General features: G+C 44.6%; 3 protein-coding genes across 9 annotated transcripts; 2 read left to right on the forward strand and 1 right to left on the reverse strand.

Moving 5' to 3' along the window:
- The first annotated feature begins 221 nt into the window (after positions 1-221).
- On the forward strand, positions 222-32,348 carry SUSD3 (sushi domain containing 3). 2 transcript variants are annotated; one of them, XM_086755655.1, is made up of 5 exons: positions 222-341; positions 17,635-17,823; positions 19,307-19,454; positions 21,750-21,917; positions 31,958-32,348. In XM_086755655.1, the coding sequence occupies exons 1-5, from the start codon at positions 257-259 to the stop codon at positions 32,169-32,171; spliced, it is 804 nt and encodes a 267-aa protein (XP_086611781.1). In that variant the 5' UTR covers positions 222-256; the 3' UTR covers positions 32,172-32,348. The 2 variants fall into 2 exon arrangements, with proteins under 2 accessions (XP_086611781.1, XP_086611782.1); XM_086755656.1 differs by lacking the exon at positions 222-341 and adding an exon at positions 13,200-13,352.
- An 8,313-nt stretch (positions 32,349-40,661) lies between these two features.
- On the forward strand, positions 40,662-61,478 carry CARD19 (caspase recruitment domain family member 19). 6 transcript variants are annotated; one of them, XM_086755224.1, is made up of 6 exons: positions 40,662-40,794; positions 50,826-50,968; positions 52,893-53,046; positions 57,346-57,405; positions 59,242-59,313; positions 60,971-61,478. In XM_086755224.1, the coding sequence occupies exons 1-6, from the start codon at positions 40,776-40,778 to the stop codon at positions 61,081-61,083; spliced, it is 561 nt and encodes a 186-aa protein (XP_086611350.1). In that variant the 5' UTR covers positions 40,662-40,775; the 3' UTR covers positions 61,084-61,478. The 6 variants fall into 6 exon arrangements, with proteins under 6 accessions (XP_086611350.1, XP_086611352.1, XP_086611348.1 ...); XM_086755226.1 differs by lacking the exon at positions 40,662-40,794 and adding an exon at positions 44,338-44,434; XM_086755222.1 differs by lacking the exon at positions 40,662-40,794 and adding an exon at positions 44,382-44,500.
- Positions 61,479-73,115: 11,637 nt separating this feature from the next.
- NINJ1 (ninjurin 1) lies at positions 73,116-92,671 on the reverse strand. Its single transcript, XM_086755797.1, has 4 exons — positions 92,488-92,671; positions 83,217-83,451; positions 77,988-78,149; positions 73,116-75,891 (listed from the first exon to the last, which is right to left on the reverse strand). Exons 1-3 carry the CDS (start codon positions 92,557-92,559, stop codon positions 77,995-77,997), a joined length of 462 nt encoding a protein of 153 aa, XP_086611923.1. The 5' UTR covers positions 92,560-92,671; the 3' UTR covers positions 73,116-75,891; positions 77,988-77,994.
- Between the last annotated feature and the right edge of the window lie 30,329 nt (positions 92,672-123,000).

Genomic DNA, 123,000 nt, shown 5'->3' on the forward strand with positions numbered 1-123,000 from the left:
GGCGAACCGCTCCGGCAACGCCTGGGCTCCCGCCGGCCCCGAGCAGCCGCCGCTTCCCGCCTCCTCCTCTTCCCGCCCCGCGGGTACCGGCGAAGGGGCCGGGACGGCGGCCCGGCCCCGGCCCCGGCCCCGGCCCCGCCGCTTTCCCCGGACCCGCCCCCCCTGCCCGGCCCGGCCCCGTCGGCGGTGGAGGGCGGGCGGAGGCGGGCACGGGTTGCACCTGCCGCGGAGGTGCGGGGACGGGCTCGGCGGGGCCATGCCGGCAGCCACGGCGCCGGGGCTGGAGGTACCGCGGAGCGGCGCGCCCGGGAGGGAGAGCGGCGGCCCCCGCGGATACGCAGGTACGAGCTCGGTGGGGCCCCGCGCCCCCTCCGCGCACAAGTTCCCCCCCGCGACCTCTGCTCCGCGCCGGGGGTAGGGCTGCCAGCGGGGACCTGGGGCAGGATGGGGGACGCCCCCGCCCCGGGCAGGGCTGCGTTACCCACCCGTTCGTCCTCAGCTCCGGACCCCCCCCTCATCCGCTGTGCCTGCCGCGGGGCCGGTCCCCGCGGAGGACGAGGGGGGCACCTCATCCTCACCCTGAAGTTTTCAGGGACGCGGTGCCTCGGGGCGAGCGTCCCAGAGCCGCCCGGGCACGGACGGGGGCTTGGCGGGGTCCCGGTGGCCCTGCAACGGCTCTGCCGGGGGCTGCTGCGGGGAGAGGCTGCGGTGTCGGCCCCGGGGGTGCGTGGTCGGGCGGGGGGGGGGGGGGGGGTCCGAGCAGGGCTCCGCACAGCAGCCCCCTCCCCAGAGGGTCGTCCCGGCTGCCCGCCAAGGTGGCTGCTGGAGCCCCGGTAGCAAAATGTGGGGATCAGCCCAGCGCTGGGGGTCCGGGGAGGGCGCCTGGGCCCGCCCTGTGCTGTCCCTGGGAAGCACTGGGGCCGGTTTGTGGGAGCTTGGAGCCGGCTCGCTTGAGTGAAGTCGCAGCTACGAGGGCTGGGCGGACGTGAAATCGAGTGTACTCCTGAGGAGGGAAGGGGTACGGCAGCTGTCTTACCTTCTTGCAGCCTGTTGGAAGCTGCTGCTCCTCAAAATCATAGAATCACAGACTGGTTTGGGTGGGAAGGGGGCTTCAAAGCCCGTCCAGTCCAACCCCCCTGCAATGACAGGGACATCTCCAACCAGATCAGGTTGCTCAGAGCCCCCCATCCAACCTGGCCTTGGAAATCTCTGGGGAAATGTAAATGGACTGGGTAGCAAACAAAGATTCTGGTGTTTTAATGGAATAGGATGATATGCTGAGGAGTGGAGTGAGAATCGTAACATCCTTTCAAAACCTCTTCAACTTGAATGGATTTAATTAACTTGATAAGGGGAGCTGACAGAGGGTCTGGCGCAGGCGGGGTGCGCCTGCTGCGTGGGGTCGGAGCCCCGCGTGTTTCGGGGTGCGGGAGGGAGGCAGAGCCGCGGCTGAAGCCGGGGAGCAGGGTGGGATGGAAGGTGCCGGTGGGAGCTCAGGGCGGTTGCCGGTGGGCCGCTTTCGGCCTAGCGCCGCTCGCCCAGGCCTCTCCCTGCCCTGCTGCGGCTCACGGGGCAGACCGGGTCCTTCCCTGGGCTTCGGTGCAAGTAGGGCTGAGCTTTCCCAAAATTCAGGGACCCCCTCTGCAGCCTGGCCCCACGTATCCCTGCGATTCCATTTGCTCCTGTGGTTCTAACAGGTTTTATCAATGACCTGATTTCATTACGCTGATAGAAATGAGCAAACGTGTGGGGGCTAACGGTGTACCAATGCTGTAAACTGCATCCGCTGAATGTGCTTAACTGTGCATTTAATTTGAATTTAATAGAGCAGTTAATTTAAAAAATGCGAAACAAGTTCTAGGAAACCTACTTAGAACATTAACAACTCAAACACAAGTGTAGGCCTTGTTGCTCTAGTTTGATGCTCATGTTACTAATTATTGACTTTTTTCTTTTGTAAAACAATGTATTTTTGGCTGCTTTTATTTGCTGTGTCAGATTGTTTTCTGGGGTTTGCCCATGATTATGGTGAGGTCTGGAAGCGGCATGTCCCGTGTTACACTCAGCTTTTCTGTTCCCGCCTGGGCTAATCTTGCCCTATGTAAGTCTGTGGCAAAACTTACAGAAATGTGGGATCTACCAAAAAAAAACCTTTGGCATTCAGACTAGAATTCCACCCTCAGTTAATCCCTCAGATATCTACAAAGCTGGCTTCTCTCAGCCATGTCTCCAGCCAGAACAGCAAACACCATTTCTTCCAAACCAGCCACACCAGAACCGTGGAGGAGGAGTTCTTAGTAAGGTGATAAATTGGAATAAGAAAGGGGAGAACACAGGACTGGGGCATGGCTCTGCCTGCACATCTGTTGTAGGAGCAGCAATAGACGCTTGCGGCACACGGGGCTTTGCCAGACCTTTGCTGGGTTGTGCTCCGTCGTCCCCTCTCATTGCCCTGCTGCTTTGTGGAGGTTTGTCTTGGCCTTCAGCACCTGTGCAGGTTTCACCCTCCGTTTATTATTATGAGTTTATTGAGTGAGGTGGACGTGCTGCTGTTAAATCCGAGTGGCTTAGCTAGCTAGATTTATGACTACTTGTTGTGTAATTTTAAATTAAACTCATGTTCAGGATGCTGAATTTAAAATGCGACGGTGTTATTTGTGCAGCAGTATTTGCTGGAGAAGTGACCTCTAGAGAAAGCCGGTTGCAATTGTTAGACAGTATCGTTCATTTATCATGTTGTTATTGATGATCGTTTTTCTCGCTGCTTTGACTGAGTGCCCCCCTTGTAAAATCTCGGGCTGTGAGCGATAGGGTGATAATAAAGATTTGCACAGACAAACTCCCTCACACGTTCCTTTTGCAGATGATGAAAAAAGAAAATGTGGCAAGATTTCTATTTGAATTAATGCTTGAATGAGAGAAAAGTTAAACGAAGTTCTGATGCTGTAGCACTTAGAGGGTCTTAGAGCTTCCTGAAGCGCAGCTGTGAAATTCAAACACTCTGCTTCTCCTGGTCTTGCCTACTTTGAGGGCTGGTTTCTCCCTCTGCCAGTCCCACCTGGAGTGGGGGGAATGACACCAGCCCAGTGCTGGAGGAGGTTCAGCAGCACCCTTGCGAAAGGAGCTGTGGGAGCCCGATGCACGCCTGGGGCAGGTCAGCGTGTTGCCCATTTATTCTGCGTATCAGTAGGGCAAACGGGCAGAGCGTGGGGGGAGAGTGCGGCAAACGTCTGGAAGCTGAGAGGAAGCCTTGCTCAGTTCAGCCTCGTACATTTTTAAATGATACAGATGCTTTTATGCGTTCCGTCTCGTACGGTGGTTGTTTTGCTGTCACAGCAGCATTACAGTATTATTGCCTTTCTGCGGTAGTTTACTGTGGACAGATACTCATCGACCATCTCTTGCCAGGCTCGTTATATTATCTGGAAAAGCCTCTGAAACGCTCCTGTCAGCGGTGACCCGAGAGCTTTCTTGCCCTGCGGGAATTGCCGTGAAGCGGGGGTGCTGTCAGCCCAGCTGCTGCATTGCCACTGAGCTACTCTTGCCTCTCAAGCTGCTCAGGTTATTTTGGGGGTTGTTTGGGTGAACCAGGAAAAAGAGGAAGGAGTAACGAAAGTGTATCATTATTTTTAGTCTCCGTGTTGCTGAAGCTGGGGGCTCTGGCCCTTTCCAGGGTGGTACGTTGGTTCTTGCTATGATTCCACCATCAGTGCAGTCCTGTAGCTCTTTCAGACTGGGGCAGCGCATACTTCTACAAATGTATAGGTACATCTACAAACACGTTGGTGCTGCCCCAGGCAAAGGGAATGTAGGAAACAAAGAGAACACGACAGAAGCAATCGTTGTGCCACGTTATGAATTAGTAGGTCTTTTGCTGCTGCGTCTGTAGCTGTGGTTCTGCTTCATCCCTCTGTGCTCCTAAACGTGAGGAGGAGAGAGGATGCCCAGGGTGAGGTGGAACGTGCTGCAGGACGCTGTGAGTGCTAGGTCCACAGCAAGTCGTGGAAGAAATTATTTAGCAGACACCATTGAAGGGAAGAGACATGATCTGGCTTAGGACAGGCACAAGCTGTGGTTTGCTGGAGGGTGGAAGAGGCATCACCGCGTATTTGCTGCGTTGTACTCCGGGTGACCATTGATGGCCATGGTGGGATGTAGGTACTAGGCTGGCTGTCTCTTTGGCCTGACTCAAGGTGTCTGTGCTTTTGTTGTGAGCAGCTTTTTTTTTTTTTGGGTTTTTTTTTTTTTTTTTTTTCGGAAGTGAGTTTCCTTTCTGGTGCAGAAACTGAAATCATGTCACTGAGAACGTACAGTTGCTCTTCCAGGAAAGCAAAAGCAAAGTTGTTCTTCAAAGCCAAGAGCACTGCTGCTCTGCAGAAAGGCTGCAAGGAGGATCTCGCCTTCTTCCTGCGGTCCTGAGATGCAGCTCAGTTTTTAGGCTGGGGAAGAAAACATTGATTCCCAAATTTCCATTTCCACAGGGCAGAACATGACACAGCTTGGAATATACGGGCTTGTAATTTCTTCAGGGTTATTTCTCCTTCCTTTCTCTCCCATGAGATCAAAGTGAAACCTTTTCTTAAATAAGCTAAAAGAAGTGACAGTTGCAGAATTTCAGCTGATTGGTTTTATCTCCTGTACTGCAAGATGCTAATCTTAGTGGTTAGGCATTTGCGCCAGGCATTGTTACTGCTTTGAGGAAATGAATTTTGTGCTTGCCATAAAAGCTCTAGAAGGGTACAAAACAGAGAAGGAAAAGAGTTATTGGGTCTTCAGGCGCAATCCTCCACAGCGCAACATTGGTCCCTGTGGTATTCTCCAATACTTTGGCCTACCTACTCTTAATTTACCTAGGCTATAGAGATGAATTACGTCTAGACTTAGGAATTTCAGCTAGGGAATGAAGTGAGCTGAATGCTTTGGACCCAAAACATTGATATTTCAAAAATCAGAAGTCAGCCTCAAAACACAGAAACAAAACCACCAAGTGACAACAGATAATCCAGTACTTTGTGTTTGTTGTGACCAGAGATGGGTCCATTTTAAAGGACCAAAATGCTGCCGGTTTGGCTGTTCCGGACGAGGTCTCTGTACTGCCGTGAGAAAGCGGACCCTCCCAGTGCACATCTGCAGCTGTACAACAAAGAGAATTTTAACTCTGCTGAAATTAGCACTACTTAGCTTATTCTGTTGCGATTGCCACTGACTTTTTATTTGCCTGGCACTACAGAATCTTCCCTTCAGTGATTTGAGGGGGACAAGCCAACAGTAGGACAATTGCTCTTTTTCGTTTCAGCATTTTATCGACGCGCTGTCTCTCAAATGCAGTCACAGATAAGCGAATGTGTCATTCTGAGGAGCGGTTTTGACTAGCTCAGTGGATCAAAAGATTGACAGAGAGATGAATTTGCAGTCTTGGTGGAAGTCTGCCTCTCACGCCTTTTGTTTTAAGATGACAGGGAGAAATGCAGAAGTTGCAGAATGAGCAACCACTCACCAAAATAAATCAATTCCTCCATCTGTGGAGGGTCTCAGAGACAGGGTTGAGCTGGTGCCTGGTTTCAATACAAGCATTGGCCAGCAGAGCAGAACCCCTGTCACGGGTGCAGAGGTGCTGTCCCAAAAGCTCCACGCTCCTTGGCACTGGCGGCTGCGGCAGCAGAAATTGGAGCAGCCACGGCTGGTGGAAAATCCAGGAGGGGCTGGAATGAGGTGATCGTTAAGGTCCCTTCCAACCCAAACCATTCTGTGAAAAGAGCAGAATCATACCCAGGAGAGTTCCTCCTCAGAACTGCAGTGATCTCCAAGACTGTGACCTTTGCCAGTTGGTTGGGTCAAAAGAGGCGCCTGGACTGGGACACACGGGTTTCGCTTTGCTGTGAAAGAGGTGCCCCATGAAACCACTGGCGGTTTTGCATGGGCAAGAGCGAGCTCTGCTGTTTGACCTGCTATCATTAATAAATACAGAAATATAGATCAGGACTAAGTTTTCCACTCATTTTGAATACAAATCGGAGACTATCCTTGCCCTGTATTCTGGCCACCCAAAAGCTGCCAGTGATTTAGCCGAATTATCTGATGCCGATCTTCGTTTCTTACACACGTGCAGTACCAGAAGGGGAAGGGCACGGGGCTGCTGGCCTTTGATCTCCTCGCTGAAGCTGCTTGTCATTCTGCGTGTAACTCGCCTGCAATCATTGACTCTTTTAATGGGAAAAAGTAAACACAATGGACTGGTTCCGTGTCTTTATACTGGCATCCCCGTCAATCTTCATGCCGTCTTTTCCTGATTCCTGGGGCGAGGGAGGCCGAGAGCAGATGTGCCTATTGACTCGTGCTGTTAATCATTGCCGTGCTTGAATGGTTTCTGGCAGGATGCTGTGTGACTTTCACACGTTGCCGTTTTGCAGGTTGTTTTTGCGTCCGTGGCCAAGCCCCTGGCTGCGTGCCCCTCCGCTGTCATGGGTGAAGCCCAGGAACAGGAAAGCCAAACCCAGCAGCAAAAAAAAAAAAAAAAAAAGATTAAAAAAAAATAAAAAAGGAGAGAAGAAAAATAAAAAGTGATAAAACCACAGAGAAGGTTTTTAAATCTGGCTGTGTGGTGGTTTAGCCCGGATCACCACACAGTTTTCTTATTCACCCTGCCCCTACCTAGTGGGACAGGGGAGAGAAATTGGGAAGAAAGGAAAACTCGTGGGTTGAGATAAAAACAGTTTACTAAAAATACTAAAAACTACAAAGCTAACAGGATATAAGGATATTAATATATACAAAATATACAAAATGAACAATGTACAATTTCTCACCACCCGATGTCCGAATGACCGACGCAGCCCGTCCTGAGCAGTGATCACAGGAACAACACCGAGCAGCAAGCAAAGGGGGAGAGCAAGCTAGCAAGGTAGAGGGAACGATGCCAGCAAGCAAGAGAGAAGAAAAGAATGCCAAGGGTGCCCGAACGGATACCCGACAAGAAAAGGAATAACTGAAAATGATGCCCCCTCCCATGGGCAACCCCCACTTATATACTGAGCATGACGTTTATGGCATGGAATACTCTCTTTGGCCAGTTTGGATCAATTATTCTGTCTTTTGCCCAGCTTCCCGCATCTGCACGTTAACGAGACTTGGAAAGCCAGACAGTGTCCTTGGTCTCATTAACAACAACTCGTATCATCAGAATGTTTTTATCAACATTCTTCACACACAAAATCCAAAACACACCGGCTACTGAGAAGAAAATTAACTCCATCCCTGCTGAAACCAGGACAGGCTGTTAGTTTCCCAGTCTGTGAATGATTTCTATCGCCATAATAAATTGCATGCTATTGCTAACTCTTTCAGACTGGTGTCTAAAAAAATCAATTATTCACAGGGATTCTTGCTGACAGTTGCGAATGCCAGGTCACAGCTCTGTGGTGTGCATTTAACAGCTTAACACAGCAAACCAAGTACAGGAACAGCTTCGGTTTGCTATTGGGAAGGAAAAAGGACTTGCAGGAGACAAAACAGGCCAGCCCGGGGAGAGCAAACACAGGCAAGGTCGCTAGCATCCAGGTTCGTTCTGCTGAACAGGATGGTTGGAAATTCCCCTGGAAAACTATCAAAACTATATTGAGTAGTCTGTTTTTAAATCCAAAAGTAGCTTCAAAGAGAAAAGGTTGAAAAGTTTCTATATTCTTTACAAATAAGTGCTTTGTGCAAATGTCATTCCTGTACTTTGGGGCTTTTTGGCCAAAAATGAGCGTGTAACCATCAAGTAGCAAGCATTTCTGGTCCACCTAAAATTTCATGTTGGGGGTGAGTTTTCTAATGCCTGAAGCAGTTTTTGGCCAGCTCTGGGCCCTTCCCACTTGAGCATTTTTTGATCAAGGCAGCGCTGGTGCAGTGCTTGCCTTGTGTCCCCACCACCAGCAGGGATTTCTGCCACCCACGGAGGTTGTGCCCAGTCTGACAAATGTCACACAGAAGCAAGAGGCCACCGGTCACATCATCAGGGGACATCGGCTGTTATCGGCGGCGTTCATTACCGAGCGTGTTTGCACGCTGCTGTATACAAACCAGAGCAAACAGTTGCTGCAGGCTGATAACCCAGAGCCGTCACTGGGGGCTGGACACAGAGCTGGGCTGAGCTCCATTGCTCCATAGTGCCCGGGCGAGTGGTGAGGAGTGGGAGTGCATCAGGGTGAGGGTGATGGGCACGCTGGGATGCTGCCCTCCTTCCAGGGGGATGTTGCAGGGCATCCTTCATCTATCTGTGGCTCCTAACAGACATGTGCTTTCCTTGCAAAAACAGGTTTCTTTTGGCTTCCCCAGTGGATAGCTTTTCAATGAAGTGCTGAAGTTCTACCATGTCTACTGCGAATTAAATAGACTATTGAAAACCATGTTAAAAGCAGGAGATGTCTGACATTGCTAGGGCATCCTGCTCAGACTCGTTTTTCCATCCAGATAATCATTTTCTGTCCTGTACCCTTTAATTCCTGAGATTCTTAGCTTGGCTCTGCGCAGTTCTCCTGCTCGCCCGTGCAACTCTGCAGGTCCGGAGCGTAACGGACAACATTGCCGCTGGTTTCTCTCTTTTAGTTTCCTCATCTGCAAGAAGCAGTAAAATCTGAATTTTACTCAGTTTACCAAAGATCTATTGAAATGTTTAATTTTGGCGACAAAACTTTGATAATTATTAAGGGAAGCCAGAAAATGTTGGATTTGTTACCAGCTGGCTTTCAGGTTAAATATAAAATGGATCCACTTAGGTGTTAAAAAAAAAATTGTCTGCTCTACAGAGAAAAAGCTAAAGAGTTTTGCAGAGATCCTTAGAGGTGCTAAACCATTTTGTAGGTGAAAAGCCACAGAGCTGAAGCTTTTCTGACAGCAAGCCTTTTTCTTGGGCCCATTGATAGGATGAGTGCTGATAAGGCATTTGTATTAAAGTGGCCAGATAAGGTGGTTCTGACATTTTTCTTCTTTCTGTGTTTTAAAGGGAACAAAAGCAAGAGAGCAGATTCTGTCAGAGCATCCCCTCTCAGTCAAAAGGGTCAGATTTTCCAATTAAAGTTCCTACAAGCGAGTGCCCGCAGCCTTCTCCAGACCCCAGAAAGGCCCACCATCATCTCTGTGTGGAGGGAGGCTGCAGAAATAGTTTACCTCTCATAAGTGGTCGTTGGTTCTCTGTCACATCAGACTCCCATATGAGCATGGAGAAGAGCTCACCAAAGAGAGACTGCTAGTAAAATTTGTCTGTTTTCCTCTTGGTACCTGACCCCTATATTGAGTTGGATGCCGAAATCTGGATTTCCCAAAATCAATGGCCTTCTGTAGCATAGTTGTTTAACTTTTATTTCGTTTGTGGTGATTGTTTTCTTGCCGTTATTGTGATGATGAAAAATGCTTTGAGCATTGATCCAAGATATTCTCTTGTCTCAACTATGGAAAAGGGGAAACTTTAACATTTCTGGTCATCATGGTTTCCACAGGAAAATATACCAGCTCTGGTTAATGGAGCCCACCTGTCGCTTTGCACCTTCTGCAGAAATGTTACAGTTGGCTGCACAGGTTTAACGAATGAGAGGTTATTCATGAGCACTGGGGAAAAATAATGATGAAAGTTGAAAACGTAAGCCTACAGACTTCACTGGCCTGATGTTTCATGAAGGACGCTTCCACCAGCAAGGACTGGCTGAGGGCAGAGAGGGACCTGGTGGCAGGGGGAAGGTGTGGGGATGCTCCTAGTCTTTGTTATTCCCTGGAGAGAAGGAAAATGATACAGAAGAGGATTCCTGACCTGCAAATTTCAAATTCAGAGTTGAGCTGATGGCTTCATTTGCCTTGCTGCATGTTTCTTACATCTCTGATTCTGTTTGGCTTTCCCTAAAGATGGGGTGACAGATCCTGGGGCAACACTTGCATCTTGCTTTGGATTTGAGCCTCTCTGGAGACTGCGGATGTAGAGATGCACGGGGGAGGCTGAGGACCATCTGTAGAAGACTGTGGTATTGTGTAACCAGTTACTTCTGTTTTCCTTCTTGCGAATACCAATGCTTGTTATGCAAGAAGCAGTGCTAACAGACTTTGGAGGCAAGCACAGCAAGGGCTGGACACCTTGCTGCCTGGTGGGGACGGCATGTTGGGACTCAGCTCTCTGGAGCAGTGGATTTTGGTTGCATCCTGGTGAGATCACCAGCCCATCGGGTCTGTCTGCCCCAGGACATTTGGTAGATCCAGAGTCTCAGCTGAAGTGCAGGTGAAAAGCTCTTTTCAAGGTATTCCTCTTAATTTTAATCTCTGATCTTTGCTTTAGAACAAGGGGCAATGGTTTTAAACTAAAAAAGGGTAGATTCAGACTACATGTAAGGAAGAATTTTTTTACTCTGAGGGTGGTGGCACACAGGCCCAGGTTGCCCAGAGAGGTGGTTGATGCCCCATCCCTGGAAACATTCCAGGGCAGGTTGGCCGGGGCTCTGAGCAACCTGATCTGGTTGGAGATGTCCCTGCTCCTTGCAGGGGGTTGGACTGGATGGGCTTTGAAGGTCCCTTCCAACCCAAACCGTTCTGTGATTTTATGAATATTAGCTCTATTCACTAAATAATCAGTCACAAAAGCAACTGTTGGCCTCACTTCCATAGGTAATTTTTAATTGGGAACAGTTTGATTGAAGGCATAATTCTGGTGCACTCCATAGTGGAGATATAGATATCTAGAGAGATACATACATATAAATAGATATAATCTTTTTTTTTTTCTAATATGGAAGTAATGGTGAAGAGGTGAATAGATGAATGTTTCTAATTTCCTTTAGGCTTAACGGATCCTTCCTGTTCTCGAAAGTTGCACTATTATTAACTTTTCTGAAGTGTCACAACCTATTTTTTTTCAGTTCTGTTGGTAAACAGATGAATAAAGCACAGAAAACCCATCTGTTCTTGCTTTACTGGGGAGTTCATCAAATACCTCATTTTTTCATTTAGTTCTTTTTTCTCATTTAATTGTCCCCATAAGAAGAGAAATATTCAGCATTGCCCTCATTGCTAGATCCAAGAGTAAAATCTACAGATGAGAAAAACCTGACTTTGATGTAAATTGGCAAAAAAAATCAATCATGGAGATGGCAGTACAGTGACTGGAACAAATCCTCTCTTAAAAGAGTAACATGAAAGACAAGAATAAGAATGATTTTTACACCAATCCTACACATTATTTATGTCTGAAATAGGAGCGTACCGCACACGTTGTTGTCAAACCCTAATCTGGCACTTGGGTGATAGGTAGCTTGGATTTTACATGGAGTAAAAATGCTTGCACCCCTCTACTATTTCGGAGTAGAGTTGGGGAGTGTTTAGTGCTGACTTCTGAATCTTGCTGCATCTTGTTCACTGTACTGAACAGCTCAAAAAACAGATGAAAAACGCTGGGAGAGGTCAAAGAAAAAGGCTCAGTGTCATCAAGAGAGATGAACCAGATTTGTCTGCCTCAGATTTGGATGTAAGATTTTGCAGCAGCGTAGCGCAAGGATTTCTTTTGGAGATGGAATTTGCTGCTATCTGATAATTTTTTGCTACCTTAGCAGGCATTAAAAGACCTTGAAGTAGGCTTTACCACCATTCACCCACTAAAGAGTGCCCTGAGTTGGCCAGGACCGCGCAGTGGTCAGTCCATTGGTCGTGTTGGTGAGCGCTCCTGCCCCTCTTGCGTTTCAGAGCTGCTCGGCATTTGACACTGCGCTGTTCCTTTCTTTCCTCTGGATGCATTTGCTTCTCTCTTCTTCTGTACACCCCTTCACGTGGCAGAACTACTGTATGCTGTTAATTAGATTGCAAACAGTGTGTTGAAAAATCCGTTTTTACCTGTGTAAACACAGAAAGAAACTCACTTCAAGTATATATTTTTTTCTCTCCTTCCCTCATTCAGTCTTAATTGAATGGAAGTTTCTTATCAATGGGAGAATGGGCTTTTTTGGAAAAGCATTTCCACGAGTTTTTAATGGTGGCCTGTGAGAATAATCAGAAATTGAGTTCCCTTTTTCACAACTTTAAAATTAATTTTTCAATAGAAACTCGGAATGTTTTATAGGGAGTATTTTCATTTGGAAACGCTGAAATTGGGCAGATGCAAGACCCACGTACCGTTAACAGGTTGCATTTCTTTTTTCAGACCATGTGCTCTGACAGATGTCTTCTGTAGGTACCTTCAAGTTTCACTGTCTGCAGTTGTCCAAATGGCTCCTCCACGGGACTGACCCGGGAAAACTGCCACTGGCACTGCTGTTGCAGTTCTTGCAGGTCTCCATCAGACTCTGGAGCCTGAAACTCCCCTGGGCAGTGGTGGGCAAGCCTGGCCCTGCCCGCCAAAGGTGGTCCTTACACTGATGTGTGTGCACAGGGCTGTGTCTTGGTGCATGTGGTTTGTACCACACATGGTTCTCCAAAACCTTCCCCAGGGGAATAACTTTGTAGGGCCGTGCCCCCATGATGGAAAGCAGACAGCTCTGTAACAGCTTTCCAGTGTCTCAGCTTTACAGTGACTCTTGGAAACCAGTGAAGTAGGTAGGAAAGGTCAAATCATGCCATTGCTGATGCGTGCTTTTCTTAGAAAAGGTTGAAGCAGGTCGTTACCTGGTGCCACCAAGCAGCAGACAGTCTCCATAGAACGCTTCCCGGTGGCTGCGGCACAGCTGGGGACCTTGCTCCGCACCTTCAAGAGCCTGGACCTCCCCCTTGTCTCTTTTACTGCTGGGTTGGCGTCTTATTTAACGCTAATTTCTTAAAAAGCCGTGCCAGTGTCTGAGTTTTCGAGAGGGAGGGTAAGCTCCTCCTGGTAGCCATTTGTTGTTGCAGCCCTTTGTGTGATGAAGAGCTGAGCCCTGGCAGGATTCACGGCCAGCTCTGCAAGGGACCGAAGGCATGGTCACAAGGAAACCAATGCTGGGGCGAGGCGGTTTCACTCACACAAGACGCTTTCCTACATCTGCTTTATTTCACACTTTGCTTCTAGCTGCTTTTCCTTTGCTTTTTGACAGAGCGAGCTCTTCCAAGAGCTCTTCTGTGAGGCTGCCACAAGTGTTCATCGTCACGCCTGTGACTTCTGGGACACTAATTTCTAAAGCGTGCTTCTGGAGGAAAATAGATTTGCAGAAATAATATCAGCGTGTTTATTTTCTGCAGGGTTTGTAGAATCTAACAGTCTGTCCCTTTCTGGCATCTGGTCGTTCCAGCGTGTTTTGGTTGCGTTACGTAGTCAACAATAAGCGACGCAAAGGCCTGGGTTACGTGTGTGTGGAAATACAGAGGCGAGGTCATGGATTGCTCCCTTTCCGCACAAACAGCGAGTGGCAGTCCTGATAACATGCTTTCAGGTAATTATTGCTGTGTTTTAGGTCGTTTTGGTGTGTACTTTCGCGATGTATTTGATTCTTAGTCTCTGTGTTTCGCTATGGAAGGAGCGCAGGAAATGTTTAACGGGCAAGCGTGCCTAGGTTGCTCTCTCGTTTCTGTTTTCTGATCAGCAAACCATAAATCCGCAGCTTGCTGACAATGAAACTGTATGGTAAGTCTTTCTGACAAATCGATTTTGCAATACAGATAATCCTGGCGGTGCATGAGAAGAGGTATTTGGATTATTTTGTCTTAAGTCTTGCATTACTCTGTGTTTTTCAGTGCCTGGAAATTACGTATGTGGCTATTTCTCAACGCAGTGGTTTGGGTGAATTAAGAATTTATGGAGTACGCTATGCTTTAGTGTCTTGACTTTGAGGGCAGTTGTTTGTCACATGAAATAATCTGTTTATTTGTTGTAGTGAATGTCCTTCTTCTGTGTTGGCAGACAGTGGCAGCAGATTCAGATACTTTTTGGATGCTGGGTATCCTCTTAGTGTGAAGCCAAGCTAAGAAATGCATTTGTATAAATCAGCTCCTGCTTTACAAGAAGCTGCGGGAACTTGAAGGCGTTCAGCTCTTTGTGCCCTGAAGGGAATTTTCCAGCTGATGGCTAATGGTCATCTCGGTTTGCATGGTACGCAGAGCGGACAAGGCGGTTTGTTAATCCTTTGCAATGAGTAAAATGAACAAATGAGAGTCCTCGCAACTTCTGTTGAACCTCAAAAATAGAAAAAAAAAATATATATTATCTCCAGGCTTTGTTTCATAGAGATGTACCGGCAAGCGAGTTTTCTTCTTGAGCTTGGAAGTAGTAGCCAATGTCTGGGAGCATAAACAGAGCATGGGCCTGGGAGTGGAGAACAACAGGGAAGAGTAATGGGAACTCGGCGCTGGAGACATGTACCAAGTCTAGGAGTGATGCCGTGAAGCTAATCGAAACTAATCGACACATCCTGAATGTTCATGTTGCTATAAACTATGCAGAAGTGACTGATGGGCTGTTAATTCCTCCAGCGCTCCTCCTGGCTTTAGGTGCTGGCTGTCAGGCATGGATCAGGAGGGTTTGAGATGTGGCAATTGCAAAAGCTACGTAAGCAATAATTAGAGATTTTATTCAATTTTACATTTCTGGGTGCTAACAGTTACTGCAACCCAAGACCCAAACATATCTAGATGTTTTCTAGATATTTAGAAGAGAAATACAAATCAAGATGTAAATCTAGTCAGCAGAACTGTTTATGCAGTATTTGTGTTTTACTTCAGGAGGCAATGCAGCCTTAAACACCAGCCTTGGCTGAAAACAAAAATATAAATATATTATATTTAAAAAAAATAAATAATAAAATTCTTGATTGTAGTAGATTTAGTCAGATAAACACGCCTGAAGAGTATTCAAAGGATATATCTATATTGAACATCTGCTTATATAAATACAAGGATGGAAGCTTACCTAAACAATGATTTTCTGGAGATGGAAGGGTAAAATTAACCTAGCAGAACAACGAGTGCAGCAAGTAACCACAAAAGCATTATGGATAGTTAATAGCAAAGGACGCTAGAGCTTGCAGGAGATATTTTACAACTGAGTTGTCAGAAGACCATTGCTGATGAAAATTAGGGCAAATTTTATTCAAAGATATTAAATCCAAACTTGGATAAAATTCACAAAGTCGTACCTGCAAAAATCCATCTGTGCATTTCAATAAAGCATTTGTAATAAGCAGAAAGTAGTGACGCATGTAATGTTTTGACTTTGGTGGGAAGAAATTGTGCTGAAAAGCTCTTAGAAGAGGAAATGGTATTTCTGCTCTGTCCAAATGCAGGGCTATGAAATGCGGTTGATGAACTTTCAGCTCAGTGTCTGCGTAGAGCCAGGTATGGAAGCATTTAGAAGTTTAGCTCTCGTTAGCTGTCATTAAGAGGAGCCTCTGGGGTTCCTGCTGCAATTACATTCATACGGGAATGATCCTCTGGGGATGGCACGATGCTGTTCCAGCCCTGGCCGAAGTGAGGAAATATCCGTGGCTTCACGGGACATTGGCTGTTAGAAAGCTTTGTAGCGCTCAAGTGAAGAAAAATATTTTAAAATCCACAGCTGAGGAGTAATGCTGACAAGGTCGCTGACATCCAGAGGCTTTAATCACTCGCTGTATACAGTCACGGGCAAGGACAGTGGAGGAAAGCGTCAAGAGCACCTGAACCAGCTAGAGCTGCACATACCACTCAGGATGGTCAGTGCTGGATTAAGTGAAATATGTCTTGAAAGAACAGGTCATTTGGCACTGGATCCTTTCTTTGGAGAGCAGAGGCTGAATAACAAGTCCAGGTAAACTGGAAAGTCTGCTGAAAGCATCTGATGAGGGCTGCTGTGGTGGCTAAGCAGATGTACTTTGAGTCAAATTTGGCTCAAATTTGGCTTTCTGCATCTCGTGCAGCTAAAAGTGTCACTGACGTGAGCTCTGCGTATGTGATCCAGTATCTAAAAGTAGCCATGGAAGTGTAAAACACAAAAAGGTAGATAATTTGCAGCTCAGGACAACGGTTTTTCACAGTAAGTCTCTCAGTGATTAAGGTAAAAAGAAAAGCCCAAGCTCATGCCGCTCATCTAAAGTGAGGAGGAAGGTTGCCCAGCACACACATCCCATGTATGCCAGTAACAGGATGGAGGAAGGGACAAGAGGTGAAGGGAAATGACCCTCCAGAAAATATTTGCTCTCATTGAGGCAAATTGCTACCGTGGTAAGAGAGTGAAGGAAGTGGCAAAACAAACAGAAATAATCTGCATGGAATTAAAAAAGGCATGTTTTTAAAAGCTAGCCCTTGGTACATATTTACTTAGTAGATTAGACCAGTAATTGTCACTGTGGCTTTTGTTTGGTCTTTTGCTGAGAATTCTTTGGGTTTGTTTCCCAGGGGACTGGGGATTTTGAGAGCGTAAATTGAAGATAGGTAGTAAACCTGTCTGCTGTGGTGTGATCGCAGAAGCTTAACGTTGATTAATGACAAGAGGGGGTTTTTAAGTATTAAAAATAAAATAGATTTGCTATCATCATGTGATTCTGTCAAGGTGTTCTCAAGGAGCCTATTAAAACTCTACCTTTTTTTTGTTTGTATGTGTGGGAAGCATATTTTCCCCTTTAATTTCTTTTTTAATGTCATTATAGTGCTTGCAACTCTGGTCTTGCAGCTGCAGCCCAGTTGCCTCTGAGTCTGCTGAAGTCATTTGGAAATCCAGCGAAAGACAGGGAACTTGGACTCTGATGCAGTGCTGATATTTAGTAAATGTTTAAAAAAAAAAAAATTATGCAAAACAGTTTCCAGATTCTGTCAGTGCACAAGAAACCAGGAAAATGTCTTTATTATTGTTATCTTTGAAGTATGTCTGGATATTATATGTTGTCTAAATGACCAATTATTAAAATTTGTGTTTAAAATGAGTGCGAAACCAGGAATGTTGTGACAGTAAAACCCAATGTATAAAGTTTTAGTGGCTGATATAAGGTGGCCGAGAGAAGAGCTCCATGACTCAAAGAACAGCCATATGAACAGCAAAGAAATAGAGAGAGAAAAGCCACATGAACAAAAATGTACTAAAAATGAATGATGTTCTATAAAGCAGCGTTTGTCACTTGAAAATGGAGAGAAGTTGAATGCCGTTGTGCTGGATGTGTGTGTCTCGCTGTCCCCTCCCTGCAGAGTGGCTTTTGAACCCGCTGGCTCACTTCAGCCGAGACTGACAGAGGGGGAGTGCTCTTGGAAGATGGGAAGCTTCTGTAGGATCATGAAAAGTGCTACCAAGTAGACTGAAATACGTGATCAGTCCATGAGATCTTGGAGACTTTGCGTGAGGGAAGATGCGTTACGAATCCTCCCAGCATGGAAGATGCCAGCCTGAGTACTTAATTAAACACACAGAGTCCAACGAGACCGGAATCCGCAGGAGACCATGCCGCTCACAGAATGACTCTTTTTTTAAAAAAAATGTTTAATACGTGCCAACCTAAGTAGATAATGTTGCAACATAAGTAAAACCCCGCTTTGTGCGGGGGGTCAGAGCTGTGGAACTGTTGAATGGGCACCGAAGGGGGTTTGGCCTTGGGCTGGTACTTGGGAGAGCAGTCAGCGTTGCCCACCCCGAGGTCTGCTATTTGTTTTGACCATTCACTTGGACTGATTTACAATCTGATCACAATAAAACTAAAGCGGACCTTTGCTTCTGGCTCTGCTTCTCCATTGTCTCGCTTTGGTTTTGTTCTGCAGGGCAGTGCAGCCGTGTCTTCCCTCCGCAGCTCGGCACGCTGCAGATCGTTCATGGCAATGGCACGGCGGTGGGGACGGTGATAACATTCCAGTGCTCTCCCGAGCACCAACTGGAGGGACTGGGCGTCATCAGCTGCGTTTGGAAAGGGAATGGTACCCAGTGGACAGCCGGAGTGCCCTCCTGCAAGCGTAAGGTTCTTTCCAAACCCTTCCCAGTCCCTTTGGGCCATATTGTGTTTATTTTGCCCTGCCTATCTCCTACAACTTTAGGATGAATTCTAGGCATCTGTGCAAGGAAAAAAAACAAACTCAATTTCCTTCAAAGTTGCCCCCACGGACTGTAATTGTGCTTCATATGTGTCCTGACATCGTTAATTATCATGACACAGAAAAGACTTTGTCCGATTTATGCCTGATCTCACATCACCGACTCCGGTAGCGTTGCCCCCGGAATAAATGCGGCTCTGTAGCTACAAGCTGTACCCTTCTTTAGAAAATGTGTAGATATGACCAGCTAATGCGCAGGCATATTTGCAAACCCTCTAATCTAGCGTTCTTTTCTGAAGATATTTTTGCTGTAAAAGAAACGTAGCGATACTTTTTGAACAATTTTAGGTGGCTGCCTGTGGGCAGCCGCAAAGGAAAGTCACCATATTGACAAATAGCATTTGAATGGCAACAACATTAACTACCGTTCATGCTGTGTTCCTTCTGATTTATTGTAAGGTTGTTAGGAATTTGACTAGAAGTAGGCCCAAGCAAAACCTCTGAGCTTTGAGAATCTCAGTCTCAGACCTCCAGTAGATGATCATAATTACCAGTAGATAGATGGCTCCTTTAGACACCTATCGCGCTCTCACAAACTCAGCTACTCTTATCTCTCATTTGAGAGATTCCGTTAAAGAAAAATGAGAGAAATCCTCTCTTCTAGAGGCTGAAGAAATATAAAGCTTTGTGTGGAGCTCAGCTGAACCATTTCTGATGCCGGTCATTGTGGTGTTAGAAGAACTAGATGAGTTTTGAAGCAAGACATGCTGAGCACACCAAATGAGTTGGCAGAGAGCTGCGTTAGCTGTGCCACACCACGTTCCCAGTCCTCCTTTTGTCTGGGTAATGCACTTCCAACATCGGGTCACTGCGAATACTCAGCCCTGCAGATGCTGTCCCTTCTTCCATCCTGCATCCTTCCCCAAATAGTTCGCTGCCTGCCAAATAGGATGTAATTATATGGAATTCTCCTCGCTCTAAAGAACTTCCTTAAACCCATTTTTACCCCATCAGTATTTGGTTTTGCAGCTCCAGTCCTTGTTAACAATTCTAGAAGAGTCTGGTAGCTCATCTGCATTTGATATGCCGACACAGTTGTGCTTTTTAGCTACTGCAGCACTAAAGGCGTTGTGTTTAATTAGCTGCAGTGGTGAAATACTTGTGAACAATTCCTTAGTAGCTTATAAACAGGAGATTTTTAAATAGCCCAATTTGAGGCTTGCGTAGCTCTAAGGTGAAGCCAAGATACTCTGGTATCTTGACACATACTGACATGAAATTCCTCTCTGAGCTATTGTTAGCAGAAGTGTGAAGCAGGTAGGTTTCAGCATGGTTTAATGAAAATGCGAAAGATAAACTCATGGGTTGACCTTAGAAACGTACTTCTGTGTTTGCTTTGCTGCAGCCATATCAAAATATGAGACTTTTGGATTTAAGGTTGCGGTGATTGCCTCCATCGTCAGCTGTGCTGTCATTCTGCTGATGTCCATGGCGTTTTTAACTTGTTGTCTTATCAAATGTGTGAAGAAGAGTGAAAGGAGGAGGACTCAAAGGTATGTCAATAAAAGATTTTTAAAACCTGCATTAAGACCGTATGTCATACGGACCCCATTGCTGTGACAGCAGGGAGCTTCAAAAGACTTGATGCTCACAACACCACAGTGATGTTTATTACTTAAAATTTGTGGGCTAGACTTTAGGCATAGAAAGACTTGGAGTTCAAGACTAATCAGGCATCTAATGTGTGTTAATATCAGATGACCTCAGTGGGCATGGGCAGATCTGGATTTACCCAGGATTATGCAGAAGCTGAACACAGAAGTCTTATTTCCTGGCCCAGTCTTTCTCTCCTTGAATTATTTAAGATTGGCTGCGTTTTCCCTTCTTCTCTCTTTCATTTTTTCCTTTGCTTTCCTTGAACACTGCTGGGAAAATTAATCTACCCATGTCAAAACCATCAAAGCCCTCACCATGCTTAAAGCTGTGCTGGGAGGGCGTAGGATTTTCTCTTCTGGCTTGAGGCGCCAGACAGCAAGCAGGATTATAAACAGGCATGGGAAGAAGAAAATTTACCAATCCAGTCCGTTGTAACAACTTGGTGTGGAGGATGGCTGTGTGACCACACCTGGCTGCGTGCTAAAGCCGAGCTGCTGTTGTTTGTGAGAGCATCCATCCAAAGTCACCTGCAGCAGGTGGCTTTCCATGGGCACCGCCTCTTCTTTTCCCTCTCACTTTTCCTGCTCATTGCTCCCACCTGCGCGTAGCTCAGTGGGGTGGCTGCAGCACGTCCCACTGATGCCTGCTGTGCAGACAGTCAGCTGCACTTCTGGTTGATTTTAAGCCTCTTTTTGCTTCAGGGAAGTGTTTGAAGTGAGGTGGAGTACTGGGAGAATGGAGGAGGACACGAGTGAAGGTCCCTCTGCTCTGAACTGTGTTTTATCTAGAGCTACATGGGAACCAGCTTAGGGGGGAAATTCTGTCATTCTGAAATCTGATTGTAACCAAAATACAGATTTTCTATTTCCCTTGAAAGAATTTTGTGAGGCAAAAAAAAAAAAAGTAATTCGTAATATCAGGTTTTCACCGACAACATGAAACAATTTTTGAAATGAAAGTGTTGATTGACATTTTTGGAATCACTGCTTTTCTTTTTGATAAGACTATTCATATCAAAATCCTTGGTTTTCATTTATTTTAAATGGAGTTTTGTCCAAATTAGCTGTTCACATGACTTTGATGACTTGATATGTTTTTCTTATGAAAGAAAAGCCCTTTCACACCAGATGTTTTAACCTTGTTCTGTCATCAGGACATAAAATGATTCCCTTTGCTGGGAGTTTCTCAGTTCCTTGCTGCCCTCTGCCCTCCCTTCATTGCCTCCTGAAGGAGCTGCTCCAACCTGGCCCACCCACGACTGCGCCCCACTCCTGGGGGCACTGTAGACATTGCGTGGCTTGGCCCTGCTGTCAGAAAGCAACTGAGATGATGGAGAAACCATCCATATCACGTGAAAGAGTAGTACATCCCTGTATGAAACCTGCTTGACCCGCAGCCTGCGCCGCTGAGTGCCAGATGTGGCGGTAGGGGTGCTGCAGCTGGCAGCGGCCAAAGGCAGGAGCGCGTGAGGGTCTGTGTGTGGAGAGGATCTCTTTTGTGAGGTCAGCTGATGCGGTTGGAAAGTGCAGATCAACTTTTGGATGCACAGAGCGTTAATTTGAAGAAAAGCTGCAGGCCTGATAACTTAATAAAAAAATGAGAGTATTTGGTAGGGGATTGGTTAAATAAATGTCTCTTAGACCATCTCTGAAAGACCATCTCAAAATACCTGTGGGGTAGGGACGATGTCCTCATCTTGCCTTTAGCTTTGAAGTCTGCCTGTCTACTTTTTTAGACTCTTTTAGTTGGTCTACTAGAAGAGATCACCTTTGCCTACAAACCTCTCTTGCAGGGTATCTGATGATCTTTGAAGTGCCGTTTTGTGTTCTGCCCTTGCATTTGGAGAGAAAAAGGATAAAGGCCACTGAAAATCCTTATGTCATTCAGCCTCCTCTCAGACCTTGTCCCACTGTGTGAGCATAGCTGCCATTTTCTTTGGTAGGAGCAGCATTGCATCCTGAGAGGACAGAAATTACACCAAAATCAGCATCACCAGCCCTCACAATTTAATTTTGTCCCATCAGCTAGTGTGAATGTCTGTGATTATGTGAATCTTAGCAGATCTTTCCTGAAGGAAAGGAAAACCTGGATTTAGATTTAAGCTCTCATGAGTCAGGGCTGTGGTCAGATAAAAGCTCAGATACACAGCTGTTTATCACAGTCATGTGTTTTACCCCTTGCTTTATTCACAGAGACATGCAGCTGTGGTACCAGCTCAGAGCTGAAGAACTGGAGCAGATGCAAGCCACTTACTTTGGTTTTAAGGGAAGAAACAATAACAACAACAAGAAGAAACTCAGGAATAAATCTATATTTGACGATGTGACTAACGTGGCGTATGATAACCAAGGCTTCCACAGGTAAGGCTGTTAAAATGTTGTGGGTTTGAATGCGTTTGAACAAATTTTAGAAAGAGGATTCCTCGAAAATGCATTTTGAAGAGATGCCCCTGAAGAGGACGTGGATTGTCAGGGCTTGTCCTTGAACTTGCCCATCTTGTGGGGAATTAACGTTGCCAAAAGGTGAGACCGCAGAGAAGCTGAGCGTGACCTCCCTCCTTACTGCTCCTTTCATCTGTCCCCAGCAGTGCTTGGTTAAGCCTGGCCTGCAGGGGAGGTTGCACCGGATTAACTGGAGAGAGGTTTTTAATTGGCTTTGTGAAATTGATGCTAAACTGCAGCAGGAAAGTCACTGCTCTGTGTTGGTTAGTGGTATCAGGGCGCCAGCTGGCCTAAGAGCCTTAGGAGAGGAGCCAGACAGGGGCACCTGGGGCTGCGGTGCGGCTCAAGGTGAGCATCGAGCGTTGCCCTTTATCCCTCAGTGATCACAAAAGCTCTCTTGAGAAATAGCGTTTCGTTATCAGGCTGTGCATGGCAAACTCAATGGGACCCTCGTCTGCAGGGCAGCGTGAATGCCCACAGCGTGGGAGCTCTGACGCTGGGGTAGCCCAAAGAAACGTCCACGCTGCAATAAAGCGCATCACGTCCTGTGCGTGCATGGGTGGTGGGCACAAGTGTGTTTTGTGTCAGTTCAAAATTACCTCTGAAAGTGTGCAGATGTGTTACGCTGGCTGCGTTGTTGCCAACAAAAGAAAAACAGAAAAATGAATACGTGTTAAATTCTAATCACTGTTTTGCTATTACCACTCATAAACACACATCATTGTGTCTTTTATATCCTTTGGGTTCTGCTTCGTCCTCGTGTACGGTAATACATAGCACAATCCTTGTTTGCTTTTAATTCACTGCTCACTTGTACAGCTTTTATGTACAACAGTATTTGTGATTTGTAGTGGTTACCTGCAGAGAACAATTTTGTGCAGATTCCAGACCTACTTCTGCCTCACAGTGCAGCTGGAAATTATATTCAAATGGAGCATTTGCACAAACATCTGATGGCTGCTTAATCAATCCCCAGCTTTGGGTGATTTCAGAGAGATGTATAAAGCTAATTAAAAGCTGATTATAAACTAAACCATTTTTAGAAGACTCAGGATGCAATTTTTAATTTTGGGAGACTTCAGTCTGCTACGATGTTAATGTTTTGTGTAAGTGTAAGTTGCTTTTAAAATAATATGGATAGACTTGTAAAGGGCTGTAAACAGGTTCATGCTCTGCTGGAGCCTCGAGCTCCTTCTGGGTTCTTATCTGCACCACTCCACGGAGCAGAAGCTGCTGTATTATGTTTACCAAATTCTGTACACTTTTTCTTGACTGAAAGTAGCAGGGAATATACAATTCTTCTGGATAAGCGGCTTCTCTGGGGCCAGAAATCAACCAGTTTCTCCAATTTTCTAAAGAAATAATAATGTCTAAACTTCAGTGGGGAATTGCAGAGGGCAGGAGGAGGAAAGCTTGTGAGCTCTTTTTTTCCTCCGTAGAACAATCCGCACGCTGCGTTAAATTCTGGTGCACATACCCACCTCCTGACGCATGAAGCCTGCTATTAATCAAGGTCTACTTTATTTCCAGCATGCAGAGGTGATGTGATCCTGGCTAATGACCAGCCAGAGCAAACATGGGCTAGGAGAGCAGGTATATGAGTCTGTGCACCCCAGAGCCAAAAGCCTAGCCATTTCTCACAACTTAGAACTTCTAATCAGAGGTGGGAATGGCATTGAAGCTATACAGACCCTGAATAAAACTCTCTTGGAATTGCTCTAGGAACTGGTGTGACCCGTTACCAATTTGTACCTTGTTCCCTTTCTTCACTCAAATAAGACCTACTTAATCAAGGTTAGTAAAAGATGCCAATTTCTACTGGTTAATTCTGTTAAATGGATATATGCGCAGGATGGGATGGGGGAATTCTGCTAACGTATTTCATGCCAGCTCTTGAAGACAACAAACGATCTGTCAGCTTTGTGTTTGACTTGCAAGGCTTATTTTTTGTGCGTAGCGAATCAGGCGAAGTTTAATCATCCTTGCACATCCAGCTTACTGGGAACAGCAGGGCAATGTAGGCAAATCCCTGGGGAGGTGCAAACATGAAGCTGGTTTATGCTGGAAGACCAGTGTCAAAGGATGTGTTCACTACCTGGGTTATTCCTGCGGTACCTTTCTCTGTTTAACATGAAGTGGGTGTGTTGGCAGCCTGTGCTTGGAGGAAATATCTAACCATGTAGGTGTTGCTGTAGTGGTGGAGCTGTTGTAGCGTTGATTGTCTGAGAAAAGCAAGAAGGTGGTTGGAAAAAAAAGCAGCAAAACTGAGGGCAAGCAAGCCCAAAAGCAAGCTTTTATGTATTGCTGCATGCATGTGAGCCAAAGCGTGCGTCCGTGGTCACGAATAAGCTAAAAAATAATTTAACCAAGGCTTCCTAATGTCTTTACCAAGGTGTGATGATCAAACCCTGGAGCAGGCTTCCCAGAGAGGTGGTCAGTACCCCAAGCCTCTCAGTGTTCAAGAGGCATTTGGACAACGCCCTTAAATAATATGCTTTAATTTTTGCTCAGCCTTGAATTGGTCAGGAGGTTGGACTGGATGATCGTTGTAGATCCCTTCCAACTGAAATGCTTTGTCCTGTCCTATCCCATTCTACTCCTGTGTTCATGTTTCAGGTGTTTGGAGGAATTTGTACAATGCATTGCTAGACCTCTGAGCAAATCAGAGGTCCTGCTTTGTTTTTCTAATAAAGAACTCTCCTAAGAAGCATGGGAGGCTGATCGTTTTCTCCCTGCCTCTTTCAGGGCTGCGGTGCACGTGGTTCTCTGTGACACAGCCATGGGAAGTGGCTCTGCAACCCACTTAGGAGGGGAAGGCTGAGCGATGAGTGGTGCCCTTGTCTGAGAAAGGAGTGGGTGGAGGCTTGGCAATTTCTGTCGTTTTTATGATAGCATTTCCTTTTCTTAAAGAAAACTGTTCTGCTGCTTCTTCGTGTAACATGTGAAGTATCTGGAAGAGTGAGAACTCCTCCACCCTTAAAGATGACCCTCTTGACTATATCTTAGCCTATTTTTGACTAGAAAGTGATGTAGGTCGTGTTGCTTTTCAGACTTAATTGAAATAGATTTAGAGATAACATTTTGATGCACCGCTTTAAGGATCAAAAATACTGTAAGAACAAATAAAATAAAAACCAATTGTTTCAGTAAGCCAATAAGAGATAAAACAAAAAGCCAGTTCTTTCAGACAGGTAACAAGATATTTGTTAAGGCTTACGGAGTAATTTCAGATTTAAAACATATCATCTGTTAAAGCAGCGCCCTTGTACGCCAATGAGATGATTCTGGCTGTAACGAGGTGACAGAATGTGGATGCAGAATGCCGATGTATAGAAGTTATCAATAGTGTAGAAGCCCAGCTGTTGGACAGCAGGGGCTCCACTGTGCTGTTCTGGACCTGTCTGCCCAAAAATGAGATCTTTATCCCCTCACGTTTGAAGTGTGGAACAAATGTGATGAACATCTAGTTTTGCAGGGAAATGTGCAAATTTTAGTGGCAACTATTCTAATTATAATGAGCCCCGTTCTGGCTTCTTGGCTGCTTGAACAAGATGCTTTAAAATGCTGAGAAATATGTCTACAAATACCTGGGATCATTAAGTACAGAGTGCAGTCACTGTTGATGGCACCTCCTTTATTTGGACATAAGGAATTATAACGAGGATGAAAATATCCATTTTTAGCAGAAAGTTTTCTATGCAGGAGCTGCAAGCAATTACAGCATATTTGCTCTTTTATAATATTTGAAGAGCGAACTAATACTGAGCAGGGAAAGCCAAGTTACAAGACACTGGGCCGCTGGGAGGGACGTGTTTTCCCCAACGTTGCTTCTCTGAAGTTTACAGCATAGAGCTGAGATAGCAGGTTGCCGCGTGATGGGAGAGGTTTGAGACAGATTAGCTGAAGAAAAGGGTCTGTCAGCTATGGGAGGGAGATTAGCTGCAGCTCTGGGCCACGTCGTTAGAGGAGAACAATGTGCGTGAACCTCCAAAACAGCCCCCCGGGAGGATTGCTAGGCAGAGGCAGGGCTTGTCAACACAGGGATATACTGGGAATAGCTCTCACAGCCTGGCTGCAGTGCGTAATGGGAGAAAAGCTTAAAATCAGTACGTTATATTCAGCTCTCTTTAACATTTTAAGACTTAGAAGTCTTCCCAGTTCTGCACGAGAGTGAAACCAGGACTGTTGGCATCGTTCATCCAAAGTGAGACCTTTCTCAAAGCAGCAGAGAGCCCCGACCTGCGTGGGGTTAGACCGGCACCGTTGGGTCTCGCTGGGGTGAGTCCCGGGCATCAGGGACATTTGGTGTTGCAGAGGAGCTAGCATTTGAAATGCTGTTCTGGGTTTAAGAGGTTTTTTGAAACAAGTATGTTCCTGAGCGGGATATGTTATTTTTGAGTCAGTTATTTTCTGACGAAGAATATTACCTGACCCTGCAGTAATCCTTTTTTGGAATAACTGCTTGGGCAGCCACCGCCCGAGATGAGCAGACCTCTTCCATCCCAGCAAACAGCCGTGTGGAGGAGCTTGGACTTAAGCAGCTGCCTCAGCAAGCATGTTGTCCTCTGCCCCATAAAATATCAGTGAAGAGAACCTCAATGGCAGCTGTCCTTCCTCTGCGCCAGCTACTGGTGATGCTTGAGAGAAGGAGGTGAACATTGGTAAGAGGTGATATTAAACAAAGCAGAGTGAGGGGGCCCGAACGCGAGCGCAGGGGTACGCTCACTCGCTGGCGTGGGTCAGCTGTAGCTGTTCCCCAGGTGAACGGATGAGGCCGGTTTGGCCTGGGGATCCCCTGCCGTGGAGCAGGACAGAGAAAGTCCAGCGGCTTGCTTGTGACTCCCAAACTGAAATAGCAGCCTCCTCTTTTCCATGAAGTAGTCCTAGCCATGCCTCCAGGGAAAATCGTAAAAATATGCGCAATCTAGCGTAACCATTGTGAGAGCAAACAGCAAGCCCTCTTTAGCGTGCAAAGACATTAAAGAACCGGGCACTCCACTGTTTGAGTCGTGGCATATTTATACGTCAGCAGGCGCAGAACGATGGCTGTCCTGGGAAAGACACAGATAGCTCCTAATAAGAAAAAGCTGAGAGAGTTTATTTCAGTTTGCATCAGCTTCCTAATTATGGTAAGAAATAACCACACCTAGGGAAGCCTTTATTTTCTTTGCTTTTTTAGCATAACAGTCCTGTAACCTGTCCTGGAATGGATGCTCCCTTTCCTTAGGGATGTGCTGTTGTTTTGCAAGGGAGAATTGATGGTCCAGTATTTTCCACACTCAAGGAGAACTGGATTTAGCTGCAGACTAACACCTTTTCATCCTCTGTCAGCTAAGACAACAACCAGAAAGAAACTAGTCCAGCTCAAATATACATCTCAAGAGCAGCAAATAAATTTGGTGATTTTTTTTTTTTTTTCCCCCTTGTGTGCAAGCATTTGGAAGAAGTTGTGCATTCCAAATTTGGACTGGTTTGAGGTGAATTATTTTACACAGCTCTAGGCCAAGTTATAAAACATTCTCTATGAAGCAGCTGATCTGACTGCAGGAGTGAGGCAAATGGAAAAGCCCATGTCTCAGTAGGTTTAAAGTCCTCCTTTCAGATATCCACTACAGCTGGAGCATATTATCAAGAAAAAAATCTCTTCTGCAGAGAAACAGGCTAGTATATTCTCCCACAGAAGATATTTTTAGTACCTGAATTCTTTGTACCGGAGCCTCTTCTGACTACAAGATGCACTACCAGTGTACCAGGCAAAAAGGAAATAAGGACAATCCGACAACAAAGATGTCCAAGTGAAAAGGTTTTTCAAAAAAAAAAACCCAAAGCCAGCGTGCTCTTAGGAGAGGCAACTCGGCATTTCCAGTCAGTCCAAGGTTGGTGAAATTAGCTCATCACTTTGGCCTCCACAGTAAAATGAAACGTGTTTTCTTTTTGTCTTTGAGTTAGTGCCTATAATGGTTGAAGTTTTCCACTACCTTGTGTAAAGTGTTGCAAGGAAGGTGCAAATCAGAACCTTGTGTGGCTCTGAAAAATGTTCATGTCTGCCCAGGCTTGCTAGGGAGCATGGCTGTAAGCCAAAGGACCTTCCAGAAGTATGGACAAGAGGGGATGGGACGGTTGGTTGCATTCCTGCCTTGCCCTCTGTCTCCTCAAGGGCACTTTCCCAGCTGCTTTTCTCCTCCGAACACCTAAGTAGAAGAGATTAAAAAGCTGAAGGATCTGATGCCCTTCTACTAGCAGGGTAGGGTGGTGTAGATTTACCATGGTGAAAGAGGACAACACTTGAAGAAATATCCGTGTTCAGAGAAAAGCTGCTGCAAAGCTCAATGGAAAATGTAAGCAGAACAAGAAAAACGACCAGGACACCTAGGATGACTGCCAGGAGATGTATCAGTGGGAGAATTCAGGGGGCAAAACATCTTCATCAACAGTGACTTAGTCCAAGACTGTTAAGGGTTGTGGGGAAACGGATTTATCTCAGTGCTGTTGAAGGTCTGGAGTCTCACCAGAGAGCTGAGCCCTTCACTCCCTCCAGAAGATCCATGCATTTTCTTTTATGATCGGCCTCGCTGTCAGAAACTGCTCTTGTTCATCTGAAAGCACGGGCACGCAGAGCTCAGCCCTGCTGGCCTCTGCCGCCCAAGGCTGCGGTATGTGTGCGGGATCGTTTGCACAGCGCACTTGAACGTCTGCGTGGGTGTGAATGTGACCCTGCCCGCTCAGCTACAAGGCTTAAATTGCAGAGAGCGACTGATGGGCTGCTCCCGGGGCTGCAGGCAGAGATGTAGGACCCATCATCACTGCGGTGTTTCATATTTGCCACATAAAGCATCCAGTGAAATGGCTGCAAAGAGCAAATAACCTGTTTGGTACAGTTGTACGTCTTTAATACAGTTCCCTACGCGTGCTGTGTTTGATTGTGTGGCACTTAGGAGGGGAGGAGACCCAGCACAGGAGAGGGGCAGATTTCCTTTTCAAGCTTCTACATAGATTGTCCCACCTTGAGCTCCTCTATTCATGGAGGGGTTTTCATCCCCTCTAGTTTGTTATTACTGTGTTTTGTGTTCCCCACTGCCACTTTTCAGAGACTAAAATCTCCCAGCACCTTTTGACATGCATGTTTCAAAGAAAGACCAGGCAGGGGAAGTGTGCTGTGGTTTCACCTTGGGGCCCTGTCACGAAGGGTAAGATAGCTGGCTGCTAAATTACACCGGTTTCGGAATTTCAATCTCAATTGTCATCACAAGGAGCGTGGAGGGGGTGTGCACAGCAACATGTGCTTTCAATAAAGCTGCTATTATTGTTTTCGTAATGCTTCCATGATTACCCCAGGGTCTTGTACAAAGTCACCAGACATACAGCAACAACAACAAAAAAAATCCCCTGCAGTATAAAAATCTCTTTTCAGAGCCAGCGCCAGCAGCGGGCAGCATCGTGGCTCTGAGTTCTCACACTTCTCCAGTGTCCCCAGCATTTTCCCCTCCAGCTAGGAACAGCTCTGGAGTCACACAAAGCAAAATTCTTGTGAATCCTCTAAAACCCATTGACAAATGCTAAAGTGGCTGTTCTCCCCAGATGGGAGCTCTGACTTTATCTGTGAAATAAAGTGTCTCCGTGCCAAATGCGGTGTGCATCTAGCTAGGCTGTTCAGCACCTAGCGTCCTTGGGTGGATTTGCGTTTCCAGGTAAGAGTACAGGGAGGTCTTCTAATCCTTTACCGTGATGTTTTAAGTAGCCCAACTGGAAACTGGAGTTGAGGGAAGTTGAAACATGTGAGAAAAAAAAAAAAGTCGCACTTATTCGGGATAAAATACAGAGCTTCAGAGGATGAAAGTGTGAACGGAAGGCTGCATCTGACTGATAGCCATGTGTGCAGAGAAGAGCCGACTGCGTGTGCATTTATCTGTTCCTTGTCAACGCTGCAACCCTCGCAACAGCTCTTGGCCCTGGCTTAGGTGGAGCTCCACTGACTTCACTGTCCCTCTGGCGTCTGCAGGGTTCGAGGTGCTGCAGTGAACGGAGGGTGCCTGCTGTCGCCTCATCCTAGGTTTCTTTCAGTCAACACAAGCTTAATCGTTCCCAAAATGGGAGAAGAGGTTGTTAGCCAGGAGTGCAGTTGTCCTGCAAGCAGAGTTTGGCTTTCTGGGTTGGTGGTGGGCTGTGTAATTGCAGAGTTTCACAGTGCAGAGCTTCGTAGGAGAAAATGTCAGAATGGGATGAATTCTGCCCAGGTAAACTCTATTTATTGCACAATAACTAAAATACCTGGATTTTAACTGTAATCCTGGCAGGGCTATTTGCAAAGGCTGTGGTTACCACCTGCAAAACTTCATCCCAGTTCTTCTCCCTGTACCTGCTTTGATTTTATTTTTATTTTCTAACTATTGACTGCCACCTCAAGAAGGCAGAACTGAGTTCCTCATACTAAAAAAAATAAAAAGAGAAAAAAAAAAAGCAGTAGCAAGTGCCTCGAAAGATTTTCTTTTGGCAGTGAGATGTGCAGCATTACTTGTAGGTTCTGTTCCCTGATGGCAAGCCACGGGGGTACCCGGGTAGGTGTTCTGGTGTCCGGCACCGAGATACTTAGGGCTTGGTGATGCACCGAGATTAAAAGGCATGGTTAAAACAGTACAGGTCAAAGTGTGTAAAGTTACCAGGCTGGTTTTTTTTTTTTTTTTTGAGAAACAGATGAGTTTGCTGTTGTCCACGTTACAGGTGGGTAAATTCTGCCCATCTGAGCACCTCCTTGGTGAGTGTGTTCTGACTGCACGGATACAGTGCCTTCTCACATCAAATGCAGAGGTGGTTTAAGATGCCTTTATACACTCTGACTGTAGCTCGTGCCCCAGATATTTTTGCAATACAGCTTGAGATTTATTCTCCTTTACAGGAAGGATGTATCTGCAGTGTGCCTACTCTGTACCAGAACAGCAAGACCTCAGTTATTTGGTTTTATTTTCTGTTATTCCCCTGTGGTTCCTGTATGTATGCACATTTTGTGTGTGAGTGTCTCTGCTGGCTTTCTGCAGCTGATAACTGCAGAATGCAGGTCCGGTTTCCTGACCAGCTTTTCATGTATGAAAGGGTAAGACCACGTTGTCCTGGACGTGGGTGTGCAGGCTTCTGCCTTCAGTGGCCACCACCGATGGCTTCAGAGGGAGGCACGTGGGCTAGCTCACCTGCAGTGAATTTGGGGCAAGCAACCTCGGCATCTGCCCGGTGTCCAAGCAGCTGCCGTGGAATAACTGATGTTTTACTGCTGCTGCTCTGCCTACATTGTCCAGTGCTGAGTTATTTGCTGTCTGGGTCAGCAGCCTGTGCTGGCTTACCCCACAGCTGGGCAAACCCTCCGTTCCTGGTGTGGAAAGGTGGGGTGCAGGATGGATCAGTGACCATCAGTGCTGGCAAATCCAGACCCCCAGCCTGTGGTCCCTTCTGGGAGGGCCAAGTGGTACCCAGGTCGGGCAGTCAGGGGCTAGCACAAGCCACGATGCCACTGCGCTGCGTTGGCATCGCTGGCAGCTCTGCAAATAACACCTGAAATGCTACTGAGCACAACTGGCTCTTGTGCTCCCAGCAGTGCTCCGCTAACCAAGCAAGGACTTTCCTTCTGCACCCGTCTCAGCGTTCAAGTGTTCTTAGAAATATTTTCCAGATAGCCTCGTGTTAAATTGAAGCTGGGGACTCATTCAGTGGAAAACAAACAAACAACATCTGCCCCAAGCCCAAATAAAACCAGCCTCGCAAGTCTTTTCAAGGTCTGCATCGGCTTTTACGGAGACACAATTATTTGCCCCGCTGCTGCCAGCTTGTTTTAATGCGAGGAGAAGTGAGCCTGCGTGTTACAGCACAAGTTGTTTGCAAAATGCCTGATGCGGAAATAAAACTGATTGGAAAGTCCTGCATCCTCAGGAGCGCGAATGAAACAGAAATAACTTTTTCCTTCATGCTTACAGGTTCCAGGAGGAGTGGACTCGAGATGTCAGAGCTCCTGGGCGTTGCAAAGACAACGACAACCTGCCCAGGTTAACCAAGAGCGGCAGTGCGCCTGGGAAACAAGCCGTGCCGGGACACAACGCTGCTGTACAGACAGTGAACGCGATCCATGTCGTTGAGGTCTATGGACATAAGGATAGTTATAACACACCAAGCTGCCAGATACCTGGGTAGCTGCTGTCTCAAATACAACTGCTCCTCTGGACCAAAATGAAATTTGGATAGAAATATGTGCCTTAAGGACAACATGGAAAGTTAATTATTCATATTAATTTCAAAGTTTTCTATATTCCGAGATGGTTATTTAACAGAAATGCTTCAAGGTCTGATGCAAATAAAAGAGTGAATGTTGATGCTGGCAGCCCGTGGCCGTTCTCTGTGGCGTGCTGTGTATTGTGACCGTGGAAAAGCGTTGTATCGTTCTTCTGTACATCTAGGGAGCAGTGGTAGCCAGTTTGTGTGTTTGCCTCGTACAAAGTCACTGATGCTAATTACACGTTCGTAAGATCACAATCTTCGTTTAACTGGTGTTTTTTGTAAGCATTTCGGAATGAAAATCCCCCGTATTTTTACACAGTAGTATGATAGAACTACAATAAAATTTTGTTTTTAATTAAAAGCCCCCGTTGTTTTCTATCAGGAAGGCCTTTTTGTTTAATTCATCTGCTCCGCATTTGGAGACCACATGAGGCTGGGTGCCGTAGAGGCACACCTGCAGATCCACCAGCCCAGCGGGAGCGTACAGAGAGATGTGCTGCCTTGCTGTGCCACCCTTTGCCCCGCGAGGGACCCTCCCGTTGACCACCGATGGCTGGTGTACATCACAGTGCCGGTGAGCAGCCACTCTGCGGGCTTGCAGGCCAGGAAGGTGGTGCAGCATTCCTGTGAGTGCATGCTAAATAAAGGGGTGATGTATTTTTTTGGAAACCTGTCACCTTTTCCTATTATTAATCTGTTCACTGTGTGAGGAAACAAGGTGGGTTTTTTTCTTCTTTTGTCCATTTTGAATAGTTAAGCGATATGGCTCTTATTCTGCTGTTTGTGTGCACACACATGTATATCTTTAGAGTTACAGTATAGTCATTTTTCAAGTTGAAGCCTTATTTATTCTCCTGCCATCAGCTGTCTAATGGGTATTGTCACATTCCTGTCATGATGGAAATACAATCTTATAGCAAGCTCCAGTAACTGTGTTCTTGTATATCCCGCTTGTTATGAGTCAGGTGCGCTCTTAAGACTTTCAGTTTTGCAGTTTCAGTTTTGAAATTCAAATTATTGTAGCTTGCTGGCAGGCCTAGAAATGCCCTGTTCCATCCTGGCCATACTTGTCCGAGATCAAAAACACATCAGCTATGTGGAAGTGGCAGTAAAGGAGCTTTTTTTGTTGTTGTTCCTAACAATCTCAGTTCTTCTCTACATCACAACAGGCTGCACCCCTGCAATGCACTTCTTAATGCGTGCTGCGAAAAGGAGAAAGGATATACCTCTCAACACTCGTTCCAGTTAAGTTCTCAATTCACTCAATTAATAGTAGCTGAAGTCTATGAGGGCGTATTTGTGCTGTGAACCATTTTGCCTGCAGCTTTTCGGTACCCTGCCAGACCCAGCCAGCTTCTGTACCCAGATGTGCTCTTGGACCCCATGTGCAGCGTTTGTTTCTGGCCAGGTGCGGGGCTGGGACTGGTTCCCTTGCCTGTCCCCTCGGCTGCAGGCACTGCCAGCCCGGCTGCAGCCACACCAGGCAGCTCACAGGGTCACTGGTGACGTCTGGGAGGATGCAAAGGGGTCAGAAAGATTTTGAGAAAATGCTTTAAAAAGTCTCAGCGCAATGCAGTCCCTAAGTGGGACCAGCTGGAGGCCCTAGCAGGGTGCTCACAAGTGGAAAATGAGATGCAAGGATGTGAAATCTCTGCACAAAGCTATGGACTCCAGCCGTCACAGCGGCAGCTCTTCCTCACTGCTGGCATGGGGCTTTCAGGCAGGACAGCTGGGAATGGCTGGGCTCCATCCGCCGGAGGAGAGCGCTCCTGGGTCCTGCTGGAGAGCAAAGGCTCGAATAGCATCAGCGGGGAAGGTCTGCAGGTGGATGAAAAGAAAAACGAAATGTGTGAAAGGAGCATAGAGAGGAAGAAAGCCTGGGAAAGCAGACAGACATCTGAGATGCTCCTGTACATATGGCTGCTACGTGAGAATTAAACACAAAGAAGTTAGAGACTTTCCACATAATAAAAGGTGTGACTTAATAAGAATTACTAGTGCCTGTGGGACAAACGATAGGACTAGGATCTTGGCATGGTAAACAGTAGCTTGTTCCAGGTAGGACACGTGAGAAGAAAGGTCTGTACAGTCTCTGCAGTCCAGCGTGAGGTGAAATGCTCGTTAATTAGTGCCAGTGGTTGGAGAACGAAGGGCGAAGGAGCATGGGCTGCTGGGCGTTCAGCACTGACTCTGCAGTTAGGAGGAGGAGCTGGCAGAAGTTTACTCAGGGAAATAACAGAACTGTCTTTAATATCGGGTGACTTTATCTAATTCTCTGCTGGAAAAGTGTACAGCCGTCAGGAGTTCTAACACATCTCTTGGTGATTGCTTTAGTTCTGAAGGTGTTGGGGAGGGGGGTGGCAGTTGCTTCTGGCTGTAGCAGGGAAAAACTTGTTAAAAATCTGAAGTGACATTTGAGTGAATGTGAAAATAAGTGACATCACATTTTTAAGAAAAGGAGGAAGAGCAGCAGAATAAGGAAAATGGACTTCAAAAAGGCAAATTCTGACATACCGGAATAACAAGTACGAAAGATTGATGCAGAAACAGTCTGATGGATGGAGCACAAGAAAGCTGGCGCTCACTAGCAGAGACGGTTGAAAGGGACGCCAGACAAACCTGATGCGGAGGACGGCAAAAATCTGATACAGCTGCCACAGGAACTCTGAGGACATGAAAATCAGAGCAGAAAAACTCAAAAAATGGAAACATGTCAGACGACGGAGGAGCAGCACAAAAAGAGGTGAGTGGCGCTATTCAGAAAGGTAAGAGATAATGTAAGTTACAGCAAGGAAGGGAAATGGAAGAAGAGAAAAATACAGTGGAAGAAACAGAGAGTAAAACTACATTTCTTGGGAAAAGCAAAAATGGACCCAGAGATGACAACCACTTAACCTCCACTTTGGATCAGGCCTCACTTAAATGTTCACTCGTTATTGCAATGAATTTTGACACAGGTCTAGGATTGCAGCCTACAATAAAGCAAGGAAAAGATCACAAATATTAAGATAAATTTGATTGCATTATGAAATTCATCCTAAAGCCCTAAGAAATTAACTAAGCAAGATTCGCACCATCATTGATACAGCTTCAGGAAACCGTGGAGGGACAAGAGAGGTCTTAGAAGATGGGAAAGGGCAAACCTAACTTTAGTAAGGGGAGAGCAGAGAACCTCAGAAGTACCAGAATGAAGGTGCTTCTCTGATACCCAGAAAGAGTGTAGGAGAAATGATGAAACAATCCATTTGCAAAGAAGGCACATCTCAACCTAGGATTAAACAGCTGTAGGCATGGGGGAACTGCTCTGCTCCATTAGGAGTATCATGCCTGACTTTGTAAAAGCAGATAAGGTGTGAAGGGTGGCCCAGTTACGCTTGATCCTGCCTCTCTGCAGAGCTTTTGAATTTCCTTCCTCTTCCACATCTCTGTGATTACATTAATTGGATTTCATTATTTAGCTCCCTAGCTTTTTATCATGTGACTCTCAAATGTGATAATACGATTGCAAGTCACCAAGTGAAATACATTCATTTTTGGGATGTCTGGGTCAACAGATTGCGTGAGAAGGGAGCCCTGTTGCCCTGTTCTACAGACGAGGCCAATCTGAGTAATGTTTGATGGGGGAAAGTAAAACTTTGAGATGAAAAAGACATTTATAGCCATGGAAAAAAACAGAGAAGGTGGGTAAATTTACTGTCTCTGTGCCAGAGCACTGGGTTCCTAGCATTTATTTAAGCATCTAACACAAGAGGCCGCAAAGTTACAGCAAGATAAAGAAACAACACCCATACTGTTTTTGTGAGATTTGTGGCTCGGTTCCCTCTGGGACCGTGTTTAGTTTATGACGGCTGCACCCCCTGGAGTTAGTTTTATTGCTCGTGTAAACATTATTTATTGTCAGAAGGGAAGTCAGTGCTGTGCAGGAAGGAGATGAAAGCAGCTGAGAATCTAAAATAGACACTTAAAATCTCGTATTTATTAAGTTAACCCTTAAATGTTTTCCAGCCTGTGGTTTCAAATGGATTCAGGCTCCCATTTCTGCTGCAGAAGACTGGCATTTCATAGAATCACAGAATACCAGGCTGGAAGGGACCTGAAGGATCATCTGGTCCAACCTTTCTTGGCAAAAGCACGGTCTAGACAAGATGGCCCAGCATCCTGTCCAGCTGAATCTTAAAAGTGTCCAATGTTGGGGAATCCTCCACTTCCCTGGAAAGATTATTCCAAAGGCTAATTGTTCTCATGGTGAAAAATTTTTCTCTTTTGTCCGGTTGGAATCTCCCTGGGAGTAACTTGTACCCATTACCCCTCGCCTTTTCCATGTGACTCCTTGTAAAAAGGGAGTCTTCATCTTCTTTGTAGCCAGCCTTTAAATGCTGGAGCACGGTGGTAAGGTCTCCCCTAAGCTGCCTTTTCTCAAGGCTGAACAAACCCAGTTCTCTCAGCATGGCAGGCTTCCTAGTCCTTTGATCATCTTCATGGCCCTTCTCTGGACGCTCTCCAGCCTGTCCACATCTTTTTTTTGTAAATATGTATATTTATATATGTATACTTGTGTGTTTGTTTATTTTTATATATATTTCCTTGTCTATTTTATGGAACTGATGCACTGAAAGGACAAGTTAAAACAAGCACGACAGCCCCCTCCCTGCATGGATGCTTACAATTTAATTGACATATGTTACAGCATGACGGGATAGTTCTTCACAGATTTAAAAACTAGCAACAGTATTTATCAGAGCAATTGCTTATTTGCCTTCTCTCACCCTGTATTTTAAAACTTTTCCCAGAGCAGGCGACTCTGCTGAGGCTGTTGCACTGGTCCTTCGTTAAGCTTTGACTGTTTGCAGCAAAGCAAAAGAGAGTTTTTTAAGATCTTGTGCAAAATATTAAACAGGGAATGTTTTTTAAGCCAGCTGACATATTATTATCTGATCCTTACTTCCTTTTAAAGGAGACCTGGGGTGCCTGAGCCTGGGAAGCGCTGAGGGCTCCACGTGGGAACCCACTGGACCGCGTCCCTGCAGCAGTAAGTCCTTACAGCAATAACCTGTGGGGAACACCTACTTCTGTTTGTGGGGTATCACAGAGGACAGTATTGCCAGATCCTGTGACTTTTGTCACAAGTCTAGTGATATTTCTTATTTCTCTGCCACAAAGGGTAGAGTTGGGTGAATATATGAAACTCACAGCTTCTGTTTAAGAGAGAAGTTTCAGTCCTGAAGTGTCAAACAATAGAAAAAAAACAGACAAGTCTCTTGTATTTGTATTTGACAAATACTTGAAGCTGTCAAATGTAAGTATGACCTTGACACATTTTCTGTGGTTGAAAGAAAGGGAAAGACTACATTTTGATCTGAGTGGATCAATGGAGCTTGGGATGGACACCAGAGTACCTACCGTAGAGTTAACATCACTTTCATAGAGCCTTCCACATGGATTTTTGGCCGTGCAGGCTTGCTCCTGGACAGCTGCCCCTTGGGTGTTATCCTGGAAGTCTCTAAAGATGCTGTTTCCTCAGCATGCTCTGCTTTTGCTTATGGGCTAGCATTGTTCAAAGTTTCCATGAGAAGCCCACGACCCAGAAAAGAAGTAGGACAGTGAAACTGATGGAACATGACAACCTGCAGGAGGTGGCCACTACCACCGCTCTGAAATGGCACGGGAAAGCAGGAGCACCAGACGTCGGCCGTAAGAACAGGATATAAATAACTGATGGTTTGGGGTGGAGAGGAGGCAGAGATCTGTAACAATTTTGCTTCCAAAACATCCCAGTCATCAGTGATGTCTTGGAAGGAGAGTGACTAAATGAATCTGCTATAACTTATTGTCAGATGTAAATTGCTTTTGCAACTATTTTTTTTTAACAATGTCACACAGCACAACTTTTAAATAACTTTAATTAAATGGTAGATGGAGTTGAATCTTCTGCTTGGAAGGACCGAGAAAAAAATTTGGCAACATGCCAGCTGGTAGCTTTTTGAGATGACTTACAGTTGCATCCTTTCATAACACTGATAGCTCAGCAAGAAGCTCTTCCACTGCAATACATATTTTATATTGTTTAGGTATTTCTTAAGTGTTCTGCAGAAGTTTCGTGGAAGATCCGCATAAATACTACCTGATGACACCTGATACAGTTGACAGGTTATCTGCAGAAGTTGCACTATATTTAAAAGCTGTAGTGCAGTAGTGCTTGTGGCCAGAAAAAAAACACCTGAGGAAGGAGTAGAAAGCAACGTCACAACAAGGACCTTGCAGGTGGAGGACCTCCAGCCAGCGCTGAGACCTGCATGCTCCTCGGTCTGCTTCAGAAAGGTGGCTACACTTGGCTGCGTCTGTAGGACTCTTTCATCTTCAGCACATTTAGTAACGGTTGAGAAGTTTAAGAACTTTTTTTATTGTTGTTTGAGAGTAGGGTAGGGTAACTCATGAATGAACAAAAGTCCAGAAAAGCTAATGATATATGTTTAAAATACCCTCAGGACTTGTGTCATCTCATCTTGGGATCATTTCCCCACAAGAAACAGCTTGACAAGTCAGATCACAGGGAAGAGCCGGATAACAACTTCCAACAGGGGTAAAGAGAGGTGCCTTTATGACATTTTAATGAACTCTTGCTGTGGGGTGGAGCAGTTAAGTACCTTTCAGATTTACAGTGGCATTTTGAGTTACATCTCATAACACATGGCTCTATGGAAACTGATCAAATCCTGTCCCCCTAAAAGTGGTACAAGGAGCCTCATTTGTTCCTTCAGTAACAAGAGGAGGTGATCTTTTTTACCTATTTTTTAAGGACTGTTACGGAGAGATGATTGGCAGAGGCAGCATTGAAAGGCTTTTGTATCATTATTCCACAACCAACAGCCATTGCTGTTGTCACCGCACCCAGAACGGGTCAGCTGGTGGGCACGCTGTGTCCCCAACGCCCTGCACGTCAAGATGTTTCAAAAGCCAGTCTCCATTCCTGGTAGCTAACGCTAAGGCAAGGATGGAAACATGAAACTCCTCTGGAGCAGCAGCAAGTGAGGCAGTGAAAGTTCACCTGGTGTGAAGCAGAGCAGGAGCAGCGTGTTCCCTGGATCCCTGATGCTATACTTAAACGCGCGTGTGTGTTCAGTCTGTTCATGTGTTTCAAGGTCAAGGTTATACAGAAATGCTCACAGTAGTGTTTCCCATAGGAGGTGTGTTGCATCTGTGAGCTGGAGTCTGCAGCAGCTTCTAATCCACGCCCAGATGCTGGCCTTTAATTCATGAAGGCGGTGGGTTGCATGCTGACCACACACCATCCTTTCTGTCCTTCCTGGCCCATGGTGCGCAGCTGAGGCGCTGGCACTGGCAGGCTGATGACTTCCATGGGAAGACACTGTAGAAAAAGTGGCTTTGTTCCCTCCCTGGAGCTCTGCTGATCTCAGTTTGCCAAATCTGTCAGCTGTTTATTTATACACCTATTTTAAGGGGCGGATGCTCAAATGGCTCTGTTTGCTTCCTGCCTTCAAAGAATTTAAATGTTTTGGGGTTTTCTTAGAAAGAATATAATTAGTTGAGTATTTTTTCTCGTGTGTGTGATTTGATTTGTGCTTTACAAGGGATCAGATATTGAGCTAAGTGTGGTTTTGAACATGTATGTGAAGCTGGCTGTTCATATTCCAATGTACAACCTACCAGCCAACCCAGTAACTTCCATAATATTTCTCAAGTTGATTTACGATCAGTATACAAGGGCTTCTTCTATATGCTGACTTTTCCATTGTGCCAGGAACAAGAGGTACTCAACTTTTCTATTATCTGCGTGAATATCTTGTTTTACTAACGCTGTCAAAATTTCCAAGGATAGGGTGTCATACAGCAGAATGGGTGTGCAGGTAATTCACTCATGTAACGAATACAAGAAGTTAAAACTGACCTGAGATTTCCTGACCTGTGGGTGCTCGAGGCTGTGATTTTTCCAAGTCAGTTCTGCTCACATCGAACAGTTTGGCTTAGCTGGTTGGGAAAAAAAACAGCTGAGAACTTGCTGCAGTTTCTGCCTTTGTGTTTGGAGTCAGAGAATTGTTTTTCTTCATCTCCTTTTAACCAATGAAGAAATAAAAGGTGATTATACCAATAATAATACAATAAGACTGGAAAATTACCCATGCTATATGCAAAGCAATCCTAGAAATTATTATCATGCACACACACCAAAAAAAAAAAAAAAATCAAAACCAATCCCATAGCTGTGAGTAAACAAACCTCTTGTTTTTCAGAGCTGATTACAGATCTCTTAAAATCAACAGCAAACTGCCACCGGTGCCCAGGGGCGAAGGAGCAGCCCCACATTGCACAGACGGGGTCCGTGCTGTGACCACGCGCGCTGCAGGCCTCTGCCGCCTGTGCGCAGCCGGACACCATCCCTCCCGGTTTACTTTCGGTTCTCTAACTTGCCAGTGACCTCTGCTTGTCCAGGCAAGGAGGACAGCGCGCCGGCTGCCCCACTGCACGCGTACCGGGCAGAGCACAAACCCGCGAAACCTATGGATGATGATCTACAAGACACGTAAGTGTGTATTTGTAATGAGGAGCTTGGGCAAAATGACGGGTCTGAAAAGTCCAAATCTGCAGGAACAAAAGCGCGAGCAGCAGCTCTGACAGGAGCAGCCAGCCGGTTGCTGCTGTCCCTTTTTTTCTTTCCTTCTTAGAATCTGTTTTTATAAATGATTATCTAAAACTTGCTGCAGGGAGCTTAGCATGTAATCTGAGCTTTTAAGAAATATTTCATTGTATTTTCTTAAACACAAAGGACGACTTTGTTATAGGAACTGCCTGCACTGTCTGGATTTAGTTTGTTCCTAAAGAGATCCAGCCCTCTTCAGCTGGGGGAAAATAAGAAACCGTCTTGTGATTTAGCAATTAACAGATAAAACAAGAAAACAGTGCACGCTGATGCTGCCAGGGCAGGGGTAATATTTAGTAAATCAAATAATTCACTCCAATAAACAAATCGGTTGGTTTAGCAGGGGGGAAACAGCAATGGCTTTTGAGATTAGCTAACCAGGAAATACAGCTGCTCTCGTTCAGCCGCTGGAAAATAAAACATTGCTGGGCCGGTCACTTAGCTTAGTCACTTAATTAGGAGATAGAGATCTGAAATGAATCACCGAGTTTCGGAAACGAGTTGGGCTGTCGATGTGGCACGCCTGCCGTCAGCAGGAAGCCAGGGCTTTGCACAGTGCCACCCTGTCTGTGAGCGATCCGAAAATCGGCATTACTTGCCTCGAAGAGTGTTAAGGGTTTCGTAGTGCTGTTTCCATACGGCTTGTCGCTGTTGCCGGGACCGAGCGTGCGTCCTCCTTATCCGGTTGTGCTCTTTGAATGTCACGGATCATGCCATGGGAGGGGATTCGGTGGCCCAGCTCCTGCCAAGTACGTGCCTCCCCATGGACGTGCGTGTCCATCCCCGCTGCTTCCGCACCCTGCGGCTCCCCAAGGCCCTGTTTTTCCACGGCAATCCTGACAGCGATACGGTTGCAGAAGTCCAGTGTGCCATGAGCACGAGGAGGAGATATATTTAACCCTTGATTCTTGTATCATTATCTGAGTCTAGAGGACAAAAATACCTCCAGGATTGTGGCACTGACTGATTTTCACTTCCATTTCGCTCACAGTGCTCGGGATCACTGACTCCTAAAAAATGCTTAAGATTTATATGAGAGATTTCAGTCTACGTCACATTAAGACGACCCGGTTTTCAGTTTGGTGGTTAAGATTCTGGTAGCAATTCCAGGGGAAACTTTTGAGCAGAGCACAAAATGCAGTGAATGCACAACAGCATAAAATGGTCATAAACCCAAATCCTCATCATGCCATACTACCACTACTTGGTACTAGGCAACACATCTTGCTGTAATATTTTAATATACATACAAAATGGTCTTAAAAATATGATGAAGGGAGTTATAGAATGACAATTTCCTTTCCACAAGGTGCTTGTTTCTGTTACCACAATACACTGCAAAAAATCACTTTGATACAGGCATGATCACGATCTCCATATGCAATAATAATAATTTTAAAATTTATTTTCATGTTGTTCAGAAGATCTGGATTCCTGAGGGTAAATGGAATAAACTCGGGATGTTTTTATGCCCTATTCATCTTCCCAAGGACATGCGCCATAAATGTCACAGCATTTGAGAATTCTAAAAATATTTAAATGAGATTGTTTTTCCCATGTTCTTACACTTTCTAGAGATAAAGATGTTGCTTTAATTTGTAGTGTGGAGGTATAGACCAGCATTTTCAAGAGTAAACGTGGGGATTTAGGGATCTCGCGTGTTAAGGGAGGTGCGTATAACCGTGTGGAGTTAGAACAGTGCTGTCTGGCCTCAGCAGTAAGGTCTTGCGACCAGCTCCTCGGAGCCGCGGCCTGGAGAGTGCAGGGGTGCGCGATGTGGCACTGGGGTGGCACACCACTCTCTTTGGAGAGGTGTGCCAGACTGGGAACCCCATCCTGGCAGGAAAAGCCAGGCACTGAAAGTAAAGGCTACAGTATCCGAGAAAGATTATGCAGAAGAAAGCTTCAGGGCTGGGTGGCTAAGCCTGCCAGCTGGAATCCTGCCCCAGGACGTGCTAGAAATGCCCCAAGCACCCTCTCTGGGCTTGTGCTGGGTGTGACACTTCCTCCCTCAGACCACAAAGTGGCAGCACTCGCAAACTTCCAGCAATTCTCTTTTTAATTTTTTTTTTTTTTAACTCCCAGGTTAGCTGGAGCCGTCTCTTGTAGGGGGGTCTACGGTGCGTGTGTCCAAGCACAAAGGCGGGTCCTCCCTAAATCCTTTCTTACCTCCTTGGCGACTCATAGGCTTCAGAAAATGCTGTAGGCTTCCGAAATCCCAGCCCATCAGTTGGGACACGCTGACTTCCAGCTTCAGTGCCCCAAGTTCCCAAGACACCGCACCACTGGAAGCAAGGAGCCGTATGTTGTATTCTCTCTCTGTTTAACCAGTCCCGGTATCTTGGTGTAGCTTTTCCACACGTTTGGGTTAAGATGGGACAGGGCAAAACAGGGCAAACCTTTCAGGATCTTGTGGGCTGGCGCTGATCCCCACAAGGGTTTTGTTTCCTGGGTGAGCCTGCGTCTTGGTGCTCAGGGACTCGATGCTTAAGAGAAGCAAACTGTTTTAATAAGAAGCATCCGTGCGAGGGCAGTTGTTTGGTCAAAGCACTTTATGTACCAGTTTGGAGGCAACTTTGCCTCCTGTGATTTTAATCCCTCTGGAAGATGTCTGTCCCTCTTCGACATAAATATTTTCTTTCTGATTTCAACACGTCGTAATTAAAAATCACTAGAAATACTAGAAATCTATTTTTTCCAATATGTAAAAAACCTCCAGATTTTGCAGTAAAAAAAAAAAACAAACAACCCTGCAGTAATTAATAATGTATCCCTTCCTTTCCCACAATTTGCAAAGCTCCTCGGCAGCAGTTGTACGTAGGAAAGCATGTGGTCCTGCAAGCCTCGCGGGGTCGTTAAATGCTGATGGGATTTTGTGCTAACGGGAGTTTTTAAAAGGCATGGTTTTCCTTGTACTTCTTCCCTCACGACGTTAATCTATCCCAATTTATTAGGTGCTTCAGTTCAAGGTTTCCGTTGATGGAGAGGAGTTGTCCCTGCTCCCTGGGCTTCGGTCAAATTTGCCTTACGCCTCGTAGCTGCATTTAAACAAAGCGCGTACAGCGCTGCGGCAGAAGAAAAAAAAAGGTATAAATTGCTTACGGATATGGTGAAAATGTAGACATGGTATTTTTGCACAGTTAAATTACTTGTGAGAAGGTAAATTGCGGTATTACTAATACGCAGTTAACCGTTTAAAGCCTGACAGCTGTGCTGTCAGGTAAATTGGTACTTTCACACCGCCCGGCATGGCCGGCTAAAGGCACCGTGACACAAGGACGGGCTGTGCCCCCTCCAGGCTCTGAAGGCGATGGGGAAGCGGCCAGGAAATCCTGCGGGAGCACCTGCGGCCGCCCCGGGCACCCCGCGGCACCGCCTTCTCCGCGGCCGGCAAGCACCGCCCCGGCCAGGCCCCGCTAGGCCGCAGCGTCCGCCCCGGCCCCGGCCCTGCCCCGGCGCCGTCCCCAGCAGGAAGGCCCGCAGCCCGCCGGCGGGCCGGGCAGGGCCGGGGGCGCCATGGTCGGTGAGTGCGGGGCGGGGAGAGCGCGGGGGCCCGGCCTGCGGGGCCGCCTCGGGCGGTCGCTGTTGCGTAGGCGGCACGGCGAGGCGCTGGGGCCGGGGCCGAGCTTTTCGCAAGGGCGAGCGGTTTGGTGCCTTCAGCGCCCCCGCCCCGGGGGCGCCGTCAGCGGGGTTGGGCCGTTCGGGCGGGGGTGACCGGCCCACGGGTGAGGCTTGGCGAGCGGTGGAGCCCGCGGGCCTCAGTGCCGGCTGTGGGCAGGACGGTGGTGTCGGGCCCCGGGGCTGGGCCCAGCGGCCTGGGGCGCGGGTTGTGCAGGGACGGGCTCGGCCCTGGGGTTTGTGCCCAGTGAGTTGCGATCGGGCGAGTGTCAGAAGCGTTTGGGTCGTCAGGCCGATGGCTGGGCGGTGGGTGCTGGATTTCACACCTTGGCACGCTGGCCGCACCGTGCATGGCGGTGAAGAGAGACCTGCCGCTTACGGCCGGCCTCCAGCCTTTGCACTTTGAGGTTCTGCCTCTGCACCCGCCTGACTCCTGATTTCTGGTTGCTGATTGACCAGTAGCACCCGTTCCTGGCAATGGGTGAGTGTGGCAGGGGAGGTGGCACGCTGTCTTTCACCTCTGTACCACTGCTTCCAGCCCAGGTGAACAGAAAACTTGCTCTTCATCAGGGATACGTTTGGTAACCAGCAATCAGATTGTCTCAGACCACCTCTCTGCAGCCAGATTCCTTCTTAAATCCTCAGCATCCTTTTTTTGGGCTCTTGAAAGGGAAAAGCCAAAACCTCGTTTAGTGTTAACGCTTTGTTGAGAGAGGCTTTTCCAGCTCTTCCCTGCGATGCACGGGCGCGTACGAATGGCAGGTCGGGTGCCATCAGGTTTTGGTTGTCAGCTTGCCTTTGTGACGTTTATGACAACCGTCCAGGAGTTTTACAGGAAGTTGCACGCTTGTGTTTGCATTGCACAACAGACACCCATTGCTGTTTACAAATTATGTGTGGCATTACGGAGAACATCAGAGATGCGTTGGGTTTTGTGTCTGTTGTATTTAAATTTGTCTGCTTGTGATGCTTCGGTCTGTTTGCTTGGTAAATCGAAGGAGGCTTTTAAGGGGAAAAACAAACAGAAGATGAAACCATAATAAAGATACAGTGGTGTCAGAGACTGTATCAGGAGTCCTTGCGTAAATATTGATGGAATTATTAATTGGAAAAGTCTGCCTGCCTGACTTAAGACAGTTGACAGCATTTATGCTCCCGGGGCCCATGCGTGGATGAGAGCGATTCTGTGTCATAGCGTAGCGAGAAGGGCTGGTTGCAGCCTAGGATTTGAAATGCAGCTGGGTTTATTAATTTACTGAGACAAACGTGAGGTGGCAAGAGACAAACGTGAGGTGGCAATGCAGATCCCAGTCATGGCAGGTCCCTAGGGCCGTGTGGTTTTATCCAGAAGGGCAGTGAAAGTAGATTGTAGAGGAGCGTATGCAGGGGGCACTGCCAGAGACAAAATCCCATTTGACATTCCTTGTACAGAGAATAACACGGAGTCTTTAATGGTAAGAACAATTTAGCAGAATCAAAATGACAGAGGGGTTTTTGGCAGCTGTTATAACCAGAAAGTTCTATTTTGTGTTCTCAGTGTGTTGTGCCGGTGGCTAGTGACACCTTCCAGGGACCAGACACCTCACCGCAGGCCTGTGCCGCGAGGATGCCAACGCCGCAGCGCTTGCCTGACATCCTGGCTACTGCCAGGGTCTGCTGTGCCGGTGCCTAGGTTAGGAGTTTTCTCTGGAAAAGCTCTCTGTGAACACATTCTGCTATTAAATTGGGAAGACCTTTGGGAAGGGTGGCTGTGTCGCCACGACATCTTTCCTGCAGGTGCTGTAGAAGACAGTCTGGTTCCATACGATCACATTTTTTATAAGCCTTGTTATTTCCAAGAGCAGGATATTTTTCGGCAGCCTTAAAATGCCAGCGCTTACTATAATGGCTGGGTCATGCTGCAGCTATTGCAGAAGCCTAACTGCCCATTTAGAAGGAAGAAGAGAGATGTGTCATTTTATGAAGGGTTGCAATGGGGATGATTTTTACCTGCAGGTGAAAAATTGAGTGTGCTGCTTTGTTACTGTCATTGCTGCCTGCACATTTATCTCGCATTTGATGTATTTTGTTCTCTGCTTGAGGAGCTGCTGGCTATAAATAACTGGTAATCTCTTGCTTTTCTCTCATATCTCTTAATTAGACGTGTCCTTCCTTTCCTTCTGCGTGCAGTGAGGTGCAGGCTGTGCATGTTAGTGTGGCGTGGATGTGCTGTATGCCAGAGGCCTTTCGTGCTTTGAGTGAGAGAAAACGTGTCTGTGTGTGATGTACCATGGGCTTATGGCTGTAAGTCAGTAACGTGAAATTTAGTCATGTTTTCTTCTCAGCTGTTAAAGACAGCTCTTGAGTTTCCTCTCTGTCTCTTTGACAAGTTTGCATTTCCTCTGAGTAAGGAAGATACTGACCTGTTTTTCAGCAACCTTTTGGGCAGCTGCAGCGACGTGGTGTCCAGTCTCAGCTGTATTTGCTGCCTCTCTCCAGTGCAGCTGAGCCTGCTCTGCTGCCAGCCCTCCAGCTGCGTCAAAGCCTGCAGGCTCCTCTGCCGCAGCTGTGTGCCTGAGCAAACCTGCCGCTGTGGTCTGGATTAAGCCCAGTTAGATTAATGGAGGAGAAAGTGTAACTGCAGTAACACCAAATTACAAATTTGGAGTTAGATGCAATCCTCGTGCAGCCTGGGGGCATTAAAATCATTAGGGTTGGCAGCGCCTTGCTGTAAGCTGTGGTTACTTGACCTGGTCTCCTGATTTTATAGAATCACAGACTGGCTTGGGTGGGAAGGGACCTTCAAAGCCCACGTCTCCAACCAGATCAGGTTGCTCAGAGCCCCATCCAACCTGGCCTGGAATGTTTCCCGGGATGGGGCATCCACCGCCTCTCTGGACAGCCTGTGCCCATGCTTTACCCCCCTGATCACAAAAAAAATGTCTTCTTGTATCGTCTGAATCTCTTCTATTTAGTTTAAAACCATTGCCCCTTGTCCTGTCACAACAGGCCCTGCTGAAGAGTTTCTCCCCATTTTTCCTGCAGCCCCCTTGAGGTACTGGAAGGCCGCTCTAAGGTCTCCCCGGAGCCTCCTCTTCTCCAGGCTGTGCAGCCCCAGCTCTCTCAGCCTGTGCTCACAGGAGAGCTGCTCCAGCCCTTTGATCATCTTCGTGGCCTCCTCTGGACCTTCTCCAACAGCTCCACGTCCTTCTGATGTTGGAGGCTCCAGAACTGGATGCAGTACTCCAGGTTGGATCTCACCAGAGTTGTGAAGTTACCTGGTTTGGGGTTTCAGTTGCATTGAAAAGTGTAAATAATGAGCGTCTTCAATATCAAAAAGCTGCTGCTCATGAACAGTGATTATAAAACTTCATAGCATGGTGATGTTTTTCCACCCGTAACTGCGCCGTGACTGGCAGCGCATGGGAGCAAGTCCATGCCATAACAAAGCTGCCGGAGCTCCTGGGGCAAGCTGGGACCAGGAACGTCACGTGGTGGTTTCAGATGCGCACTAGTGCTTTCCAGATACCCTTATCGCTCCAAAGCAGGGTGCCACTTTCCAGCCACTAGGATCAGTGGGGCTTTTTTTGTTTGTTTTCTTGAAATTTAGTAGTTGGAGCACAATTCTGCACTGATGGGCAGTGTCGGTAGGAAGTTGCACTTCTCTGGTCTACCAGAAGACTGAAGGCAGTTCCTTGTGTGGTTTGGGCAGAGATTTCTCAGAATGAGGAGAGATGAAAGATTTTGGAAGAGAGAGGTGAGATAGCGGAAGGGTGAGATACCTCTGCTCTGCTTTTGTTGAGCCTGATAACTGCTCTTCAGGAAACTTTAAACCTTGCACCCCATCCTAAATAGTGAGCTGAAGTAATTTGGAGGAGGTGAAGGGGCAGGCAGGTGAGATGTCTCCGTGGGCATGGGGGAATACGGTGCAGCAGCGCGCAGCTTTCAGACGGCAGCGAAAGGCCCTCGGTAAGACAGGTGATGGTTTAATGAGCGTGTGTAAATGAAAAGTGCCGCAAGGACACGGAGCATGCCTGACTGCTCAGAAAATGATCTCGGCTTAAATGCCGTCTTTGGTTGGTCACAGTTAACTTCCCTGGTGTAATTGCTGCTAATAGACTTCCGCGCGCTGCCTGTGCGGGGATCAGTAATGACAAGGCAGCCACAGAGCGAGGAGCGGGGAAGGAGATGACACTTTGAGCCTGCTTTTGGTTTACTCTATATACTCATTCTGCCAGATCCTTGTCATGCTTTTAGTACTTGCTGCGGTTCATTGTTTGAATGTCACAGTGTTATTTGAAGTTTAATTGCTCTGCTGGCTGTAAGACCCTGGTTTAATACATGTTTTTTAGTAAGTTTGCAGAAGGTACAGAGTTGTTGGTGGCATTGAGAATCACTACAAATCATGTAGCTGTGCAGGAAGAGGAGGAGGAAGCTGCAGGAGCGTGGCACTTCATTCCTCAAAAAGTATTTGCGTGAACAGACACAATTTCAGTCTCCTGGTCCTTGCCTCAGCCTTTTGTGCATCCCAATGAGTGGATTTGAAGAGAAGTTTGATCTCAGCCCTGAGTAAGATAAGTGGAACTTCTTGCAAGAAAGGGAGTTGCACAGCGAGTATGTCAGGGCAGTGTGTTTCTGACAGTACACTGAAAAGCTGCCTTGACAGCGAGCCGTGGAAAAACAAGGCATTGGAAACACATGGAAATAATATGGTGTTTGTGTAAAAAGTAGGAATGTAACAGAAATCCTGTTGTGCCTGTGGAATTGCAGCTCTCTATGCGGTATCAGCAGCTCTGTGTTCTCGTTTGAGTAGGAGTGACACTGGCACTGGAGAAGTTATTAGTGTGTGCTGGTCACACTGGGAAGTTTTCCTGAATCCTTTCCTGTAAATGCTGTTAGTGCTACGCATATACAGAAAAATGAAAATGTAATACAAAAAAAAACCCCTACTTGTAATGTAGAAAGGGCAAGGGCTGTGCGTAGGTGCAGTGCATCATGCCAAAGTTTTCTGGCTCTCTTCCTTCATTCTCGTACCTTCTCTACATTACAGGGCACAAAGGGCTGCTGGTTATGTGTTTTCTGGTAGCCAAAATACCATAAAACCTATGCATTTTGCTTTAAATGGGGAATGTGCTGGGAGTGTGGTGGAGGTGGATTGTTTTGGTTTTGTTTTCTGTGCTGCTGGGTTATAAAGTGCTGTACTGACATTTTAACACTTATTTCAGACACGGTCAGAAGCATCTTAAATCTGATAAGGGCACAGTAACGCGTGGAACCAGCCTGTGCTTGTGTCTCAATCTAGGGACTAGAGACAAGCAGCTCTGGGGAACGCTATGCTCCTGCAAAATCCTTTGCTGTCAAATTGGAAATGGTGCCTGGAACAGCAGCAAGTCTGGATTTGTGTATTTGCAGAGGTTTAGGTTAATAGAAAAAGATGTGTTTTATTTGTGTGTACTTCCACAGTGGAAATGTCCTGCTTTTTGAATGCACTTTCTCCCCACTCCTGCGTGAAGTGAAGGCAGAATTCTTTCCCTAAAAAACTGCATGGCTTTCTGGCAGAAATGCTGGTCCTCGTGTTCCAGTTCTGTTTCAATCTGGGCAGTTTCTGCTGGGCAAGTTGCTGAAGTCTCCTGTTAGACCAAAGGCAACAAAAAACCTCTTGGAGAATTGGGTGATATTAGGGATAGATCCCTCCAGCTCAGTCAGTCCCTGTGCGAGCTTCTCTGCGTCCTGCCGCATCCCATTGCATTCCATCCTGCCCCATGCTGTGCTGCAGTTGTCAGGTGCTGAGCAGCAGGCAAACTCCAGCTCTGTGCTGTATGCCAGTCCCAGTAATATACATAATTTGGAGCCAAATTTGTGTCCTTTCACCATTCTACATCAGAGAGGACCTCTCTCTCTGAAACACATATTTACATCAAAAAAAAATTTATAAAACACATTTGTTTTAAACTCTGTAATCTGACTTCATAAATGGTAGAAAATTTATCTTCAGTGATTTAACAACTTTAGGACTGTATGTGATTAAATATCCATCAGTGCTTGACATCTGAATAATTTAGAACCTTTTCCCTTTGGAAAGAGAGAGGCAGCACGAGTGACCGGCCAGATCATCAGATTTTGAAGCGGATGGGTCTTGGAAAGCACGTGGCTGTGTTGTATTTCCCTAATAGATAGTTCAGCTTTCTAAAATTATGTGATGGTGGTAATTGTCTTTTAGCTATTTAACCACTGTTAGGAAAATGAAATTTACAGAATGTAAAAATGGCTTGCTAATTAACTGCTGTGGTTTGTTCTCTGTGTTGTTTTCTCTCTAGATCAGTCGTACTGTCATCGGCTGCAACACGACATGTATTTCCTTACAAGCAATAGCCGACTGAATGAGCAAGTGGTTGATAAAATCATTCTTCAGCTTAACAGAGTCTACCCCCAAATCCTTACCAATGCAGAAGCAGAAAAGGTAATTTGATGAATTTTACTTTATCTCCGAATGTCGCGTTGTTTTTGCGGGTCAGTAGCTGAGCTGCACTCTTCCTGACTTGACTCCTGGTGCCACATGCAGCCGATCTTCCTCACCTCTTACCTGCTGACCAGTTGTATTGGGGATCTTGTGTCAGAGGAGAAGTCACAGGGCTGGCACGTTCCCCGTGCCAAGTGGTTATGAGAGAGGGCACTCTTTTCAGCAGCAGCTTAATGCCGCGGTCCCGGCCGTGACGTCTGATGCCACGTGTGCAGAAGCACATGATCTTATAACCGCTCCGTGGGCAGGATTGTGCCCGTCGTGTGACCAACGCCCTGCACACCTGCCTCCTCACATGACTGGTGTGGAGTGTTGTGTCAGGTGATCTGCGCTGCATCCAGCTGGGTCCAGAAAACCATCTGTATTGGCTTAATCAGTTTTAGTTGCTGATTAATGTGATTAATAACCCTGAGTACTGGTAGAGAGGGGGGCATTAGTCCCACCGAGAAGTGTGGGAGCTGTGGGAAGTGGATGGAGTTAGTACCATCTCCCAGTGGTGCTGCTGTGTGTGGAGGAAGGCTGCCGTCCCTGGTGTGAAGCTTTCAAAAATGGGTAGCTGCTTTTATGGAGAAAGATCTTTTAAACTTGTGTGGAGTGAAAGGTAAAGTCAGTTAAAAGCTTCTCAGATCCTACTTACAACAGTTTGTACTTGCCCTCTGCTGACTTCATTTTCTGCACAAGACTCGAGGTTTTGGCACGTCAGTATTTTAACATTAGGAAAAATAGGTCATATTCTGGCATAATCAAACTGCCTGGGGCCAAATGGTCTTCTGGTGGTGTAGAGCCATGCTAGATCGTCAGCTGAGCCAGTCTAGCCATTCAGTTATCATAAACAGCGTGACTTGCACAGTTAAAGATCACCTCATTTCCTCAAGAGCTTCAAAATAAATGCATAAAGAGTCTGTGAAACATAATTTGTGACTTCTGCACTTACACAGAAATGAACTGCTTTTGCATCGGTCCAGGCAAGTTACTGTCAGCTCTCTTGAGTGTTTAGGAAGCTTGCAATCTCAGCTATATCCGGTCAACCCTGTGGGAATTTTGTCGGAATAAGGGGTGTTGTATAAGGCATGCAGCATCCCTGTCCCCTAGAGCAGGAATTGATCCCGAGTATACTGCAAAGGTTATCTACTCTGCCAGGCTGAAATAGAGCGCTTTGCTGAGAATGGCTTTGGGTGTTTTCCAAATAAGCTGAAATCCGTTTGTGTGTAAGGCTAGGAACGCGTTTTTAGTCTCTTTGTGAGGTCTTCTAATATTAATCACATTTTGGACTACAGAAAAAAAGTACTTTATTCTACAGCTGCTTGCCGTGTTGCCTGAGCAATGAGAATTTGTACATGTTGTGCTGCGTGCATAGCAGTTAATTGTGCTGGGAACAGCGAAACACGTGCTTTTGGGATGATGAGTACTCCAGTACTGAGACTCATACAAGCAGTAGAAGGTACGTTTTTGGGTGATCATTACTACGGGAAAACTTGAAAACATAAAATTTTATAATAAGGTTTGTAGATAATTTCTGCCAACACCTGCCAGAATCAAATTGTAGAGTAGCAAGTCCCATGCTAGTTTGAAGGCAGAGAGAACGTCAGACGCAGAGTAGCCGTCACTCTGTCAGGACAGAAAGAAGAAGGCAGGGGCGGTATGCTCTCCAGCAAGCAGTGCTGGCCAGAGGGAGCTCGGTGTCCTGAAGGCTGCTGTGCAATGCCTCTATGTCCGTTTTATGTCCCTCTCACTTTTTTGGCCTGTTCTTTTAGCGAATCTAAAACAAGCTCCGTATGGTCGCTCCCTGGCATACTGTAAAGTGATGTAAAATTGATCTCCAGCTGTTGTAATGCCTCTTCTGATGAGTGCTTTTCTCTTACAGTTCAGGAATCCCAAGGCATCACTCCATACCAGGCTTTCAGATCTGTTAAAGCACCTTCAAAAGAAAGGAGAGAGACACTGCCAGGAATTTTACAGGGCTCTACAAATCAACGCTGAACAGCTGTATAATGACCTGCCAAGCAGGAAAATCTTGAGTAAGTTGATGTGGAGATTGATTTACGGATTTCCTCATCAGTGAACTACAAAACCTCATTGCAGATGAGGTTGAGGTTATTTAAATAATTCTTGGGGTATACCTTAATTCCCTCTGATTCGAATTTCCAAAAGCCTTAACGGGATTTGACTGCGTGGTTCTTGTTATTTGTTGACTAGTGTGGGCAGTCCAAAACTCTGATTGTTTTGAAATATGAAATATGTCTTTAAAACAGTTTTCAGTGTGACATGTAAGACAGCAATGTAAGTTGTACGAAGTACAATTTCTCTTTTAATAACCATTGCTTCTTAATGGCTTGTTTATTTCCTCTGTGTTTATTCTGACTTGCAGTGCGTAAGAACATTACAAACCTGAAATTTATTCAGCTAGAAACTCTGGTGACCCAGAAGCTCGACTTTCCCTCAATCCATAAATCTCCTAGTTACATCTAGTTTAATGTGAAGCAAACATTCATAGGCCCTTGCAATGATGAGCTGTGATATTAATGACCTAAGACTTGTTTTGTGCAGCTGACAGGCCTTGCTGATGTTGCTGCCCCCCCCCCCCCCCAAATATGTGTGTATATACTTCAGAAGGGCTGAGGCTCAAACAGATTTGATTCTACGCCGCAAAGAAGCTAATTTCTTTCAAGAAAAGTATCAAGCCTGGCTTACCAATCTGGGATAATGCTTGCTATGTGTTGGTGTTTTTTGGTGGTTTTTTTGTTTTGGTTTTTTTTTTTTTCCTTACCTAATGAGCTGGAGAAAAGAACAGTGTTCCAAATGGATGGGAAATACGTTCAGGCATCCTGCAGGCTGAAATGAATTGAGGAGCTTGAGGGAAAGCTCCCACCTTTAGGTTAATGAAGCTGCAAAGAGACTGCAGTTTAAGAAATCCGTGTAAAGTACCTAAGAGCACTAATGCTTCACCGGTCAATTGCTCTCTAGTAGTAAGAAACTCCACAGTTAGGTGCCAGGGTAAATTTTAGACATGTGGGTCAAGCTCCAGTGAGATTCAAACTGTTACACCAGAAGTCCATAGGTTAAAAAAAAAACAGTGAGACCTCTTATTTCTGGAGTGAAAATGGCGTGTAAAATTGTAATTACCTTTGAAGATACTGCATTGCCTAGCTTTGTTTCACCTTTTATTTTGAAGGAGAAGGTTTGTATCTACCCAGCACAAATATATACCGGTGGAAGACTGCACCATTTTCCTTCCTGCACAGGGAAACTGCAAAAGTTATCCCAGGTCTCCACATCCAGACCTGAACCCTCTTGAACTGGGAAAGTCTGACGCTCCCTGCTTCAGAATCTCAGATGAGCATGAATCCCAGTTGGTTCAGCCTCACAGCAGCTTTAAGGCAGTGCTTTTGATCTGATATTCACCTTGCAGATGTCGTGCCCTCTGAGGGAACAGGCTCTTCAATCAAATAGTCCTGGATCTATGGTTTTTACTGGGGTAGAGCTCAAGAGCAGCAGGTTTTTCTGCCAGGCTGACTAGAAGGCAACAGACAGCCTTTATTAATTAAGAGCAACTTAAGAAGTCATAGTGTAGTCAGTAAGAATAAGATTTCAAGAGTGTGTCGATGGTTTAAGAGTTTAAGCTCCGTTAATGTTCAGTAACACCTTCTACAAGCCATTTCTGAAAATGTGTCTTAACATACGTGTGCGCAGTAGCCGAGGCCTGACTACATCCCAGAGACAGTCTGAATTCAGCCGGCACTGGAAATCACGTGGCTGTGACCAAGTTCATCTGTACCCATTAAACTCACACTGGAAGTTGTGCAGATATCACCAAGATGAGCTCCCGCGCTGCCTTGTCCTGTTGTCAGGCCTGGACAAACCTGCTGGAAGGAGACTTGCGTAGGCTGTCTGCCTGATGCCTTCGCTTCTGGCTGGAGCACAAACCTGCTTGTCCTTGTACCTGATGTACATGGCTGCTTCTGAGAGCTTCTACTTGGGTGGCCACATCAGTAGGCAGGGTCAGGGCTTCTCGTATTCAGGCTGCGCACAACAAGTACATGTGCTAAAAGTGCTTCACAGAAAAAAATAAAGCCGTTTGTGGTGCCCCAAAACTGTTCTGCTGCTGTTGCATTATGCAGAGGGACTCCAGTAACCATCATAAGTCATTAAATTCTCTGTGTCTTTGTACACTGTCTTGTTACCCTTCTCAGAACAATGAGAACAACTTAAATAACCGAATTACAGTACTACTACATGCCGAGACTCTGCACTTCCTTATATTGACCTGAGAAGGCAATAATGAGATGATTGTGTTAGTATGTTTGCTGCTTCTTATGAGTTCTGTAAAACAAATGTCTGCATTCTGGATTGAATGGTCAGTAAATGTCTGTGCAGCATTTTAAGCTAAGATCTCAAACAATTTTATTCTTCGGGAAAAGCTCCCTTTTCAGTATGAGGTGCTATTTCTCATTTAGGTGAACCTGGACATTGTGACTATTGAAGGCATTATCCTTCAGACCTCTAGCATGTACAATTTTTATGTTACTCAAATATTGCTTATAGCTGCAGTTCTTAAATTTGTCACATTCAGCACAGAGCATTTACAGAATTGACACTAGAATTTGTAAATGTGAAGAAAAAAAGGGCGTCCCTAACACAGGGACTTTGTTCTGAATGCAGATTGAACTGAAACAGGCAGGATTGTAAACGCCCGGAGAAATTACGGGTGAGGACACCGATGAACTATGGCCAGGACAAAAAATATTTTCTACAGAGGAAATCCATTCAAAGATTTATTTTTCATTTTTAAAACAACTTTAAAATTTGTGCTAGAACAGAATTTCTTTGCCTCAAGTAGAAGACTGGCAGTGAAATGTTCAGCAATGCCTCAGGATTGCCACTAGAGGGTAAGCAGGGCACGCAGCACAGGCACCTTCAGAGCTGGTGGAGCCAACCACGCTCTTCCAGGTGACTCGGAAAAGGTTTTTATTTCTCTCAATGCGGACACAGACTAGAAAGATAAAGGATCAGATCTGCCCAAACAGCAGTAGCCTGACAAGATGTGGCTGTGCCCTCCTGGAAAGTGTGAAGTCCCTCGAAACGGGCAGGCTGTGCAAGGTTGCCCTTGATGGAGCATGCACCATGGAGGCTTTGCAGCAATCCTTTCTGCTTCTGCAACTCTCAAGCTTTGCGGCAAAGTGCTTCAGATGTTTCTGTTCTGCTTGAATGCCACACCTGTCATCCCACCGAAAGGGATGTGTTCAGTGTGGGGGACGGATGTTCACCATCGCGTGTTGGCTGACAGCAGGGCCCCTTTGCGGACCTGGTGCACAGGACAGTTTTCCAAGGCACCTCACCCAGGCCCAGATTATCATGTAGAAGAAGGAAGTGAGTTGAAACCGAATCGTCTCAAATTCTTCCCTGTTGACAGCCAAATTCAGAGTTCTTGCCACTTCTTTTTTTTTTTTGTTGTTGTTGTTTTTTTTTAAAAAAAACCTCTTGTCCGCAAAGAGGTTTGGCTAAAAAAAGTTGTTTTGCAGCTTCATGATGCATTACAGGAAAGTCATTCCTCTGACATTTATGGTGACAGTGATGTTCTTTGGTGTGGCACATGCGTTCTGCAGACACTGTTATCTCCACATCTCTATGACAAAGACACCTCTGAAAGACCTGCAGGTCTTCCTGCCCAAAGCAGAAACTGCTGCTAACTACTGCACACCTTCTCGTCAGGTCAACCTCCTTTTGTGCTAGAATTTGGAGAAAGACAGAGGTGAAAATTATTTCTGCCAAATGTTTGCACATAGTACCTACAGACTTTCAAAGAAGCTGTGTGTCTTTAGCTGAGACCAGAATTTAGATAAATAATCTGTGTCAAGCAGTGTGTTCCAAGGGCTTCATCTGCCAGATACATAATGCCCAGAGATTTACTCAAGAACAGAAAGAATGGCGATGCATTAAATTACAGGGGTGTTTCCAGATTAGCACGTGTGTTAACAGTTTGTATTCCTTACAACAAAATTTTTGGGCGTTCCGGAAGGATTAGCTCCTGCTCCCCTCACTTGGGAGACGAGCGCAGTATCACTGACGTGGTTGGTGCTCGCCCGGATCCGTGGCGTCACTGCAGCTTTTTATAGTTGCATTCAAATGACTGTGGGCCTTTCGATCAACATACTTCCAGGTTTAACTATAGCCATGGTTTCCCTTTAGATGGGTTAATATTTTGTACCAAAATTGAATATTTTTCTGAAACGTGTTGTTTTGCACAGTTTTGCATGTGCTGATTATGTTTGTTTGCTTGAGCTGACTACTAACTTCTCATGTGTTGCTTTTATTTCTAGAAACCACAGATTCCACAGAGATAGACACTGACAAGGAGAAATATATGCTAAATGACAGGGGTAAATAAACGTGTCACCGGATGGAATGGCTTTTCAGATTATGATGCAATTTATTTGATCATGTAATTTGCATTTCATGTAACCAATAGTTGGGTTTATGATGTTTTTACTGACACAAGTTAAGTGGAATTAATGGGGGAAGACATACTGAGCTGCTCTTGAAACCAGTGCCAGCAAATTCAAAAGACTGTAGAGTTTAATCGCTATTTACAGTGATATTTTTACTTACACTGTCATAGCTAAACTCTTCTTTTCCGATGATTTCTTCAGTGCTTGAACAGTAAAGTCTGTTCAGCTGCTGCTGCTGTCATTTTGCATAAGGCTATCATTATTTTTTTATATACAACTTCCAATATTTTCTGGGTTTTTTTAAGCTTTCTATTTAAGTACAAATTGTTCGAAAGCAAAGGCAGAACAGAAGATGAGCAAGGGTTTTCTTAGGAAAACATGTTAATTTTTTCCCCCTTCCTCTGTTCAGAGCCCAGATTTCAGAGGCAAATATTTCATTTGCTGAAAGATATTTTGAAAAGGAATTGAAGATCTGAATTAAAGCTGAAGAATTTTAACCGTTTATAATGAACTATTTTATCCTTTAAGTTTAATTGATATTTTATTTAGAAATTTGAACACAGTTATGAGAGAATAAAGGCGCTTTCTCTGAACTATGCCTTTTTGCTGGTGTTCCCCTGAGAGAAAACTGAAACGAGGGGCAGGAGCACAGTTCAGCTCAATGGATATTTTTGCCTGTGGTGTTGTTCCTTTGAGTATTGAACTAAACTGCTATTCAAATTTTTCACATCGCTGTTGCTGACTCCAGCATAACAGTGCAGGAAGAACAGAAAAAGTGCTTGGAAATAAAAAAAGTTAAATAATTTCTATCTTACTGATGCTGATGGAAGAGCTGGCCTCAGACTGGAGATTGCCTGGCCGCTGGCCACCCTCGTTGGGAGGTGACATTCAAAGGAGCAACCGAGTCCTTGCTCCTTTGCTGTTTCTCCAGTGTCTTTCCCCGCGCGGTCAGCTCTGCTAATTTCTTAGTCTGCCATACATTTGTCCTTAAATTGACAGGTGCAATTTAATTGTAGCTGTATTCACAGTGCAGTAGTAAATACAAATAGAATATTAGGTAATAAAGAAACAGATATAAATCTTTATGAGGTTTTGTCTGTGGATAAGAATGAATTTAGAGGGGATTTATTGAACATCAATACTGAACATCAGCTTTAAACTGTGTGTAATTCCAGGCATGGAATGTTTCTAGTGGAAGATTTGCTTTAGGTGTGCATGTGGCTCTCTGCATTTCAGCTTCCAGTAGAACTGTAAACAGGACAAGGATGTTTGATTTTGTTGTGAAAGTGGAATTTATGGAACATCTGGGGAGAGGGGTGGGGAGGGGGAAACCACCTAAAAATCTGCTTCTGAGGGACTGCAGTCTTGTATGATGTACCGTTACCCGCAGGCACCACACGCTAGACTGCGTGGTGAGGTCCCAGTAGTCTGGTTAGTATTTTGGTATAGTGTTTAAAGGGGTTTTTGCACAAAGTTTTAAAGTGAGAAAACATCTAAGGAAGCTTTCACTTAAATTTGGTAGGACACAGCTAGATGAACAGAGGCAAACAGTGAATGGTGTCAAAGCCACTGCAGTAAAAATTAATTACAATCTAGTAAATGTGCTGCACAGTACATTAGCTACGGAACATATGTAATTGTGAATGCGTTAGCTTCATTTGAATACACTTAATTATGCATATTAGTAGCCATTGATGATTTATGAGCTGAGCTAAACTTCCACTGCTCTGTTCTGTCTTAATGTGTTTCCTTTCTCGTCTTCTTTAGGTCCGGTGTTTTTCCTCGCTTGTTTTAGCGCTGCTGCAGGATTTGCCTTATTTTGGTATTGCTGTCACTCAGGTAATCTGCTCCGGCGGTTTTGCTCTTGGTTGCTTTACTTCAGCACGGGACGGGAGAGCGGCGCGCCTCTTGATCTAACACAGCTCACTCAATAGAGCGAGGCAAGGTGTCATCATTCATTCATGAGGTTCGGATACAGATTGCGCATCAGGCACACCGAGATATAAATAATGGATAGTTTACCTCAGAGGATGCCACAAATAGGGGCTCTTTTTAAAGACAGTAGACACGTGAGCTCCTGTTGCTATAGCAGTGGGTCAGGATACCCAGCAGTCATGAGAGAGACTCACACCTTCGGGCTTCCAAATCCCTTGGGAGCTGGTTGAAGCATGACCAGTGTGAGGGCCGGAGGACGCTGGCTTGATCTGCTGAGCCCCAGCAGCTAGAGCTGTTGTCCCTGCTGCTGGCTCTGGGTGTTAGCTCTCCCTGTCAGCTGAAAGTCACCTGCTTCACAGCAGCCAGCAGAGCTCCTGCTCCTCTTCCCAGTCCTGCCTTCCGCTCACCCGGCATCGCTGTGAGAGCGGCAGCTCTTAGCAGAACGTGCCTTGATGCCTCCACATGGATCAACTTCAGCGAAGCAGTGAGTCAGTGCTAGTGGGAGAGATCCAGGGGGAGAAAGAAGCTGACTCAGAGGTGTCGCTTTCTCTTGGTGCTGTGGGAAGTGCCAGTCTTCACACGGTAGATGGGGAGCAGAATCCAAACTCCATCTTGGTTTGGTGCCTTCTGCTCCTCATATCCCGGTCACAGCGCTTACAGTTGGACATTGTTCTTTACCATTTTTTTTCCCAGAGCTTAGGCTACAATAGCACCAGTTCATGGACATGTGGGAGCCTGGACTGTGTTACCCTTCGTTCCCAGATCAGAGTCCCTCAGCTGGGCTGTCCATGGAGTTGGGGTTCAAGGCTGAAAGGGAGCTGTTAGATGTTTGAGGCTAACCCGTGTGTTTCCATAGCTCCCGTCGCTTCCCTTCATCAGGTTCAGTCACCAGCATTTAGTAGAGGCATTTCCAGAAAAGCATTCAGTGACTGATAACAAAAAACCCCAGAGAATCCATCACTTCCCTAGATCCCAGTTAATTGTCCGTAGTGTTAGGAGTGTGTGTCTTATTCTCAGTGTGAACTGGTTCCAGCTCCAGCCTATCATTTTTAAGCCTTTCTCTACCAGATTACAGACATTTCATGTTTTCTCCCTGTGGAGGTCCTTGTGCCTCAAGTCAGCTCTCCATCTTTATTTTTGCTAAAATTACCAACTCATCACTAAGTCTTTTGTTCCGAGGCTCTTTTTTTTCCCCAGTTTTTGGGGCTCTTCCCTGTGCCTGTGCAGTATCTCAATGCCCTGTGCGTATCAGGGCCACCAGACCTGGATGCAGACCCTGACGCACAGGGCTTGCGTCACCCTGTGCCGTGCTCAGGTGTAAAGCTGCGCCCTTACCTCACTGTGATCTCCTCTTCGTGTGCCTGAACCTGCAGCGATGAATCCTAACAGATTCATTGTTACTCTGTCTTGGCGATTGATGTCTGCAATACTGAAGGAAATGGGCTTTCCTCTGGAGTGATTTTTATTTAAATTGATCTTTCCTTTTTGTAGATGCTGCTTACTAGCTAGAATGAAACTGAGCTAACTTTCTCTTTTTCCTCCCGTCTTCGTTGTGTTTTAGATACGAAAGTCATAGGAAGAGCCAGGAGGATCTTGGGCTTTTCTCCTATTATCATAGGAAGACACGTTAGAAATATTTGTATGTTGTATTTGGAAGACATACCAAGAATTTAAGGAAAAGCTGCCTCTTCACTTGTCTGTACAGTATGCCTGCCACGGGAAGACAACGGTGCCTGAGTATTGATGTACTATACTCCCATACCAAAGATTTTATTAACTAGCTTCATCAATAATTGTGTTGCCTCAAGATGTATTCAGAATTTCAGCTATATATGTCCTTCCTGATGGGAACGGACCATTTATTTTTGTAAACGCTTGTTTTAAAATATTTATCGTTTGGATAAAAGCCTATTTTTAATACAGACTTTGAAATGCTATCTGAAGTGATCATGGGTCTTAAGCCATGTTTGCATATGTGTTTTATACTGGAATGAAGGATCACGGCTCTGTAAAGAACGTTAGCCTGTCTTTTGTGATAATGAATTAAAGAAAAAGCACTTAAAAAACCACATGCACTCAAAGCCTTACGAAGAAGTGGATCTCCATCTCAGGATTGTCTCTTGTGTTTAGATCCTTTATCTTTACTGCCTGAGCTCAGGTGGGCACTGGCACCTCTGAAGTTTCTGGGTGCCAGTTACCTTTGTGTATGCCCAGTACTTGCCGTGGTTTCCAATTCTCCTCTTTGTGCCTCGTGCCAGCCTGCCTTGTTCACACTCGTGCTCAGCTGTTGGCCCTGGTTTGGATCGCTGGACCTGGTGCAGACTGGTTCCCAGCCCACAGAGGGTCCTAGGGACTGGAATGATCTGATCTGAAGCCCTTGAAACTACCAAGACAATTTTTCAGATTTATTTAGCTTTTGCTTTTCCAGCGAAGTGTTTTGTGTTCTGTTTATCTAAGAAACTGAAGCAATCCAAGATATTTTGCAGGGACTTATATGCCACCACATGGGGCTTTTTTTGTGGCCAAAAAGATGTATACTTCCTTGAAGACCCTGAGGTTGTCCATAGTGTCCTTTGCTCACGTTACGTTTTTTCTTCTGTGAGTTGAAACCTGAAAAAAAAGTTGGAGGAACCATTGGAAGACTGAAATTCTTGAGGGAGATGCAGGGAATCGGGGCTGCAAGTGAAGCAGCTTAGGCTTGCGTAGCTTTATGAACCCAGCCTTGCTCCTGCCTGCTCAGTACCAACGGCTTCCAGGTGGGAGGCACAGTCTCTTGGGGAGAACACGTCCCTGTACTCGGTGAGAATGATGCTTTGTGGCTCTTCGTTCCCTGACTGGATGAGTGAAGAGATTTCCAGATCAAATCAAATGTCACCTGAATACAAGTTGAAGATACATCACAATTTACCTACACTGGAGGATCCTATGCAAAATTTGAAGTCATTTGGAGTGGTTTTCTCAAAATAGTCAGACTGAAAGTTGTCTTCCAGCTTTAAACTTTATTCATCCTATAAAAATGTCATCTTTGCTGAAGTAAATAATCTTGTAATAACTGTATTTCCTTCCAAGCCCACACTCACCTGATACAGTAGCAAGCAGAGGAGGAATGGAGGACAGGGCCAAATTTTCAAATAAAAAACCCAAAGGGTGTTTGCAGGCAACATCTTGAGAGACAAAAAAGGGCTCAGAGGACCCTGATTTTACCCTTCTGATAAAATGTTTTTACCTATGGCATTGGAGCGTGGACAGGACACGAGCCAACCCCACATAGAGGTAACCGCGGTCTTCGTTAGGTCAAATCTCAAGAACAGACAGCGTGTCTTCGTGGTCATCGCTGGTGTGAGCGCAGCACACCTTGAAACACCCGAGTGAGATCAGGCGGGCTGCAGGAATAAATAACCCCCAGCAAGGAGTTTATTTAGACTTCGTTTCCTCTGCCTCCACCCCGCCAGCTCGTGCGTCTCGTTGATGTGATCTCCGCGGGGACTCTTATTAGGGAGAACGCGGTGAGGGAGCCGAGCGGTTTCCTGTAGAACTGGCTAACCGCGGGGCTCGGCTGCCCTTCTTACGCAACGATCTGGTCTTGTGCTGCCTTCCCTCTTGGGAAGTGCTTTAATTATGTTTTCTCTCTGCCTTGCCTTGTGTTTAAAGTGACACCAGGTTGGTGTTTTAGTCCAGCAAAGCAGCTCTAATTTACAACATTTGAAATGAAATGTGACTTTCTGCACTGCTGCTTGCCTCCTATAGCTGCCCCGTTTTAAGGGACTAGAAAATACACCTCTGAAATCTAAAGGGGTTTTAAATCTTTGCCTTGAAGCCCGCTTTGAACCCTCGTTTGAGGAACAGTGTTCCATTTTACACAAAAAAACCCCAACTTTCTGCAAAGTAATCAGAACAGTTACACATCGTTTTAAAGCCTAAGCAGAGGCCTTGTTGCTGCCAGGCAGGGTCTGTCTGGTTGGATTATCCACTGTGCCGCCCTTTGAGCAATGGGTTGAAATTGGTTTGAGCTGTTACTGAAACCCCCAAAAGTTACTGGTGCCTTACTGAACCTGGAGGTGAGATTCTGCTGTGTTTACTGCTTCAAGGATGCCTTGCGGTGCCAGGAGCCTTCTCCAGTTGATGAAACTGCCCCAGGAGCACAGCGGCCGTGCAGCAGGTTGTGGTCCTCCCAGTTCCTTACACCGAGTGGCTTTCCTGAGCCCTGAATATCGTATGGAATGGGAAGGTTTACTACAGGCTGTGGCTGCGTTTCTTCCCTTTCTGAGGTTGCTTGAGTTGAGGATGACTCTCGGGGGAAAAATAAAAAAATCCAGGATGAGCTAGCTATCTTCAGGGCTAGGGCTGTGCGGAGAGAGGAAAAATGAGCCTTGGTTCATCCCAGTGGTGTTAGTTAAAGGACCTGACAGCAAGAAACAGAAAATAATCTGTTCCTTTATTAGTGCTGGCTTTTAATTTAAAAGGTAAAATTGGCACGTGTGGAGGCTAGGAGACATTCTTTTTCTTGGAAGATTATTTTTTTCAGGAGCAGATACTGAGGTTTAGTGTGCTTCTGCACATCTACGCAGGACGTGCAGACAGCAGGTGGAGTGATAATTCCATCTGCAGCTCCCGGAGGAAGCCCGTACATCCTGCATGGGAGTCGGGTCCTTCAGGTGAGTGGTGTGACTGACTTGGAAACAAATGGAGTGGGGTCTCGGATGAGCCTGGCTGGTGCGAGATTCCAGCTTCCCTCTCAAGTCAAGAACAGCTTGGTGTTTGCTGCGGGAACTGTGCTGGTATTTAGGAATGTGCTTTGCTTTACGTGCAGGGAAGTTGTCCCAGCTGTGTAAAATTTGGTAGGTGGTTCGGTGTGCAGAGGATTCACGCTTGTGAATGCCGTGGTTCTTGTGCTGCAGGCAGTAAATGTGTGGGAGCTAACAAAAAGCAGCCGTGTTTTCAACTTGCCCTCTCCCACCTCGGGCAGCTCTCGTCAAAGAAGTAAAATGTTTGCTTTTCCCTACAGCGTAAGCAGCATTGTGCCTTCAGTGGCGTCACGGCCTGAGGAGCCAGACAGCTGCTGTGTGAGCGATGCTCAGACAGCTCCTGCGTGAGAGGAAGGAGAAGCTGTGGTCTCGGAGGGTGGGAGCGTGCAGGTTGTGGAGCACTTGGCTCCCTGCCAGCTTCGGCTGCTCTACAGAGAGTGCCTGCCACGTGGGCTTGCTGCAGCTCGCACCGGCGACCGTCCCCTTGGCTGCTGCACGACTTGTGCGGGAATCCAAGGGGAGGGGAGGGCGACGAGCTCCGCGCTCTTCAGCCTGGAGGACTCCTGGTACCTAACCAAAAATTATTTAGATTAGATAGTAGGAAAAAAAAATTTAGGGTGGTGGAGCACTGGCCCAGGTTGCCCAGAGAGGCGGTGGATGCCCCATCCCTGGAAACATTCCAGGGCAGGTTGGCCGGGGCTCTGAGCAACCTGATCTGGTTGGAGATGTCCCTGCTCCTTGCAGGGGGTTGGACTGGGTGGGCTTTAAAGGTCCCTTCCCACCAGACCAGTCTGTGATTCTATGATTCCTTCCCTGACTTTTTATTTTTCTTCTTATGAATGAGCTTTTTGATTTAAAGTAAAGCTGAGCCACCTCTGCTTGTCTCGGTGGTGATGCCAGGGCTGCGTAGGTTCAAGGACGGGTTAGCCAGTGCGATAACCCCCCAGGCAGAGCTCCAGCCACCTCACTAGCGAACGCAGAGTGAGTCTGCACGCAGAGAGCGCTGGAAGCGAAGGGACGGACCATACAATGGAGTGGCACAGCTCCATGTAAAGACAGGCTGCTATTGAAAGCACTTCACTCAAGTACGATGTGCCTGCAAGCCAGCGCTGGAATAAAGTCCTGATTCATTCTGGGACAGACTGGGCTGCTTCATAGCTGCTGGCTGGCGTGTTCAAAGCTGCCAGGGCAAAATTACTCTCTTTGTGTCTTATGATTTTTTTTTCTCATACTGTAATAAATTGAAAACATATTTGGTCACAATTTGCCATTGTGGATGCTTTTCGCTGCTGTTCCGTATGCAGAAGCGTTATTCCAGAGAGATGCGGTGCCGCAGCACTGTAATCGCCGTTGCTCTTCCACTGAGACGTGCAAACAGTTTGCTCTGCTTCACAGGCCCTGTGTTCTGTAGTCATTGCTCCTGATGTACATCGTCTTGAGTTCTGTAGAAATTAATGGAATTTGAGTTTTTGTAATGGGGCGAAGCTGGCAATTAAATTGAAATAAAATCTGTACTGAGAAAAAGTGCTGGGTTTTCTTGTTGTTAATGCCCTCCCGGTGGCTGCTGACCGACTCCCCCCCTCTGCTCCGTGATGGTTACATTTTTGCTTTGAGTATTTGTGGCGAGATTTTTAACGTTTTTCATCTGCTTTCAGAGTTCTTTGCAGTTTTCTTGCTGAAAATGTTTCGTGACCTGAAGCTAAGGAGGACACTGCGGTGCAAAGGCTGGGTGTCTCCTGGTTCAGCCGTGACTCTGTGTCATTTTGGTGGTGCAGGGAACCACAGCCTGTCAAGCCTTGCGTGGAGACCCACCTCTCCTGCTATAGAGTGACTTTGACACAAGAGTGATTTTAAGGCTTACACTGACCGCCCAAAGGGGCTTCAGGTAAGAGAAACATGCAGACCAGTTTGTTACTGGCCTGTGCTTTTGGGTAAACTTTGCCAGAGGGTTTTGCTGTCAGTGGTAAGGGTCCTACCAAAGCAATGTGCTGCTGTGGCAGGAGAAGCTTCAGGGCGAGGCGCTGGCCTGCAGCCTGCGTGGCATTCCCAGCTGTGACACTTTCTGGGGGTGCCGAGGGGAACCCCAGAGCCTCGGCGCCTTCCTGTAGCACGTGAGACGCTGTTACACAGGAGCTGGGTTGTTAGTGTCAATGGAGGATGATCTCTTGTTGATCAGCAAGAGGGACCCTCTTGATCCCTTGCAGGGTCTCTGCCTGCTGAGTTGGAGCGAGTGTCTCCCCCCCTTTCCTGCTGCTGGCATGTGGCTGCTCGGGGGCAGAGCGGGAGGAGCGGCTTTGTTGCTGGGAGGCCAAGCTTGCATCCGTCGTGCCCAGACCCTTCGCTAAAGTTTAGAGGTGAGTGGAAAACCACCTCAATTAAACTACAAAACTGTAGGATTCGGGGGAGGGGGTAATTTTCGTTATAGCTGCAACTCATCTGCTTCACAGGGACACTACTAAAGCCAAATGCAAAAGAAAGCAGTGGCTGGAGGTGCAGCAGCAGCATCGCGCTGTTTAACTCAGCGTAGCTGTTTTGGCGTAGAGGAGCATTTCGGGTGAGTCCTGCCCTGCCCTTTCTATTTTGGAGCACGGGCCACTATACAGTGCGGTCGCAAGGAAAAGCTTTCTGCCACATTGCTGCTGATAAATCTTTAATAACCTTATGCCCAGTAAAGCAAAAACCTTTCAGACACGGTCTGCGCTTCGTGAGCTGGTAACAGGGGAAGTCAGATGCCAGCAGCCGGAGCGCCACGGCACCTCAAGCCTGAATAAATAACTGGCACAACACGTCCTCATGGCACGACTTGCCTCACGTCCTCTCTTCTCAGCAGCAAAATATTGAATCACATTCGGGTGGATTTTATTTTCCTTTTGGTTCCAGCCCAGGTTTTAGCTACCCTGGGGGTCTTGCAGCGCCCAAGCCCCACAGCCCCTGTCTGGACGATGCTCCGTGCCCCACAGCAGCGGCTCTGGCAGCGGCCTCAGACGGCAACACTGCCTGGATCCCACGGCTGCCGCCTTGCTGAACGGCACAGCTCTGGCATTAGCAGAAAGGAAGGGATCCAAGATTTTCCCCTCTCTCTCTACAATGAGCAAATTAATTTTAAAATTTCCCACCAGAGGTTGAAAATAGGATGCCTGTGCCTCTTAAATATTCCTGATCCGTAACGGTTGCGGGAAGCTGGGTTACGTTTTCTCATCTCCCTGTGGAGGAAAAACCCGCGCCCGCAGAGACTGAGATTTCCCAATCCACCCGGGGTGAGAAGCGCACTGGGAATCTTGGGGAGAGAGGCGTTACCCTGCTCGCACGGCTGCCCACGGCGGCTGGGCTCTGTCCCTCTCCCCTGTCCTGGGGTGACCTTTCCACTTGCCTGCGTATTTCACTTTGGATAAAGCTTTGTTAAGAAGGTTCCCAAGCACAGAGTGGATTCCAGATAATTTCACGGAGGGAGAAGCGAAAAGCTCTGCACTCTCCATCCTACCAATTCTAGTTTGGGGCTTGTCCTCGCTTGGAAGGACACCACATTTTTTAGGTTTAGAGGTGTCAAAACCAAAGGGTTGTTCCTGAGCAGAGCTGGTGTTTCCTGCCCCTGTCTCCTGCCAGAATTTACCCCAGAACTCATCACTACTTTCCAATCCAGAATGGAACCGTTATGCACAGATGAGCCCTGACCGGTCAGCTGTGCTGGATCTGTGCTGGCTGCTTCTGGATGCGTTACACACGCCAGACGGGCACCTTCGCATGGAAGCTTTTCCTTTCCGCCCCAAACCATGCACAAGCTGGCTGTGTTCCGGTGGATGAAGGGTCCTGCAGAGCTGATGTTCTTGTCCCATCTCTGTGAGCACGGGGCTGGACCTGTTCCTGAATCTCCCACCTGGAGAGTTTGTAAGGCACGGACAGGAGCTGCTTCTCCCACCCTGAGCTCACGCACCACTCCGTGCCTGCTTTGCCTTTGTTTTGTTCTGTTTCACGGCTACGCCAGCCAGGTGCAGTTAAGCCTCCGGAGGTGAGAAGAGGCCTATGTGTGCTTCTTGGAGCTGGCTCAGAGCCACACTGATTTATCACTGCTGCTTTTTGCAGCTCTGGAAGAACTGCATCCTGCCAGGAAGATCACCAAATTCAAAGTCCAGGCATAAAAGCTAAAATGATAGCAGGAAAAAAAATAGTAATTTAGCTAGCAATTGTCTGTGAAAGAGTTGCAAAGGCATCTTTGAGGGCATTCCCAGGCACAGGTGAAACTTGTCTGGGCTCACATGGAGTCATTAAGAAAACCAAGATGTAGGAAGGAAATTCCTCATTCAGAGCTGGATAAAAATTCAGCCCGGGATGAGTCCAGGCTGGTCCCGACTCTGGAAACACAAACAAGAGCACTCGTTATTCCATCACGCCCTGTCTGCAAGTGAAGGAGACACAAAAATCAAACAAAATAGCAGTGACATCAGGTTTAAAGATGTCAGCATCTCTAGCTGATAGCCCTGGTCCCTTGGAGCTGTTGTGATGCCACCTCCCAGGGCAGCTGGATGCGGGGCTTGCAAACCTGGGGTTTTTCTCAACATGGAGAAAAAGAGCTTTTGGGGAGCGTGAAGGAGAATGCTAACCCACACAGGCCTGTCGTGGCTCGCTCTCACGCTGCCCCATCTAGTGCACTTCATACAGTTTGATTTGGTTAAGTCCCACTCCCAGAATTTGTATCTCCACGAGCCATGGAGAGGCTCGGGGGGGGAATACAGTCATTTAGTTCCTGAGCGATGCGCGCTCCGGCACGCCTGATGAATCATATTTTCTGACATAGAAAAAAAAATCCTATTTCAGGGTGAAGATGCATAGCTGTCTCCTCTATAGCTGCCACAAGTCCAACGCAAGTGTAAACATAAGGCCTTTCCAACAATTTAAATTATTTTCTTCCTCAGTGCCAGAAACCTGGGGTAACGGTGGGTGCTGATGAAACCAATTTATTTTCAAATATTTTTGACACTGGTGAAAATGGTCAGCAATGTTTCAGGCATCCTGCTGCAGCTCTTCATACCACGGCACTGGATTTACCACTCAGCCTCTAACTAAATAAAGCCTGTACTGCACAAAGCGGGACTGGGGTTGCCTCTGAGCTGGAAGATTGGAAAATGGAGGAGGAGGTGGAGTGAAAAGCACCGTGAAGGAGGCTGGAAGAAGTTTTTGCCGCCTCCATTTCTGACAAAGCCTGGCTTGCCTGGTGAGCAGGCATTGGAAAGTGTCAGTTCCCAGCCGGGGAGCTGTGGCACTCTCCTGGGGAAGGCGGCCAGGTTATTAAACCGTTCTCCTTACGAAATAATCCAAGGGCAGGAGAAATAACCGTGAAAACAGATCTTCACTGCGATAAACTGCGGAGAAGGAGGAAAGTGAGTTAAAAACAATCCATTGCGTCCAATAGCAGGGAAGGTGATTTTTTTTGTCACCATCCTTGGGTAATAATTGGTGAGATCTTGTTCTTGAAAAGATTGCATTCTGTGTCTGCCGCTGTTTATCCCAACATATCCTGCAATGGCACGTCAGTGACACTCCCACCGCCACGGCCAAGGGCCGTTAGAAAATTGGGGCCAAGGCTGGGTGTGTGCATTCAACACAGAGTGCAGAACTCAATCAGTGTAAAAAATGTGAAATTACTCCTTGCAGAAGCAGCCTTTAAACAGCACATTTCTCTCATGGCAGTCATTTTGCTGTGTACGTACCTAACACAGCTCCCTGACACAGCCAAGCACCACCGGCTAACAGTGTGAGTGTTTCACATCACAGAATCACGTAGGCTGGAAAAAGACCCTTACAATCACCATCACAATGTCCACCATGGAACCACGTCCCTAAGCACCACATCTACACTGGTCCATTAGCTCTGCCCGTGCTCCTGTCCTCTCGGCCCTCCTCCCGCTGTTGGATGTGTCCAATGTAGGGATGTGAAGAAATGCGGGTGGGGATAAGGGTAAAATCTGGGTACCGCTGCCATCACCCCTGCAGTGTTTGGACTTAACCCGGCCTCTGATGAAAAATCTGCTGTGGCCATGCAGTTATTTATCTCTTCCTCAAATGCCTTCTCGAATTTATTTCTTGCTCTAGTGATGTCTTGTCTTAGCTTTTGACTCTGGCCCAGCCTTGTGAACATTCAAGGGCCGCAGCAAGACCCCTGCGTGACACCAGGGTGGTTGGGTTCCTCTCCTGCTCCTTAAATATTTCAGCTGTTATGCAGCGACCTCTCCTTTTTCCACGGAAAAGAAAGCGCCTGCTCCTCAGACATGGGGCTTTCTGAGATAGAGGCAGTGGGGACTGTGGGGCACAACAAACGCTTTTCTCTTGTGCATGCTTCCAAGTGGGTGGTTAGCTCCAGCTTAGTGGTAGTCCTGAGACCAAGCTTGCTTACTTCTTAAGACTTTTGACCACGACGCCTTGCGCTGTTGTGTGTGAAAGCTTCCAAGATCAACACGACGCACTGAAATGTTATTTTATAAAGGAGAACATCACCTCATTTCCCGTTGCTGTGGGAGGCTTCTGCCAAGATGCATGCTGTCCTCTGGGGCAGCTCCTTGGGGCACAGTCCATGTCTGAACACACGAGTGTGGTGGTCCTCACGACGCGTGAACTTCCCTTTAAGGTCAGTAAGTCTGTGTGTCTTTAAGTGGTGTTAGCCATGGTCATTTCTACCAGAAAAAAAAAAAAAAGTAATTTACAAATAGCTACCATCTGGTGGTATCTGGGGTACCAGCTGTTTCCTGACTTATTCAAAGGGAAATGTGGTGTCACCACTTCTTCGGCAGCATCCTTCCCTGGATATCGGGTGAGCAGTGATAATACCAAGCACGTTGGCTTAAGAACTCTAAACAGGACTACGTCTGCTCTGCTAGAACATTTCCCTGCAAACAGCATAGCAGACCTGCTAGGAGGATTCAAAAGCTCTTGGTGTGTTATTTTTTAGTTTCTTAATGGAAGTGTAGGGTTTGTGGGGATGGCCATGCAAAGATGGGAGGCCCCATCTCTCCCCTTTGGATATTATCTTATGTATATAACCTGCAAAGCATTTATTTAAAAGCAAAACACTGTCATTTAGCAGCAACGTGGTTTTTTCTTGGATGCAAACAACCGAGGAGAGCCTGCTTCTTCTCAGTCTCAGTGCTTCTCTATGCCCCGTGCTACCTCTAACCTTACGGCAGACCTGATGAATTGTTTTCAAGGAGTGCTGTCTTTAAAAGTGCGGGTGATCAGAGATCTAAGTTACATGTGTGAAAACAGATCATCAGTTTTCCTCTAAGTGTTCCCACTGCCCTGCAGTGAGTAGACACTCACTGTTGGAGCCCCCAACACAAGAAAGACATGGACCAGTTGGAGAAGGTCCAGAGGAGGCCACAAAGATGAAAAGGGCTGGAGCATCTCTCTTATGAGGCCAGGCTGGGAGAGTTGGGGCTGTTCAGCCTGGGGAAGAGGAGGCTCCGGGGAGACCTGAGAGCGGCTCCCAGTGCCCAAAGGGGGCTGCAGGAGAGATTGGGAGAGACTGTTCAGTAGGGCCTGTTGTGATAGGACGAGGGGTCATGGTTTTAAAATAGTGGGGGGTAGACTTAGATTGGAAATTAGGAAAAAATTTTTTACAATGCAAGTTATAGAACACTGGCCCAGGTTGCCCAGAGAGGCGGTGGATGCCCCATCCCTGGAAACGCTCAAGGCCAGGTTGGATGAGGCTCTGAGCAACCTGATCTGGTTGGAGATGTCCCTGCTCCTTGCAGGGGGGGTTGGACTGGATGACCTTTGAAGGTCCCTTCCAACCCAAACCATTCTATGATTCTATGATTCTATGACATGCTTTCAGCACAGCTGGTTCTCCTGTGATGTGACAAAATTATATTGTAGAACAAGGGCCACCTTTTGACATTCTTTTTTTTTAAAAACTTTTTTTTTAAAACAAACTGTAAAAACAGTGCCATTGGTACCATACATAGCATTTCCTGAACCAGATAAAACTTGTAATGGCAACCCCTTTGGTAAGCTAGAAAATGAGCAGAGCTTAGCGTTTGGATTCCATCACTCATTTCTGATAACTCTTTTGTAAATATTTGCACGATCAAGATGATTATCATGTCTCCTCTTCTAAAAATAAAAGAGGATTCAAGCTTTTAGGGTAATATGCAGTCACAAGCCTGTGCCCTGGAACAAGGAGATGAGCGCAGCGCACTGGCACCAGTCAACCAGTACCTACACCAAAGCATGGCTGGCAGGGCTCAGTGCCACTTGTGGGAAGACGAGGCAGAAAACAGGACAAAGCATTTGTTAGAGTAAATTTAAAAGAGTGACCAAACCCTTCGAAACGACAGTTGAGCGGAAAACAGTAGCCAGGATTATGCTTTCCAGTTCAGCCCATTTTATGTAATGCTCAGCTGCAGACTAAGCTCCAGCAGTGACCTGGTTTGGAAGACAAATACTTCAAAGTCAGTTCCAGTAAATACAGTTGTTGTCACCTGCTTCAGTAAGTACAGCTACGCTGAAAATTTCAGCCCAGGCAGTCCTAGATACAGAAGGGACTAACGAGGAGGACCGGCACGGCATGTGTAATTCGTACTCTGCTCAGCAGCTTATGAAACAGAAGCAAACGGGTGACCTGGCGTGAACCGTTTCCCGAGACAGCCCGGAAAAATTCATCTTGCTTCAGTATTGATGACCTCTTTTCCGGTGAAATGTTTGCCTGCAACCAAGAACTCTGGAGAAGCACAGCAAACCAAGGAACCATTTGTTTGCCTCCCCGAGGAGATATTCGCTAGGATTTTAAATAAGCACCTGACTTAAAAGAATAACAATCATGTGATTAAATTATTTATACCTGAAACCAACTTGCAGCTGCTTTTGTCTGCTAAAAAATACATGAGCTCTGAAGGCTTCGGAGACTTAAACACAGATTGCGTGTCTGAGGACATTTAGCAAATCTTACTTAATCACGATAAAAGACATGGCAATAAACCAGCATTCTTTTTATTTAAAAAAAGCCACCCAGTTGCAAGTGGAATACTGCTGATGCCCAGGACAGACAGTCTTGTAGTCAGATGGATGGCTTTCGGGTCAGGTTTTTGTGTGTTTAGAACCGAAAGAAGAGACCAGGCCTTCGGGTTGCAGATCTCTCTGTTGTCACACTTTCCGGAGCTCAGGAGGCAGAAGGATTTACCGGGCGGTTGGTTTTTTTTTTTTTGCTGTTGTTCTGAGCCTGGCTCTGGAGACTTGAAGTGAGCAGACACCTATCCCCTTAACGCAGATCTCCACATCCAGCTCTTGGCACCCAACAATGTGTTCAAGTGTGAAGTATTTTTTCCTTTCCCTCCTGTACGTCCCAAATCCCGTGTCTTGCAAAGTCCATTGGAATCTGTAGTTGACACGTCATCGCCTGGCGAGTGCTCCCTACCCCACAGCTCCAGTTAGTTCCACAAGCTGCTGGGAGACGCGATGTACAAGCCTTGGTAGTTTCTGTTGGACAGCAGCTTAGCAGTAAAGGTGCTATAAGAACAGCTACTGCATTTTTCAAGAGAAGCCTACTGTAACAGCTTGTCTGCTTGAGTGACCTGAAAAATTATGGTCTGCTAATGAGGGGAATAAATTGAGAAAAGACCTGGTACATCCGTACTGCAACCTCCTGACTGCTTTCAGGTGTTTCAGTGCAAGACAAACACGATCACGCTCATAAGAGAGAGAGAGCATCGTGGCAGTAACCAGCACAGGAACAGAAAGCTACGTTCAAAATTGGGCAAAGTCACCACCAAGTATAAATACAGCAAACATCGGGAGAGCCCGGGGGTCTGTTTGCATCTCCCTTGAGGGCAGTAAGGACAAGTCAAACAGTGAGAGGATTCGCCAAGTGCCACAAACACTTTTCTTCCTATTTCTGCATCTTGCACAAAAAAACTAGAAATATGCAAATCCAGCAGTGAAAAATATCTAATATTCATCGAGCAGTTAAAAGTAACTACCTTTTGCATGGGTGATGTGTTTAGGGCAGCACTAAACAACTGCTTTGGACATCTAGCCTAGGTACAGTCTCCTGTAGAGGACAGAGGTAGCTGCCTCCAGAGAGCGTCTCCAGACAGAGCAAGATGCACAGAGGAGCAAATACTCCAGAGAGCAAAAAGCTGAAAAGCAACAGAGGTGATACATTCAAGAATCTTAGCAAAATTGCTGCCTGATGTTGAGCCATAGATAAATGTCATGCCTGGAAGGGCTCTGCCTGCAGTCACCTATTTTCTCCAAAAGAAAGGGGTGTTTTATGGTTTTCAGCACTGCTGTTTGGCCAGCCAATGCACTACACTACAGCATTCAGACTGCAATAGCACAAGGATGCATGAATAGTCCTTCAACAGTTTGCTGGTTTGTAAAAAATAAAGAAAGAGACTTGTCCTGAGTACTTCAGTCAGACCTTGTTCTGAGCGACGTTAGAATTACTACAACGTGCACAATTAAAACCACTGCCTGCTAGATACTGGTTAAATGGGTGTTAACTTGGAAACGACGCAGCAAAATGAATTAAAAAATAGAAAAGGAAGGATGTCTATGCCATTATTAATCACACAAGTTTCTAACCACACATTCTATGACTCTATGAAGTTGCTGATTTGTTTTGTTAGTAACTCCTACAGAACATGTACGTGAATATAAGGCACATCAATGGGCCTTGAGACCTAACTAAAGATAAATGTGATGAATACAAACTGTAAATGAGATCAGACTCATGGAAGTCAAACTTCTATGTGCAAGGGAGCATTTAAAAATGAATGGAAAGGCAATGTGTTAGGACAAATTCACATCTACAAGCAAGCGCACTCTAGAAAAACAGGATTGTTCTGATTGCAGATGTGATACTTTGGAAATAAAATGACTGAAATTTTTTTGTTGTAGAAATTTTTACAACCTACACTACTACTAGCAATAGTGTACTTAGAAAAAAATGTCAGCCCCTGAGCCAGAAGGTAGGAAGGTATTTCTATCTCTATATATATATTTTAAAATAAAATTTAAAAAATTAGTTATGCTTTTAGCCATAAACTCATAAGGGTAACAAAACTGGAAGCAGTTAATAGTAAGAAACTATTAGCAATTAGGTTATTTGTGCGTCTGCGCACAAAGGAGAAAGACATTTAAAGTGCAGTCTAGAGTTGAAGAAGCAGGACAGATGACGACCTGTGAGCAACACTGGACAAAAGATTGCCTGCTGCTCCTGTTTGCTTCATCTGTGCTTCACCTAGAGGGGAAAAAATAGAAACCAAGGCACAGCTATCTTTGCACACTGCCCAGGAAGCCCACTGCTGTGCTACGGAGTACGCAGGTTTGGTGCCAAGTGAGCAAAACAAAGGACAACGTGACCACGGCAGAACCGAAGGCTGGAAATGACAAACGGCCACAAAATAAAAAAGGCATTGAAAACGGGAAGTCCTGCGAAGGGCCACCTTGTTTCATGAGCTTACGTCACTTCTCTGAAAAACAATTAGTTACTACAGAAATTGAAATGCCGATATTCCAGAAAAACAATGTCCTTGGGTTAAAATCAACCTTTCCTTAGATGCCGAACAGTTTCAATATTAATGCATTGGAAGATTTTAGGTGCACAAGTGCATTGGTTGTTGGAAACTTGAGAAAGCTGCTCTGTACATCCAGCTTCTTCAGATCATTTTTTTTTTCCACCACTGCGTCCAAGTGTAACAGGCTCAAGTGCAAATGGCATCTACGGAAGAATGAATGCTTCGGGTCTCTGAAATACAAAACAAAGATATTGAGATGTTAGTGACAGGAATTATAGTAAATCACAAATCTGCCTTAAAGGGGAAATTAAGTTTTCTTTGGAAAAGTGTGCATAATTGTAAAGGCAAAGCCAGAAAATGGTGGCCGCTCACCTCTCTCAGGGTTTGGAGGAGATTGTGGCAGCAGACTAAAAAAGACTTATTTTTCAAGTTACATCCAGATGCCCAGGTGTTTTTAGCAAGGGCAGTACGTACAAATGAGCAAACAGCAGAGGCGATGTTCCAAAGCCATGGAGAGCTTCCACATTTAACAAGTCTGGAGCAAAAAGACGCCCCTCTTGGCCATTTTGATTAGTAAACTGCGTGTGTGAGAAGCACGAAGGCAGGATCACACAGCTGCTGGGTCTGTACAGATGTAAACTTGCTTTAAACATCCTCAGGTCTTGCCTCTACCGCAGTTACATAAACCAGCTACTGCTTCTCCTTTATTGAGGCACTGCAAGTTTATTAAACCAGTTGCAGCAATCATGTTTATGTATGTGAACTGGTTTCTCATTTAAGACCTAGAGAGATTCCACCATCCTAGTCCTAATGAAGCCACAAACCCCTTTGGGTTGACAGTTCATGGAGAGCAGCAGGAATAGTAGAGGAGAAACTCCAACACAAGTGCTGTGAGGAGCCCCTTCTTGCCAGACGGTGCCAGCTAAGTGGCCACCTTGTCCATTATCTGAATTTCTTGATACCTATTTCAGATTCTTGTCTGTTCCTGGCTATGGTGTGTATTTTTTCCAGTGAAAACAGCTAAAATTCCAATAATTCTTCATTCTGTTCTCTTGACTTTGCCAGTGCAATTTTGTGGTTAGCGTTTCAGTATTGTTTTAGTATGTACTGTTGAGACAGACATTCTACCTATAATTCAAACAGCATCTCAGATGTGCTCTTTGCTACCAAAATTAAACATTTATTAGTTTATCTCTAGAGACTATGGCCAGAAAATAAAATAAAACTATCCTGTTTCACCGCCAGAATTTCACAGGTTTTGATTAAAGCAGACGATTCCACCTGCACCCTAAAATAAATGAATTTCATCCTTCATCTTCCTAGTAATTTGTTGCACTGATTTCTCCCCGTGCTGTTTAGACTCCTGATGGATTTTTGTCTGGTTTGCATTCCTGTTACAGATTTCTGTTGTGCCATTCATCTTCAGATTAGTGGCTTAAATGCCTTGTATCTTTCTTTTCGCGGAAAAAGGGCTTGATCTAGAAGTTAACTCATACTGATAACGTTACACATATGAGCTGTCTGCATCGTAGCCAGTGTACTGCCAGGAAAGGCTAGTAATTCCTTCTTCAGCAGGTCTTCTGAACATGATTTGGGATTTGGAAGGTAAAGAGCCAGAGCAATGCTGGCACACGCAGACTTAGCAGCGTTATTTTAAAGGCAGATCCTGGACCAGAGTGCTTCTTGGGCTACAAGCCTGCAATTTAGGTTTATCTCCTCCCAAATTGTTCATCACAGCTATGATGCTAGGAAGATATCCATTGTGATTCTCACAATTCCTATATTTATTCTTCTGTATAAGTAAGTAACAAACTTTAAAATGCAGGTAGAGAAAACAATATTGTTCTAAATGACACATCTATCAAGTAAAGTGATAGTGTACATCTTTGTGGGCTGGATCTCCCACAAAGCAAAAGCCCCGCAGCTTTGGAAGGCGGAAAAGCCATACTACCTGCACAGGAACTGAAGGGCTCCAAGGATGTGTAGCATAGTCCTAGTTATTTGGATAGAGATTCAGTCTTCAGCATCCGTAACAGACTGGATGCAGTATATTGCAAACCCTTCTTAAAGGTGACACATGCAAGGGACCCCTGAGAAAGTAAGATGCTGCCATCAACTTTTGAAGTCGACATTGACAAATAGGCTGTAATAACAGCAGTGCCTAGCAGCTTCTGCTTTTGCAGTAGTCTGAAGTAAACTCATTTATCTGCAAAGGCTAGAACTGCAGAGATAAGCCTGTGGCTGTTTTTAAAGTTATGCCCTAGGGCGTAGTGCATTCTTGTATGCTGTGCCCTCCTACCTTATGGTGGAGAGAGACCACACTCACCTTGTCCTTACTGTCTTGGTGCTGGCTCAGCAACTGGCTTCTGCACTCCAAAGGCAGTGATAAAAATATTCACAACTACTATAATGAATACTAGTCCCGTTGCAAGGTTGTTGAGGAAATCCAGCTTTCCATGTTTTGCAGGGTTGTTAAGGTCATATTTTACTTCAAAGAGAAAAGGGGGGAAAAAAGAAGTTTTAGTTATATGTATATTTCAAAACCCAGAATAGAAGTCTTCACGACTCACATAGTTCAAGAATTTCTCTTACACTGAGCTATTTGCAACAGTCATACTTAAAAGGGAAGTTAGATTCTGCAGTGTCAGTAAAAGTGCTAAGGGGAAGATCTTTAACCACAGGGAGTCTGTCAGCTTCCAGTAATTTGCACCTAATCTCTGTGGATGCACACGGGAACTCATGGATACACAAACATTACTAGAAATATTCTGAGTGCTTGATCTGTTGAAATCTAGTTTTGCTGCAGATTTTAAGCATTTAAAAGGTATTTCAGTCTTGACTACATGAAGCTTGAAGTCCTGACAGGACGGAATGAAGTTAAATTTCCTACAGTTAAAATGCTACAGTTCCTTTTCACAGACAGCCCAGTCTCTTTACCAGTGCTGGATTTTCCCTAACTGTACTCCCTGCTTTTGCACAGATTCTGTTTTTAGAAAGTTGTCCTGGTTCTGGCTAGGATAGAGTTAATATTCACCTGAGCTGGGTGGAGAACTGGAGCTGGTAGCCCCTATGGCTGGGGCACCCAGCTGGGATAATTAACTAATTAGCTAACAGCTGGGGTTAATTTACCCAAATTAGCCAAAGGGCTATTCCATCCCATGTGACATCGTGCTCAGTATATAAGTGAGGAGGGTGCTGAGGGGAGCCTCCTGCTATTTGGAAGAAACTGGCTGTGGAGATTTGTTGTAAGTCATTATACTGTATTTGTATTCCATCACTGTTTTGTTTTCTTCTGTTATTGCTGTTAAATTTACTTTTTGTTCAATCTCAACCCACGGGTTTTTGCTGGCTTTTTTTGTTTGTTTGTTTGTTTTTTTGTTTACCAGTTCTCCCTTCTGTCCCACTGGAGGGTGGCAGGAGTGAGAGACTGCGTAGTCTGGTCCGATCAGGGCTGAACTACGATAAAAGTCAGGGCATTATATCTGTTAAACAGAGGAAGACTTCAAAGCAGTGTAACTGCAGTCCTTTTGACAGAGAGCATCAGCTGTGTAAACATTTTCTTTTGTTTCTTACAGTTGTTCTTTGGCTGAACCGCTAATGGGAGCAAGGGAGGAACACAGAAGGGAGATGACAGTATTAATTTAGTTTAAGCTTTGATTCCAGGCCTTGTGAAAACATACAAATGAGTTACACTGGACTGATAATAGACTTGATGATAGAGTAAAGCACGTGCTTGTACAGGACAGTGAGAAGTCTGGGGGTGCTTGTCTGGCATCGTGCAGAAAACCAAGATTTTCCTCTGTCTCTGTTCTCTTGCCACTCAGATCCTCTATTAAATTTCTTTGCTGCTGGTGGAATGAGTGCCGATGAATTCTGGAGCATATTTTGAGAACGGGTTTTGTCTAGTAAGACTCCTAGTTCTTAAATGCTTACATGACTAGAGCTTGCGTGTGCGTGTACAGGCTGTCTGAGAGGACGTTTATACCTGACAAGTTTTTACAGCAACATAAGCAAAACTTCAAAACTTTGAGCTCCTTCTGAGAGGCACATACATAGAGGTGTAGCTTACGATTCTACTGCATTAGGTAAACTCTGTTATTTGTTTTTAATATAATGACCCTGTCAATCTGCAGAACTTAACCACAGAACCAAGGCTTGCTTGCTTGTTGAAGCAGTTAAGTAGAAGTGGTGGCAAACACACTTGTGATGCTGAAGTATTAAAAGCCAGGTTTACTTGGTGCCCCTAATTAGGAAGTCTAATTCTGTTTTGGTTTCAAGGAATTCTGGGTGCCTGTTCAAGTTCTGTTTGCTAAAGCAGTATAGTCCAACATCACAGGCCAGTCAAAGTGCTGAAGAACAGCGTGGGGGAACTATATGAAAAGCTTAAGCTACCGTACACCTGTGTAGGCATGAAATAATTTGAGCTCAGCAGTACTTAACCCTGAAAATGAGCTTATACATGTCTGTAAAGCATCTGGAGCTACAGGGGTGTACATATCCCAACAGTACCTGGAAGAACTCTAGTACTGTTATGTGAATGAAGTGGAATAAATGAAATGGAATAATTAATCCTGAAATACGGCAGAAAAGCATTTCCGATAGATTAAAAAAGAACAGGCAATAATGGTCTAACACGTTTTGTGAGTTAAAAGAAATCATGCTCAAAGGAGAACTGATACTTTCAGAGCTGTCCCTTTGTCCAAATAAGGGTCAGAGAAGACAAGTATTGCTTCTCAGTTTAGGCAGTGCTCTAAGTTTTGAGGTAAGACTGCAGTAATCCTCTCTTTGTGATTATAGTACGTAAGATGAGGGTGTTGGTGAAAATGTTCTTAAGAGCAGTTATTTTTTTAAACATTGTATTACAGTGGGATTAGATTACTATGATTTCATGCCACTTAAACTATTTCAAGACTTTCTTTGCTTTTCTTCCAAAAAGTTAAGATTACCAAATCACTTTCAAGGACAAGTTTGCTGAATATTTTTCAAAATGTTTTTATGAAAGGCTCTTCCGAAGGAGAAGGACCTTTTAATCCCTAGTAGAGAACTGTGAGAATTGGTAGCTTCTGGGATAAACCTCTGTCTCAAGGAAGGAAACTGGATGGTTGCACAGACTTTTGTTTGGACTTGTGAAAGCTTGTAAGAAGCAGAACACTGTGGCTGGACAGAAAGGCAAACTGTCCTGCAGGCCAAAGCTATCAAATACACACTGGGAAAAGCAGGTTCTTGCTATGAAGCCTGTATCTGTGTACCTCCATATCCTATTTCCTCTCCTCAGTACTTTTGAGCTCAGCAGGACAGCATTGCTCCGACAGCACACGCTACACGCTGAGGGCTTTGTCACCCTCAGTACACCAAACCTACGGCGCAGGCTGATGAATCTCACTATTTGCTAAGTCATCTGTGAACTCTACCTCAGTCCAGCTCTGGAGTTGGGGCTGCTGGGTACTCTCTTTACTCCCAATGTGACAAAGATAAAAATTACAGCGATGGAAGTCATTTTGGCAACATCTGGCAGAAACAAGCATTGAGAAGCAATGTCTCAGCACATACTGAGAAATTATTGCCCAACAGAAAACAGGGAACTTGTTTACACCTCAAAGCCTGCTTAACTAAACAACCACTAGGGAGATGCCTTCAACCACGAAACACATACCTGCTTTTCTGATTTTTACATGACCCTCTCCCCACATCCCCCAGTATCATCAGCTTGCTTTTTCCAGTCCCTTTCTGGAACCTCCTCTGAGCCAGGACCTACCAAATGCAGAGACAGCTGTATTCTGTCTCTTTTGTGAGAAAGAAAAAAAAAAAAAGCTCCGTCAGCTGCATCTCAATGTAACAAGCCTCATGTAGCCTGATGTCCTAGGAACTTCCTCCTTGAACAGAAAGTTGTTTTTTCAGTTGTGCTAAAAAACAGAACATTGAAAGGGTAACAGAGATGTGGCACCTGTAACTTGGTAAATGCTATGTGTGACCTCTGGCTGTCACCTTCAGGCTTTTAATTTACGGTAGACTTATGATCTGTCATGTAGTACCCATTAATTTCAAGGGAAAGATTTGAAAAAAGTTATAAGAATAAATGATCATAGATCACTATCAAAAGAAGTGATCCATAGCTGTTTCCTAGCAGGGAAGGTGTCTTTTATTTCAGTGTATAATGGGCAGCAACTGATGCTGCAGTCTAAACACCTCCTCTGATTTCCACAGGTATCTTTGATCTCCAAAGTTATGGTCTAGGGGTTTGGGTGCTGCTACTCAATGTCAGAGGCTTTCAGCAACTCTGCAAAGTGCTGCTGGATTCTTTTTGCGTTTTGCTTTGCAAAAGCACGGGGGGAAATATCACAGTAGGTTAGAAGCAAAGAGAAGTATTGAAGACTTGTTTAAGGTCAAAACAGAAAATGCTGTTTTCCAGAAGAGTGCTGTCTCTGCACGCTCTGTGGAGTTTTAGTTGGGGTTTTGGGGCAATTCATGCTCACTTAGTGATGACATTGTCTTAGAAATAAGCCTGGTTCTAGAGCTACTTAGATTTATATTCTGCCTTACAGAATAAGGCATACTTGTTCTAATAATCTAGTAATAATAACTTAAAATACTTATTTTTAGTGATAAGTATTGGTTCTTGTGCCTCATAGCATTGTACCTACTAAAACTGAATAGTGGAACCTCTATTTTTGAGCACAGCAAAGATGCTGCATTGAACTTCTAGGAATGTGAAGGTCTGTAATGCAACAATTAAAGGAGAGGCCAGGGATGCAGGGAGCGGGGGACTAATTGTACAGCTGTCTCATTAAATGTGTCCAAAGCATGCACTAACACAACTCCTACTCAAACTCGTTCTCTTGAAATGCTGCCCAGACTGTTTTCATATTATACGTAATTTCAAATCTTTTGACTGAAGACACAGTATGTGCATAATGTTCTTATGGTGAAATTGTGCTCCAACTAGCCTATTTTTCTTTTTAACTTTAATTTCAGTTTCACACAGGTTTGAAAATCAACAATAACAAGTACATATCTACCATTCCGCACCTAGAGATTTAGGATGCTTTGAATAATCTCCTAAAAAAAACTAACCCGCACCAACATGAAGATGGACATTTTGGAGTTCTATGTTCACAATATATCCTTATAATATTACTTATTATATGACTGATATGGAACAAATACATTGCAGTCATAAGATTAAGTAAAAGGTCTTGCCAGAAACAGTATTATGAAACCAGGCAGACTGCATGATCCTATCTGGCCTATTCATGTTTCTTTTACAATATTTCATCATTTTCCTTCCTCCTCAGGCCTTCTGAAAAGTAAAATATTCACGCTCTGGGCAAATAAGAATGAGGAAGTTGCTCAAAATTGAAGATTTTACATACAGCTGTCCCATTTACTCCTTTTGTTGCAATATTTCTATGGTCTTAAGAGAAAACTTTAATCAATTCTGAGATAAAGGCTTTCAAAGGTAACAGTTTTTAAGAATAAAAGGGGAATCTATATACCATCTTATAGGTTGCATCCTACATGAGAAATACATGTCATGGTTCTTGCTCTTGCTACATACCGAGGAATATCAGGAGCACTCCCACCATAACTTGCAGTGTGAGCGAGAGGCTGATAAGAACGATAAGTGGGGTGTAGAAGGAAAAAGAAGGTCCTTGCTCCATCACAGCTTTCAGCTGGGACGCATTGGCCATCAGCAGGGCAATGTCCAACATGCTCTCAGCAGCGCTCTTCTTATTTGCGTAGTGGTTGATATTCATAGGTCCATTTCTTTGAAACCACTGTGACATTCTGCGCTAAAATTGGGAGAGGGGAAAAAGCTTATTACATCTCTTAATTGGTGGAGTAAGCAAGAAAAATAAATATTCATTAAATTCACCCTCTGTCATCACACATCTACCTCATTCCTTAATTACTCATGAGTTTCATTTTGAGGATTTATGAGGGAGTTGGCCACTGTATGAGCTTTGCTTGACCTCTTTCCCTGCTGCTTCCTGCTCCTCCGTGCCACTGTCCAGCTCCATCCATACAGTGGGAGCTGTTTTTCCATTTAAACATCGTATGATCTGTAGTTGCCAAGCACCACCCAGTTACAAGGGAAACATTTCTTTCCATTTTCACATCAGCAGTTGTGGTTTGTTTTTTTTTTTAAACTCCCCTGCAAACAAACAAGAAAATAAAAACTATCTGCAGGGCAAATCCAGGGTTAGTTGACCCAGTGCAATGAATAAAATTAGTGTTTCCTGATGATGATTCACATGACCCAGCTCGGAATTTGACAGCTCGTCTCCCAAGGGTGCCTATTTCTCTACGGACTAGAGGCAGCTTAGGGCAGCTAGGTTAGACTTAGAAGCCTAACTCCGTGATGAAGAAAGAGTAGGTAACCCTCTTCTCTGCAGTCTCTGAGCAGGTTAGGAACATTGTTCTTGCTGCTCTTACTTTTAGATTTTATTTTCAACAATAATACACAAATATAGTAAGAGTAAGCTTATTCTAGCTGACTTCTTTAAACCTGCTTCTTAGAGACCTTTTTACTACACAAATGTGTTCCTGCTTGCCAGAAAATACTGTGAAGAAAGTCTCTGAAGGTTAGTTCAAAAGCAGAAAACGCCCTCTAATTCCTCTCTTCAGCAGCACTAATAACTATCAAATTTCCAACTCCACAGCCAGGTTTGCCACTGTCCAGACTTAAAAGTGTCCTTTTAAATAGGAAAGGTATTGATGCATACTGCAAATGTGTTGCCAGTTTTTCCAGGGCGCTCAAATACCAAACCTGACCTATTTTCACCAGATGTGTTGTAATCAACCAGAGTCTAAGTATTTTACTGAGAGAAAAATGTCGTGGGGCAGCAGCAGACTTTTTGTCTGCAAAGAGAAGGAAGCCATGTAATCGTAGCTTCACAAAGACAGCTTCTGTACGGAGAGCAAACTCCCGGGAAGAAAACGGCTGAGATGGATACCGACTTCACTCAGGAAGAACTCGGTGCTCATTTGGTTTTGCCTAAAATCTAAAAATGCAATTTGGCTGGGGAATCTCTCCCACATCTGTTACCTTTCCTCTCCCCAAGGAGAGCCTCCTCTTCCCAGCCCCCTGCCCCACTAAACCACTATAGTGTTTGGATGCTTCATTAAAAAAAAACAACTAACTCCAGTATAGCATCCACTGGAAGCACTGAACCAGTGCGTGTCCCTTTCCTTATGGAAAGCAGCATGGAATATATGCTGGCAGTACTCGGTAGAAGAGTCCAGACTAGCATTTTTCACTGTTTATTGTGCAGTAAAAAGCCAAGCACACACAGTCAGCTCTTGGTTACCTGATGCTAGCAGTGTAAGGGGACGGGGAACTACGCCTCTAACAGCAGAATTCGATTTCTGGGCATGAATGTAAAAGGAGCTCTTCTCAGTAGACTGCAGAGGTAATAGGATCTATTTTGTGATAAATTCATAACAGAGCAAGTCTTCTCCTGTGTCTAGTAGCTAACTCCTTCCTGCCAAAAATACTGACTTTGAAATATCTGCTGGGTCTGAGGCTGTGGTGTGTAACACAGGCAACATCTACAGGGCAGCTGTGACTCAGTTCTTAATTCTGATGCGAGGGGACTGCAGTGAAAACATGACAAGCGGTTTCTTTGTTCTCACTCGATGTAGGAATGTGATCGTGTTTGGCATGGTTTGTTTTTTTTTTTAAACTACACAAAAGAGTAAATAGTCTGGGTTACCTCTTCCCTTCATTTACATCTGTGACTACATGACGTAAGAATTTCTACATGAACAACAGAATATAATCTTTCCTTTTTCCTGGGGAACTGTACTGCTGCCCTGTTAGGACTTTGCTGTTTGCTCATTTTCTGTAGGGCCAAGTTGCAGGTGGAAATAGCAGGCTATGAGGTTTGAACTGCGGTGGAAGCAAAGGTTGTCAGTCACTTCTGAACTCCAATAAATGGAGAAGATTTTTCCAAGTAGGGTGCTGCTAAGGCAAACTAAGGCAAATCTTCTCATTCCTGGAATGACAACTCTGCTATTTACCATGTTTAGATTCTTAACAAAAAAAAAAACAAACCACACAAAAAAACGGCATTTTACTCTGTTAAGAGGCTTTCAGCTACCACTTGTGAAAGCAGAGCAGTTCAGAATCAGAACTAGACATATGGAGAACTGAAACATGGGTTCTACTGTACAGAGCTTTTCCTCAGCCTGTGATCTTGCCTTCTGCAAGGAAAGGGGACCTATAATCATGAAAGCCCCAGAAACAATCACTTCCCATCTTCTGCTTGAGAAATGGAGCCTCTTGACGCATGCTGGAAAACCATAAAATTAAAAAAAAAAAAACAAAACCCAAAACAAATTAGCCTTGCCTTCTAGAAGGAAGTTGAAAACTGCCAAAAGTACTGAAACAAGTGCAATCAGTACTGGGGCAGCAGTTTGTAAGACCAGACTACAGTTACACAGCACTATATAGACAGGCAATGAAAGGAAAGCTGCTGTCCTAACCTCAGGATAATGACAGTCACGTACAACAGAAATTATGTGGGAACTTTGTTAGGTGGCTTTGTGGTTTCAGGAGATTCCAAGCCTGCAGCAACACGTGCAGCCCACAGCACCGAACGACACTTACAGTGCTGCTATCGCCTGCAGAGAGGGAAAGGGAAATTTGTGCAGATTTTCTAGGAGGCATGTAAAGTAGGGCTTGGAAAAGCCCTTGCAGGTGTCACTTGGCAAGGTGTCACTTGGCAAGGTGTCACTTGGCAAGGTGTCACTTGGCAAGGTGTCACTTGGCAAGGTGTCACTTGGCAAGGTGTCACTTGGCAAGGTGTCACTTGGCAAGAGAACAGTACATATTCCACATGACCTTTCTTCAGTCTCAAAGTAATCAAAACACCTCATTACACACTTCCAAGGTCCATATTGCCCAGCAGAGACAAGCTGGTCCCTTCAGCCGGTGTCACCAAATGAGCATGTGTAAGAGCCAGCTGTAGCTGGAAGCGCTGTATCTTCCTTTCCCTGTCCCTGCCAGCCTGCTCTCAGGTCTCCTGTTGCCCACAACGCACCAAGCTCTGAGCAGAACATCTTGCCTTGCTCATCTATGCACAGTTACAAATGAGAGGAGTGAAAAGCCTCCTCCATCTGTGACTGGAAGAATTCCCTCTGGAAGAGCTCACCTCCACAGTACCACTCTGCATCTCCACACAGCAGCAGGGTCTCTTTGCTTGCCCGGGGTGCTGCAGTTTGCAAGGATAAAGCTAAGATGCCACATCAGAAACTGGCACTTTTTTTTTTTGCTTCGCGACAACCCAACCTTCACAGGAGGATTGAATGGTATTGGCTACACAGTCCTGCTGACAACTGTGTTGGTCTAGGCTTTGCCACTGCTTTGCCTCACTTGTCATTTTAACAGTACGCCCAGAAGAACTGAGTCCCTTTGAGATACAGAAAGGATTTATTAATTACATTTATTTAAAAATAAATAAAAGTAGCACTGAGGTGAATGACCTTAGATATCGAGTTTCATGAATCACATCTAAGACCCACCTGGTGATTCAACAGGAAGGAAACAGCATTGAAAACGGAAATATTTGAAAACAAAGAGTATCTTTGCTAAACACAGTAACTTGTTATAGTAAGGATTTCTGCTTTTATTGCAGCATTACATCACTACTTGTGAGAGAATTTATACAGCTGTTTGTTGAACAGCACATTTATCAAGCAGTAGTGACTGCTGAAGTAGGCAAATTAACATGCTGGAAGTCTGACTAAAAATAGGAAAGCCAAAGAATTATTTCTTTTCTTATCCAACTTGACCTGAGTTTCCCAAAACAGTACCAGTTAGTCTGTTCAGAGAAGATAGGTAGAGTTTTTGACATGCCAGCATTCTGTAATCCATGGAGAAAAAAAAAACACTAGTCACAATGATGCCTATTTTGCACTTGAATTTAGAATTCAGTTGTTTCTGTCACTCTGCCCTATGAATGCAGGAGGAAATAAACCTTTGATTGCAAGTTTGGAAGACTTATTACTTCTCTTTTGGTATGCTCCTAGGTACTTCATTCAGCTTCTTAAATGTCTTCCATCATATATATGTTCCCCTAAAGAGATTTGTTTTGGCTTTTCTTTTTTTTTAGGTTTTCTTAAAACAAAGCCCCACCAAAAACTGTAAAAGATAAATATTGCCTGAATCAACAGGACCTTGAAATTTCCAAGTTAAGCCTCAGATCTGTTAGGAAGACTGAATTTACTGTTCTCGTAATGAAGTTAAGAGATATTTGCAGTAGCACAAGACTGGTTACTGTTTTCTTCTTAAGTCCTACTGGAAAACCAGTATTTTGGAGTTAGGAAGGTGAACTTCCAATTTCCCAAACACCTAGAACCAGAAACTGCAAAGTGTAAGCCAGAAGTACTTTAATTTTGATTTGCAAATTGTAATTGCAGCTACTGAATGTCAGCTGGGCCTGCAGGACCCAGAGCTCAACAGGTTTTCCTTGTCAGGCCCAGAGTGTCATATCTGGGTTCCAAAAACACCCAATGCTTATTTTAGTATTGGTACAGTATTAAACACTTCCATGGTATTCTAGCTTTAAATCATTATGCAGTAGTTCTCAGTGTTTCCCAGTTGTGAAAAACATTTCAGTTCGGTCAGTCTCGTCTTCTCCAGACCTCCTCAGGCTTCCGAAATCTATCAAGAGGCACCGCCTTGGGCCTTTCAGGAGATCACAGTGATCACAGGAAACCCACAGCTTTGTATGGGATAACTGGGAAAATAATACTGATTACTATTCATACATTCCAAACATGTTGTGCTTCCAATTAATAACGCCTTCCTTAAGCTGTCAGAAGGTTCTTCCCCTTCAACTACATTTAGTCTGAAATCCAGTCTTCCTAATTTTTGGCTTGCTCTGCCTCTGCAAACAGTTTTCTTTCAATTTTAGGTTAGAGATTACTGCAATGGTATGGCAGTATTTAATAGCCGAGTAGCCTTGATTGATCAATATCACCTCTGGGTTTGTAATGTCATGGAGCAAGCTTCCTTAAATTCTTATGTTTAGGGACAGTCCTCCTTCGGAAAGAGCAGAAACATGCTAAGTAATAATGAGGCTGTGTAAACAAAAGGCTGAGTCATACTGATCTTAGTGCCTGCTCTTTACTGTTTTGCAATGGTCTTTCTAATCAAAGCTGTTAAAAAGATGCTAAAAGGCCCTTTCATTTAAAAAGTAATTTTCTAAGTTTTCTAAGTATTAACCTTTATGAAAAACACTGTACGGTAAACTTTTCCAGATCTTTTAGTGGTAATTTAATGTTCAGTAAAAATTCTAGTTATATCAAAAAAAGAGAAGGATCAGGCATAAAAGGAACAATACAGGACTAAAGCAGAACAGAGTTTCACAACTTTACTTTTATTTTTTTTTCTAAGATCAATACTACAGCTACAGAATTGAACTAGTAACTTTATACAGTTATTTAATAACCCTCACAGGCATGGAATTTCTGTCCACATCTCCATCACCTATGTACTGAAAATGTAATGGGCCCTGCGTGGCCACTCTGAAACCAGACTTCCCCTCCAACTCAGAGATCTTGCTGAGGTAAAAAAATAGGGAAAATATTCTACAAAGCAAAATATTCTTCCAACAAAAAAAGCTATATCAGTTATGTAATGGATTCTTAGATCCTTTGTACACCTCCTCAGGAGACATTATTTCTTTTCCCCCAATAAAACATGAGATCACTGACTCAGAGAAAAACCCCTACATGCGGACTGAATCATCACTTATATTTCCTACAGGAATTTCATTTGCGACGAGGAGGAATCTGTGCCTCCAAGTACCAACCTAGTGTAACACTAACTAGCTTGTGAGACTTCTGCAATCACATCTTGAGACAGTATGGTTGCAGGCAATTAAAAAAAATAATTAAGAGGAGGAAGAAAATCTCAGCCTATGTTACTATTTCACAGACAGCATAAATTTTCTACCATCTTTAAAAGCCTATCCTTAAGAAGAGCCACCTCCTATACAGACAGAAAATGCAAGTATGAAAGTATGTTAAGAAAAAAATAAAAGGGGGCAACCACACTGATTCCTGAGAGAAAAAAAGTTAGTATGGAGGAAAAAAAAAAAAGAGGGGGGAAAAGCACTGTCATGTTAGTTCAGGGCAGAAAATAAAACTTTAGTTTTCCTAAAGCTATACTTGGTTCCAGGACCAAGTTAGAATATTTTTCCTCATTAAATGACTTAAATAATCAGCACATCTGATGACTAAATTTGTGAAATGAAGTAATAATTAAAGTTGTTTGTACAGCTATTTAAGCAGAAGCTTTCTCCTGTACGATTTTTTTTCTGTCTTGCATTACTGCTGCTCATGGCAGTGATTTGGTCTTATAATACTGTTTCTCACAACTGGACTGTGGGCTGCCTATTTTGTGTTGATAAAGCACTGTTTTTTTATTCTTGATACTTAAAAAAAACAAGCAAGCAAAAACTTATCACCAATAGTTTCAATATCCAATACTGCAAATTCAAATTGATATAAGTAATGCTTTAGAACATGCCATTTCATTCTATATACAATTTCAAGTCCCTACAAATTTGAAATCTGTTATTTGCAGTACGATGCCAAGAATCTGGCGTGTCCTTCTGAATTAATACACAATTTTGAATACGTTTTTAGTAATAACATGACTACAATAGAAGCCAACTATTCCAGAGCTGTTATTTTCTGCTACCCAATTCTTGTTCACCCTTTTCATAGTTCTTTAGCTCTTTCAACAAGCTTTTCCTGTTATCCTGGAAATGTTAAAATGGGTTTTACAACATGGTGAATCTAGGCTGTTTCAGTATGGACCATGAACAAGGAAAGCAAATAGGGGAAGATGAAAAAACAGTTACTATCTGCATCTGTACAAACCAATCCTTTGCCAAAGCGGTCAGACACTTCTGCCACACGTAACCATCTATGTTAGTCAGCGCGTTGTGGCAGGCCAACCCACTATGAGAAGCAAGGAACTTCTTGCTTTTAAAAGCTTGAGAGCTGCTAAAAAAATTATCCAAATTAATGACAGAGTTAAAATAAACCACATTAAACCACTGTGTGACCACTCACTCAGAATCACAGTGGGCTTAGCTAGTCCTTTTAAAATTTGCGTGCTTCTACAATGCTTTGAAGGTAAGACAACTATATCTGCATTTCACGTCAGCTCCTCTGTGAGAGGAGGCAGCAGTCTGCTGCTGAAGACGTACAAGAGAATCTGTTTTGAGGCAAGGGCAGACACTAGGATGGGCAGTAAGCAAACCAGGGTGGTCCAAGTCGCGATGCCTGCAAGCATTCCTCAAAGCAGACACTTACACACTTTTGACTCCAATACTGAAGATTTAGGGACCTGTGGATTTGTGCTCTCCAGGTTTAGTTGGCACGTTGTTTTATTTGTGTGACTTGTGAGCTTGGTCAGACTTTTGAAGGCATTCACAGATGGATTTTTAAGAAATCTGTCCCCATCTGGTTTACCTCACATATATGGGGTATTTTTTGAGAGAAAATGGATAAAAAGTCTGTAAAGTTCTCTGAAGTGCTACTGTATACATATAATTCAATATTATAGGACATCTCGCTGCTTATTCTTTATATGGCACTCACATGGAACTTCTGTTTTCTACAGGATAGATGTAATAAAATTATAATTGCCTGCAACTGAAGATAAAATAAAACAGGAAAGCTGCAGAAAAACTCTTGGAGCAGACCAATTAAAAAAAAAAAAATCCCTATGACTAGTACTTGTGATGCAATCACAACTCCTTGTTAACAAAAGCGAAAATTGCTGAGAAGTCAGTGGCTTACGGGAAACCCCTTCAGGCCACCAGCTTGACCTGCGTACCCCAGCCTTGACTCTCTTTGGGTACTTTCCAGGATTTATTAAAACCAGATTTTTTTTTGTTTTTTGTTGGTATGATAGTCCTGATCACAAGGGTTTGTCAGGGAGGAAGGACAGATCTGCCACACAATCAGCCCAGTCTGTCTGTAACCAGAAAGTTTTGGTAGTGACGTAGAAGGTGGTTTAGTACAACTATTTCTATGTGGCAGAGTCTTAGGTTGGAACAAGAGCTGCTTTTCAGAGTTTAGCCTCTTCCAAAACAACACAAAAGGCGCTCTTTCACCAGTCTGGCTTTTCAGGTAAGTGGCAAGCTTGGAAAACATCCTTTAGGTGTAAACAGAATATGGGATGAAATGCTTTCCAGGGAAAATCTCTGGTCATGTTTTGACTAAATGGAGTAGTAAAAAGCTGGGTATTTCTCATTTTTATTTGGAATACTGTATGGAAAAAAACCCCACCAACCCATACAGGCTCAACCCTTTAGGTAATTCCTCATACTTCTGTGCTCACTTACCTCCTGTAAACACCCCCGAGTAACTTTTCCATCCTCTCCCAAACCATCTGGGTGGAAAAACCCTCCCGGGTACAGAGCAGTGCCTGTGTGCTCCGAGCAGAGATTTCTGGCTGGGGAGGACATCTGAGGGCATTTTGGGTGACGCGTCTAGGAGCTAAGGGGTCATCGTGCCAAGGACTAAAAAGAATTTTCTGTTCAGCTGGCACTTGCCTGCCACTGAAGTGAGACAAAACGGGACGCTGGCAGCGCCATCCCTACGAAGAGTGCTGAATTAACGGAAGACGCGTTTTAAAAAGCACTAATGGCGGAGCAGTGCCGAGCAGGGAACAGCGGCAGCAGCCCGCTCACCGCCCCGGCCCCTCGCGCCTGCTTTCCCGCCGCTGCCCGGCCCGCTCCCGCCCGCCATCTCCTGCGCAGCCGAGCCCGAGCCCGCCGGCGGGAAGCGGCCGCGGCCCCTACCCGCTCGACGACCACCGGCTCCGCGCCCTCCGCCCGCCCGTTGAGCTCGTGGGTTTCGCTGCCGGCGTCCATAGCGGCACAGTGGACGCCGCTACGGCCTGGGCCCCAGCCCCGGCGGGGGGGCGGGGGGGGAGCCCTTTTGTACCGGCGGAGCCAGGCGGGGCGGGAAGCGCCGCCGACCAGAAGCGGGGAGCTCAGGCCCCGTCCCCGCCCCGTCCCGCCCTCTCGTCGCACCGGCCGCCCAGGACCGCGTTTCCCGCCCGTCCTGGTTCCCTGGGGGACGGGGATGCAGCCGCCCCCGCCAAAAATTCGGTTTAAAGGTTCTTCAGTTCCTGCCGAGTTTGGGGTCCTGGGGCCCTGAGCGGCTGCCTCTTACGGCCAGCTCGAGTTTAGGACCAAACAGCTTGGGTTTAAGACCAAATTTGCAATGTTGGCCAAGAACCATAGTTTGTGCTGTTCTGGGGAGGAGCATAGGTAACTGGTCATGTGTGCAAACCTTTCATTTTAGAAAATTCTATCTTGACAAAATTGAAGTCAAGGGCTAGGGTTTTATTTTAAGAGCACTCTTGTCAGTGATTTTAGATTTTCAGTTATATTATCCTTTTTTTTTTTTTTTCCTCACTAGACTTATTTTCCCACCTGTGCCATGGCAAAGGATGCACATGAAAACAATGAAGATGGTGATGGAACGGCAGAGGAAGACTTGAATGCATAGAAACAGCACAACTAGTAACGAAAGAGGTAAAGTAAGCCTAAAGTATGAAACAAAGCAAAATAATTCAAGTTAGATTTTAAAATGTTATTGTTACAAGCAAACCTTCTGCTACTTAAATTTAACACAGTGAAAAATACATAATAAAAAAAATGTCTTATTACAACTACATGTAAGCTGAACAAGGCTAAGTGCAAGACCCTGCACAAGGATTGGGGCAAATCCAGGCTGGGCGGAGAATGGATCGAGAGCAGCCCTGAGGAGAAGGACCTGGGGGTACTGGTGGGCAAGAAGCTCAGCATGAGCTGGCAATGTGCGCTTGCAGCGCAGAAAGCCGACTGTATCCTGGGCTGCATCAAAAGCAGCGGGGCAAGGGAGGAGATTCTGCCCCTCTACTCTGCTCTGGTGAGACCCCATCTGGAGTACTGTGTCCAGTTCTGGAGCCCCCAACATGGGGGCATGGACATGGACCAGTTGGAGGGAGTCCAGAGGAGGCCACAAAGGTAATCAGTGGGCTGGAGCACCTCTCCTGTGAGGCCAGGCTGAGAGAGCTGGGGCTGTTCAGCCTGGAGAAGAGGAGGCTCCAGGGAGACCTTAGAGCGGCCTTCCAGTGCCTAAAGGGGGCTTAGAAGAAAGATGGGGACAGAGTCTTTAGCAGGGCCTGTTGTGATAGGACAAGGGGTAATGGTTTTAAAATAGAAGGAAGCTGACTTGATATAAGGAAGACATTATTTATGCTGAGGGTGGTGGAACACTGGCACAGGTTGCCCAGAGAGGCGGTGGATGCCCCATCCCTGGAAACATTCCAGGCCAGGCTGGACGGGGCTCTGAGCAACCTGGTCTGGTTGGAGATGTCCCTGCTCCTTGCAGGGGGGTTGGACTGGGTGAGGTTTAAAAGTCCCTTCCCACCCAAACCAGTCTGTGATTCTATGACACTCTTTAAAGGTTAGGAAGGAACTGTTCATCTGCGCTGAAAATGTTCTTAATTAGCTGTTCAGCCAACCTGTTCCTCTGTGTGGTGTCCAAACGTGTATTCCTCAGGTTAACTCCTTCAAAATCTTCTACTTCAGGAATTGCTTTTCTTACTCTCTAAACAGAATTAAAGGTTATCCTAGTTACAGAATGCAAGCAAACATATAGACTATAAATAAACACACAGAATGTAAAATAAATAAATTGAATTTTTTAGAAAAGATTTAAAGGCCTTTTGCTAGGCCTGACGTAAAGAGAAACAATGTGAAAGCATTACTACCACTTCCTTTCTCACCAAGACAGGAATTTTACCTAAGCAGCTCCTGTGGAGGGGAGCCCCAGTTGTATCGCTTAGTGCAATAAACACCGAGCTGTCGGACCTGCAATCGTGAGCAGATTGCAAGAGGCCTGAGACTCAGGGACACACACCAAGACCATGCCCTGTCTGCAGGGAGGGATCTGCAGTTCTCTTCAGCAGGTCCTCCAGCAGGATTAGTCAGAAGATTACAGATGAGGTCTCGGACTGCAAAGCCAGTCTGCCCAAAAATGCAGATTCAGGCATAAGGATTGTGACACATTGAATAAAAATCTCTACCACGTACCATCTTGCTGCAGCTTTTTCGATGCAGCAGATGGGCACGCCTCTCTAACGTGCAATAGCTACTGAACGGATACGAGAGTGGAATTGTGGCAACCATCTTAACGTTTTATGAATCGCTGTGACTATTTAGTCCTTTGGAGTTTCTCCAGTGGGGTTGATTGGAAATTCATATTCAGCTTGGCATTAAACTGCACTGACTTCTTGTAGCTGACATTTGCTTTTGAGTTCACAGTGATTTTTTCCTAAAGCAGACTTAATTGGTGACTGAATCCATTTTTAGAGTTCATGCAGAAGCATATGCACAACGAGATTTGGCTAAGCATAAATTAAGCACAAGTTAGGCTTCCATTTTTAATGCCAAAGTCACAGAAGATTACATTTCACTGTGCATAGGAATGTGCTGATCATTAACTTCTGTCTCACAAAACCCCCTTGACACAGTATACACTCACAAGTTACTGCCTTCACAAACTCACAGCAAACACTTATTTAATTAGGCTTTCTAGGAAGTCTTCATCTCTCTTGATTCACAGTGGCTGCCTTTGCCTCTCTTTAGTACAGTGGGCTAGAAAACACTTCTTTAGAGATGGGAAGTTTTGTTATCATAGTCCATAGAAAGTGGAAGAAAGAATGTATTGTGAGAGCAAAGATACATTTCTATCTCTCGTTCTTACGCTGAGGAGAGCGTACAGTAAAAGGAGAAGAATGGATGTAAGCTGAAAAAAAAGTTTGTAACGCTGTTCTGAACCTGTGCTATGTGGAACTCTCACCTGCCATGTTTCCAGTGGATGAGAAGATCATAGTAGTTTCTCAGATGGTGTTAGGGCGTGTCAGAGTGGGTACAATTATTTTGTCAAAGGGTAGGCACTATAAGACGTGGCACTGGGGCACTTTGAAGCAAAACTATAAACCACAGTCCGTTCTTAACAAGTCCAAGGCTTGAAAAAAAGCGGAATACTTTCCTTAATTTTTAGGCTGGTAGTAGCTGAGCTTCAGTAATGCACTCAACTAGGCTAGCCTTTATCAGACACCTCACCAGGTAACGTAACAGTCATTAAATATGCTCGGAGCGTAATTGCCACGGTGTTTGGACCCCCAAAAAAGCTGGTCAGAATTCTCTCTGGCTGCAAGTGTCCAGTGACATTTTCAAAGACACTGCTACATTTTTAATTGCCCCCTTTTCATCTTCTGTAGCTCTTTGCAAATGCATTTTGATAAATATCTTTGGCCGTTGTAAAGGTTTGATTCCCTCTAGTGAAAATATTCTACCCTTAATCCTGGAAATTAGAGAAGATCTGCTCTCTGTAAGTGGCACTTAGAAGTGACAGTGCTGAGTTATTCCTTCTCTGTGCTAACTTTCATTTTTTACCACACAGTCACATGCCAAGGAGCTCTGTTATTAATCTTACAGGAAATGGGTGTAATTTCAGTGAAACAGAGAAACAGCTTAGTCTGAGCTTGTGAAATGGCCTGTGAGCCAGTACTTACGTACAGTCTGAAAGAGTCTATTCTGTATTGCATCTCTGTATCGTCGTGCTTGTCAGCCCAGTATCAATTTTTAGCAATAAATTTTCCTGTTATCCAGCCTTTGAGTTAGTTCTGCTGGGTGAATCTGAAAAAAAATCCAAAACATATATTTTTCTGCTTATGAAAAGGACCTTGTACTCCCCACAGAAAAACAGTTGGAGACCCAAGCTGTTGGCAAGAGAGGTAATAAACTGGTGATGCGATCAGTCTGCAGCCATGCAATGAAGCAACAAGACAAGACTGTGTGGTAGGTTATTCTTGCTCGTGCGTGAATTTGAGCACAGTCATTATAAAATGAGAACTCTACCAGTGTTATCACATGACTCTGAGTCGGGATTTTTGGTGAGAGTTATGCAGGGCAGATATTGGAGGCTGCAGCGGGGGTCCTTGGGACCACTGTCAAAACAGCCACTGAAACCTGGATGGAAATACTCAAGACAAAAAAAGACTCATTGCACTGCATCTTTGCATCTTAGCCATTAAATTAATTTGTAGTCTGTATTAGACTCTCAAGTCATTAATCATTATTAACTTTGGGGTTTTTTTTCTCCTCAAAATCCCTGTGATGGCTATGTGATAGGCACAAAATGACCCTAGAACACTAACACGAAAAGACAACATTACACATTTTCACTAAAATTTCAAGAGCTTTTTGTTTTGCTTTGGTTTTGGGGAGAGTTTTTTTTTTGGTGTTTTGTTTTGGTTTTTGTTTCTTTTTTCTTTTTTTTTTTCTAAATCTGAGGATTCGTTTTCTCTGAGTGAATACTATTTATGTGGCCAAAGAGACAATTTGAAGAAGCCCAAAATAAAAAGTACATGGTACTACCTGGCTTTTGTGGTCACTATAAAAACAAGTCATTATGCAAACCGGTACTTCCTAACTAGAGCCCAAGTTTAAGTAAACAAAACGGCATTTGGTAAAATGTCGCTGTGGGAAAAAGCAGATCAGTCACTCAGAAATGTAGGATGAGGAAGGGATCTGAGGAGGAGGGTACTGGTGATGAAGAAACGAGACTGAGCTATTTAACATGGATATAGAACTTGTGATTCCAAAACTGGTACTTTGCATCAGTTACAACTGCATCACCTTTTATAATTTCCTCCTGCCTCTCTTGGCACATGACGCTTATTCTTTTGCTGGCATCTAGATTTACATATATGAAATTTTAGTTACTTGCCCTGACAGCTATTCTCAACAAAAAAAAAAAAACAACCTCCTTTCTATCTGCTGTAAGATATGTGTAGTTTGATTGTTTATTTTCTTTGGGAAGAGGTGAATGTGTCGTATCATTGAAATGACCTGGAGCAAAAGCACATTATTTTGTGCTGTTTCTTCCTTTTTTTTTTTTTCTGTTTCCCTTTATTCCTTCAAGCCTTGCATTATACCCTGCAGAAAATCATGGTGTTTTGGAAATAATTTTCAAGGTAAATAATTTAGGGAGTTCTTGCTCCAAATGCCTGACTGATTTTAATGAAAATAACATTTAAAAATAGCTAAGTTAGTATCTAGTATCTTCTTAGTTCATGACTCCTGATAGGTGTGAACTCTAGGAAAGAAACTGTTTTTTTTTTCTTTATATTTTCACCTGAATTAAGGATTTAATTGTTTTCTTGTGGTCTTCTGTCATAATTTCCTGCTTTTTGTGTTTATGTGAACTACTTGGGAGTTGGGAGAAGACAGACAGAAAGGAGTTTCCATTGTATTCTCTGTGAATGACAGGATGGGATGTCCACCTAAGAGCAAGAGACCTGTTCCACTTTCCATTTTCAAAGAAAAATTAACTGTGTAAAAAAATCAAAGCATGAATTTGGAGAAAAAGTGAAGGGGATATGAAGGTGCTGACAAACATTCCAGCCTAGCAGCAGAACTGCAAAATTCCCTGCATCTCTCTAAAATAAGTCTTTGCTTCTTGTGTTTCTGTCTGCAAGTTCCCAGCAAGGCAACCTGTTTCAAATAACTTCATACTGTGTATGAAAATGGTGCTTTTTTCTATTATGAATGGTGCCTGTATGGAATTACTTCTCTGCAATTGGACATATCCAGTGATGTAACTGACACTGCAAGCTAATCTCCGGGAGTTTGTTTTGTGTCCAGGGGCCATGATACATAATTTAAATCTGACCTGGTGCATATCCTGGCTCTTAGGTAGATCTATATTTAAATGACGCGATTAATTCCCTAAAGCCATAAGGGATGTTGCAAGATTTGTGTTACAAAATTACCGACTTCCCACAAACTGCAACCTAGTCTGGAGCAATATAGGGCAGGTAAGGCTGGAAGGTCTAGTGTGATTGTGGATATCAAGCATGAACATACTGCAAAAAAAAAGTTTAAATTGAATATCTGGACAAGGCTGTGGGTTGGAGAGAAAGAGGAAGAAACAGACTTAAAACTGTTTTGGGTTGTGGCTACAGCTGTCTCTGATATTAGAGATGGTTATAGACGAAGGAGTTGGTTGGGCACTGACTGAAAGATATTTAGGTAAAGCTGAAACTTGTCAGAGTAAAGTTTTGATTTGAGAATTAGTTGTAGCAGTACATCTACTATGGCCACACAGAGAAGCAGACCCTAGAATATATTCAAGGGCTGTAACAAGTGTCTGGGCAAGAGGAGTTTACATTTGTGGGTGTATAGTATCGGCATGGCAGAGCAGCTTTCTGTAATGGAGGCAGATAACTAATTCTCTGCTATTTCAGAAGCCACTTCGTGAATGATTGCCATCGCATAACACAGGGGTAAGGAAGTTTTTTGAATCCACTGTGTAACAGTCTCCTTGCACTGCAACTGGCTGGAATTGCTCCGGAATAACTTAAATTGTCGGTGTACCCGGCAGCTCCCGGGAATCAAGATAAATGGATGGTTATGACAATATCAAAGTTCTGAAAGTGACCTGAATATTTTGATTTCTTACAAGTTTGCATGAAAAGCCAGTGATCCAGGCAAGTGGTGGTGCCCTTCACTTCCAGTCAGTAGGTTCTGGAAGGACATTGTGCCCATTGACACAGAACTGGTTGTGGAATTAATGCATGGAGCACATAGGGAAATCTCTGTTTTTCAGAACATCAGATTCAGTGATCACAATTGTCCATTTTGGATTTAAAATCTGTGAAACTAGTGATTTAAAATATTCTTTTACTTAAGATGTGCTGGCTTGCTTGGCACGCACATACTTCAAACAGACTTTTTGAGAAAGAAAAGGTTTCAAGCAGCATTGGACTCATGCCAGAGGAAATGAGTAAGCTCCTACCTAGAAATATGCAGAAACATCTATGCAGATGGTTTAGCATTAAAATAATGATGCCTGGAGTTTGTGAAAATGAACTGACCCAGGATATACAATATATCAATACTCTTTTGGATTGATTTTTAATGGATTTAGAAGTGTAAGATGGTTAATTTTCTCAGTAAAGAGCAAGTACTACCCGTTACATAAATGACCCTACCATGCTGTAGTGCTTACTTCCCCTGGGCTTGCTGTCCTTCACGCGCTAACACATCTCTGTACAGGGCATTGTATTCACAGTACACATCAAATCAGCTGTGCACTCAAATAGACCTCTTAACCGCTCTGTTCTGCGTTGTGCAAACAGATGTTCACATAGTATAACGTGCTTTGTGTTGTTTATTTAAGCAGCTGCTGTGACTGCAGTACAGATGTTAGCTAGACCATGCCTGACAGGATTGGCTTCGGGGAGAAGAGGGCCCTGGTGGCCTTGGCCTCCTGGGGAAGGGAGGTGGCTGGGGTGCTGTGCTGCACTGGCAGAGCATCCAGAAGTGGCTGCGTCTTGTCTGAATGTAGAGTCCAAAGCAGCAGCACGGTCACACATCATCTGGAAACCAAAGAAATCTGCGTAGGATTGGCGTTGCGCGTCACCATGCTGTCTGTGTACAAAACACGTGTACAGAGATAACCGTGCGGTCCCCTAGCCTGGCCCATGAGGCAAAAAATGTGCTTTGTAAAAATTATCAGCATTCCTCCCTGGAGTCTGATTTTTTTTTTTTTTTTTTAGACGATGACAGCCAGCCAGGTTGTCAGGTGGTTCTGCTGTTCTCTAATTCCGGATTCCGGAGCACGCTTCCTGAGGAGATCTGGCACTTTGGCTTAAGCTTTCTATTAACTCCATCCTGGAAAGATTGCTTCAGTGTGTGCTTACACTGCTGCATCTGCCTTTCCTGCAAGGGGACAGTGCTCACTCTTCAAGAAGTGTTACCCCACAATGCTTCCTGAGAAACTGGTTTCAGCCTTTTGCTTAAAATAGAAAATAAATGTCAAGAGTATGGATAGAAGAGACTCAGTAACAGGAAATAAAGCTCCTGTTTTCGTCCTCAGTATTAGGGACTTCATCACTTTTACATTTTCAGGCTGAAATAGCTTAGCTTAGTCTCTTTCTGTATATTAATTTCTCCTTTTTAAAGTCCCAGTAAAATCACTGCACCTTTTTAAACCACGGCATACGTGTGTGTGCGTATTTACAGACTTCTACAATTAGAGAACACATGATTTTTATGCAAAAGTTGTTGTGAAAAACTGTATAGCTGAAATGAGATGGGATATAAAGATGCACGTTTGGCATCGTGAGGCTGGTCTGAAAAGTCTGGTGAGCCTGAACATTGTCTTCATTAAAACCGCTTGTGACATGCACTGTGATGCGCATTAATGATTTATCTTAGGTGGTAAAGTTCCTAGCTAAGAAAAGCACGTTGCATGAGTCTGAAGCTGTGTAACTTAGCTGCGTGCTGCAAAGTGTACAAATAACACAGGGGTTTAAGAGGTAGCGTTGTGTTTTTAGAGGGTGTACAGGTAATTGACTTTAGAGGTGCTGAATCTACGTCTGGGTAATGAATGGTAGGTCAGGAATCAGTTGCATCTAAATTTCCAAAATGTCTTGTCACTGTTTTCTTCTAGCCAACAGAATCTTCTTGTTATCTTTAAATTATTTTCTAGATTTTATTACCTAAAATAGATGGACAATCATTTGAAATCCTCTACGCACAAACTCTGGGAAATAATGTTTATTTTTGCAAGGTTAATTTTAACTTTTTTCACCAAGTGTATACTTGGTGACAGGGCAGAGATGGCACATTATCGATAATACATTCAGGAACAATGAGTTTAAAGAAAAAGCAAGCTTCATGTATTTTCTGGACATGGTCAGCAGAGGTGCTGCAGCGCTCTAGAAGAGAGAGTGGCGGAGATTTTCTGTAAACAGGAGTAAAGAATGCATGAGTTTAAAATGCCAGGCCTTTGTACAGGCGTGAATCTGAATTGTATGTCCTCACATGGCTTGTGAACAATGGGGTAAATAAGGGAAGAATCAGGCCCTAGAGCTGCTATTGGCAAAGTGTGATTCAGTGAAAGGAGTAATCCAGTTAAATGGAAAGGCCTCTGTATATGGAATTACTCCAAAATGTAATTCACAGAACAATGAGTGCTATTGAAATGTAGGTTAAAAAAAAAAAAGTAAAAAAGTGGAAAAAAGAGTTGTTCAAAGGGTTCTTTTGTATCACAGACTCATGCTTTTAGGAGTAGTTCCCAGCTCACAAGATGTACAGGGAAAGGAGGGAGGGAGTGAGGAAGGAGAAAAGAAAATTTCCCCACAAGGTAGAGCTGGTGCTCTAGCAGTGGTGAGATTCCCGAGGTCCTGAAGCACCTACCCTGCAATGGGAAGAGGAAACAAATGAAGAACAGAAAAGTAAACTCCATTGCTAGCCCATCCTCATTTGTTAAGTACTTCATTAATTCTACTATCTCTTTTTTTTTTTTTTTTTTTTTTTAAATAAAAGTGATCCTTGCTAGATATCCCAGCCTTGCAGCAGTCAGTGGAAGTTTTTAGAGCTCTTGTGTTGTAACAGGATTGTGACTGTGCGCAGGGCTGCACAGGCTGCAAAGCCTGAACCTGTTTAGTTTTGGTTGGACTCTTCGAGACTGAGTTCAAGCTCCACTGTCTGCAATGAGATAAGTTTATGGGGATTAGATGGGCATTTAAACACTGCAAAAGCAGCTTATCAGTGTGACTGATGCGTGCAGCAAGGGGGGACCATGTGTCCTGAGTGCGCAAGTGAGGCTGTTTCCACCGTCTCTTAAGAGTGCCTACTTAAGGCTGGTTTTTCCAGAATTTCTGGAAGTGTGTTCCTAGATTCTTAGGATAATCCAGGTTGAAAGAGACATCAGGAGGTCAGCTAATCTAACCTTTTTGCTCAAAGTAGGATCAGCCGTGAGGTCAGACCAGGTGACTTAGGGCTTTACCCCTGCCTGATTTTGAAAAGCCCCAAAGTTGGAAACTCTCTGGGCAACCTGTTCCATTGCTTGTCCTCATGGTGAAAAAGTTATTTCTACTGTCTAGTCTGAATCCTTGTTTCAGCTGACACCTCTTATCTCATCCTCCTACAAGGCACCACTGTGAGGAACCTGGCTCCTTGGTGGGCTCTTTGTAGGTATTGGGAGGATGCTACGAGGTCTTCTCAAACCTTCGTGTTGAACAATCCCAGTTCCCTTGACCTCTCCCTCACCAGGTAAGTGTTCCAATCCACTGGCCATCTTCGCGGCACTGTGCTGAACTCACTGCAGGTTATTGATGTCTGATTTGTACTAGGAGCCCAAAACTGGATCCAGTTTTCTATGGGTGGTCTCATGAGTGCTGAGTAGTACGGAGGGAATTACTTCCCATGATCTACTGGCTCTGCTGCTGCTAACACAGCCCAGGATGTTATTGGCCACCTTTCCTGCCAGAGCATACTGCTGGCTCACGGTCATCAACCTTTAAGAGTTTTTTTGGTAGTTTCTTTGTCATTATAATGTTCTAGTACTTAATTTTACAAATATCAATTTACATCCCTTTCACGTTATCTTTTTGCCAGGTTCAGAGGCAGAAGTTGTTTGGAAAGCCAGGAATTTGGCAATATAACTTTTTGTTTGTTTGCTTGTTTGAGGAAACCACATGAAATCCTTAGGTCTGGACCATTTAAAATTATATCTACACAATTCGATTGCTGTTCATTTCTGAGACAGAGTTTAAAGTAGCAAGAGGAAATTCCGTCTCAAATCTGTATTTCAAGGCCAGAAATCACTATTGTGATCCTTTTGCTTGAATTTCACACAGCACCACTTACAGTTTGCCCAGTAGCTTATGGTTGAACCAGAACATATATTTTAGAAAGACAGTTGGCTTTGTTTAAGTCTTTGACGTTGCTTTTAAAACTGACATTGAAAATACTCGACAGCTTTGGGATGTGGTAAACAATCAGCTTATAGACTAGACTGAACTGAACCCATTAAATATGATACATAAGGAATTTTTTTTAATGAACTTAGACCTGAAAGTGCTGAGTGCCTTCAGCAGAACTTGTAGATGCTTTCATTCCACCTGTGAGCTCCAGTCCCCTCTGCAGTTGCGCCGAGCGCTATTGGCTGTCTGTAGAAACACAGATTTCTGGTGGTGTTTTACTGGCAGTCTGCCAGAAATACATTGCAAATGTTTTTTCTCTTGGTTCATATCTTCAAGAATACATACATATGTAAGCGATGTGTTCTTTGGAGACCTGTTGCCTAAAGAAAGCAGCGCCATCTGGCTTTTTGTTTCTTCTAGCGACTGAATATTTGACGCAGTATATATAAAAAAATCCAATTCAGTTTACTAGCACTGTGTTGCCGTGTTTTCACTTCATTAGATGATTATGCTTGCAAGTATATGCTGTTGTTGCCTTTTCTTCTTTTATTTGCTGAGCGACTATATTTTTTTTTTCTGAGTGAATATATTCTTGTTAAATCTTGATGGTTGCACTAGTAGTGAGTAATCTTCTCTGAGTTAGAATATAATAATCAAGGAATTAAACTGTAAGTCATTAATTCATCATAAAATAAAGAAAAAAGCTATCAAGAATATCATAATGTCAGTTACATCGCCCAAAGATACACAGGTTATTTGTTGTAATTCATTCCTATCTGCTTTTGTTGCAGGCTTTGTGAGGAGCTTACATGGAATGTCAGTTCAGGGTAACTACCCCAGTAAGATGCATATTTTACTTTTCAAACTTTATCTGCTGTATCAGTTCCTGCCACCTCCTGAACTGTGCTGCAAACATCTCTGTTTAGTGCTCGCGTTGCTAATATCAAGAAGTTGAGCGTTGGTCCAGTGTTACAGTACTGAAATACTGAGGTTTGGAGGAAATTGAATAGAACTGATAAATAACATTTTGAATGGGGCATAGACAGATGGGTTTTAGATCCAAAAACATTATTTTAAACCCCCCTGTCTAGTTGGAGATTAAAATCAATACTTGTGCTTCTACTTAAAGTCAAAACTGCTTGCATTGAGCATCTTAATGCTGAAGCTGGACTGAAATTTAAAGGCCGGTTAATTCGTCTCCCCAAGGGCTCTGAGGATGGAGGTCTGTTTCCCACCTCCCCCGGGGCCTGTGCAGTTTTACTGACAAGACTGGGATCCCTCTAGTGTGCAGGGGTAAGATGCTACTTTACTTCAAAACAGAGTCCTTACAGGAGGCAAGTTGTTGCTTCTAGATAAAAATGTGGAGTTACGCCCAGAAGTGGGAGGTCCAAGGTCTCAGTCCAGCATGGAGCTGCTCAGTGGGTGCTTTGGGGAGCACAGGGAAAGTCAATCTGAAACCACATTTTCCTCAATCCAACAATTTTTTCCAGAAGCAGTGGCACGACTTCAGCGTGAGAGGTGCTGAGCACCGCGACTAGCGTAGTATGAAAACCATTGTTGCGGTCTTTAGGGCACAGGTTTGAACCTTTTTTATTGGGAAAGGAACTGAACATAGCTAAGTACTCAAACAACTGCAGTGCTCCAGTTTAAAAGGCAAGCACCGTTGCTTCTTTATTTTAGAATAAAGACCTTCACCCATCTCTTGAGGCGGGGAAAGTCATTCTAGTGCCTAGGCTGTGGATCTTAAATGAAACTGAGCGACTTCTTATAGAGTTTGAGGATAGAAGGAGGAAAAGTTGCTAGTTCAAAACATTCACGAGCCAGGCATCCTAATGAAAGTGGGCCGCAAGAGGAAATCTAGCATGCTGGCTACTTCTAATCCCATTTTAATAGACCAGCTAGGTACCAAACACAGAATCCTCAGATTTGCTTTGGGATCAGATGCTTCACAATGGAGTATTGCTGAATGTAAGTTCTGTACTGGATCTGGTTCCAAAGGGACCTTCAAATGACTAAATATAGCGTACAGCTGTGCTTGGAGCAGGATCCAGGTTTCCTCATCTGCAGGCATGTGCTCTTGTTCACCGCCAGCCTCCCCGGTTCCGGGGAAGGCTGTTTTTAAGGCACAGATGCAGGCAGAATTAAATCTTTTAAGCTAGGACTGTCTCTGTTGTAGGACTCCATGTGAATCACTTCTGCAGTGCAGCTGGTTGCCAGGAGGTCTGACTGTGAAGCCCTAAATCTACCAGTCAGTGTGATGGATTGTAAAAGGTTTACAATAAAAGGAGAAGTCATTAGGCCCTTCTGAGGATTTCCTTCTTGAGCACCACCAAATCATTCTTCTGACTTCCTAAGTAGGCAGGAGGAGTGAGATATGAATTTATCTTTCTCTCTGGCATCGCTTTTCTGCAGGATTGATATACAAACAAGAGGTAATCAATGACTGAGAGACAAGAAACGTTCTAATGCTGGGGCCAGGGCAACTGTGGTTTGGATATTGCTGCATGCTGCATTGCTAGGCACTTGTTTTTTATTTCAGAAGAGAAACTCTAATGCTAGTCTGTAAGAATAATGGATGCTTATACCAACACACCAGGCAATCTCAGAAGCTTTATAAAGGCATTGCTACTAGAGACTCAAAGTACAGAACAGGAATTTTGAAATGGTTAAAAAGAAAATTTTGACCAAGTAGGGGTTTCTGGATGAAGACAGAAATATCCACCTTCACATTGTTAGGAAAAGAAAACACAGCCTCTCAGCTGAGCTTAGAAATGCTGCATTTTTTTTTTTTTTTGTATCTGTGGCCTATAAAGATGAATCAGGAGGATGAGAAAGAAATCTATATCTGGACTCCTTAGTCTGGCTGCACCATGTCACCATGTTCTAAAGCCCTAGTTTATAGCATGGTGTAAATATTTGAATTATTGTCAGCAATTATGGTTAATCAGTTTCTTGGTAAGTAATATTGTGAATTTGCTCAGCAAATGCTTCTACAATGGTGCTGTCTGTATGGGAAGAGAAATATTATTTATTAATCTGAACATACACTTTCTTAAACAACTGCTGTCAGGATAAATAGAAAATGTTGGAAATAAAACTGCTCTGATGCAGTTAATTGCTACTGGTCTGTCACTTCCCTACGTAAAAGTGCCTTACTCTAAAACCCAGCATGAGGAGAAAAAGTAAGTGCTGGTGCTGTTTTCCAAACCAATTGACAGGAAACATTGTAGGAAAACTAAGGATTCAAATGTATCCCCATTTGAAGGATGTCAATTTCAGATTAAATGTATGTTCCAAATAATTCTTGCCTTAATGAATTAAAAAAGACCAGAATTCAAACTCCAGAAAGCTTCAGCTTTGAGACCTTCATGTCAGATCCGTTTGCAGTACGAAAGCCTACACGATACAGACACTAAGGTGAACTTTAACATCCTGATTAAAAAAAAAGTACTAAATTTTTAAGTGTTCTTAAATGTTTTTCAGACTAGACATCTTCAACTATATTTTTTTATTTTGATGGAGACTTAAAAGTGGCTATATAATACCAGAACATATAAAAGATATGTGTATGAGCTAGCATGTGAAGAGATCCTTCTTGTTCTGTTCTTCCAGAACAACAAAGACGTTAGGAAATGAAACGAGATATTTATGTCCAGTTTACCTGAGAGAGGTGTGACCAATGTTTTCTCAAAGTGGCTTTCCAGGAATTGAACATTCTTTGGTAACCTTAGCGCAAAGTCTGAAGATGAGTTCACAGTTTTAATCCTTCCAGCACTTGCAACACCCTGCCGCCAGATGGTATTTATCCAAGTCATAAAGAAAACAACGCAGAATAGAGGTTGCCACTATTATATGTGACCAATTATTGGAAACCAGCTTCTAGGATTTTATTATTGTTATTGAAACACCTCCATTTTATTACAGGAAATTTAATCCTATAAGTATATACAATGCTTGTCTGTCAGTTTATCCAACTATCTACCCCACAATATATTTTCTCCTTTTTTTTTTTTTTTTTAATAAATCTGCCATAAGCAGAAAGGAAAGGGCATCTATGGTCAGTGGTCTGAGTAATTTTGTTCTGATGCTGTTCAGGACACAAAACACATGCTTATATTACTATGTTCATAGGATCACAGAATGGTTTGGGTGGGAGGGGACCTTTAAAGCCCATCCAGTCCAACCCCCTGCAAGGAGCAGGGACATCTCCAACCAGATGAGGTTGCTCAGAGTCTCATCCAACCTGGCCTGGAATGTTTCCAGGGATGGGGCATCCACCACCTCTCTGGGCAACCTGGGCCCATGTTTCCCACTCTCCTTGTGAAACATTCTTCCTTCTATCTTGTCTGAATCTACCCTTTTTCAGTTTAGAACCATTACTCATTGTCCTATCACAACAGGCCCTGCTAAAGACTCTGTCCCCATCTTTCTTCTAAGCCCCCTTTAACTACTGAAAGGCCACAAGGAGATCTCCCTGGAGCCTTCTCCAGACTGGACAGCCCCAGCTCTCTTAGCCTGTCCTCACAGGAGAGGTGCTCCAGCCCTCTGATCACCTTCGTGGCTTCCTCTGGACTCGCTCCAACAGGTCCATGACCTTCTGATGTTGGGGGCTCCAGAACTGGACGCAGTACTGCAGGTAGGGTCTCACCAGAGCAGAGTAGAGGGGCAGAATCCCTTCCCTTGCCCTGCTGGCCACGCTGCTTTTGATGCAGCCCAGGATGCGGTTGGCTTTCTGCACTGCAAGCGCACATTGCCGGCTCATGTCCAGCTTTTCATCCACCAGTATCCCCAGGTCCTTCTCAGCATGGCTGCTTTCGACCCCTTTGTCCCCCAGCCTGGATTGATACTGGGGGTCACCTCAACCCATGTGCAGGACCTTGCACTTCACCTTGTTGAACCTCATGAAGTTCACGTGGGCCTACTCTGGCTGACATCACGTCCCTCAGGCATGTCGACCACACCACTCAGCTTGGTGTCCTCTGCAAATCTGCACTCGATCCTACAATGTTCTAGTAATGATCCCAAGAAATTCTCAAGAAAATCCCCAGTTTTGATCCCAAGGAAATATTTTCTTTGCTTTTAAGTGGCGTACCTCACTGTAGACAGTATCAGCATCAGGAAATTAATTGAAAGTATAATTAAGGACAGTTACACAAAGCTTGAAAAAAATACAGACCTATAAAGCCAAAAGAGCACAACTTAAACAAGAGGATGTTGCAGTCCCCTAACCTGCTTTGAAAGGATTTGGAAATGGCTGATGTGTTTAACTTAGATTTTTCACAAAGTTTTTAACAAAGATATCTCTTAAAGCTCTCAAGTAATTGGAGGAAGGAGCCGAATTGCATTGCGAGGTAAACCCTGATTAAGTAGCTGAAAACAAAATAAGTCATAAAACTGTTTCTGTAAGAAATAATAGCATCAGTGCTGAGCCCCAGGATATTTGCAGTTTTGGGAAAGGTGTGGGGGAAGTTGCTGCCTGGAAGTCGCCAGGAGAACTTTTCCCGCATCCCTTGGCCTGGGAGCAGCTGCTGGTGCAGAGCAGAGCCGGCGGCCTCAGCCCTCCAGCTTTGAGAGGAGGGGCGAGCAGCGCAGCAGAGCAGAGCGCGGAAGGTCTTCCCTCCCGCACGGGCTTTTCGTGCCGCTGCTTCAGACGGGCTGAGGATAATGAGTACAATGAGCTGCTTGTGTGCAGAGGCCATCGGATACCTTGGTATTGCTGCCCCTGCTGAAGAGACTGGACCCGCACTGAAACAAGAAAGCTGCTCTCAGTGTTTCCAGTATGAGTTAGAAGCCAGAAATCAAGAGTGTGGTGAAATTTGCCCTCAGAAATTACTCAAGGGATACAAAAGGTTTCTTAATAAAGGTAAACCAAGGCTGTGGACAGCACATTTGAGGATACTTTGAGTTAGTCTCTCAAAGTACGATTCTAGCATACAATTGTAGGCTTTTGGACAGGTTTTCCTGTTATGCAACTGTAAAGCCAGCAACTGAATTTAAAAAAGGAGAGCAAAATTTAAAAAGTATGCTGTCTCTCCGGGTATCTGTTCAGGTTTAGAGACACGGCTTGCTTTGTTTTAGAAGGGTACCTAGAGCCATTCTTTTCAAACACAATTCAGTACAAATTTGCAGTGAAAAACAGCTCCACATTACTGGAAACAACAGCCAGGCTAAGGGAAAGTGTGGGTGTATTTAACTGTGATAACACTATTTCGCACGTTGCTATTGTTTCGTGGTGCCAGTGATTTGCGAAGGAACCAGGCGTGTGACTGTGTGTTATCCCCCTAATCTATACACTGAGACACACCAAGGAGAGAGACACAAACTGTCTCCCCCTCCCAATATTTATAGCCTAGCTAGATAATACTGTACTGCAGAAAGTAGCTGGGTATTCTGGCTGCCAGACAATATTCCTGGATCCACTAATGCAATCCCACGGAAGCGCAGCAATCATTCTGATGCATCTTTAAAGAGACTTTTGATTTTTTAAGCGAAATAACTCATGGGGAGGGAGCTGCTACCAACACGATTTCCAAGTGGTAGATGTACGGCTGAGCATCTTGCTGGTATTGCCTGTGTGCTGTGCATCTTTTGTGATAACGGGAAGGGAACCCGTGTTTTCGTGAGCAGACCCAAGTCTTGCTGAAGTTGAAGGAAATCCTGCAGTGAGCTTTTGCTGAGTGCAGTGAACATGAACCAAGACTGCAGTGAAAGATATGAAATTAAAATGTTTCTTTTACATAAATTTTAAAAAGGCTTTTGATACCCGCTCTGTAGTTTGTATGTTTTATCTCCTTTGCCTTACTCTTTAATTGCTCTGCCTGCTTTAGCTTTTCTAGGTCTCGCTGTTTCCATTTATATAGAGCCGATAGCTGTGGGTTTCTCTTCTTAGCTGGTAGTCTTTTGTAGGAATAAAATACACTAGCAGGAGGGAGAATCAGGCTGCTTCCAGAGCAAAAATATACTGCCTGTGTCAAACGTCCCATCTACCTTCACAGCCTGATTGGAACAAAACATATTTGAAGTCTGTATTGCTGTGGATTTTTGTTTTGCTGAGTTTTGGGGTTTTTTTAAGGTGATGGTACTTTGGCAGAGTATCTGTCTGGCTCTCTCCATCTACCTCCCTCACCACTCACTGTTTGCCTGCTCCATCTTCCTGTGATGTCTTCTGTCCCCAGTGTTGTAACTGCTCTTTAATGCTCTGGAGCATACTCAAGAGTTTCTCTACGCGTGCGGAGTGAACAACTCCTTTGTGTAGGCTCTGGGCAAATGTTTCTCTCGCGGCTCTTTGAGCACATGTGCTAGCTCACCACGGAGGGCAGCATTCTTTATTCCTTACAAAGCACTTGCTGTTTTAAGATCAAGGAGCTGCAGATTAACATGAAAGCAGCAGATCTGCGCTTGCATGGTACATGGTGACTGTGCGGCAGCCCTGCACGGAGGCTTGGTTAGGTTTGGCACATCTGGCTTGCAGAGTAATGATTTTATCACTTTGTGGCAAGCAGCACAACCGTTTTCATAGCACCGTCACCAATTATTTTTTTTTGTATCAACAGTCTTGTGGAAAAAGATTCCTTGTATTGAAATAGCATATAAAGATGCTCATTGTGGGAAGAGCTCAAATGCTGCAGGCAGCGTGTGTGTCATATTCGCTCTGCAGTTTGTAATATACGCTACTTTTAATATTCAAATGAAATGGAAGTGCATAAGCACAACCTGAAGCAGTGTTATAGCTCTCTGCAATTGTCCCTGTTTATTTATGTATCGCCTAAAACAGGAACGTACAACGGAAGGCACAGAGACAGTGTGGATGCACGATGGATTGCTGGGAGCCCTGCCCGTGGGGGATGACCACCATCCTCCTCGGGAATCCTAATCCATCGTGTGAAAATGAAAGGCCTTGGATTCAGGCAGGGGTTTAGGTGTGGTAGCCATCAGTCTAGAACTGGGGTTTGAATTAAGCTTGGCAAAAAACCTAATGCTCATATGAGCACTTTTCCGCTCTGGGCGAGTGCAAGCTGGGTCCAGGGAGCAACACTCTGCAAGTCCTTGGAAGAGATGAGAAAATACCTCTTGGGGCAGATTCAGGTTGTTAATTAAAATTTAATGACAGTCTTCAGCAATATGAGAGCAAAGGTTGGGTCTAAAGCCTTTGTTCAGTCCTATAAATAAATTAAAGCAGGTGCATTGGTCATGGTTTAAAAGACAGCTTTTGCCAGTAAACACGTCACATCACATGTTAGACTGTGGAATCATGAGAACAACTGTACAAGGACAGAAAATTAAAAATTGGCTTCTACAGCAAGTTTAGTATGGTAAATATGTGTAGTGACTGAATAAACACAAGCAGGATGGTCAAATATAATTGGAAGTAGCTGACTACCTGTACCAGTTATTGGTCTGTGCAGGTAGGGTGATGGTGGTGAGGGAGCCAGCACAGGGCTCTTTCGGGATCTCAACAAGAAAGGCCTGGCAACAAATGGCTTAATAAGATAACTGCTTTAATAAGATGTATTAATAAGAGGAGCATAGATAGCAAGTAAATTTTACATCCCTTTAGATGCTGGGTACCCTGCATTCAGGTAGTGTCAGACAGAGCCCAGGTTGATTTTCCCCTAGTGTGCTGCGTTGGGCAGAGCAGGTGCTGTCTGTGGAGAGAAGCCCTCCTTTTCGGCCATTCCAGCTAAGATATCATTTCCCTACAAGAAAAAAAAATCTGTTCCTAAAGGGCATTCTTCCTGCTGGACGTTTGGATAAAGGTGGGTGGTGTGACCACGGTACTGAGCGGGAGCTGCCCGCAGGCCCTCTGTGACAGCGGCCTGGCTGAGCTCATCCCACAGCCCAGGATTTGTGCGGCACGGCGCAGGGCTGGGAGCCAGGCTGGGTGCGCAGCCCTGCACGGGCCTGTGCCTGCTCGGGTGAAACCGTACCGTGGATCGCCGCCTTACCCATCATTTCAGACAGAACAAGTGTGGAGAAAACCTGAAATAGGACTGCCTTCCCCCAAATAAACCCACAGAAGATGTAAAGAGACGGTATGTCTTGGTAATAAGACTGTCACTCCTGAGAGCATCCAGCACCAGAAGGCTTGTTGCTAGGCAAAAGCACAAAGGAGTGTGCAATAACGTTCCAAAGACGAGTCTGTAGATTTGATTGAGGAAAACAGCTGAATTTCAGTAGAGCCATTTACATATTTAGTTTGTAGAGCTGGTGTTTGATATTAATTTTAAAAGAAGTCTATAATTTGCCTTGCTGACTATTGTGTTTTAACTATTCTAATGCCTCCCATTAAATTTTTTTTCCCACTGCAATTAACTTATGTAAAATCAGGTTTCCAGGGTTTTTTTCATATTTTATGAAGAAAATTGCCTTGAATATGATTACTGTGCCAGGGCTTTTCACAGTGCGTTTGTTAATTGTCTTACACAGTTAAACACGTGTTATTAAAATGCAGTAACATCATAGAGTTGCAATCACATTACGAAAACATTATCTTCATGGAATAACAGTACTTGAGGGACACAGTAAAGTACAGGTTTTCACAAAAGCATCTTGAGGTTATTTTACCAGCGTGATGATGTCTTTCTAGGCATGCTTGAGACTTCTGCAGCGCTTTTAAAGTGAATGCATAATAATAATAATAAATCCTGGAAAGTAGCTCTTGCTTAAACTTTAGTGGCTTAATTTAAGCAGTTTGACACCTTTTCTGAGTTGTTGGTAACACCACCTATGTGTATGTGAGTGCCCATGTAAATCCAGCCGGGATACAGACCTGTTAAGTGATTGGATATCAACAGATTTTTTTGTTTGTTTGTTTTTTTCACTTTTCTCAGCAGAAGAGAAACAGTAAAATCTTAAAGCTGGCCTTACCTGTTGGCCTTGCTGGAGCTAGATTTTCAAACCAGGGATTTTAACCTCCAGGCCAAGCAAAATATTAAAAAATCCAAATATTTGAAGTTTAGATAGGACAACATTTTTTAAGATTTTGAGAATTTTGTGTGTGTGTGCGCCAATTCTATCCTACACAGCACAGTAGTAAGAAGAGGCTAAAACTTTTGTAGCCTTTGTGGCAATTTTTTCTCCTCTTTATAGGTCTGAAATGTAGATGATGTGCCGGCACACGCTGAATGTTCTGCAGACACCAACCAGCGCCTTATTTCCTTGATAACGGCTGGTTCATCACTTGCTGTAGCAACCTTGATACCTCATCTAAACAGGCAGAAAGACAGTCATTTCACTTAGGTAGGAAATTAACAGCAATAACGATGAAATCAATGTACAAACTTATTTACATAACAAAAATTAAGTAATTGAAGATGAAATTACCTGAACATAATAGCATGAGTCGTATTAATTCAGATATCTCTAGGCAATTCTATAGAGATGGCTTCAGCATTTATATTACTTGCAATGGCTCAGCCAGTTCTGGCACGCAGCTAAGGAGGGAATAGGTTATTCTGCAACAAAATGAAGTTATTATTTGGAGCAATGTTAATATCCTTGCTTATTTATAAAAAAATAGTCATGTGTGTTTGTGTAGAACTAGCTCAAAGCTGATCTCAGCTGCTACGCAAAACAGGGCCAGAGGGGAAGCTTACGACAAGAGGACTTCAGAGCGAGCCCATGCCTTGCAAGCAGTTTTCACCGAAGCACCAGGTATGCTGGGGTTGCTTCTCTTTTTTCCTGCTTTACGAGCCTTCCTTGAGGGTGATTAAAGACTTGATTAGCGCCTCAGGCTGCAGTAAGGTGGAGGCTCTTTCCGAAACTCTGCCTCTGCAATTGACTCCCCTCCACATCCATGTCCTCCATCCACCAAGGAATCCTCAGGTACGGGCAGAGCAGCCAGGCGGCCCCTCAGCGGGAACGCTGGGCCTCTTTGCACCGAGGGGCCGTGGGTAACTGCCTCCGCTTACTGCTGAGCCTGCTCCCGTGTGGGTGTATCCACATGCACGTGCACATATGTGCTCTCTTATCTTTAGCATATTTATACAGGCGTTGTCCACAGTTGTTTAACCCAACTTAAGTTTTATGTGTCTCCTTACTCTTTTGTATGTGACATAAGTTTTGAACCACTGAACTGCTGAAGGAAACATTTGATGTTTGATGGCGTTATATTTATGTGTGTTTGTATTTTTGCTGTTAAATGAGCTTGTCAGTAAATAAGCAGCAACCTGCGGCATTAATCAGCAGTATCTCATGAAAGATGATGCTAAGGAAGTGTAGTTGTTTTATATCTCTATGCGGTTGGCTTCTGAGGTGGAGTTTCAAACAGTTATTCTATTCAAATAGACAAAGGCAGGATGGAAAATTTTCTTTTGACATAGTCTTGGACTCTTACAGGTGTGATAAAAAATATTGGCAGTAAAAAAAGAAAGAATAACTTAAGGTTTTATGAGTGGAAAGGCAGGAAACAATGTACTGTCTCCTAATGAAATAACTGTTCTAAAAGTGAAGCAGCTCTTTTAGAAAAGCCATTGCAAGGACACAGCCTAGCATCTGTGAAAGGTTGTGGAGATTGGGTGGAGGAACCCCTGACTGCTGGAGAAATGCAAATGTTGTATATAACTTCAAAAAGATGTCGTCTCTCTTAACGTTAGCAAGGCTTTTCACACAGCCTCTCCCAGCATCCTTGTATCCAAGTTGAGACTTTCAGAGTTATGGTACGGATGCGTGTTAGTCTAGTTATGATCTAGTAATACCCTAGACTAATAGGTGAGCGAAAGACTGGCTAGATCACTGGGCTCAAAGAACAGTTCATGCTCAACCTGGAGACAGGCTACAAGTGGAGTTCCTTAGAGGTTTGTGCTGGGACCGGTCTGGTTTAGTACATCTATCAATGGTCTGGAGGAGGAGGAGGTGTGCACGTTCATCTGGTCTGCAGATGACAGCAAAGCAGGCTGTGCAGCTGATGTGCTAAAGGGCAGGGCCACTGTCAGAGAGACCTAGGCATGCCAGAAGAAAGGGCCATCGGGAATTTTGTGAATCCAGCAAGGACAAATACAAAGTATTTGCCTCTGGACTAACTCTCTGTAACAGTGCAGGCTGAGGACTGACTGGCCGAGGAGCAGCCTGCCGAAAAAGAGCTGGGCTTTTTGACAAACAGTAGGTTAAAAGGGAGTCAGCATTACAGCCTTGACTTCCACCTTCCCAACACATTGATAAACTTGAACGAGTTTAGTGGAGGGCCCCTAAGGTGGTCAAGGAGCTGTAGCACGTGAACTATGAAGGGAGGCTGAGGGAACTGGCTTGTTCATCCTGGAGGAGAGAAGGGAACCAAACAGAAGTCTTTCCTATGAGGTGGTTACCAGGAACAATTTCCCTTAGGGGCATGATGGGAAAACAAGAGGCCATGGTCATATATGTAAGGAAAATGTTTTCTACTGTGAGGATAAGTAACTCTGGAATAAGGACCCAGCGGGGTTGTATAATCTCTGTCTTTGGAGATGACTGGGTAATGGCCAAAGCAACCTCATTTGAAGTCAGTGTTGACCTTGCTTTGAGCAGGAGGCTAGACTAGAGACGTCCTGATGTGCCTTCCAGCCCATGGGAGTCTCTGCTTCTACAGAGCAACGCAGCAGGTTCTCTGCTGGAGAGGACTCGGAGTTCCACTACAGCTCATGAAACTACAGTACGTTATGTGGCTTCCCCTTCTGTTCCTGCAATATGGAAATGGAGAATTGTCTTAATTGAGTATTACAGTATTACAGCACTCCTTTTCTGTGCCTGAGCAGCTGTGTGACACCCATGAAAGAGAAAACTTGCAGCACAGCTGATAGGAAAAAGATACAATCCCAAGAAACTTCTCTGGTATGACGGAGCCTCACTGCACGGCTTGTAGGATAACTTTCAGGCCATGATGTAAGTTTACAACTGATTGCATCAGACAGCATTATGTACCAAAATAATCCCCAGCAGAAACCATTGGCAGAGATGCAAGCAATCCGGCTGCAACTGAGTTGACATGAAGTGACTGAGTGGAGCAGGCCAGCCTCGAGGGCTGGAATAGTACAGAGAATATAATATGTGTTCATCTCCTCTGCAATTTGCAAGGAAAAGGAGAGAAGAAATTGTGGCCAAAGTTTCCAGAGAAGCATGAGCAAATGAGGAAAGGTTGGTTTCTGCCATCCAACGTGTGTTAGTGGTCGTGCCTTCTAGGGAACCAACCCTCTGTAGGACCTGAACGCACTGGGTGCCTGTAAATGCCCCGAAGCTTTAACTGCTTTGCACCATGCACTGTCCAAAGTCACGGCTGTGCCAGGCAGATGTACGGCAGACTGCCTAACTTTTTGTTACGAGCAGTGTCCTTCACAAGAACGACTTCTTGCTCCTTGTCACGCAAAGTGTTTTTAGGCTTGTAGTGTCTTCTTTTGCCTGTGGCTTTATGAGCTGTGATGCATTAACGTGCTACACAAGACAGGAGCGCAGCATCAGGGTTTCCCTCGATGGCTGGGGGGATGTAAATTACTTGTGGAGGAATGTTAGTAGAGCTTCCAGACATCTGTTTCCTTTAGCCACAAGGCTTGCGACCTTGACTTCCACCTTCCCAACACATAATGCCATTTTTTTTTCTCTTCTTTTCCATTGGGAAGAGCTGGGCAAAACCAAATAAATCTAACTTGTGCTGTTGTTCTGTACTTGTACTGTCCCTTGCATGTCTGAAAGAATACTGTTCCTTGCAGTACCTACCTGGTATCTCAGGCTAAGCCCGCTTCAATAGTTAAACATACGACATGCTGCGACGTACTGAGCTTACAACGACCTCATATAGGTGCAGACAAGTGTACTGTGGTTAAAAATGGCCTTTTCAAATCCGCTTTTATTGGAAGTACCTCCACTGACTGCTGTCTAACACCCAACCTTGCTGGGATATGAGGCATTCACAGGCAGTCCAGCCTGATGGATTTCATGCACCACTTCAGTATAAGCCATATGTCCAACGTAGTCATCTTTCTCGCCGTCCCTTGGCTTCGCAGGTCTGTTTTGTCAGGAGTCTGGATGCTCTGCAGCTGTAGCAGCACGTTTGCAGCTGGGGTAAATCGGTGCACTCTGCTACACTACTTGAGGGTGTGGTCTTGTATATGTATTTCTGGATTTAGGAATTAGAGGTATTTCAGGAGACAAGCTCCAAAGTGTTTGGGGTTCTTTTTAAAATTATTATTATCAGCTGAAAAGCTGAATATATCTGTTTAAAGCATTCTTTAGTCTTCTCCAGTGACTCACACTTTCAGTGAAACACGGTCTGTAATTATGTTCTCCCTTGGTTTTTACAGTGTCTAAGCATTCCTATTACATTTATCTAATGCTTGTACTATTTCTTCTGCCTCTTTTTAACTTTTATTTTAAGCCTATGACTAAAGGAAACAATTTAAAAACCCATTACAGTGTTGTCCTTGATGATGTGATCATCAGAGAACAGCTCATAATGCTCTCCTAGGACTGAAATTATTTGGTATCTTCAAAGCTCAGCTGACAGAAACTAACCAAGCAAGGGAATTAGCTTGGTCTGCGAGACAGAAGAAATTCCTCCCCGCGTTTGCCAAAGCGTAACAGAGAGGACCATTGTTGGTGTGAGGGAAGCATCCTCTGCGAAGGCCCTGGCCATTGGCCTGCATTGTGAAACGTGGATTATTCTCCACTGGAGGTCTTTTAAGAACAGGCTGGAACAACATGTAGCTTGGCAGGAGTATTACACGCTTTGAGGAGCCTGCCTCAGAGCATCGGGTTGGACTAGATGACCTCTCTTAAAGCGCTTTTTCATCCTCGCTACTCCAATACAGTTGTCTTTTCCTTGCTTGACAGGCAATACAAATGTAAATGGCAGTGTGTAGCTAAGCAACGTCTCCATCTAGATTGAAAGTTTTACCCCCAAAGTCACTTTTTACATTTTTGTCTCTGAGAAAATACAGATCTGGAGACTGGCTCAGACCCCAGGGGAGAGCTGCAGAACCGACGAGGAGTCAGTAGGAGCAGGGAGGGAAAGGAGCACGCTGCTCTCATGGAATCATGCTCTTAAGGCCTCCAACCCCCTGTTTCAAAGCTTAAGCTTCTCTTAAGGCCCCCAAACCGCTGTTTCAAAGCTTAGGCTTGGAGACCAGTTGAACAGGTCAGCCAAGAGGCCTTAGCATGCAGAATAGACAAAGAGAAGACAAAGGTATCTAGCTAGGTTCCAGGTGGATGCTCCAAAGTCTATCTAAATGTCTTTTGAATCTGCCATTTCAAACTTTGAAACAGTTGATCCAGATTAGGAAAACCAATCTGAATTCAGACTTCTAGGAAAACCTGGTGCAATTCTTCCCATCTGTCACATGCCTTCATAATCTTTTGAGTTTGCACTAAAGATGGAATGTATTTGGCTTTTAAAAAAATTTAATTAAAAAAAAAATTGTGTTAAAATTTACCCTAATTCACTTTAAGGCCTTTTGGATTCTGAAAATGACATATCCAGCTGAAGTTGGATGGAGCCTTATTTTGCTTGGGAAATGCAACATCTGAAGTGGCTGATGTGCTGTTACTGCAGCGGCTTGTTTAAATACATTCCGACTTGAATGAGCCCCATTAAGTTATGATGCATCAGGATTTATGATGCAAAAGCTTTTTTTTTTTTTTTTTTTTCCCCCTCCCTTTTCCTTTTTGCCCTGTTAATTACAGTCCAAACAAGCATAGCTATCATCCAGAGCAAAATTAGACGTTGCCAGGTTCGTGGTGCAATAATTCTGAGATAGTTAATATGGCTTTTTTATCCGTTTCTTCTTAGCTTGTAGCGCAAATCCTCGCTCTGTAGCACACCTGAGGAGGACAGCCGGACGGAGGGTCCCTTGCCGCGCTGCCCAGGTGAGCGGGTTCTCACCAAGCAGGCTGATTGGATCCAGCCCTCGGCTAGTCAGGGTGGAAATGTAGCAAAATCACTGCTCTCTTCTTCCCTTCAAGGCAATTTAACCCCCAAAAGGCTTTTCTCTTAAGCAATTTTCAGTTAGCAACTATACAATAGGGGTTTTATCCAGAAGTGATTACATTCTTTGATGATTTGAATCATTTGGAGTACTCTGGAAATGTCACAGCATTCAGTGAAAACTGCTGACAGCTCTTCATATCCTTAATGGGGTATCCCATTGTTGTTAAAAATGTATTACTGTAAAGTAATGTAACGAAAATAAGCAGAAATGCTCTCTCCATCTAGTCTAAGTGTAATAAAAAAAAAAATCTTTGCTTAGTTTTTGATCAAGACAGCTTTGCACTACTACCTTGTGCATACTAATGCAGTCTTCTTTTAATAATAAAGAAGAGAATATTCTTAAAATTAAATTTATGAGCAGTTAACTGGTTAGTGCCATAATACTTGGCTTAACATTATTGGTTATGACTGTGACAAAAGACAGTAACACAACTGGGCAGTCAGTGCCATTAAAATGTATTTTTTTTCATGTTTGGTTTTGGATATTCTTTTTCTATTGTGTTTTTTGATAAGATTTTTCAGGTCTATCTCAGATTCTGTAGAAGTAGTGCAGCTCCCAGAAAAGGCAATGGACCAGTTTAACCACTGATGCCACTTCACACATGCAGCAACCCCATCTAACTTGCACATATGGTATCCAGTTATTTTATAGCCCGCATTCAGGAAATGTTGAAGGGAGTACGCAGGTAGAGGAGGCACAGCTAACGGAAATTTCACCAAACACAACCTGCCTCTCAGTTTAGCTGTGATATATGACAGGGATTGTCCTCTGATAATCTGGTCCATTAACTCTTGGCTTTGGGTTGCCATGCACAAGGAAGGAAGAATCTCTTTTTAGTGCAGAAAGAAGGTATGGAGAAAGTTAATATGAGTGATGAATAGAGCTGCACACCAATATAAGCCATAATGGAAATATGCAACAGACTGGAGAACTGCTGAGAGCAGAGGGTGTTGAAAGTGGTGCACTATGTACTTTATTTATGTTATTGACATCATGAAGTTTTTGGATGGTGTGAATCCTTATCCAGCTCTAGCAGAAAATGACAGCTCTCTGCAGCCGCACTCAGATTGTTCCTCTCTCTTTGGTAAGGTGTGTCCTTTCTCACAGCAGAAGTAATGCCCCAGTAAAAAGCTTGATCAAAGGTTTTATTCCTCCACATGCGTGTTTCCCTGCTGGCTTTCCTTATTTTTCTGTATCTGAAGCTGTTCTTTCCTGCTGTTAGGTTCGTTAACTTCACCTCCAGAACAAGCAACTGGAATCAGCCGACGTTTCCCTATAAAACGACAATACTTGACAGCGAGGTTGCAAGACCCTGCTGCATCCTTCTGTAGCTGCTGGTTCATGGTGATGGTCCATGACAGTGAGGAACAGCCCACCAGCCAGTGAGGTAGGGCCAGTGGATGCTTTAAACAGGCCAGTTCCTGTGCACTGGTGTGGTTAAGTACGGACCAGTGAAGAATATACTCATTGCATGAGAGACAGAAACCTGTGTAATGTTTCCCTTCTGTTGTTTCTTGGCAAGAAACTTTGCAGATTATTTCACAAGTGCAGAGATATGCCACTGTTTGTTATCATGTTCAGTTTTATTATAGCTGTTAAGGTCTGGAGTGTCTCAAAATATTATGTGCTTTAGCAGGGAGAATGCCTCTGCTATTCTGCTGAAAGCTTGCTCTGTGCAATATGTTTCCACCAGGGAAGATGCTTGAACCACCCAAGTGGAAAATGTAAGGAGAAAACCCTCTACCAAAAGGAGAAGGCACCTTTGCAGAGTTTCAGCTGGTAGCCTGGATGGTAGGACCTGGGCAGAAGGGAGTCTTGCGTCCGACGGGCAAGGGTAAGGTGATGCCCGCTGCCGGAGCGAGCAGGGTCCCCTGCTACCCTGTGGCGTAGCCCAGCCTGTGCGATACACGGCAGGATGATGTCTCTTGCACCAGGTTTACTCACAAGAGTCCTTCAGGTTGGAGAATTCTTCACAAACCTGGTCCTAGGAGATTCTGCAACCAGAAGCCAGTTTCTATTCGTTACTTTGCCAGATGGCTGCATTACTCGGGAATTGGTCAATCCCACATCCAAAACTGACCATGTACGTTAAAGTCACAGTAAGTAACTACGCTAGAGGAGACAATCTGTTAAACCTTGCTCATAGCTGACATCTGCAAAGCATGTACTAAGACTTCCAGAGTCTTGTGTGTTACTAAAGATCTGTCTACTTCCAATTACTTATTCCAGTAAGTCCATGCTTTTTAGAGTGCTCAATTAATTTTCATCACAGCACTCCATTGGCTTTCAAGGGTTATATTACATCTACTGTAGGTTCATTTAGTTTGCTGTATTTGTTCTAACCAATTTTCATAATGAACCTGCAAACTCATTTATCTTTATTTACATTGTAATTAATGTCAGCTACGTATTAGATACTTGGAAAAACAGATGAAACTCCTAGGGTGACGAGTTGAGCAGAAATCTCCCCCAGACAAACTGCCTGCACAATCTGGAGCATGTCCTTGACGTTTCAGTGGTTTAAGGAAGGAGACCTGTGTGATTATTGTTCAGTATTTCTGCTTCCATTGGGGAGGCCAAAACCAGCTCAAGCAAGCAACTTGCAGAAAGAATGGGAAGGAATGAGTTAACTTCTTAAACATCAGAGTATGTCCTTGGTCTTTTCTGTAGGAAAGTTTAGTTGTTAATTTCTTCAGATCAATTCACCTCCCTCCAGCTGTCTTAAAATGCCTTCAAAAGAATAGGAATATTCATTCTAGCAACAATAGTACACTCCAAAACCATAAAATCTTTTAAGACTGGTTACTAATTATCCTCATCTCTGGAGTATAAGAAATTAAAGAAGCCATTAAAACAAGGAGGACAAGGAAATAAATGTGAATGTCTCCTATCTTAGAGTCTTTAAGAAGAAATTTAGTTTAAAAGATAAAACCTAAAGATTTCAGATAAACCTAACTAAGCTAGACTCAATGTAGGTATAACTCAGTGTTGATAAAAACAACCCTGAACGGAAAAGAAACTTGAAGTACCTATAAACCTTGCCAGGACAGAATTAAGGGAAGTTGATCGGAATGTGGTGGTGGCCATCTCATAAAATGTGAGAAGATGGATAATGATCTAGTTAAATACTGCTGCAAATGTAATCATGTGATATTTGAAATCCACATCGCACCCTCACCTGAAGCACAACATTCAATTCAAGTTTGCAAGAGGATTTTAGAAGTAAAAGCTACGGAGGAAAGTAGGTAAGAGATAAGCCAGACAAATGGTAGGCAGGGAGAATATGAGCCAGAGGGGATGTAATGGATGTGCTTAGAGAATTGAAGAGAAATCTTGCACTTCCATCTATTTTTATTGCAAGAGCAAGCATTTTAAATCAAAAGACATAAAATCAGATGTATCAAAAAGGCAATACACAGTTTCACTGAGGAGCCAACTTGTCTTGAGACACTGCCTATTTTCTGGACAAATGTACTGAGCACTAGAAAAGAGGTAAAAACCTCCACCTCTAAAAATTGTTTGAGCTGGTGGAAATGATTGTCATCCTCAGAAATCTGTTTCTTAAATCTAGAGCAGGCCCCAGG

This window comes from Chlamydotis macqueenii, chromosome 10 (assembly GCF_036417535.1).
Source record: "Chlamydotis macqueenii isolate bChlMac1 chromosome 10, bChlMac1.mat, whole genome shotgun sequence".
Lineage (NCBI taxonomy): Eukaryota > Metazoa > Chordata > Aves > Otidiformes > Otididae > Chlamydotis > Chlamydotis macqueenii.

What these genes read in the sequence shown, in the direction of transcription:
- NINJ1 (XM_086755797.1), bottom strand. Translation starts at nt 92,559, where the DNA reads ATGGACGCCGGCAGCGAAACCCACGAGCTCAACGGGCGGGCGGAGGGC. An exon ending in AGCCGGTGGTCGTCGAGCGG is followed by an intron (nt 83,452 to 92,487) that starts GTAGGGGCCGCG and finishes TCCCAATTTTAG; the next exon opens with CGCAGAATGTCACAGTGGTT. An exon ending in AGTGCTCCTGATATTCCTCG is followed by an intron (nt 78,150 to 83,216) that starts GTATGTAGCAAG and finishes TTCTCTTTGAAG; the next exon opens with TAAAATATGACCTTAACAAC.
- CARD19 (XM_086755222.1), top strand. Translation starts at nt 44,428, where the DNA reads ATGGTCGGTGAGTGCGGGGCGGGGAGAGCGCGGGGGCCCGGCCTGCGG. An exon ending in CCTCGGGCGGTCGCTGTTGC is followed by an intron (nt 44,501 to 50,825) that starts GTAGGCGGCACG and finishes TTTTCTCTCTAG; the next exon opens with ATCAGTCGTACTGTCATCGG. An exon ending in ATATATGCTAAATGACAGGG is followed by an intron (nt 57,406 to 59,241) that starts GTAAATAAACGT and finishes CGTCTTCTTTAG; the next exon opens with GTCCGGTGTTTTTCCTCGCT.
- SUSD3 (XM_086755655.1), top strand. Translation starts at nt 257, where the DNA reads ATGCCGGCAGCCACGGCGCCGGGGCTGGAGGTACCGCGGAGCGGCGCG. An exon ending in CGGCCCCCGCGGATACGCAG is followed by an intron (nt 342 to 17,634) that starts GTACGAGCTCGG and finishes TTTGTTCTGCAG; the next exon opens with GGCAGTGCAGCCGTGTCTTC. An exon ending in GATAACCAAGGCTTCCACAG is followed by an intron (nt 21,918 to 31,957) that starts GTAAGGCTGTTA and finishes TCATGCTTACAG; the next exon opens with GTTCCAGGAGGAGTGGACTC.